Here is a 134,891-nt window from a genome sequence, read left to right as displayed (position 1 = left end):
TGAAGACTTAGACGAAGAAGGGAGAGGGAGGTAAGGAGGAAAAGTGGAAAAGTGGTTTCCGTCCCTTTTAAATGGAAAAGATTTTTCCACATTTGAGGGAGTTATGTAAAATTGTTTTTCATCCCTTGTCAAACCAAACAACGTAAAATTATTGAAAAGCGAAAAATTGTTTTCAATAAAAACGTTTACACCCTATCAAACGCAGCGTAAATGGGTCAAGGGATTACCTATGCAGACATACAAGCTAAGAGCTTAGCAGGCCAATGGATTCACAGCTACTGTTAAAAGACACATTAGAACAGAACGTTACACTTTATAAAGTCGAGACTTTGAAAATTATTTATCTTTTTGGAAGCAGTTGTTTTGTAACGGTATATCCGTATATGAGTACAAAAGGTCTTGCGCGCACAAGGTATACAATAAATTTATTGTACACCAAGATAACTTTTACCCATTTTTCTGTAACTTTAACCTAATTTTGATTAACTTTTATAATAGTACAAAAAAAGTTGATAGAAATAGTTAAATGATTAATTTTATACATTATTAGTAGTTTTGAAGAAATATGCTTAACTGAAATGAAAAAATTTATCACTAAAAAATAGATAACTTTTACCTATATACGCTTAACTTTTAAACATTTTGAGTTAACTTTAACTCCGATGTACAATATTTATTGTACACCCTTTGTAAATAAGAATTTGTGATATGAGTATATATGATCTTTTTATTTTTATTTTAAGGTTGCAAGGAAAAAAGACAATAGGTGTCCCTTTGCACGAGAGGTTGGCCTAAAGTAGTCGCAATTTGCAATGTAAGAGAGAAAATGTACGTACTATATTTTACTGAATTTAAACTTGAGAGTAACAAATAATGAGATACGTGGAGCAGTGCGTAGTTAACTCAAATATAATGTACTCCCTCCGTTCCTGTATATTCACAACAGATAAACTGTATACGCTTGTCAATGCACATCTTTGACCATTAATATTTTCAATTATATATTATAAAAATTTATAAAAATATTAATATTTTGAATATATATATAAAGATGAAGCCAACAATATATTATATGCCAACACTTATTTTCATATACTATCACTACAAAAAGTTGTACCATTAACGACGGGTAATCCCGTCGCTAAAGACCAATAATCATTGATTAATGACGGGATTTTCTGGCGCTAACCCGTAATAAAAGGGGGCCGTCGTTAATGGAAAATCCCGTCGTTAATCCGTCGTAAAAGACATTTGAGACGGTTGTTCCCGTCTTTATTTGGTTGTTAGACCCGTCACAAAAGCCTTTTGCGACGGGATTTTTAACCCGTCGTAATTAGGTGTTCGTTAAAGATACACATTTTTGTAGTGTATAAATAAAATAAGGTCAAAGTGAATTATGTGAATATTGCAAAAAGTCAAACCGTTGCGAATTTTCCGGGACGGAGGGAGTAATTCCTTAGTTGTTGTTGTTTTTTTTTTTTTTTTTTTTTTTTTTTAAAGAAAAAAACTTTTATGATCTCATTTATCGTAGACTTTTGATTCAAGAAGTGATGATTGGATATAAGAAAATGTGAGAAAAGTAAGAGAGATGTAATAAATTAAACGGAATTTTCATGAAATACCCCTCAATTTTCACGAAATTCACCAAATGCCCCTCAACTTTCAGAAATTCACCAAATGCCCCTCACCTTTAATATAATACCCAAACTACCCTTACTAATGACACGCCGTTAGTCCGCCGTTAGCCTACTTTTCTAATTCACCAAATGCCTTTACAATGTAACTTATTTCACCAAATACCCCTATTTTAAAATATAATTTACCAAATGCCCAAATGTAAAAAATACTTTTTTAAAGCCCAACGGCTAGTTTTTTGGGATTGAAAAATAGCCGTAGCTTATTGTTTTAACAACCGCCCCCCCCCCCTAACGTAAAATCCTAGCTCCGCCATTGGGTGAGAAAATTTTCTTTTGCATGTATATATATATATATATATATATATATATATATATATATATATATATATATATATATATATATATATATATATTTGCTAATGGGAAAAATGAATAAGCATGAGTGATAAAGTGGGTAGAGAGAGAGGGGTGAAGATTTTTTTTTCCATGATTAACAATGGTCTAAAATAGGATAGAAATGATGAAAAAAGTGTAATTGCTATGGAGAAACGGATAAGATGGTAAAAAATGATTAGCAAAAATAGAATAAAGTAGAAGTTGATACATAAGAATAAAAGCACCTCTTTTTGAAAAGTGGATGGATAAAAAAAATACCGAGGGAGTACTTGGGTTGGAGGGTTTTTGTGCTTTTATCATAATATTTATTCTATTGTTCCTAATATCTAGTTCATATTTTCGAATTCTAAGTAACACGTAGGACAATATAATATTCGTTTTCAAAGTAACTAAGTAACGACTTAGGGCATAGCTCATACCACACAAAGTGGCGGAGACAGATGGTGTCAAGGGTGGGTGACATACCACCCAATTTTGTAAAAAAAAAACACGTTTATACCTTCTATTTATTAGAAAAATTAAATTAATACTACGTACAAAATAAAGAACTGTTTACTCATTTAAATTAATATTGTTTCGGTACAAATATAGGGGATCCTTGACTAATGAGTCGTCTGGTAAAGACGACGAAAGGTCTTCAAGAGTCTTCTTCCTTGACCGGAGTTAGATGGAGGTTCTTGGCTCAAGTTCCAGAATTAGGTTTGAGGTTTATTGATTGCGTCCCTTCTGCCATGTATCCGGGCTGTATATATAGGAATATAGGATAGAAACCCTAATATGATTCCTTGGTCAACACGAACTCTTTGTCCAACCGACTTCTATCAGATCTGTGAGTCTCTCCTCCATTATGCGGAGTATGATTGGAAGGGCCTTAATGACTACAGGTCGGCCGACCCTTGTGGGCCGTCCTCCGTGGGCCATCCCTAATATTCGTACTTTACTCAAGTTGATGTCCGTCTGAGCCTACTGTGTAGGGCCTATGTGTCGACGTGTTGTGAGCCATTTGTATTCCCAAACAAATATATTAAAGTAATATATCGACATCTTTATTCAAAATTATCGGATATCTCTATTCAAAAATCCTAACTCCACCGCAACAAGCGCTAATATCGATCGGTCGGATCATAGTTTATAAATACGAGCCGTTGTCAACTCTGCATTATTTCATAGTTTCAGGTACTTCGTCCACCAATAATTTTTGTCCATATCGAAGTATTAGTAAACTTAATTTTAATAATTGGACGAATAAGCGATAGGTATGCAGTTACTCATTAGTTAATTTTGATTTAGACTTAGGTTTAACTGGTGCAGGACGACCATAATTACGTTTGTGTGGAAGCACATGTCTTAGTCAGCTTGGACATGTTTTTTATTTAATCAACTACTGCATGAACGACTAGTTTAACTTAATGAATCATTAATTTAATCGAGTTCGTCGAATATTATAATATTTTATTTGTTTATTTGTAGTATGAAGTCATATGCCGAGTATGTTTGCGCCCTCCTATGGAACCAGAGGAATAATTTGACATCATAAACTCATAGGTGTACAAAATATTTAGGGTTTACTTCTTCTACCCTTAATACTAATAGACCACCTTTATCAAAAATTAAACATTAAAATTGTACTCTCTCCGTATTTATTTAAGAGATACACTTGGCCGGGCACGAATATTAAGAAGTAAAATTGAATGAAATAAAGTAATAAAACAAGTGGGGACCGTGTCATTTTAGAGGGTGGGGAGTGAAGTGTAGTTATGAAATTATTTGTTTAATATGGTGATGGGACATAGGATATATTAGATAGATTATTTAATTAGATGGTGGGGTTGATAAGTTACTAAAAATGACAAGTGTATCTCTTAAATAAATACGGCCGGAAAAGACAAGTGTATCTCTTGAATAAATACGGAGGGAGTACCATGTAATATGCAACTAAATTATTCTCTTTACTTCCTCTGTCTCAAACTAATCATGTATATCATGCTTTGTTTTAATGGAGAGTTAATTAGGGGGTTAATTAGAAGGTTAGTGAATTATTTAGATGTTAATTGGTTGATTACGGGATTGATGACGTCATTAAAGGTATTTTGTGTATTAAGGTTTGAATAGGGGTATTCGGTAAATTTTTGAAACCCGGAGATATTCCCAAGGAATATTTGGTGAATTTTTGAAAACAAAGAGATATTTCACGAATTTTCTTAAAACTTAAGAACACTTCATGAAAAACTGTTAAAACTATTTCGTGATCTAACCTAGCTATAACGAATTTAGCTCTTAAAATAGGGATAAAAGTTTATAATTTGTAATCGGAATGATAGAGCAGTTAGAAAATAAATTGGTGATCTAGCATATTTGGCTTGATTATGTAGCATAAGGGACAATATGTTCCCACACGTACAAATCACTTGCACTTACCTTCCAAATTGTCTACATTTCTAAAGTTAAAATAGGTGACGTTTTAATTTATAATTTTGGCAATAAAACAAATTGAAGTACGTCAATTGGATGCATAGATCTTCGTTAATACTCCCTCCGTCTCTAAACGTTCTTCCTAATTTAACTTTTTTTGTCTCATAAAAAGATTCTGAAACAAGAAGAACAAAAACACACGAAAGGAGTAGTTTTGAGGGAATACTCGAAAGATTACAAATAAAATGTTACTGTATACTTTGTAAATAATAAACGAAGAAAATTAGAGTCATCGTTAAACCTTACTATTTCATGTGTTGTTTTTGTTCATCTAACTTTCATTTATTTTAGAAAAAAAAGTTCAGATAAGATAGGTTCAAAATACATAAAGGCTGACCAAGTATAATTTATACTCCCCCCGCATGGCAATGATTGACCGACACGGAGTTTAATACATGTGAGTGATTTTATTGAAGATTTAAAGAAATTGGGTAAGTGTCGATTAAATTATTGAAATAAAAGATAATGGAAGTGAGGTAGGTGAGGGTATGTGTGAATTAAATGATTAAATGTTTTTTTAACACAAATCCGATGATATATATATATATATATATATATATATATATATATATATATATATATATATATATATATATATATATATATATTAATTAATTAATTAGGGTGGAACCAAAATCAAACATAGCACCTCACTAAGTGAGGTAAGAGTTGAAAAGCGTACCAAAAGCCAACCCTAATTCGATACTATCATCCCCATCGTACCCAAAAACCTTGACAAAATGGGGTAAAATTATGTACCCACAACCATGATTACCAAAACCCCTTAATCTAAATTTCCTACTTGAAAATACATAATTATATATACATATAGTAGTAACTGACGCCAACACTTGATCCTGACAATTATGCGCCCTCCAAAAGTTGCTTATCATCCAATTCAGTTGTTGGTAACTTTACCATCTTCACCATCATCCTCGACTTCAATAATTTCTATGGCATTTTCAATTGTTGAACCACCAACAACAAATGGAATGAAATCCATTCCCTTCCCTTTGTCCTTGCTCATTGCATCTTTGGTTGTTGTTGAACTCTGAACCACCTGTTTAATAGTAGAAACAATAGAACCAAACACAATATCCGAAGCTGAAGAGCTAGCACCAGCCTTGTTAGTAGTGCGGTATTTGGTATAGGAAGTACTACGTATATAATAAAATAAGGAGAGCAATTTTCAAACGGAAAGTGCACCAATCATTTAATTACGGTAGATTAAGGAACGTGCACCAATCATGTAAATAGGGAGGGTGTAATTAAAACAATTGATTTGATAAAATCAATAAAATAGGTTCAGAAAAATACGTGAAAATCAGATGAATAAAACACATCATTAAGGCATTCCATAAATATTGCATAATAATCACTCCCTCCGTTTCTTTTTGGTTTTTTACATGTTTATTAACGACTAATGAATGTACATTGATATTCCTCTTTTTTTTTATTTAAGCAAAGCAAATTACGTTTATCAAAATTCTGATATTGGGAAAATGAGATTAATTTAATATCCCAATGGAAAAGTGTAAAAGATTAAATGACTTAATTAATTTAATTGGTTAAAATAATCATTGGATAGAATATTAAAGCATTTATGTGATAATATAAAAGGAAATGTAAAGAACATTTTAAAACACCCAAAAAGAAAAACGTAAAGAACAAAAAGAAACGCAGGAGTACTTTATTAATTACTCTCCAAAAAAGACTCTCAATCATTTTTTTACACATTTTCAGTTTTCTTAATTACCGTGAATTCTCTTAAAGTAGACACTTATTTAGGAACGGAGAGAGTATTTATTTTATTATTTATTATTCATTCAGTTCAGTTCAGTTCAATTTAGTTCAGTTCAGTTCAACTCAGCCAAAAAATGCTCAGAGAAACTGAGCCTAAGCCCAATAGAGGTTCTACACTAAAATCAATTGACAATAGTGGAAGTAACTTTACAAGTGATATTTTTTCTCCTCTTTCTCTAATGTGAGACAACTCACATGTAAGTAACAATGAGTTTCAACTAACATATGGAGTATAGCACTGTACGTACATAGTACATTTTAAACATACAAAATAAAGTTATTTTCAGTAATATTTAGAGCTTTCTAAATTAAATTAGATTAAAGTTTGGAGCTCTCTCAACTAGATTAAAGTACGCAAAGTATATGCTTTCACTTTTTCATCGGTTAAGAAGGTACATTATAATTTATAATTAACGTTCTCCCTTTGTTTTGATACGCTACGGTCTACTGATAGGTTTTAACTGGCAATACCTTCAAATTATTTATTAATACATCTACAAATCTGTCATTAATGTGAAATGCGTAAATTTGTAAACTCAATTATTAGTACTAGATTAATTAGGTATACTCTTTCGAGAGACTTTATCAATTAACGATGGCAAATTATAAACTTAAATATTGATTCATCAACGCCAAAGATGCAAAATTATATTTGTAATAAACTATTTGAAAGAAGGAATATCCCATATTCTTGGAAAAATTCCTCCATAGATCTTTTGGAACAATGCATCGTCGTGTTTTCCAAATTCATTTAACGTCGTCTTTTCTTAACCGTCTTCGGTTGCATAACTAATTAGTTTCGTTGCTTAACTAATTGAATTTCAGACTTAACTAATTGGTTTCAGTGCATAACTAATTGGTTCTAGTGCATAAATGTGGTCTAAAAATTTGTATAAAGAATACTCTGTATATTAATTGAAGATAATTGCTCCAACTACATTTTAAATTATGTGTTTTTTTTAATAATGTTTTCAATTTTATCTAAAATCTGAAATTGAAAAAGTAAGCGAGATTTAATGCCCCTAAGAGAAAGTGTGAAAGACGTATTGCCCCAATGAATTTGATTGATTGTTACAATTTTGGCTGAATATTAGGATATTTATGTTACAATAGAAAAGAAAGTGTTCCAAACATAAATATTAGAAAGGGACACCCAAAATAAAATACGTAAAGAATAATTAGAGACAAAGATAATATATTATATGTATACATATTCAGACAAATTTACCAATTTTTTGTTGGTTCAGTGGTGACTGGGGCTGAACTTGGTAGGGCGGACTGCATATTCGATCCCTGGCAACAACAATTGAAAGGGGACTGGAACCTATCCACCTATAATTCGGCCGGAATCCGAATTAGCCCTAAAGGTGAATCGTGTGGTAACACCCAAAAAAATATTCAGACAAATTTAGTAATTTAAGATCAAGCTAGTAAAGTATAGAGTGAAGAGATCACTTCTTTCATACAAAATGTTCATTAATGGATGTTTATTCGGAACTCTATTATACAAGTATACATGAGCAAAAAATCAGCATAGATGAACCGTGCATTGTACAACAGGGTGTATAATAAAGAAAGTCAGTCACTTTCCCGGCCTTTCTGTTTCGGTCATTTTTAATCCAATACTTCAAATAATTTACATGCATCATGCAAGTGCCTATAAATATGCTTGTATTATCGACATAATAATGTACAACATATCCTAGTGAATAGCTCAAAATAGAACATTTAACCAAGGAATAAAATTCAAGCTAGAAAGATCGAGTTAGAATTATACCGGAATTATTCGATGAAAATGTCTTCCTTTTGCCCTACTACTTATTTAGGAAGAGAATATCCCTTAGAATTAGGTACAAATCAAGGTTTTAATACTTTTGACTTAGATTCTGTATTTCTCCTTAATTTTGCATCATCTCAAGCTCAAGCTCAAGCTCAAGCTCAAGCTCAAGCTCAAGATTACCAATATCAATTAGTGTATGATCATGTTAAGCGAAGCCAATCGCCACAAGGTACAAGTTCAACAGATCATCATAATTTTGATAATAATAATACAATATTATCAAAGAAACTTAGTCATAATGCAAGTGAAAGAGTTCGAAGAAAGAAGATTAGTAACTTGTATTCCTCTCTACGTGCTTTGCTTCCTTCTTCTGATCAAAAGGTAACTAATTATACGCGATTTATTAGTTTATATCCTTTAATTAATTTCATCGTGCATATATACATAACACTTTGTTTTTGTTGTAAATTAAACCACTAATTAATTTTCTGTGATTTAATTACAGAAAAGGCTAAGCATTCCAAGTACAGTTGTACGGGTGGTTGAGTACATACCTGAGCTACAGAAACAAGTGGAGAGTCTAATTCGTAAAAAGGAAGAGCTATTATCAAAGGTTTCGGCAATTCAAGGAAATTCAACGAAAAACATTCATGAACAAAAGCCGAAAAAATGCATAATCAACGAGTCATTTTCGTGTTCGATTTCTGTAAATAAATTGGGTGATAAAGAAATGGTGATTCAAATATCAGCATTTGAGAAGTTATCAATATCTCAAGTGCTTCTTCTTCTTGAAAATAATGGTTATGGTGTTGTTGATATTTCTTCTTTTCAATCTTTTGGAGGAAGGACTTTTTACAACATACATTTATTGGTAAGTAATTATGTGCTACATTGTCAATATTAAGATCGAGTATGTCCGCTTTAAAAGTTCTCAACTTTCGTTTAATTTGAAATAATACGTCTCGACTTTGAATGGTCTTATTTTTATTAAACATTATTATTTGTTTGTGTGACAGATGGAAGGAGATTGTATCGTAAAGTTTGAAATTTTAAATGAAGACTTGATGGCCTTGCTTAAGGAGCAAGAGCAGAAGAAAATGCAAGTATATTTTTAATGTAGTGGAAGAATGCCCTAAAAATGCACATCTAACCATTTACACATAAATCTATTTACAAAGTTTTGTAACAATATCGATCTTTTGTAATTAATTAATACGTATTCTCTCTTGAATAAGATTATGTTTAACTAACTTTTATTATTTCATACTTACAATTGGCATCATCAATTTACATACCTTCAAGACCTATTAAGGTAACCTTAATAATACCGTAAAAAACGTCGCAAGATTATTAATTATATTACGTACTAGTCTAAGAGGGCAAGGGCGTATTGCTTTCCCTATATAGTAAATGACATGAATTTGTTGAACAAAATCCGTAAAATTGTATCAATCTGCCATCTCTAGTTAAGCAACCCTTTATGTATGTAAGTATCACTTACAAAGATTTAATAAGGTTAAATTATCATGTTGACCTTACTATTCTTGATGATTCAAACATGATTCTTCCTCAAAAACTTGATGTATAGTGAATCATCAAATTAATCACTCCACATAATGAATACTCACAAATTAACTTACAAGCTTGCTTAATTTTAAATCAATAGTTGTTGTATACTTCGTAATTTCGTATAAAAGAGAAACAAGCAACAAAATATAAAATTGTTTATTTCCTATCAATCGAAACGAGGAACACAATCAACGTAGATTAATACGGATTAAGCAATCTTACAAAAAATACGTACTTAAAATCTTTCCTATATCCAACTACTAAATTCTTAACTAATTAAAACTTTGGTTTTTTGTCTCTAACTACATTAGAATAACACATAGCCACATAGGAAGTCATGCAATCTAGGGAACAATCAAAACTAATATTACGTATAGTATTCAATAATAAACATAATTTTTTTAATATAGTTTCATTAAGAAATTACATATACCATATATGTGGCTATCAAAGAAAAATTATGTTGCGTGATTCAACCTAACTTAAGTGACATTACCTCCTTTATGATGGAGAAATTAGTGATATGTCGGTGGCCCTAACTAAATTAATGGCGCACATCAAGAGATGAGAGAGTCCACTTTACAAGATCAAAAGAGGTTCTATTTTGATTGTAACCCGACTGAAATCAATGTCATCATCTCTTTATTCTTTGCAATATAAAACTCCAAATCGACTCCCTTATGAATTTCCCCAAATTTAATTGACTATCAAGATATGTATAAGAATTTGAAAACATTGTAGTTTCATACGCAAGAAGGAAGAGAGAAAGAGTGTGCACCAATCCAGTTTTCATTCATTGCGGCTTGCCCTAAAGAGTGGCTAAGCAAGGCATTATATACATCCCTAAATGCTACACTTGACCAATGATTTAAGGATAGCTAGCATATAAGAGAATCAACCTAGAATAGCACACAATTGTGACACCTAGGATACGACTAGATAGTACATGATCACATGCACTGAAATTGATAGAAAACTAAGGGCTGGATTATATTGGGCTTCATTCACATGGCTCACAGGCCTTACTTCTTCAATACTCCCCCTCAAGTTGAGAGTGAGAGCTTCGAACTCCCAGCTTGGACAGAAGGTGGTTGTGTTGTTGAGTAGTCAAAAGCTTGGTGAACACATCTGCAAGTTGTTGAGAGGATGGAACATAGACAGGTTTAATCAGGCCTCGATCAGTAGCTTGTTCTCTTATGAAGTGACAGTCAATGTCAACATGTTTAGTCTTCTCATGGTGGACTGGATTAGCTGCAATGGCAATAGCTGCCTGATTGTCACACTTGATCAAGGTTGTATCAAGGTTCTTAATTCCCAAATCTTTCAGTAGTTGTTTAAGCCACATTACTTCACAGTCAAGGCCATAGACCTGTACTCAGCTTCTGCACTGCTTCTTGCTACAACATTTTGTCTTTTTGACTTCCATGAGATAAGAGAGTTCCCTAGAAGGACGCGAAAACCAGATGTTGATCTTCTTGTTACGTTGATGGACATCCTGCCCAATCACTGTCACAATATGCAGTGAGTTGTGCACTGGATTTGCTTGCCAATAAGATGCTTTGGTCTATGCTTCTTGCAAGGTACCTTAGTACTCTCCTAGCAGCTTGCATATGCACAGTAGTTGGTTTGTGCATAATATCTCAAAACATGGACAGTGTATGCAATATCTGGCTTTGTCAATGTAAGGTAGATGAGTTTTCCTACCAGTTTCTGGTAACCTTCTGGGTTGTCAAGTACATCACCTATGTCTGCAGTGAGTTTAGTGTGACTGTCCATGGGAAGCTTGAGAGTTCTGCAGTTTTTCATCTTATATTCTTCAAGTAGATCAAGTACATATTTCTTTTGAGAGAGGAAAATCCCTTGTTGTGATCTGTCTACGTCAATGCCAAGAAAGTATCTTAGCTCACCCATGTCCTTCATGTGGAACTGAGAAGAGAGAAAGGTTTTGGTGTCCTCAATGGCTTGCATATCATTTCCTGCCAGCACAAGATCATCTACATATACAAGTATCACAGTAAATGACTTCCCACTTTGCTTAGTGAACAAAGAGTAGTCAGATTTGGATTGAAAGAAATTATAGCTTTTGCACTAGAGGAAAAAACATCAAATGTGGCTAGTTAAAGGTGGCCCTTATTTAACAAGGGCACCCTTTGACTGAACAAAATTAAAACAAGAATAAATAAAAAAAACTTTTCCCTCCTAAATCTGGGAAGCGCATCTTTTGGGGTTTTCATTTGAAACCTAGCTCGCTGCTTCCCCTTTGTCGTTGCTTCCCCTTTGTTCTTGCTGCTCCCGCGCACTACTCATCTTCTCCATCTTCTCCATCTTCGCTGCTCTAGCACTTGCACCAATCTCGCAATTATCTCCACTCCACCGGCGACGACCTCGATAAGAAGAACCACCATTGCGCAATTCTCTCCACTCGACCGGCAATGACTTTAATTGAATTCGATTTGGGGTTGTCTTGGTATGAGCTTATTCAAATTTCTCTCCTCAAGTTCCGATTTTTTGGTTTGTTCGAACACTAGTGGAAAAAACCCATGTTGTAGCCCCCTTGTTGAGGGGGGCATACATAAGCGCGCCTCAATAGCTACTTAGTCAACGCGGGTCAAATATTTTACTAACAGGTTGAGGCGGGCTTTTGTGGTGTTCGCTTCTACAGAAGCTGTTGAAGGGGGCTTTCTTAGCCCGCCTCAATAGAAAGAAGCTGTTGAAGGGGGCTTTTAATTGCCCGCCTCAATAGGGTCTTTCTGTTGAAGGGGGCCTTCATTTGCCCGCCTCAATAGGCACACATTAAATTTAAATCAAAACCACCGCCAAACAGATAAGCTAGCTGCGACATCTCTTCCAAACTGGTCGTCGTACTTCACATCTCTAGCTTCCAACGCAAACTCATACTGTGACATTTTTGAAGCTGTTGAGAAGATCATCAAGAAAAGCGCCGGAAACTCAATCAAATTTCCGATCAACTCAAGCAATTTTCTTAAGTAAGCTTCAATTTCTTCTTAAATCTGTTTAACTTGTTTTCATTTTTTACAATTTTTGTTTGGATTTACTGTCAAATTTGCGAATCGATGACTAAATTTCTGTAGAAGTTTAGTGGAAATAGAATAGTTTCTTCATATTTGTTTGTAGAAATCTTGACAATTTTTTGATGCTGTTGTTTGAAATCTGCAATTGCGAAAAATTGGGGATTAGGGTTTTTCGGCAATATTTTTGTTCTGTCTATGTTCTTAGTTAGTATACGGTCCTTTAATTTTGGGATGTAATCTAAACCTTAAAAAATGATTGGTGATTAGCGCTTCCTAAACTTCAAATGTTAAACAAGAATTTAGTTTTTCCCCCTTTCCAAGAGGGGTTTTGGTAAATGCAGTGGATTATTGTTTCTATTGTTCTTAATAGATGGAAATTAGATGCATAGAGGCTATCTATTGATGTTCTTCATACTCGGTTCTTCACCGGAGCTTACTGTTATTGGTATGCTTATTCAAGAAGTAAGCTCATACTTCTGTGAAATTTTTGTCTTCATTAAGAGTGAACTTAATTTGGTATTTTGGGATTGTTTAGGGATTAACCGCCCCTTTTGGTAGATGGTAAGAAATCTCAGTAATGTGCATTGATTTACATGATGTAAAGTAGGCATTAGGCAACTAGTTATGTTCTCAATAATATACATATAGTCTTGGACTTAATTATCAAAAAAATGGCTGGATTTCTATGTTTGTTGCATTTTCTTGGTGCAGTGGATTGCTGTCCTTCTGTATCTTCCTTGTGCTTGTTTAATTGAAGTAGCTACCACGAAAAGCGAAGATATTAGAATGATTCTTGCTAGTCAAGTCCATGTTTGTGTAATCTAATTGTATCACTGGATAATTTTCTTGCAGTTCTTGAACATCAGTGAATTGATTCCATTTACTTAACATCAATGACGTAAACAAGGAAACTATCTTGGCAATATACACATAGTTTAGGACTCTATTGTCAAAAATATGCTGTATGTCTTTCTGTATCTGCCTTATGCTTGTTTAGTTGAAGTTACCAGAAAGCCAATATATTAGGATTATTCTTGCTAGTTAAGTCCATGTGTGTGTGTGTATAATATGATTGTGTTGGTTGATTTCATTGTAATTCATAAACATCAGTGAACTGATTCTGTCCATGATCTTCTCAACTGGATTATTTACTTCAAGATTTCTTATTGGACCTGTATTGTACTTGAAAGAAGGTAGTCAGAGTTTGAGGATATCGCTAGATTGATCTGATTTTAGCTGAATGAATATGAAGTAAACCGAATTAACCCGAACAGAACCCAATCCAAGTGAATACGTTGCCTTTTTTCTGCTACCCTGTTAGTGTTTCAAAGTGTAGTCTCCCAATTCCGCTAACCTAATGTGCAAATGGGTTTATTTACACTGAATGCGGGTTTCGTAACTAATTTAAAACCTAAACATGAGCATCGCTGGGATCTATTGATTGAGTACTGGAGGATGGTTTTTACTGATATTTTATCTTTGGATAAGATTGCATCATTAGAGAACAAAGATCTTATGCCAAGCTAGTTTATACTTAAATCGATTTTAGTTTATTCCTGTGAAATCTTATGTGAAGCTAATAAATGTTAATGTTGAGACATATTCCTGTTTTGTTTGGTTTTAAAATTGAGATGAGGTCTTACCATTTTTCTGATGTATAGTTCTTGTGTCAAAATTAAGAATTTGTGGCTTGATTTATCTAATTCTGTGTAAAACCTTGTGTTATTAGAAATGAGTCGTCGTTGGATGTACGGTGACCATACTACGGTGGAATACTTGAGTGGGGTTGAGGAGTTCCTTAGATGTGCTTTAGCACACCAACGGAATACGAAAGCCGCAAAGATCTATTGTCCTTGCCGTGATTGTAACAATGTAAGGCGGTTAGGTGATATTGATGAAATTGAGGATCATTTATTTCGTCGTGGGTTTAAGCAAGATTACCATGTCTGGTTTTGGCATGGTGAGAAAATACTTGATCGTCCAAGTTCTAGTGTGAATGAATTTGATGTTCTGGCAGAGAGTGATGAGAGTGATGAGAGTGATTCTGATATTTCTGAGAATAATGAGATGGATGATGATGAGCAAGAAGATAATGAAATAAATGAAATGATGGATGCGGTGAAAGATCACTTGAATGGACGACCTCACATACTCGAGCAGGTATTAAAGGCTGTTGAGACGCCTTTGTACCCTGGGTGTACAAAATTCAAATTGTTAGAATGTGTGGCATCACTTTCCAACTTGAAAGCGGAGAGTGGTTGGACCGAAGAAAGTTTCACGAAATTATTGAAACGATTAGGTCTTTGGTTTCCCGATGGCAATGACATTCCCACCTCTGCCTATTATGCCAACAAATTGACGAATCCCTTAGGCTTAGAGGCCGTCAAGATAGATGCTTGCCCAAATGATTGTATTCTTTACAGAAAAGAGTATGAAAATTTGGATAAGTGTCCAACGTGTTCTATGTCGCGTTACAAGCGTAAAGGGGCCAATTCAGCTAAGAGGGGACCGCCCGCCAAGGTATTGTGGTATCTTCCGATCATACCTAGGTTTGAGCGCTTGTTCTCCGTAAAGAAGAATGCTAAGTATCTGAGGTGGCATGCGGAAGGGAGGAAGAAAGATGAATTCCTTAGACATCCGGCTGATTCTCCTCAATGGAGAACTATTGATAAGAAGTATCCTGAATTTGGCAAGGAGGTTAGAAATCTGAGACTTGCTCTATGTACAGATGGGATGAATCCATACGGCTCTCTGAGTAGTCAGCATAGCACTTGGCCGGTTCTTCTTGCAATTTACAATCTTCCTCCATGGTTGTGTATGAAACGCAAGTATATCATGTTGTCACTCCTCATCTCAGGGCCTAAGCAGCCAGGACATGATATAGATGTGTATCTCGCTCCACTCATAGATGATTTGAAATTGTTGTGGAATGAAGGTGTTCCAATGTTCGATGCTCACACCAACTCAAACTTTACATTGCGGGCAATGGTTTTCTGTACCATAAATGATTTTCCGGCCTATGGAAACTTGTCTAGGTACAAAACCAAAGGAGAACAAGCATGCCCTATATGTGAAGAGGACATGAAGCCCACACGGTTGGATCATTTCAAGAAAAATATCTACCCAGATTTCAGGAAGCACCTTAGTCGATATCATCCTTATCGTAAGAAGAAGAAGGAATTCAATGGGTTCACCGAGGAAGGAGTAGCTCGTACACCTTTGACAGGATCACAAGTTTATGAACGTATCAAAAATGTTGAAACCAAATACGGTAAGTGCTTCAAGTCCAAGTCTAAAAAGGGTGTTTTATGGAAGAAAGTGTCTCCATTATGGGATCTTCCCTACTGGAAAGATTTGTCGGTTAGGCATTGTCTCGATGTAATGCATATTGAGAAAAATGTGTGCGATTCTATCATCGGGACTTTGCTAAACATACCAGGAAAGACCAAGGACAATGAGAATGTGCGGAAAGATATGAAAAAGAAGAATATTCGACCAGATTTGTGGCCTGTTAAAAAAAAGGATGGTACAAAGACCTTTCTGCCTCCAGCGTGTTACACAATGTCGAGAAAGGAGAAGAAGAAGTTTTGTGAGTGCTTACATGGCATTAAGGTTCCCTCGGGATATTCGTCGAATGTTAAGCGCCTAGTGTCTCTCTCGGACCTTAGGTTGATTGGTATGAAGTCTCATGATTGTCATGCACTGATTAATGTATTTTTGCCAATTGCACTTCGTGGGATATTGCCGAAACACGTGAGACATGTTATAACAAAACTTTGTTTGTTTTTCAATTCCATATGTGCTAAGGTGATTGATCCGGAGACTTTGGATGCTTTGCACAATGATGTTGTTGAAACTCTATGTCGATTTGAAATGTATTTTCCGCCTTCTTTCTTTGATATAATGGTGCATTTGATTGTCCATTTAGTTCGCGAAGTCAAGTTATGTGGTCCGGTGTTCTTAAGATGGATGTATCCTTTTGAGAGATTTTTTAAGACTTTAAAGGACAAAGCAAGGAATCCGGCTAATCCAGAGGGTAGTATCATTCGGGGAGTCCTTAAAGAAGAGATTTCTGGATATCTAGCTGAGTTTTTGTCAAGCCTTGAACCAATAGGACTTCCAAAATCTCGACATGTTGGTAGGCTCGCAGGGGAGGGAGTAATTGGTAAAAATGTGATATCTCCTCCATCGGAGAGGAAGAATAAGGCACATCTTTGTGTGTTGCAGCATCTTACAGAGGTTCATCCTTATTTAGAAAAGCATCTGCTTGAATTGCAACATTGTAATCCTAAGTTGAAGGAAAGAGCGTTGATGCGGGAACATAATTGCACATTTATTGAATGGTTTAAGAAGGAAGTTGGAAAGAAACAAGACCATGATGTTTCTGATACGATCAAGTGGTTATCTCGAGGTCCTCGACTATGTGTTCGATCTTTTGAAGGATATGATATCAATGGGTTCACATTCTACACTAGAAGGCAAGATGAAAAGAGTGTAGTGCAAAATAGTGGAGTAAAGGTTGTTGCATCATCTAGGGTCTATGCAAGCGCTAAGGATAAAAGGCCGGTTGATTCAACACAATCATATTATGGTGTTATCGAAGAAATATGGGAGCTTGATTATACCTATTTTGTGATCCCTGTTTTTCGGTGTCAGTGGGCTAACAACCAAAATGGTGTGAAGCGAGATGAAATTTTCCCGGGTTTAACCTTGGTGAATTTTGATCGACTAAGTGACAGTGACGAGCCATTCATTCTAGCATCACTAGCTAAGCAAGTTTTTTATGTGGTTGACAATATTGATCCTAGATGGCGTGTTGTTGCCCAAGGAAAAAGACATATTTTGGGTATTGATGATGTTGTAGATGAAGATGAGTATGATGAGTATGATGACACACCTCCGTTACCAATGGTTGTTCAACCATTGCCAGAAGAGGAGGATGCAAATAATACTAATCATATGCGTACAGATCATACGGAAGGAATATGGGTTACGAATCGTAATTGAAACATACATGTGTAAGTTCGGGCTTCACTTCTGATGCATTGTTGAAGTTTTTGACTTTGTTCTTTCTATTCATATCTGAAAGCCTGTGCGCCTTGGAATTTTTGTTATCTTGACTACTTAAATTTGAATAGTGAAGGATACTTGTGGATATTAATTCATATTTTTTTTCTAAAAATTCAACCCCAATCAATTGCCACTTGTATTGTGAAGAGGAATTGCAGTGATAGTCTCCTACTTTATCCCTCCTATTTAAGTTACTGAGAGTCTGATACTTCTAATAACTTGACTAACTTTATCTGCTTTTTTCACACAGGTGTAAACTTGGTGAATGTCGTATCCTCTTATGTGAGCCAGGTTCCAAGCACAGGTTGCAGAAATTGCAGTTGAATTTTCCTAGGTTAGTTTTCAGTACATTTTGTCTAATAATATCAATTACCTGTTCTTGTTTGCATGGCTTTGTGATTGGTAACTTAGTTTCTGATGTTTGCTTTCTGGTGGTTGATGATGCACTAATCAACTCAGTGAAGTACTGTTTTAGCTTCTCAGTGCACTGATCAGTTCTGTTCTGTGCACTGATCTGCACTGCCCAGATCAGAACTGTGCAGATCAGTGGACAAAACTGATCAGAACTGTGCAGTTATGTGCACTGATCTGCACAACTCAGATCAGAACTGTGCAGATCAGTGCACAGAACTGGTCAGTTCTGATCAGTTCTGTGCACTGATCTGCACAGCTCAGATCAGAACTGTGCAGATCAGTGCACAGAACTGGTCAGTTCTGATCAGTTCTGTGCACTGATCTGCACAGCTCAGATCAGAACTGTGCAGATCAGTGCACAAAACTGGTCAGTTCTGATCAGTTCTGTGCATTGATCTGCACAGCTCAGATCAGAACTGTGCAGATCAGTGCACAGAACTGGTCAGTTCTGATCAGTTCTGTGCATTGATCTGCACAGTTCAGATCAGAACTGTGCAGATCAGTGCACAGAACTGGTCAGTTCTGATCAGTTCTGTGCATTGATCTGCACAGTTCTGATCTGAGCTGTGCAGATCAGTGCGTAGAACTGGTGAGTTATGATTTTTTTTTGGGTTGTTTTTTTAGGTGAGGTTTGATTTGGGATTGTTTTGCATGTTAGGTGTAATACCATAAGGCCATTATTTTAGGTATAGCTTTGTAAATGGCCAATTGTAGCATTTTGCCCTTAATATAAAAAAACAAGACATAATGTATACACAACCTACCCGTTGTCTACTTGCCCATGACTTCATTTTGCTAACCACAACTAAATAACTATTTATAAGCTTCTCCAATTCTTCAAGAGCAGTGTCACAAAAAGAAAAAAAGAAAAAAAAAACTCCTCAAATTAATAGATAAGAAACTTGTGGAACAGATTAATATGGGAATACAGAGAGAGAATAACTAATAAAGATTGGTAACATATCCCACAGTATAACAAAATGCAACTCTTACCATTTGATGGTTGCAATATTGCGAGCAAGAAGAGAGCCGCCACCTTGACATATATTGCATTTTATCAATCCACGAGAACTGCAAGTAGCACAAGGAATATGCACTGATCAGAACTGTGCAGTTATGTGCACTGATCTGCACAGCTCAGATCAGAACTGTGCAGATCAGTGCACAGAACTGTGCAGTTATGTGCACTGATCTGCACAGCTCAGATCAGAACTGTGCAGATCAGTGCACAGAACTGGTCAGTTCTGATCAGTTCTGTGCACTGATCTGCACAGCTCAGATCAGAACTGTGCAGATCAGTGCACAGAACTGGTCAGTTCTGATCAGTTCTGTGCACTGATCTGCACAGCTCAGATCAGAACTGTGCAGATCAGTGCACAGAACTGGTCAGTTCTGATCAGTTCTGTGCATTGATCTGCACAGCTCAGATCAGAACTGTGCAGATCAGTGCACAAAACTGGTCAGTTCTGATCAGTTCTGTGCACTGATCTGCACAGCTCAGATCAGAACTGTGCAGATCAGTGCACAGAACTGGTCAGTTCTGATCAGTTCTGTGCATTGATCTGCACAGTTCAGATCAGAACTGTGCAGATCAGTGCACAGAACTGGTCAGTTCTGATCAGTTCTGTGCATTGATCTGCACAGTTCTGATCTGAGCTGTGCAGATCAGTGCGTAGAACTGGTGAGTTATGATTTTTTTTTGGGTTGTTTTTTTAGGTGAGGTTTGATTTGGGGTTGTTTTGCATGTTAGGTGTAATACCATAAGGCCATTATTTTAGGTATAGCTTTGTAAATGGCCAATTGTAGCATTTTGCTCTCTTTTCTAAGTATTGCTCCCTTTACTAAGTATTGCTCTCTTTTCTTTGTTGCAGGACCGTAGCTACCATGGATGATCATCGTGATAATGAAATACAGGGAATTGATGGAGCTAGTCATCCTACGGGGGAATCACAAGGTACCAACACTAGTAAAAAGACCAAATTCCGTGGTCCGTCAAAAGGAGTTCAAGCCAAAAAGCCTATGCATCTTCAGTATAATCAATATGGAATCCCCGATGGAGAATGGTCAGGAGAATACGGGAAGCAAGTTGGGTCTTGTGCTGCTAGAATTAACATTAATGTCAAAGAATATTCAACGTTAGATGAACACACAAAGAAGGGGTTTTGGGAGGAGACCAAGGTAAACATTGAATAAAAACTTGATTTGTATTCTCCTAGATTATCTATTTGTGTAGCATACGTTTCTAACAATCTCTTATCCATAAAATTAACAGCTTCTGTTCCACATTATTGATGATCCGGCTAAAAGGAGAGAAAAATATTTTCATATGTGTGTGGCGAAACGCTTTGGAGCTTTCAAGTCCAGGTTAACGCGGCGTTGGATAACTAAGAAAGAAAAAATGCCGAAACATCAGACAAATGACATGCCTTGGGACATCTACCATCAAATCACAGAGGATGATTGGAAAACATTTGTGATAGAACGAAACAAGCCGGAGATGTTGGTAATAATGAATTTACTTTGCTAGATATTTTTTTATATAATTATATGATTAGTTTGTTGTTGCCATCTTTAAATGTTCGACATGTTCTTTATGTGTTTTTTGACAGGTTCGTAGAGAAAAAGCAAGTAAAAGTGCATTACAAAACAAGCACCCACATCGCACAGGCCAAAAGGGTTATGTTAGAAAGAGACCAGAGTGGATAAATGATGGGCGACTACCGCCAGAGGCAGCTTTAACCCTCTCAAGTGGCTCCTCCTCAGTGACCTCATCACTCACCACAGCGCCAGATAGATTTAAGAAGTTTAGATCAGTAGAGTGGATCTTGGCTCATCAAGTTAAAAACAAAGAGGGAAAGTGGGAAGTTGACCCGAATGATAAAGAAGCCGTAAATATTGCTAAGATGGCTGTAAGTGCATATGAAATTTTACGTTCTATATCCTTTTCTTTCCTAATTCCTAGTTCTATTGCTAAGATTGCTTCTCCTTTCCATCATGTATACCATCTAATTTTTACTTTCCTAATTCTTATAGTTGGAGTACATAGAAGAAGAGGGAAAAGGAAATATTTCATTCACCCAGGGAGAAGATGCCCTCACCAAGGCTATGGGAAAAAAGGATCACCGTGGGCGTGTCAAGGCAACAGGTGGAGTTAATGTCGGTTACAAAGTTTCTTTCGGTCCAATAGACCGAAGTAGTAGATGTGGCCATATTGAACCATCACCGGAGGCTATCGAATCAATCAGAGCTTCGGTGAGAAGGGAGTTTGAAGATCAATTAGAGAGAAAGGTGGCGGAGGCCCTCCAAAACCAACTAGCCACATTGAAAGCAACCGGTCAACTACACACCCTCTCTACCCCCGCACTTGATTCTGCTCTTGTAAGTGATGAGTTTGATGTTAACCGTGCACTCGTAACCTGTTGTCCGAGTTCATCGCAGCAACCACGCGAGCTGAAGGTATATATTCTCTATAGTGCATACACTCAAAACACCCCTAGCTAGGTTTTTAATATTGTACTTTGTAGTGATTTCTGAAATTTTGTAAATTTATTTGTGAAGGCCATAACTCCATGTCGTCTTGCCCTTGAGGATAAAGTTTTGGGTAACAAAGTGAAAGTGGCAGATGGTATGGCGTACCCATTGGATGGTTCGTTGCACCAACACTTTAGATCGATGAAGCCTAGTCATTATAAGGTCCAAGTTGATTGTATTTACGACGGACATGATGATGACACTCTTCCGGTACCTACTGGAGATGGATTCAATAACTTAGGCAGGGCTCTTGCTAGTTTTGTGCAATGGCCAATTCACTTGGTGATTTTCGAAGAAGACGAGGTATAACTTTTTTTATTATTAATTGTCATTCATTGCGTTATGCATCTGTTTAGAATTAGATTCAGAGCCTTGAACTCCTTTGGTTTCTACCTCTGTTTAGGAGTACTCTACTCCACGCCCAACAAAGAAGTCCAGGAGTCAGATTTTTGAAGAGGTGGTTGGTAGCTCCAAAGAGAAGAAAAACGAATTAATTGTCAAAGAGAAGACAACAGAATTAGTTGTCAAAGATAAGACAACAGAATTAATTGTCAAAGAGAAGGCAACACTTGATTTAGGGTCCAAAGAGAAGACAACACTGAAGTTAACGGCCAAGGTAAACCATATGCTTCCCACTCCCCTGTGCTTCAACACTGAAATCAAAACTGAACTTTTCATGCTAGCTTAACATTATTGTTACAGGAAAATTCATGCTCAAATAAGTTGGAGTCGAAATCGAAGTCGAAGAACTCTAAGACGGCCAAAGAGATGGTAGGTAGTTGTGATCGTAAAACTGAAGAATCAGCCGCCAAAAGTAAGAAGCAAAATTTGGCAGACGACACAATTCAAGGTCTTGGCCCATCATGCAATTATTTGAAGTTTATCATCAATACGGCGCCCGGTGATGTATATAAAAATACTTCAATCCCATTGCCCGCTTCGGTTTGGCATTATGACGAAGATCGACAAACTTATGTAAATGAGGTTGACGTTGAAGAGTTCCTTAGAGGGGCGTGCCTCAACATTTCAGTGATCCAAGTCTATATGATGTAAACTTTTCCATCGATATTTTTGTTTTTGGTTTTGTCAACTATAATAGTTTTTGAAATTTTTGCATTATACATTTACTTTGTAGGTGTTTATTCCACGAACACACCTTTGCATTTGACAACTCTCAGATTGGGTTTGTTTGTCCCGAGGCAATGTCAAGCTCTAGAATCAAGGCCAACCCTCAGGCTGCATCAATGTATTTGAAAGTAGTTTTCAATGCTGAAATTGAAAAGGAGAAGAAGGGTGATCCTAACATTACCAAGTGGTTTTTGATCCCATACCATCAAGAGTAAGTGTTAGAGATTGATCGATATTTGGTAAATAGCTATGTTATTGTTATTTTCATGCATAAGGTTGCAATAACATTTATATATAATGCAGAAATCATTGGATTTTGTACGTGTTAGACCTACGTAGAGGTTGTGCGTATATTTTCGACTCTGCGATAGGTTCCAACCGAGAAAATAGTGCATGGGGAATCTTGTGTTTGTAAGTTACTTTCAATTCTTTTTAAGTTATTTCTTTTCGTGCCGAATCAGATTCATGAAGTTTTACTCAACTTCCAGGGCATACCAAGTGTACAAGTTTAATGATGGGATTTGTCCGAATAGAGCGACTATGCAGGGGTTGAAAGGCTTCCATGTAAAGGTATATCATGCTTACTAATTAGCTTTACTTTTTTTTTTGGGTAACTACTTGGATATATAATTTATGATTTATCTCCAAATCAGTGTGCTCAACAAGTCGGCGCCCGCGAGTGTGGCTATTACGTTATGAAGTTCATGCATGAAATAGTCACGTTACACCATAACACTGATGAGCGGTTAGACAATGTTCGTTCTTTTACCATATGTTAGTTGAACTACTAATACTAGTACTTTTACGTAGTAGAATTCTTAAATTACAAGTAGCATTACTTATCATGTTACTTATTTCAGGCTTACACTCCAAGAAATGCGCCTTATACCGATGAGGAAATAGATGTGGTTCGTGAGCAATGGGCTAAGTTTTTTACAACCGAGTATTTATTTACTTAGGTTGTTTAGACACAAAGATGGAAGCGTTTATATCTTCATGGATTTGGTAAAGTTCTTTAATTTTTCCATAATTACAAGTCTGCTGGATTTGCTAATTTATTGCTTTGAATACTAATCTGCTGGTCTTGCTGCTGTTGCATGTGAATTCTGATCTGGTGGTCTTTAGAATTTCACTTCCATCTGTGTGTTTCTCCTCTGTTTGCTTCTGTTTAGAGCTAAAATGACATTTCCGCTCCCAACTTTGAACTAAAGAACCTAAGGACTCATTTGATTCTTATTACATGTCTAATATACATAGTTTTAACTTTCTAAAACTCATTCGAATCTATTTATGCACATTTAAGGCTCATTAGGTCGTTATAGGTCATGTTTAGAGCTAAAATGACATTTCCGCTCCCAACTTTGAACTAAAGAACCTAAGGACTCATTTGATTCTTATTACATGACTAATATACATAGTTTTAACTTTCTAAAACTCATTCGAATCTATTTATGCACATTTAAGGCTCATTAGGTCGTTATAGGTCATGTTTAGAGCTAAAATGACATTTCCGCTCCCAACTTTGAACTAAAGAACCTAAGGACTCATTTGATTCTTATTACATGTCTAATATACATAGTTTTAACTTTCTAAAACTCATTCGAATCTATTTATGCACATTTAAGGCTCATTAGGTCGTTATAGGTCATGTTTAGAGCTAAAATGACATTTCCGCTCCCAACTTTGAACTAAAGAACCTAAGGACTCATTTGATTCTTATTACATGACTAATATACATAGTTTTAACTTTCTAAAACTCATTCGAATCTATTTATGCACATTTAAGGCTCATTAGGTCGTTATAGGTCATGTTTAGAGCTAAAATGACATTTCCGCTCCCAACTTTGAACTAAAGAACCTAAGGACTCATTTGATTCTTATTACATGACTAATATACATAGTTTTAACTTTCTAAAACTCATTCGAATCTATTTATGCACATTTAAGGCTCATTAGGTCGTTATAGGTCATGTTTAGAGCTAAAATGACATTTCCGCTCCCAACTTTGAACTAAAGAACCTAAGGACTCATTTGATTCTTATTACATGACTAATATACATAGTTTTAACTTTCTAAAACTCATTCGAATCTATTTATGCACATTTAAGGCTCATTAGGTCGTTATAGGTCATGTTTAGAGCTAAAATGACATTTCCGCTCCCAACTTTGAACTAAAGAACCTAAGGACTCATTTGATTCTTATTACATGATTAATATGCATAGTTAAAACTTTCTAAAACTCATTCGAATCTATTTATGCACATTTAAGGCTCATTAGGTCGTTACAGGTCATGTTTAGAGCTAAAATGACATTTCCGCTCCCAACTTTGAACTAAAAAACCTAAGGACTCATTTGATTCTTATTACATGTCTAATATGCATAGTTAAAACTTTCTAAAACTCATTCGAATCTATTTATGCACATTTAAGGCTCATTAGGTCGTTATAGGTCATGTTTAGAGCTAAAATGACATTTCCGCTCCCAACTTTGAACTAAAGAACCTAAGGACTCATTTGATTCTTATTACATGACTAATATACATAGTTTTAACTTTCTAAAACTCATTCGAATCTATTTATGCACATTTAAGGCTCATTAGGTCGTTATAGGTCATGTTTAGAGCTAAAATGACATTTCCGCTCCCAACTTTGAACTAAAGAACCTAAGGACTCATTTGATTCTTATTACATGTCTAATATACATAGTTTTAACTTTCTAAAACTCATTCGAATCTATTTATGCACATTTAAGGCTCATTAGGTCGTTATAGGTCATGTTTAGAGCTAAAATGACATTTCCGCTCCCAACTTTGAACTAAAGAACCTAAGGACTCATTTGATTCTTATTACATGACTAATATACATAGTTTTAACTTTCTAAAACTCATTCGAATCTATTTATGCACATTTAAGGCTCATTAGGTCGTTATAGGTCATGTTTAGAGCTAAAATGACATTTCCGCTCCCAACTTTGAACTAAAGAACCTAAGGACTCATTTGATTCTTATTACATGACTAATATACATAGTTTTAACTTTCTAAAACTCATTCGAATCTATTTATGCACATTTAAGGCTCATTAGGTCGTTATAGGTCATGTTTAGAGCTAAAATGACATTTCCGCTCCCAACTTTGAACTAAAAAACCTAAGGAATCATTTGATTCTTATTACATGTCTAATATGCATAGTTTTAACTTTCTAAAACTCATTCGAATCTATTTATGCACATTTAAGGCTCATTAGGTCGTTATAGGTCATGTTTAGAGCTAAAATGACATTTCCGCTCCCAACTTTGAACTAAAGAACCTAAGGACTCATTTGATTCTTATTACATGACTAATATGCATAGTTAAAACTTTCTAAAACTCATTCGAATCTATTTATGCACATTTAAGGCTCATTAGGTCGTTATAGGTCATGTTTAGAGCTAAAATGACATTTCCGCTCCCAACTTTGAACTAAAGAACCTAAGGACTCATTTGATTCTTATTACATGTCTAATATGCATAGTTAAAACTTTCTAAAACTCATTCGAATCTATTTATGCACATTTAAGGCTCATTAGGTCGTTATAGGTCATGTTTAGAGCTAAAATGACATTTCCGCTCCCAACTTTGAACTAAAGAACCTAAGGACTCATTTGATTCTTATTACATGACTAATATACATAGTTTTAACTTTCTAAAACTCATTCGAATCTATTTATGCACATTTAAGGCTCATTAGGTCGTTATAGGTCATGTTTAGAGCTAAAATGACATTTCCGCTCCCAACTTTGAACTAAAGAACCTAAGGACTCATTTGATTCTTATTACATGATTAATATGCATAGTTAAAACTTTCTAAAACTCATTCGAATCTATTTATGCACATTTAAGGCTCATTAGGTCGTTACAGGTCATGTTTAGAGCTAAAATGACATTTCCGCTCCCAACTTTGAACTAAAAAACCTAAGGGCTCATTTGATTCTTATTACATGTCTAATATGCATAGTTAAAACTTTCTAAAACTCATTCGAATCTATTTATGCACATTTAAGGCTCATTAGGTCGTTATAGGTCATGTTTAGAGCTAAAATGACATTTCCGCTCCCAACTTTGAACTAAAGAACCTAAGGACTCATTTGATTCTTATTACATGACTAATATACATAGCTTTAACTTTCTAAAACTCATTCTAATCTACGTATGCACATTTAAGGCTCATTGGGTCGTTATAGGTCAACAACGTACTTAATTATCTCTATAGTCTGCAACTATATCTTTTAATTTTATGCTTCAATGGAATGTAAAGACAATATCGTTTCTAACAATCTCCTAGATTATCTATTTGTGTAGCATACGTTTCTAACAATCTCTTATCCATAAAATTAACAGCTTCTGTTCCACATTATTGATGATCCGGCTAAAAGGAGAGAAAAATATTTTCATATGTGTGTGGCGAAACGCTTTGGAGCTTTCAAGTCCAGGTTAACGCGGCGTTGGATAACTAAGAAAGAAAAAATGCCGAAACATCAGACAAATGACATGCCTTGGGACATCTACCATCAAATCACAGAGGATGATTGGAAAACATTTGTGATAGAACGAAACAAGCCGGAGATGTTGGTAATAATGAATTTACTTTGCTAGATATTTTTTTATATAATTATATGATTAGTTTGTTGTTGCCATCTTTAAATGTTCGACATGTTCTTTATGTGTTTTTTGACAGGTTCGTAGAGAAAAAGCAAGTAAAAGTGCATTACAAAACAAGCACCCACATCGCACAGGCCAAAAGGGTTATGTTAGAAAGAGACCAGAGTGGATAAATGATGGGCGACTACCGCCAGAGGCAGCTTTAACCCTCTCAAGTGGCTCCTCCTCAGTGACCTCATCACTCACCACAGCGCCAGATAGATTTAAGAAGTTTAGATCAGTAGAGTGGATCTTGGCTCATCAAGTTAAAAACAAAGAGGGAAAGTGGGAAGTTGACCCGAATGATAAAGAAGCCGTAAATATTGCTAAGATGGCTGTAAGTGCATATGAAATTTTACGTTCTATATCCTTTTCTTTCCTAATTCCTAGTTCTATTGCTAAGATTGCTTCTCCTTTCCATCATGTATACCATCTAATTTTTACTTTCCTAATTCTTATAGTTGGAGTACATAGAAGAAGAGGGAAAAGGAAATATTTCATTCACCCAGGGAGAAGATGCCCTCACCAAGGCTATGGGAAAAAAGGATCACCGTGGGCGTGTCAAGGCAACAGGTGGAGTTAATGTCGGTTACAAAGTTGCTTTCGGTCCAATAGACCGAAGTAGTAGATGTGGCCATATTGAACCATCACCGGAGGCTATCGAATCAATCAGAGCTTCGGTGAGAAGGGAGTTTGAAGATCAATTAGAGAGAAAGGTGGCGGAGGCCCTCCAAAACCAACTAGCCACATTGAAAGCAACCGGTCAACTACACACCCTCTCTACCCCCGCACTTGATTCTGCTCTTGTAAGTGATGAGTTTGATGTTAACCGTGCACTCGTAACCTGTTGTCCGAGTTCATCGCAGCAACCACGCGAGCTGAAGGTATATATTCTCTATAGTGCATACACTCAAAACACCCCTAGCTAGGTTTTTAATATTGTACTTTGTAGTGATTTCTGAAATTTTGTAAATTTATTTGTGAAGGCCATAACTCCATGTCGTCTTGCCCTTGAGGATAAAGTTTTGGGTAACAAAGTGAAAGTGGCAGATGGTATGGCGTACCCATTGGATGGTTCGTTGCACCAACACTTTAGATCGATGAAGCCTAGTCATTATAAGGTCCAAGTTGATTGTATTTACGACGGACATGATGATGACACTCTTCCGGTACCTACTGGAGATGGATTCAATAACTTAGGCAGGGCTCTTGCTAGTTTTGTGCAATGGCCAATTCACTTGGTGATTTTCGAAGAAGACGAGGTATAACTTTTTTTATTATTAATTGTCATTCATTGCGTTATGCATCTGTTTAGAATTAGATTCAGAGCCTTGAACTCCTTTGGTTTCTACCTCTGTTTAGGAGTACTCTACTCCACGCCCAACAAAGAAGTCCAGGAGTCAGATTTTTGAAGAGGTGGTTGGTAGCTCCAAAGAGAAGAAAAACGAATTAATTGTCAAAGAGAAGACAACAGAATTAGTTGTCAAAGATAAGACAACAGAATTAATTGTCAAAGAGAAGGCAACACTTGATTTAGGGTCCAAAGAGAAGACAACACTGAAGTTAACGGCCAAGGTAAACCATATGCTTCCCACTCCCCTGTGCTTCAACACTGAAATCAAAACTGAACTTTTCATGCTAGCTTAACATTATTGTTACAGGAAAATTCATGCTCAAATAAGTTGGAGTCGAAATCGAAGTCGAAGAACTCTAAGACGGCCAAAGAGATGGTAGGTAGTTGTGATCGTAAAACTGAAGAATCAGCCGCCAAAAGTAAGAAGCAAAATTTGGCAGACGACACAATTCAAGGTCTTGGCCCATCATGCAATTATTTGAAGTTTATCATCAATACGGCGCCCGGTGATGTATATAAAAATACTTCAATCCCATTGCCCGCTTCGGTTTGGCATTATGACGAAGATCGACAAACTTATGTAAATGAGGTTGACGTTGAAGAGTTCCTTAGAGGGGCGTGCCTCAACATTTCAGTGATCCAAGTCTATATGATGTAAACTTTTCCATCGATATTTTTGTTTTTGGTTTTGTCAACTATAATAGTTTTTGAAATTTTTGCATTATACATTTACTTTGTAGGTGTTTATTCCACGAACACACCTTTGCATTTGACAACTCTCAGATTGGGTTTGTTTGTCCCGAGGAAATGTCAAGCTCTAGAATCAAGGCCAACCCTCAGGCTGCATCAATGTATTTGAAAGTAGTTTTCAATGCTGAAATTGAAAAGGAGAAGAAGGGTGATCCTAACATTACCAAGTGGTTTTTGATCCCATACCATCAAGAGTAAGTGTTAGAGATTGATCGATATTTGGTAAATAGCTATGTTATTGTTATTTTCATGCATAAGGTGAAGGAAATAATGCCCTTGGTCCAAGTATGCATTCTATGTTAAGTCTAATAAATGCGGTTCAGTATTAATTAACAAGTTAATAATTCAGTGAGATCAAGTGAGCTGAATGCCTAGCTAGAGGCCGCTTCAGTTCAAGTGGAATTAATGATATTAATCCACAGCTTACTCTTGACTGAACCCGTAGGGTCACACAAATAGTACGTAAACGGATCAAGTATTTAATGGCATTAAATACTCCATTTATGAATATTCGGAACCGACGGATCTTGGTTTCAGTGGGAGCTAAGATCGTCACAGGCAAGAAATGAATACTCCGGAAACGATGATATTGCCGGAAACGGAAATATGGATCGTATCGGAAATATAAATATTATCCAAGTCGTAGATGTTGCCGGAAACGGAAACATGGTACGTATCGGAAAATATTATCGGAAATGGAAATATTGCCAGAATCGGAAATATTGCCGGAAACGGAAATATTGTCAGAATCGGAAATATTACCGGAATCGGAAAATAATTCCGGAAACGGAAATATTAAATATTTGTTCGAAACGGAAATTAATTCCGGAATCGGAAATATTAAATATTGTTCGTATCGGAAATAAATTCCGGAATCGGAAAATTTAATCGGAAGCGCATCGTACGAATAAGCATCGGACGAGGCCTGCCGGACGAGGCCCAGCACGAAGCCAGGCCATCGCCCAGCAAGCCAAGCGCGCCGCACAAACAGCAACGCCAGGCCCAGCGCAAGGCCAGGCCCAGCAGGCTGCGCGCAGCGCGCAGCGCGCACAGCGCGCACAGCACGCGCAGCGCGCAGCGCGCACAGCGCGCACAGCACGCGCAGCGCGCAGCGCGCGCGGGCGCTGAGTGGGCTGCTGCTCGCGCGCACGCATGGGGCCCATCGTGGCTGCCGTGCGTGTGTGTGCAAGTGTTTGTGTTCGTGCACGTTTCCTAAAACATGCAGAGTTCGGTTAATGATTAAATTCCTAATTCTATTTGATAAATTAATTAAATTAGAGTTCTTGTAGGATTCTAGGTTTAATTAATTTGTATCTGAATAGGATTTCGATTCCCTTTCCATACCGCTATAAATATGAGGCTAGGGCTCACAATTTATAACACAAGTTTCAAAGTATTAAAAGTGAGTTTTTGAGAGAAAAATTCAGTCACACATTTGCCTATAAAGTGCCGAAAATAATAGTACCTTAAGGGCGATTCTAGTTGGTCAATCTTAAGGCGGATCCGGACGTGCTGTGGACTATCTACGGAGGGACGACACTTGGAGTCCTAAAGACTTGTTCTTGTTCGGTTCGGGCGCAGCTAGGGAAGGCACGCAACAAAGAGTATGCATCTAATCTATGCTAAATGATTATGTGTAAATAATATGTTTTCCTGGGTTTATGGTTTTTTCCGCATGATTTATGAATTGTCATATGTATCATAACCTAACAGTGGTATCACGAGCCCCTTATTATTTTCATAATCTAAATTGCATGAACATGGTTAAATATTACAAATTTGCAAGAATTAAAAGGGGTGATTAATTTTCGTAATTGTTAATTAATTGCAAATTGCGTTTATTTAATTATACGTACGCAGTTTTTCGGCAGTTTCTTCGTTACTCATCCGAATTGAGTGATTTTTGTGTCAATTCCGCATGTAAAAGGCATTCTAAAATTTTGACAAAAATAGTATTTTTCTGCCGAACCCAGAATTCTCAAATTCGAAGCCTAACTATGACTTTTCGAAGGTTTTAGTTTTTCGAATGCAAAATTTCGTAAATTTAAGATGTTAAATTAAATATTTGCGATTCTTGTTGATAAATCTTGAATTTTTGATTGACCTACTGCATAATTTTAACAAGTTTGAATGCCTAGTCTTGTTAATTATGCAATCTAATTTGTAATTATGATTAATTTGTTGAAAATTAGAATAATTTAGAATTAATTTGATTTTCATAATTAATTGTAATTTAATTAGAAACCTATGATTAAAAACCACCATAAAAATTGTAAATTTACGATAAATTTTAAATTTTTATGACCTAGACTTGAATCCATAACAATCGGAAATCAATTGGATAATAAATTTTCGATTTTTCGCCCTAAAATTATGAAATTAATATTATTTATTAATTTGTCATTAATTTTAAATATAAATTTTAAATTTTTATGCGATTCGTTCATATAAATTGCACGCACGAAGCAATGGACGCTTCGTGTTACCCTTAAGGGGTGTTGTATAATGCGGGCATGCGACGACGAGCAAGGGAGCTCGTCGCCCATGCGGCACGAATGCAATGAGCAAGGGCGTAGTGCACGAGCACAAGGCAGCAGCCCTGCCTTGTGTCGTGTGCCACGGCCAATGGACGAATGGGCATGGGCGTAGGGCGAGCCAAGGCAGTCGCGTGTGGGCAGCAAGCGAGCTGCGCCACAACGCGCGCTGCCTCGCACAAGAGCGCGCAGCCTCGCGCGCAGCGAGCGCAAGCTCGCGTGCCACGAGCGCTGCGCCTAGCATTGCTCGCGCGCACAGCGAGCGATGTCGCCCGCCCAGCGAGCGATGTCGCGCGCCCAGCGAGCGATGGCTCGCGCGCCCAGCGAGCAATGTCGCGCGCCCAGCGAGCGATGTCGCGCGCGCACTGCGAGCGATAGCCCGCGTGCGATGAGCGCTGGCGCGCGCAGCGAGCACCAATGCGTGCGGAGGCTTGCGATAGGGATGCAGCAGCTATGCGACGAGCGCATGGGCTGCGCGCACATGGCCAGCAATGGCTGTGTGCGTGCGGCCCATGGGCGTGCAACGCGTAGGGTGTTTGCGTTACGATTAGATCGTTTTGAATGTTTAATTTGAAAATTTCAGTTCACGTAATTTTAATTAATTTTAAAATTAATAATTTAAATTATTTTCTTGGATTTTAATTTTGAATATTATAATTATAATAAATGTTATTTATTCTAATTATTTTACTAAAATTAAAATCATGAATTAATTTAAATACGACTGAAATTAAATTAAACTTTTTGGATTCAATTATAAATTTATATGAGCTTTAAATTTTAATTAAATTTGTATGTTTCCGGTTAGACTAGAAATACATTTTTATGTTTAAAATTGATAAAGCATATGAATTTATTGGTTTAAGTGGGAGCGCTTTTTAGTCATAAACTCCTGATTAGGTCTACAAATCCTTAAGGTTAAAACAACTTGATTAGAATTAATAAGGACTGAATAATTGGTAGATTATTGGTGCCCTTGATTAATTGCTGCAAATGTTTACGTGATGCATAATGTGTTTTACTAACCAGCTATGTGGGCCATTCATGATAATGAATGGGTGAATGGTATATATTGTATATGTACTGTTTTGCAGGTTATGAAGTGACTAGTATGGCCCAAATAGGATAGAAAATATGGTCTGCGTACCATTAATTTGAATGTAATTGGTCTAAAGTACCAAAGTTATTTTTCAATTCAAATATGGTCTGCGAACCATCAAATAGTTGTAATTAGTTTTAATTATAGCTTATCCTATTTGAAGAAAATGGTGCCTCCCACGGAGATTTATAAGACGGACTTTGAAGTTAAAGCTTCAAGATGAAGTCGGGCCATACTAGATCACATTTATCTTATGCATGCTTTAAGTTATTTATTGCTTTAAATATGTCTTAATTATGCATCAGATTGTGGCTTGATTATGTTGCATGATTAAGGATTTTAGTTCACTTAAAATCTAACCAACATAGTAAGAGCCTTAAGTTCCAAACTTAAAAATTGAGTTAAAAGGTGCCATGCCAAAATATACACTTGCTTGGATATCCTTTACATCAATCTAGTAATAGTTTTCGCTCAGCGAGGTGTTACTTATTGGTCCTAAAGGGGCAAGGTACACAAATAATTGTGAGTACATGTTAGTTTTGGTGAAACTCAACGATATAAGTAAGGAGTCCTTTTATGTCGTGGCAAAATCGATAGGTTTACCTAACAAGTTCTTAGACGTACCTATCAACCAAGAGTAGTTTCTAGACTATTAGCAAAAGGCTTTTGCTTACCTAAGATGTTTTAGGATTAAGTCGACAAACTGTGCTTAGTTCTTCAATGATTTTAGGTTCTTGGAATCATTTTATTCACACCTGCCGGAACAATAAAATCGAATAAAATGCTAATAACTTGTTTGAATTGCATGGTTGCTTTAATTTCAAGTTATTATTCATGATAAATGTTTAGACTTTGCATGCTTCAATGTATGTTTTAATTATTGTTTATAATTAAATATCTTGCACTGCAATAAATCCTTTTAGAAAGGTAACAGTAAATTTCCTCGATTGGTAGTGAATCCAAGAACGATTCACGGAAATGAGAGAAAGTGAGCAATTTAAAATGTACGTTTCTTATATCGACTTTTATGGTTGTTTTCGAATATCAAAATCGAATGGCAAACCATTGGTGCTTGTGAATTCAAAATACACTGTAGTTTTGAGATCATAAAGCATTGAGCTTAAACGCTCAGCTTTACCAATGGTTAACAACCTAATATCTTTGTCCATTTAATTCTCGAATGAGTCTAGTCCCTAGACATTCGAATAGATCGATGCTTAGAGAACTTTAGAAGCTTCTGGTAAGATCATCTAGTTGAAACTTAATATTCAACATAAATTAAATGGTAAAAACCTTGTTGGGGTGACATTGGACATGTCTAACAAAGTATAAAAGTCAACACTAAAGAATTCAATTCTTAAGACTATAAGAAAGGGTACAAGAAATAGGAAAACGAGGAACAAATGAAAGGAATTTACGATTCTGTTTCTACCTATAAGTTTATGTTTAAAGAGAAGTGACCTAGCAATCAAACTTCCTTGGTATCATATACCGCTTGAGGTTCTTACTTCGGTAATAACTCAAACAATGGAAGCTAGGATACACTAATGACCTACAAGTGGGAAATGAAGCATGGCAATGCTACATTAGTTGTAGGGTCATCTAGTTTGTTTTAAGTCCTTTCAAAGGCTGGAACTAAATGGCTATTTTGTTCCATAATCAGCATACCTAAATTTCTGCTTCAAACACAGAAAGACTCACATTCAGAAAAAACAATGCTTGTTTGTTTGTTTATTTGAATGAAATGGTCAATTACAGGTTGAGTCAATATGCTTGATTAAAACAAACAACTCTTTAAAGAACTTTACTAGGTTCAAATCAACCCCTTGATTTGAGTTCCACTAATCTTTGGCATTGTTGCTTGGACCATATCAACAAGTTAACATTCAAAAGCTCTATTTTGATGGACTTTTGAAAGTTCATTGATTTCTAGATCAATTTAAGACGACTAGTCTTACTTGTTGAAAGTAACAAAAGATATGAACTATTGTTAGAACGCCTAGACAATAGAGTTCAAAGCTAAAGAAAGATTTTATGACTTTATTATTTCACATGGATTTGAGTGAATATAGGTTTATTTACTCAAATGTGATATAAATTTGAATCTGTTTGGCTAGTTCAAAGATTCAGAAGTATAAAATCCACTTGGCAAGAAATCATAAAGATCTAGGTTAGATCATGATTCATGATTACTTGAGTCCAAATATGATCATCAATGATTGTGTGTTCACAATCTAGGTCCATAAGATATGGCATATCTTAGTTGGGATAATCGATGACAATTAGTACTTGATTCGATTAATGATGAATCATAAAGACTTTTCCTATAATTTCTAAAACAAAATGCTCAACTACCACCAAACTAAACCAAATTCGTCAAAGCTATTGAAAAGTAATTTCAGAATATCTTTTCATAATATATCTAAAGAGTTCCTAAACTCAGTGGGAGCTTAGTGTTTGTTATTCAACAAACTAAGGCCCAAGCATAGATATATGTTTCATTGTGATTTATTCAAATGAGACACAAGGGTATTGTTTCTACCACGAATTTTTGAGAACATAATGTTTGTTTGCTCGAAATAATGTCCTTTTGGAGATTCGTTTCCAAAATGACAAGTGGGAGAAAATAGACCTCGAAAGTTTTCGAGGCGAACAACAAACATAAACGGACATTCCGGAGGCTTTTCGAAGTGCTTCAGAAAATCCGAACTTATTCTTTAAGGACGTTAGAAGTGGCTTTAAAGAATAGATATCTCTTAGAAGACTTTACAAGTGCTTCAAGGAGAACAGAATATTCAAAGGACTTTCAAGTGGCTATTGATATTCTATTGTTTGATGTTATATACCCAAGTAGGCATAGAATTCAAGTCACTGAAACTATGAGATTCTTCTATTAGATAGTAAAGAAACATAGAGATCAGGTCAATGAAGCTATGAGATTCTTCTATTAAATAGTGAAGAAACCTACAACTTGCAGTCAAACTATTATCATGTAGATTAATGAGTTTGTGACTTGTAAGAAAGCTATGACGAAACCCAGATTCCCTAAAATGGTTAGAGGCCATATATAGACTCAAATGTTTTTAAATGGTTAGAGGCCATAAAACATACTCAATGTTTTGATGACAAAATTGAAATTTTGTTGATTTGCAAGAATAGTTTCACACCTATTGGTTGCAAGTTTGTTTTAAGGATAAAAACCATCAAACATGGAATTGTGTTCACACACAAAGCTAGATTAGTTGCTAAAAGTTACAAGCAAATTCACAATGTGGATTGTGTTGAAACCTCATGCAAAATCGTAATGCTTCAAGTCTATAATTCAAGCAATGATTGCATATTGGTAAATATGGCAATTGGATGACAAAAGTATTCCTCAATCAAATGTTGGAATAAACTATGTACATGGCATGTCATAGGATTTGTGGATCCAAATAGATGCTTGAAAAGGAAAGCTAGCTTATAAAATCTAAGTACAGATTTAAGCAAGCAATTGGGAATTGGAACTGTATTTTAAGTGAAGCTAATAAGCATTTTAGTTTCATAAAATATACATGATTCTTATAGATGTGTAAGAGGTTTAGTGGGAGTACATAAAACTTAATTGGTCCTATGTGTATCACACACATATCTCTCTATTGTGAAATAACATTCAAATGCTAATGACTTAGATTTGAAATTATTCATCAATGATGGACCATGGCGAAACTTAGTACATACTGGGTATTAAGATCTATTTACAAAGATCTTATGATATTGTTTTGGATTAAGTAATGGCATTTACTAAATCAAACACGAAAATCTCCATTGGAGATATTCGACCCATGTGAATAAATCTAAGTAAAGGATGTTTGAACTATGTATAAGCATTTACTAAGTTAAACATCAAAGGATCTAAATAAGATTCTTAACCTATATTATATGTCAAAGAATTTAGCTGAATTTAGTATCTACTGAAACTAGATAAGCTAAAGTTACATGAATAGAATTCAATTGGGAATTATTCTGCAAAAGAATTTATCATGTATGATATAATATGAGGATCGCCAAAAACGTATCGTATGACTTTAGCCATGACGAACATATACCAATCTCTATTGATCTAAGTAAAGATCAACTAGATTGAGATCAAGAATACTTATGGTACTTGAAAAGGTACATAGGAATAGTTCTTGATTCAAGGAAATAAAGATATGCTAAATATTGATGCTACACGCATAAACACTGGCAAAGGATCAAGCAAGACCCTTTGGAGTTAACCATTGATAAGGACGAGCTATAGAGCATCGTGTTTTGAAATGGCAACATGGATTGGAGACCATGAGTTGTTGCGTGGGAAATTAAAATAATAATTTCTATGTTCTAAGATATAATTGGAGAGTCTTCCACATATCTATGAACTGCTTGGATAGGTAAATCCAAACAAAGCATCACTAGCAACCTATACAGTTGAAGTAAAAGTAATTATTGCCTAAGAAGCAATAAAACAGGGTTGTTTAAAGTTCTTCACTGAACTTGGGTAGATCACCTATCTGCTGGCTTGATGGTTCTTCATTGAAAAATGCGTAGAACCACTCTTGAAGCAAGAAAAACGTCTGCTAACTTGATGGTTCTTCATTGCAAAGTGAGTAAAACCACCATCGAAGTAAGAAAGACTAGATCACATAATAAACAAACTCGAAAAGATCTTATCATCATATCTCGAAGAACATTCGATGAAAAGGATATTAAGATTGGCAAAGCATGATAACTAAAGCTATGCAACAAGTGAGAAGCAACACTCACATTGTAGCACTGGAAATCAAGCATAGCTTTGAATTCCATGAATTGTTTTAGAAGATGGGTTTGAGGCCCATGGTTATAAAACATTGGGGTCGAACATTTATCATATATGAAATGTATTTTCATATTCCATTTAATCTTGGTTTAGTATTAAATGATGAGTCCCTTCAAATTTGACGATATATTCAAGATAGACTGTCAGGACCAGTCCTGTGACTAAGAAATGTCTATCAAGTGAACTTGAATGTCAAAGGTTGAAAATGGTCCCTAATCGGAGTTTTCTATAAAATTGGACGCATAGAAAACGTTAGACGATTAGAATGCAAGATGACTAGTAGTTCTGTTTCTTGAACTATGTGGACATGGCAATGTCATAATCATTTGCATAGATACTTACTTTGGGAAGACTAGTATCGGACAAGACCTATGAAACTTTACTGTAAGAGATGAAAGTCTGTCATAAGTAAATTTCATTAAATTATTAGACACTAAATCCTCAATACCTGAGTGATTTGAGATTACTTGTTTGAGAACTGGTTGCTTTGACGTTGACCAACCGTCGCACCGTAAAAGGAGGCTATAAAGGCAACGCTCAGGTAATCACCTATCAAACGAAGTCTAATCTCAAGATCGCAAGATTGGGATTGTCCTCCCATAAATCGGGATGAGATGCTTAAAAGTTGTACAAGGCCACTCGGAGAGCTAGAAACTGTGAAATGCATGGCCGTGCTCGGATGAATCATAGGCTATGATTATCTGTTTATTTGATCAGTTGAACTCTGAAACCGAGGAACACCTCTGGACATAATAAGGATGACAACTCTTACCTTATGTTCAAGAGCAAGCATCGAGCGACAAAGGAATTAGGAAATGCACACTTGTCCCTAAGGACAAGTGGGAGACTGAAGGAAATAATGCCCTTGGTCCAAGTATGCATTCTATGTTAAGTCTAATAAATGCGGTTCAGTATTAATTAACAAGTTAATAATTCAGTGAGATCAAGTGAGCTGAATGCCTAGCTAGAGGCCGCTTCAGTTCAAGTGGAATTAATGATATTAATCCACAGCTTACTCTTGACTGAACCCGTAGGGTCACACAAATAGTACGTAAACGGATCAAGTATTTAATGGCATTAAATACTCCATTTATGAATATTCGGAACCGACGGATCTTGGTTTCAGTGGGAGCTAAGATCGTCACAGGCAAGAAATGAATACTCCGGAAACGATGATATTGCCGGAAACGGAAATATGGATCGTATCGGAAATATAAATATTATCCAAGTCGTAGATGTTGCCGGAAACGGAAACATGGTACGTATCGGAAAATATTATCGGAAATGGAAATATTGCCAGAATCGGAAATATTGCCGGAAACGGAAATATTGTCAGAATCGGAAATATTACCGGAATCGGAAAATAATTCCGGAAACGGAAATATTAAATATTTGTTCGAAACGGAAATTAATTCCGGAATCGGAAATATTAAATATTGTTCGTATCGGAAATAAATTCCGGAATCGGAAAATTTAATCGGAAGCGCATCGTACGAATAAGCATCGGACGAGGCCTGCCGGACGAGGCCCAGCACGAAGCCAGGCCATCGCCCAGCAAGCCAAGCGCGCCGCACAAACAGCAACGCCAGGCCCAGCGCAAGGCCAGGCCCAGCAGGCTGCGCGCAGCGCGCAGCGCGCACAGCGCGCACAGCACGCGCAGCGCGCAGCGCGCACAGCGCGCACAGCACGCGCAGCGCGCAGCGCGCGCGGGCGCTGAGTGGGCTGCTGCTCGCGCGCACGCATGGGGCCCATCGTGGCTGCCGTGCGTGTGTGTGCAAGTGTTTGTGTTCGTGCACGTTTCCTAAAACATGCAGAGTTCGGTTAATGATTAAATTCCTAATTCTATTTGATAAATTAATTAAATTAGAGTTCTTGTAGGATTCTAGGTTTAATTAATTTGTATCTGAATAGGATTTCGATTCCCTTTCCATACCGCTATAAATATGAGGCTAGGGCTCACAATTTATAACACAAGTTTCAAAGTATTAAAAGTGAGTTTTTGAGAGAAAAATTCAGTCACACATTTGCCTATAAAGTGCCGAAAATAATAGTACCTTAAGGGCGATTCTAGTTGGTCAATCTTAAGGCGGATCCGGACGTGCTGTGGACTATCTACGGAGGGACGACACTTGGAGTCCTAAAGACTTGTTCTTGTTCGGTTCGGGCGCAGCTAGGGAAGGCACGCAACAAAGAGTATGCATCTAATCTATGCTAAATGATTATGTGTAAATAATATGTTTTCCTGGGTTTATGGTTTTTTCCGCATGATTTATGAATTGTCATATGTATCATAACCTAACATAAGGTTGCAATAACATTTATATATAATGCAGAAATCATTGGATTTTGTACGTGTTAGACCTACGTAGAGGTTGTGCGTATATTTTCGACTCTGCGATAGGTTCCAACCGAGAAAATAGTGCATGGGGAATCTTGTGTTTGTAAGTTACTTTCAATTCTTTTTAAGTTATTTCTTTTCGTGCCGAATCAGATTCATGAAGTTTTACTCAACTTCCAGGGCATACCAAGTGTACAAGTTTAATGATGGGATTTGTCCGAATAGAGCGACTATGCAGGGGTTGAAAGGCTTCCATGTAAAGGTATATCATGCTTACTAATTAGCTTTACTTTTTTTTTTTGGGTAACTACTTGGATATATAATTTATGATTTATCTCCAAATCAGTGTGCTCAACAAGTCGGCGCCCGCGAGTGTGGCTATTACGTTATGAAGTTCATGCATGAAATAGTCACGTTACACCATAACACTAATGAGCGGTTAGACAATGTTCGTTCTTTTACCATATGTTAGTTGAACTACTAATACTAGTACTTTTACGTAGTAGAATTCTTAATTTACAAGTAGCATTACTTATCATGTTACTTATTTCAGGCTTACACTCCAAGAAATGCGCCTTATACCGATGAGGAAATAGATGTGGTTCGTGAGCAATGGGCTAAGTTTTTTACAACCGAGTATTTATTTACTTAGGTTGTTTAGACACAAAGATGGAAGCGTTTATATCTTCATGGATTTGGTAAAGTTCTTTAATTTTTCCATAATTACAAGTCTGCTGGATTTGCTAATTTATTGCTTTGAATACTAATCTGCTGGTCTTGCTGCTGTTGCATGTGAATTCTGATCTGGTGGTCTTTAGAATTTCACTTCCATCTGTGTGTTTCTCCTCTGTTTGCTTCTGTTTAGAGCTAAAATGACATTTCCGCTCCCAACTTTGAACTAAAGAACCTAAGGACTCATTTGATTCTTATTACATGTCTAATATACATAGTTTTAACTTTCTAAAACTCATTCGAATCTATTTATGCACATTTAAGGCTCATTAGGTCGTTATAGGTCAGGTTTAGAGCTAAAATGACATTTCCGCTCCCAACTTTGAACTAAAGAACCTAAGGACTCATTTGATTCTTATTACATGACTAATATACATAGTTTTAACTTTCTAAAACTCATTCGAATCTATTTATGCACATTTAAGGCTCATTAGGTCGTTATAGGTCATGTTTAGAGCTAAAATGACATTTCCGCTCCCAACTTTGAACTAAAGAACCTAAGGACTCATTTGATTCTTATTACATGTCTAATATACATAGTTTTAACTTTCTAAAACTCATTCGAATCTATTTATGCACATTTAAGGCTCATTAGGTCGTTATAGGTCATGTTTAGAGCTAAAATGACATTTCCGCTCCCAACTTTGAACTAAAGAACCTAAGGACTCATTTGATTCTTATTACATGACTAATATACATAGTTTTAACTTTCTAAAACTCATTCGAATCTATTTATGCACATTTAAGGCTCATTAGGTCGTTATAGGTCATGTTTAGAGCTAAAATGACATTTCCGCTCCCAACTTTGAACTAAAGAACCTAAGGACTCATTTGATTCTTATTACATGACTAATATACATAGTTTTAACTTTCTAAAACTCATTCGAATCTATTTATGCACATTTAAGGCTCATTAGGTCGTTATAGGTCATGTTTAGAGCTAAAATGACATTTCCGCTCCCAACTTTGAACTAAAGAACCTAAGGACTCATTTGATTCTTATTACATGACTAATATACATAGTTTTAACTTTCTAAAACTCATTCGAATCTATTTATGCACATTTAAGGCTCATTAGGTCGTTATAGGTCATGTTTAGAGCTAAAATGACATTTCCGCTCCCAACTTTGAACTAAAGAACCTAAGGACTCATTTGATTCTTATTACATGATTAATATGCATAGTTAAAACTTTCTAAAACTCATTCGAATCTATTTATGCACATTTAAGGCTCATTAGGTCGTTACAGGTCATGTTTAGAGCTAAAATGACATTTCCGCTCCCAACTTTGAACTATAAAACCTAAGGACTCATTTGATTCTTATTACATGTCTAATATGCATAGTTAAAACTTTCTAAAACTCATTCGAATCTATTTATGCACATTTAAGGCTCATTAGGTCGTTATAGGTCATGTTTAGAGCTAAAATGACATTTCCGCTCCCAACTTTGAACTAAAGAACCTAAGGACTCATTTGATTCTTATTACATGACTAATATACATAGCTTTAACTTTCTAAAACTCATTCTAATCTACGTATGCACATTTAAGGCTCATTGGGTCGTTATAGGTCAACAACGTACTTAATTATCTCTATAGTCTGCAACTATATCTTTTAATTTTATGCTTCAATGGAATGTAAAGACAATATCGTGAGTGTAAACTTTGGTACTCATATATATTTTCCTTCCATGCAACTTGCAGGCTAGGGATCGAGTCGATTGGAAGAAAGTCAACACGACCTTACTTAAGGTTTGTAATGCATGATCTAAAGGGACCTAAGTGGCTGGATTAGAGACATTTGTTAGATTAGCTCTCTAGCCTTTTGTCTTTAGTTGTTAATATTAGTTGTAATTTGTTAGACTAGCTAGGTGTTTAAAAATTGTAAACATACGTACTATATATACGCTTTGCTCTGTTGGGTTAATATAAATGAAGTTAATGTAATGATTTGTTTATCAAAGATAAGCAGATTCATACCTTTGCTATTTTGGTGTTGATTGGGTACAGGTTTCAATACTCAATGGAGTATATATCTAGTTGTGGTTATTGCCGCCTATTTTATATTTTAAAAGAATTTGGAAAAAAAAAAATTAATGTTGTTGAAGGGGGCTTTTAATGTACGCCTCAACAACATATGAATTTTTGGCGCAAAAATAAGGACCTGTTGAGGGGGGCATTTAAGAAGTGAGCCTCAACAGAGGAGGCTGTTGAGGCGGGCTTCTTAAATGCCCCCCTCAACAGGTCCTTATTTTTCGCGTTTCTGTAGAGGTTGTTGAGGCGGGCTTTTGAAAGCCCCCCACAACAGATCACCTGTTGAGGCGAACAAAGCCCGCCTCAACAGATCACTGAGCTGTTGAAGCTACGTCTGTCGCAGCGGGCCTTGTTCGCCTCAATAAACCCAAAATGCCCCCCTCAACAGGTATTTTTTCCACTAGTGGAAATTTGTGATTTTGTTTGTTTGATAATTTATGTTTGATAATTTTCTAGGGTTTAAAGAGGATAATCTTTTTATGGATGCATTTCTCAATTTGGGGTTGATTGGTGTTCAATGTAATTGGCAATCGATGTTTTTCATTAGTTTGTACTCTGGAGTGTCTTCTCAGCTTATTTAGTTCATTTTGCCTAATTATTTATTTTAAATGAATTAATATTATCTCATGTTTATCAACCGATGATGTGATATTGCTACTTGGCTTTGTCCCAGGCTTATATTAATATCGAATTATATGCTCGAGTTTCTGTTGGTGTGCTCTGTTACAAGCTAGCCGAGGTAGCTAAGATGGCTGCGTCCGGAAGAGAAACTAATGAGAGTCATTCTGCCATTGAATCTGGAAAGATGTTTCTTTTGGAGCTTCTTGACTCTGCGATAATGTTCTTTTATTGGTACTGGTTTTTTATAATTTATAATTTTTTATTTCCCTGAATTGGTAATTGGTATTGACATATATTTTCTCGACATATGTTATGATGTTTAGGAAGTTATGCTGGGAAATAACTAAGAATATGGAAACTCTGCTATCTATCATCCATTTTTGTACAAGCATACATGCGGACGAACTTCATATTTGCACAGTCCTCGTTTTTTGTTTTTAGTGTATGCAATGTGCAATGTGATTTGTGAGCTTGTAAATGTTATCTTGGAGTTTCTGTTGATTCTATGGCTAGGATTTCACTTTTGTTGGTTGGAAAATTGAGGTTTGTAAAAGAAGTAATGAACAATGTAGGGTAGTGTTTTGACAGGAGATTTGGTTTGGTTCAGATATTGTTGGATGAGTTTTTAGGAAGCTACTTGGGGTCTTAATTTGTACAAAATATCTGTATCATTTCCTCAAACAACTAATTACTTAAGGAGCAAGACTTGGGTGAGATCAACTGCTGAATATTTGTTTTCTATATAAAGAAGCAAAAAAAAAGTTTAATATCGATCATGGCATGGGAAAGTAAAAATAAAACCAAAAACAATATCGATGAAAAATAAGTACTTGTACTGATGTACATGGGATAGTGTTGGTCTTACTACCATTATTTTTTGAATTTCCTTCTACAACACATACAACCATGGCAATTAGTAGGAGAAGAGCAAAAAATATAGTGCAACAACATCAGTTTAAAAATTTAAAAACAACCACAAACTGATTTAATAAAAGCAGACATCAGAACTGATTAGTAATGACTAACATTACACAGATTTGATTTGTTTACTGTGTTCTCAACGCTTTGTATGTCTTAAGGAAGACCTACTCTGATCTTTATGTGTATAATGTATATGTAACGCATGCTTCTGGAAACACCCTGATTTCATACATAGTCTTAAATATATGTTTGACAGTTCGTGATCAAATAGTTTGCTGGCATCAGGTTCTGATCATGGAAGAATTGGGGAACATGAGCACAAGATAAAGTGGTGGACATGACCAATTTTTATATGGATTGGGGAATAATGCTGCAAAGTCTTAGGTGTAAGTGTAATTCTCAGTCCTATGGTTTTGTTGTAGTTAGCAACTATGTCAATATTGCTAAAGTTTTGGAGCTATAAATTATTTTGCAGCATGATCAAGATTATCATCCAGGAAAGAGGAAACGAGGCAAAGATTATGAGGGAATGATAAGGTGCACACTTTCCATACAACAAATAAGAAACTAGCCTCTTGACAAAAATGCCTATTGGCTACAACTACCGGTACGTTCATCAGTTTATTGAATTGAAAATCGTAGTTTATAGTGCTTCACAGTGGATACCAAGAGACTTGCACCGAGTTAGTGGTCCATCATAGCTTATAAAAAGAAGTGTTCCAGCAGTCTATACATGCTACAAGAATTGCTCCTTGTGATCTTTAATATGTCCAGGTGCTTATCTAAAAGAGTGATGAAAGAAATTCAAGCTTGTCTTTTTTTTTTTTTTTTTTTTTTTTTTTTTTGCGATTGAGGGAGGCAGATCAAAGGTAACAGAGATTGATTTGAATGACGAAGAAAAAGAAAAAAGAGTTTTAGAGTAATTAATAAAGTAATTGATAAGGACAGAGTTAAAAATAGGAATGAGTTAAGGAAGTAAAAATCCATATAGAAACTTACTTCCAGTGTATATAAAAAAAAACTCACTTATTAACAAACCTATAGAATCAAATCATCAAGTTTATGCTAGCCTCACATACCAAATGTAATATTTTGAGACAATACATGTATAAAATCTAACAATAAGCCAATCACGAGATAAAGAGTTTTGTAGATGATGTACAGTCAAATTTTGATAATTAAACGGAAAATTTCGTATTTACTACCTTTTAAATACCCGACTTTTGTAATTACTACCTTATGAAATTTTTATTTTATTTTACTACCTTAAAGTTTCAATATTTTTTTGTTTACTACCACTTAACGGTTTCCATCCACAAGTTCCGTTAAATGGGCCCACTAACAGCTTTAATTCTTATTTCCCTCATTTCTTTCCATTTCTTTCCCGATTTCACTCTTCTCTTTAATGTTCACCTATTATAATTTGTCCCTCTTCTTCAACCTCTGTAATTTTCTCTCTCTTCTTCACCTTCCTCCTTTGGAGAACATGAAAACTTTTTCAAACAACCTTTAATTCACCTGATTCAATTCCTCTAGTTTTCACCTCAAATCTGAAACCTCATCATCCTTAACATCGATTTCACATTGCAATCGGTTAAATACAAACTTCAGAGCCCTAAGCTTATGCTGATTTTCATTAACTTGGAGTTCTAAATTAGGGTTTTGGTAGTAATTCTTATACAACTGTTTAAATTCATAAAGGGTCTGAAGATAAGAAGCCTCAAACAACAAAATTGAAGCAAATAATGAAGTAATTAGGGTTTGGTTAAACTGTGGAACTTTACCTTTCTGAGGAATTAGAGAAGGTTCTTGAGGTGGGCCAGGCTTCATTACCACAACTTTCTAATTGGAGATGAATTTATCGGGATTACTGACATCATCACCACCAAGGAGATAGAATTTTTCAGAATCATCAGCGAAGAATTCGAGAGCTTTGGATTTGAAAGAGAAAGCGAATTTCAGGAACATTTCGGAAATTTGAGGGGTTTTGATTTGTTAGTTTAATCGAAATGCTGGATTGGGAATTACGATTCTTTTGAATTTGTTTGTGCAACTATGCTTAGTTATAATTGGTTAATAGTTGCTTTTGATGGTTTAGTTTTTGTTGGAAATGCTGGTTTTTTATGAATCAATGTTGGTTATGAATTGATTTGTGTTAGGTTATGATACATATGACAATTCATAAATCATGCGGAAAAAACCATTAAGCCAGGAATACATATTATTTACACATAATCATATAGCATAATTTAGATGCATACTCTTTGTTGCGTGCCTTCCCTAGCTGCGCCCGAACCGAACAAGAACAAGTCTTTAGGACTCCAAGTGTCGTCCCTCCGTAGATAGTCCACATCACGTCCGGATCCGCCTTAAGATTGACCAACTAGAATCGCCCTTAAGGTACTATTATTTTCGGCTAAATGGGCAAGAGTTATGGCTGATTTTTCTGCTTAAAAATCCTAGTTTTGAATACTTGAAAACTTATGTATAAATAATGACCCCTAGGCCCTTATTTATAGAGGTATGGAAAAGGAATTGTAATCCTACTAGGATGTGGATTTGTTAATTAGAACTTTATTAGGACTCTAAATAACAAAGCAATTCTAATAAGATTAGGATTTTAATCTTCGCACGAATCCCAATAGAATTAGGATTTCCGGCATACGCATCGCACAAGCCGTGCACCCGCGCAGGCCTTGCGGCCCACGACAAGCGCACAGCCCATGTGCGGTGCTGCGTGCGCGCGCGCGCCCTTGGCTGGGCCTGGCCTTGCGCTGGGCCTGGTCGAGGCGTGCGTTGCGTGCGGCTCGCTGGGCGATGGCCTGGCTTCGTGCTGGGCCTTCGTCTAGCGGGCCTCGTCCGATGCTAATTCGTACGATACGCTTCCGATTAAATTCCCGATTCCGGAATTCATTTCCGATACGAACAACATTTAATATTTCCGATTCCGGAATTAATTTCCGTTTCGAACAAATATTTAATATTTCCGTTTCCGGCAATATTTCCGATTCCGACAATATTTCCATTTCCGATAATATTTTCCGATACGTACCATGTTTCCGTTTCCGGCAACATCTACGACTTGGATAATATTTATATTTCCGATACGATCCATATTTCCGTTTCCGGCAATATCATCGTTTCCGGAGTATTCATTTCTTGCCTGTGACGATCTCAGCTCCCACTGAAACCAAGATCCGTCGATTCCGAATATCCATAGATGGAGTATTTAATGCCATTAAATACTTGATCCGTTTACGTACTATTTGTGTGACCCTACGGGTTCAGTCAAGAGTAAGCTGTGGATTAATATCATTAATTCCACTTGAACTGAAGCGGCCTCTAGCTAGGCATTCAGCTCACTTGATCTCACTGAATTATTAACTTGTTAATTAATACTGAACCGCATTTATTAGACTTAACATAGAATGCATACTTGGACCAAGGGCATTATTTCCTTCAGTCTCCCACTTGTCCTTAGGGACAAGTGTGCATTTCCTAATTCCTTTGTCGCTCGATGCTTGCTCTTGAACATAAGGTAAGAGTTGTCATCCTTATTATGTCCAGAGATGTTTCTCGGTTTCAGAGTTCAACTGATCAAATAGACAGATAATCATAGCCTATGATTCATCCGAGCACGGCCATGCATTTCACAGTTTCTAGCTCTCCGAGTGGCCTTGTACAACTTTTAAGCATCTCATCCCGATTTATGGGAGGACAATCCCAATCTTGCGATCTTGAGATTAGACTTCGTTTGATAGGTGATTACCTGAGCGTTGCCTTTATAGCCTCCTTTTACGGTGCGACGGTTGGTCAACGTCAAAGCAACCAGTTCTCAAACAAGTAATCTCAAATCACTCAGGTATTGAGGATTTAGTGTCTAATAATTTTAATGAAATTTACTTATGACAGATTTTCATCTCTTACAGTAAAGTTTCATAGGTCTTGTCCGATACTAGTCTTCCCAAAGTAAGTATCTATGCAAATGATTATGACATTGCCATGTCCACATAGTTCAAGAAACAGAACTACTAGTCATCTTGCATTCTAATCGTCTAACGTTTTCTATGCGTCCAATTTTATAGAAAACTCCAACTAGGGACCATTTTCAACCTTTGACATTCAAGTTCACTTGATAGACATTTCTTAGTCACAGGACTGGTCCTGACAGTCTATCTTGAATATATCGTCAAATTGAAGGGACTCATCATTTAATAAACCACAAATTAAATGGAAAAATGAATTCTTTTCATTTATTGTGAATGATTAACCAATAATGTTTTACAAAGATTTAAACTCTAAAACTTTAAAACATTAAACAGAGACATCAAAGCCATTCTCCAATATGCTTGATTCCCATAGCTGCAGTGTGCGAGTTGTGCTTCGCCTGCGGCAGAGGTTTAGTTAATGGATCTGATATGTTGTCATCAGTACCAATTTTTCTTATCTCGACTTCTTTTCTTTCAACGAACTCTCGTAGAAGGTGAAATCTACGAAGTACATGCTTGACTCTCTGGTGGTGTCTAGGCTCCTTTGCCTGTGCAATAGCTCCGTTATTATCACAATACAGGGCAATTGGTCCTTTAATGGAGGGGACTACACCAAGTTCACCTATGAACTTCCTTAGCCATATAGCTTCCTTTGCTGCTTCATGTGCAGCAATGTACTCCGCTTCAGTTGTAGAATCCGCAATGGTGCTTTGCTTAGCACTTTTCCAGCTTACTGCTCCTCCGTTGAGGCAGAAGACAAACCCAGACTGTGATCTGAAATCATCTTTGTCGGTTTGGAAACTTGCATCCGTATAGCCTTTAACAATTAATTCATCATCTCCACCATAGACCAGGAAGTCATCTTTGTGCCTTTTCAGGTACTTCAGAATGTTCTTGGCAGCAGTCCAATGCGCCTCTCCTGGGTCTGACTGGTATCTGCTCGTAGCACTGAGTGCATACGCAACATCCGGGCGTGTACATATCATAGCATACATTATTGAACCAATCAATGATGCATATGGAATCCCATTCATTCGTCTACGCTCATCAAGTGTTTTTGGGCACTGAGTCTTGCTTAGAGTCATTCCATGAGACATGGGTAGGTAGCCTCGCTTGGAGTCCGCCATCTTGAACCTATCAAGCACCTTATTGATATAAGTGCTTTGACTAAGTCCAATCATCCTTTTAGATCTATCTCTGTAAATCTTGATGCCCAATATGTACTGTGCTTCTCCTAGATCCTTCATCGAAAAACATTTCCCAAGCCAAATCTTGACAGAGTTCAACATAGGAATGTCATTTCCGATAAGTAATATGTCGTCGACATATAATACTAGGAAAGCAATTTTGCTCCCACTGACCTTCTTGTATACACAAGATTCTTCTGCGTTCTTGATGAAACCAAAGTCACTGACTGCTTCATCAAAACGTATATTCCAGCTCCTGGATGCCTGCTTCAATCCGTAGATTGACTTCTTTAGCTTGCATACCTTTTTAACATTCTTTGGATCCTCAAAACCTTCAGGCTGTGTCATAAACACAGTTTCTGTTAAAACGCCGTTTAAGAAAGCAGTTTTGACATCCATCTGCCATATTTCGTAATCGTAATATGCAGCGATTGCTAACATTATCCGAATAGACTTTAGCATTACAACTGGTGAAAAGGTTTCATCATAATCCACACCGTGGACTTGCCTGTAACCTTTTGCAACCAATCTAGCTTTGAAAACTTCAAGTTTCCCATCCTTGTCCTTTTTCAGTTTGAAAACCCATTTGCTTCCAATGGCTTGGTAGCCATCTGGCAAATCGACCAAATCCCATACTTGGTTTTCAGACATGGAGTCTAATTCAGATTGCATGGCTTCTTGCCACTGCTTGGAGCTAGGGCTCGTCATAGCTTGTTTGTAAGTCGCAGGTTCATCACTTTCAAGTAATAGAACGTCATAGCTCTCGTTCGTCAAAATACCTAAGTACCTTTCCGGTTGAGATCTATATCTTTGCGATCTACGCGGGGTAACATTCTAGATTGACCATGATTCTCACCAGATTCTTCTAAAGATCTCTGAGTTTCATTCTGAATGTCATCTTGAGCATTCTCTAGAGTTTTTTGTTCGACTCGAATTTCTTCGAGGTCTACTTTTCTCCCACTTGTCATTTTGGAAATGTGATCTTTCTCCAAAAAGACACCATCTCGAGCAACAAATACCTTGTTCTCAGATGTATTGTAGAAGTAATACCCCTTTGTTTCCTTTGGATAGCCCACAAGGATACATTTGTCAGATTTTGGATGAAGTTTGTCTGAAATTAATCGTTTGACGTATACTTCACATCCCCAAATCTTAAGAAAAGACACATTTGGAGGCTTTCCAAACCATAACTCGTATGGAGTCTTTTCGACAGCTTTAGACGGAGCTCTATTTATAGTGAGTGCAGCTGTATTTAGTGCATGTCCCCAAAATTCTAATGGAAGTTCGGCCTGACCCATCATTGACCTGACCATGTCTAGAAAGGTTCTGTTCCTCCGTTCCGACACACCGTTCCATTGTGGTGTTCCTGGAGGAGTCAATTCTGATAGAATTCCACATTCTTTCAGATGGTCATCAAATTCATAGCTCAGATATTCACCGCCTCTATCAGACCGCAGTGCCTTTATCTTCTTGCCTAATTGATTCTCTACTTCACTCTGAAATTCCTTGAATTTGTCAAAGGATTCAGACTTATGCTTCATTAGGTAGACATAACCATACCTACTGAAGTCATCAGTGAAAGTGATAAAGTAGCTGAAACCACCTCTAGCATTTGTACTCATTGGTCCACATACATCTGTATGGATTAAACCCAATAGTTCATTTGCTCTTTCTCCAACTTTAGAGAAAGGTTGCTTTGTCATTTTGCCAAGTAAACATGATTCGCATTTACCATAATCCTCTAAGTCAAATGGTTCTAGAATTCCTTCATTTTGAAGTCTTTCTAAGCGTTTCAAGTTTATATGGCCTAATCGACAATGCCACAGATAGGTGAGATCTGAATCATTCTTTTTGGCCTTTTTGGTATTTATGTTATATACTTGTTTGTCGTGATCTAATAAATAAAGTCCATTGACTAATCTAGCAGATCCATAAAACATCTCTTTAAAATAAAACGAACAACTATTGTCTTTTATTAAAAAGGAAAATCCCTTAGCATCTAAGCAAGAAACTGAAATGATGTTTTTAGTAAGACTTGGAACATGGAAACATTCTTCCAGTTCCAAAACTAGCCCGGAGGGCAACGACAAAAAGTAAGTTCCTACAGCTAATGCAGCAATCCGTGCTCCATTTCCCACTCGTAGGTCGACTTCACCCTTGCTTAACTTTCTACTTCTTCTTAGTCCCTGTGGATTGGAACATAAGTGTGAGCCACAACCTGTATCTAATACCCAAGAAGTTGAATTAGCAATTATACAGTCTATAACGAAAATACCTGAAGATGGAACGACTGTTCCGTTCTTCTGATCTTCCTTTAGCTTCAAGCAATCTCTCTTCCAATGCCCCTTCTTCTTGCAGTAGAAGCATTCGGATTCAGAAGTGGGTTGACTGACCTTCAACTTTACAGATTTGGCGCCAGTTTGCTTAGTTGGGCTGGCCTTGTCGCCACCTTTCTTAGCATTCCTCTTCTTTCCAGATTTCTTGAACTTGCCCCCACGCACCATAAGCACATCCTGCTTATCACTTTTGAGCGTCTTTTCAGCGGTCTTCAGCATACCGTGAAGCTCAGTGAGCGTTGTCCAGACTATTCATACTGTAGTTCAGTTTGAACTGATCATACCCGCTATGAAGAGAATGGAGGATGGTGTCTATAGCCATTTCCTGAGAAAATTGCTGATCCAGCCGACTCATATTCTCAATGAGTCCAATCATTTTGAGAACATGTGGACTTACGGGCTCGCCTTTCTTAAGCTTGGTCTCAAGAATTTGCCTATGAGTCTCGAATCTTTCGACTCGAGCCAGATCTTGGAACATGTTCTTCAACTCACTGATGATTGTGAAAGCATCTGAGTTGATGAACGTTTTCTGCAGATCCGCACTCATGGTGGCGAGCATTAGACATTTTACATCCTTGTTGGCATCAATCCAACGATTGAGGGCTGCCTGAGTGACCCCGTCGCCTGCGGCTTCGGGCATCACCTCATCTAGGACATACTCCTTTTCTTCCTGCATAAGAACTATTTGCAAGTTCCTTTGCCAGTAAAGGAAGTTTTTCCCGTTCAACTTCTCCTTTTCGAGAATTGATCGAATGTTGAATGAATTGTTGTTTGCCATATTAAAAACTACAATTGAAAAGAATAAACAAATAAATAACCATTCACAGTTTCTCTTAATAAACTTAAATTCTAGCATACATGCATAATTCAATGTTTATTAAGCATTTTATTCAAGTTATGTGTTCCGGCAGGTGTGAATAAAATGATTCCAAGATCCTAAAATCATTGAAGAACTAAGCACAGTTTGTCGACTTAATCCTAGAACATCTTAGGTAAGCAAAAGCCTTTTGCTAATAGTCTAGAAACTATTCTTGGTTGATAGGTACGTCTAAGAACTTATTAGGTAAACCTATCGATTTTGCCACGACATAAAAGGACTCCTTACTTATATCGTTGAGTTTCACCAAAACTAACATGTACTCACAATTATTTGTGTACCTTGCCCCTTTAGGACCAATAAGTAACACCTCGCTGAGCGAAAACTATTACTAGATTGATGTAAAGGATATCCAAGCAAGTGTGTATTTTGGCATGGCACCTTTTAACTCAATTTTTAAGTTTGGAACTTAAGGCTCTTACTATGTTGGTTAGATTTTAAGTGAACTAAAATCCTTAATCATGCAACATAATCAAGCCACAATCTTATGCATAATTAAGACATATTTAAAGCAATAAATAACTTAAAGCATGCATAAGATAAATGTGATCTAGTATGGCCCGACTTCATCTTGAAGCTTTGACTTCAAAGTCCGTCTTGAAAATCTCCGTGGGAGGCACCATTTTCTTCAAATAGGATAAGCTATAATTAAAACTAATTACAACTATTTGATGGTACGCAGACCATATTTGAATTTGAAAAACAACTTTGGTACTTTAGACCAATTACATTCAAATTAATGGTACGCAGACCATATTTTCTATCCTATTTGGGCCATACTAGTCACTTCATAACCTGCAAAACAGTACATATACAATATATACCATTCACCCATTCATTATCATGAATGGCCCACATAGCTGGTTAGTTAAAACACATTATGCATCACGTAAACATTTGCAGCAATTAATCAAGGGCACCAATAATCTACCAATTATTCAGTCCTTATTAATTCTAATCAAGTTGTTTTAACCTTAAGGATTTGTAGACCTAATCAAGAGTTTATGACTAAAAGGGCTCCCACTTAAACCAATAAATTCATATGCTTTACTAATTTTAAACATAAAAATGTATTTCTAGTCTAACCGGAAACATACAAATTTAATTAAAATTTAAAGCTCATATAAATTCATAATTGAATCCAAAAAGTTTAATTTAATTTCAGTCGTATTTAGATTAATTCATGATTTTAATTTTAGTAAAATAATTAGAATAAATAAAATTTATTATAATTACAATATTCAAAATTAAAATCCAAGAAAATAATTTAAATTATTAATTTTAAAATTAATTAAAATTACGTAAACTGAAAATTTCAAATTAAACATTCAAAACGATCTAATCGCAACGCAAACACCCTACGCATCGCACGCCCATGGGCCACACGCACACAGCCATCGCTGGCCATGTGCGCGCAGCCCATGCGCTCGTCGCATAGCTGCTGCACTTTCCCATCGCAAGCCATCGCACAAGTGGTGCTCGCTGCGCGCGCGCCAGCGCTCGACGCACGCGAGCCATCGCTCGCTGTGCGCGCTCGCCAGCGCTTGCTGCGCGCGCTCCAGCGCTTGATGCACGCGAGCCATCGCTCGCTGTGCGCGAGCAATTGTGCGCTGCGCGCGATCAGCGCTGGGCGCAGCGCTCGTGGCACGCGAGCTTGCGCTCGCTGCGCGCGAGGCTGCGCGCGCTTGCGCGAGGCAGTGCGCGTTGTGGCGCAGCTCGCTTGCTGCCCACACGGGACTGCCATGCCTTGCCTTCGTCCATGCCCATTCATCCATAGCTCGTGGCCCACGACACAAGGCAGGGCTGCTGCCTTGTGCTCGTGCACCATGCCCCTGCTCATTGCATTCGTGCCGCACGGGCGACGAGCTCCCTTGCTCGTCGTCGCATGCCCGCACTATACAACACCCCTTAAGGGTAACACGAAGCGTCCATTGCTTTGTGCGTGCAAGTTATATGAACGAATCGCATAAAAATTTAAAATTTATATTTAAAATTAATGACAAATTAATAAATTAATATTAATTTCACAATTTTAGGGCGAAAAATCGAAAATTTATTATTCAATTGATTTCCGATTATCATGGATTCAAGCCTAGGTCATAAAAATTTAAAATTTATCATAAATTTACAATTTTTATGGTGGTTTTTAATCATAGGTTTCTAATTAAATTATAATTAATTATGAAAATCAAATTAATTCTAAATTATTCAAATTTTCAACAAATTAATCATAATTACAAATTAGATTTCATAATTAACAAGGCTAGGCATTCAAACTTGTTAAACATATACAGTAGGTCAATCAAAAATTCAAGATTTAACAACAAGAATCGCAAATATTTAATTTAACATCTTAAATTTACGAAATTTTGCATTCGAAAAACTAAAACCTTCGAAAAGTCATAGTTAGGCTTCGAATTTGAGAATTCTGCACTGTCAAAATTTTAGAATGCCTTTTACATGCGGAATTGACACAAAAATCACTCGATTTGGATGAGTAACGAAGAAACTGCCGAAAAACTGCGTACGTATAATTAAATAAACGCAATTTGCAATTAATTAACAATTACGAAAATTAATCACCCCTTTTAATTCTTGCAAATTTGTAATATTTAACCATGTTCATGCAATTTAGATTATGAAAATAATAAGAGGCTCGTGATACCACTGTTAGGTTATGATACATATGACAATTCATAAATCATGCGGAAAAAACCATTAAGCCAGGAATACATATTATTTACACATAATCATATAGCATAATTTAGATGCATACTCTTTGTTGCGTGCCTTCCCTAGTTGTGCCCGAACCGAACAAGAACAAGTCTTTAGGACTCCAAGTGTCGTCCCTCCGTAGATAGTCCACAGCACGTCCGGATCCGCCTTAAGATTGACCAACTAGAATCGCCCTTAAGGTACTATTATTTTCGGCTAAATGGGCAAGAGTTATGGCTGATTTTTCTGCTTAAAAATCCTAGTTTTGAATACTTGAAAACTTATGTATAAATAATGACCCCTAGGCCCTTATTTATAGAGGTATGGAAAAGGAATTGTAATCCTACTAGGATGTGGATTTGTTAATTAGAACTTTATTAGGACTCTAAATAACAAAGCAATTCTAATAAGTTTAGGATTTTAATCTTCGCACGAATCCCAATAGAATTAGGATTTCCGGCATACGCATCGCACAAGCCGTGCACCCGCGCAGGCCTTGCGGCCCACGACAAGCGCACAGCCCATGTGCGGTGCTGCGTGCGCGCGCGCGCCCTTGGCTGGGCCTGGCCTTGCGCTGGGCCTGGTCGAGGCGTGCGTTGCGTGCGGCTCGCTGGGCGATGGCCTGGCTTCGTGCTGGGCCTTCGTCTAGCGGGCCTCGTCCGATGCTAATTCGTACGATACGCTTCCGATTAAATTCCCGATTCCGGAATTCATTTCCGATACGAACAACATTTAATATTTCCGATTCCGGAATTAATTTCCGTTTCGAACAAATATTTAATATTTCCGTTTCCGGCAATATTTCCGATTCCGACAATATTTCCATTTCCGATAATATTTTCCGATACGTACCATGTTTCCGTTTCCGGCAACATCTACGACTTGGATAATATTTATATTTCCGATACGATCCATATTTCCGTTTCCGGCAATATCATCGTTTCCGGAGTATTCATTTCTTGCCTGTGACGATCTCAGCTCCCACTGAAACCAAGATCCGTCGATTCCGAATATCCATAGATGGAGTATTTAATGCCATTAAATACTTGATCCGTTTACGTACTATTTGTGTGACCCTACGGGTTCAGTCAAGAGTAAGCTGTGGATTAATATCATTAATTCCACTTGAACTGAAGCGGCCTCTAGCTAGGCATTCAGCTCACTTGATCTCACTGAATTATTAACTTGTTAATTAATACTGAACCGCATTTATTAGACTTAACATAGAATGCATACTTGGACCAAGGGCATTATTTCCTTCAATTTGTTGATTGAAAGAATTATCAGGATTGTATATGTTAAATGGTTTTAATCATGTGATAAAGATACATGCTTTTACATGTTAACTGGTTAAGACTTAAGAGTATAACAAAACACAGAAATTAAGAAGAGGGACTCTCTGATTTCTCCACTCTAATCGGCTGGATTCGAGGTTGTCGAAAGAGTTGTGTTGTTCTATATATATGTTCTCCAAAGGAGGAAGGTGAAGAAGAGGGAGAAAATTACAGAGGTTGAAGAAGAGGGACAAATCGTGAAAGAAATGGAAAGAAATGAGGGAAATAAGAATTAAAGCTGTTAGTGGGCCCTTTTAACGGAACTTGTGGATGGAAACCGTTAAGTGGTAGTAAACAAAAAAATATTGAAACTTTAAGGTAGTAAAATAAAATAAAAATTTCATAAGGTAGTAATTACAAAAGTTGGGTATTTAAAAGGTAGTAAATACGAATTAATCCTAATTAAACCTATAACATTTATCAATTAACATACCAGAACAATCAAACTAAAGCAAAAGAATTGAAGTTAAAATAAGTATTTTCTTATAAGCTGGAACATGTACACACACACACACAATGTGAGGAGTCTAGCCGTCTAGGTTGATCGAGGTATCTTGAGCTTTCCCCCTGGATAGGATTTTTATAGGGTGTATTTATGCTTATTTATGTACTTTGTAGTAATCAGTTATCACCTGGCTATCCTTACAGCAATTTACATCCATAAAGAATTGATGTAATTGATCAGTGTTCAACGAAATTTAAAATCACCGAATTGCTTTTGCTTACAGTGTGGTAGTTCTTGACTCTTCTCTCTTACCCTGTGACCCTGTTTCCTTACGGGAGAAGGAGTCATTGCATCTGGAATCATGGATACCTCTTAAAGACATGAATGTTGCTAGAACTAATCATCTCTTTGGAAATAATTTTTTATTTATACCACAGCGGTGATTGATTCTGCTGCTTATTCTTTAGCTGACTAGGTCACATGCAGGTGCATCCTTCTTCTGTTCTGTATCTGTCTCTGCACTGTTGTGAATAACTGGCTTGCTGCCCATCTATGTTACCCTTACACACTAGTTAGTCTGAAAGCATGTGTCCGGCATTCTAGAATGTACCTTTATCTATCTGTATGACTTGGTAATGGTTATTGATAGCTCTTCATAGTTGTATTTCGACTAACTGAACTTTCTGTAGGTGAGGTACAAGGATCATACCAAATTAAAGTTACTACAACTGCTTTGGCTCTTTTGTTGTCTACCAGGCATGTTGAATTGGCAAAAAACTTTGTTCAAGGTCATTTGATTCAGGTTTGAATTCTTATCCTAAACTTATTCGCAGAGTTACTGTATGTAACTCACAAGAGCTGACTGTCTATCATGTGAAGTGCGCTGTAGGAATAACAACGCGTTAAAAAGCTAAATCAGCTCCCGAACAGTGGACTGTGATTGCTGTAGGTGGGTGATGGGTGTGATCGACAATCCTTTCTATCAATTTGCACTAGTTCTGATGTATCCGGCAATGAGAAGAATACTGTCAACATTGTGTGCATTTAAGGTGTTATAGTCATTCTTGGTCAACCAAAGCGTTCATTTTTCTTGTGTGTGGCTTGTTGTGTGTAAGAGAGTAACAAGTAATAGAAGTGAATTACTTAAGTTTGGTTTATGCACTAAGAGCAAATGCATAATGTAGAAAGTCTATAATGAGTCAAATTAGCATCTTTCTTGAACTATCAATGCCCAGAACCAATAAAAAAGAGGAAGATTTAGTCATTTTGTGTGTGTTCCTGTAAGTGAGTTGCTTCCTTTATGCATAATATTTCTAATAGCTACAACAAAATCTACCCAGCTTAGACTTGCTTCTGGTAAGTGTAACAGGAGTATTTAAAGAAAGTATTAATGGAACTACAATTAGTAAATATATCATTGGGTGGAGAAAATATGAAGTAAGAATAATTTTTGCAAACACTGATCATTTTTATTTCGTTGTTGTGATGTTTTCAAGCGGCATATTTACCTTGAATCTTACTCAAAGTTGTTTTGTTTAGGTGTGTTGTTCTTGTGAGTGCTGATAGTACTAACAGTGTTCTGTTCTGGGATATTAAGCATGGAACACTGTTGCAGGCTCATTCCCTTCACAAAGGCGATTCGTACGCTTTGGCTGCTGCCCCTTCGCACGATAGGGTGTTTTCTGCCAGTTCTTATGGCAAGGTATACAAACTCTTAACTTCCATTTTGATCAATCAAATAAAAGTCATCCTACTGATGTTATGTGGGTTAGAACTTGATCATAATATCATTTACCATCTTCTTGGAGTGTTCACAGAAACTAGCTTTTCTTTTGTGGTTGCGTTGCTTTTGATCTGATCAGCAGCAGATCAGTAGCTGATCATATCAAAAGCTAATCAGATCAGCAGCTGATCTGAGCAGTCTCTGATCTGATCAGCTACTGATCTGCTGATGTTGATCTGCTGCTGATCAGATCAACAGTAGTAGATCAGAAACTGATCTGATCAAAACATCGAATGCTAGTTATGGTGATTTATGTGATTGTAGAATTAACAAGTAATGTGGTCTTGACTTGTTCTATTGTACTTGAATGAAGAAATAAATGCTCCATTGGCATTAAGAAAATATTTTATCGGCATGTTATACCGTTACTGTTATTGGCTTTGCCTAAATCTAAGGATAAGTTAGCATATTCCTTGAGAAGATAGTATATGTTTATGAGAGGCCAAATGTTTTGTTCGAAGGAAAGAAAAAAGTAGAAGGGACTAGGAAGAGGGAGATAAGATGTGATCCTTACATGTCATATTTTGACTAAAACAGGAGTTTTCACTACCAACTCTCAACTAATGAGCCAAAATAAGAATTCTTAACCCTTTACATGTTTAAAATACTTAGTATTAGGTTATCAATCCTCATTCTCATTTACTTTGGTCAATTTATGCACATTTAAGGCTCGTTCGATCCTTACATGTCATATTTTGAAAATAATAGTCGTTTTCGCTCCCAACTCTTAACTCATGAACCAAAATAGGAATTATTAACCCTTTACATGTTTAATATACTTATTATTAGGTTTTCAATCCTTATTATCATCTACTTTGGTCCATTTATGCACATTTAAGGCTCTTTCGATCCTTACATGTCATATTTTGACTATAAAAGCTGTTTTCGCTCCCATAAATGACCTATATCGACCGAAATGACCCATAGACGTGCATAACGAACTTGAAATGAGTCTTATAATCATATAACTAATCATATGAATCATGAAAAACGTTTAAAATATGGAAATAGGTTCGTTTTTGGTGGTAGTTGGGATTGAAAATGCCATTTTTGTCCATAAATGACCTATATCGACCCAAATGACCCATAGGCGTGCATAACGAACTTGAAATGAGTCATATAAACATATAACTAATCATGTGAATCATGAAAAAGGTTTAGAATTTGAATATAAGTTCGTTTAATGATAGTTGGGATCGAAAATGCCATTTTTGGCCATAAATGACCTATATCGACCCAAATGAACCATAGGCGTGCATAACGAACTTGAAATGAGTCTTATAAACATATAAAAAATCATATGAATAATGAAAAATGTGTAGAATTTGAATATAAGTTCGTTTGTTGATAGTTGGGATCGAAAATGCCATTTTTGGCCATAAATGACCTATATCGACCCAAATGACCCATAGGCGTGCATAACGAACTTTAAATGATTTTCATAAACATATAACTAATCATATGAATCATGAAAAAGGTTTAGAATGTGGAAATAGGTTCGTTTGTTGGTAGTTGGGATCGAAAATGCCATTTTTGGCCATAAATGACCTATATCGACCCAAATGACCCATAGGCGTGCATAATGAACTTGAAATGAGTTTCATAAACATATAACTAATCATATGAATCATGAAAAAGGTTTAGAATGTGTAAATAGGTTCGTTTGTTGGTAGTTGGGATCGAAAATGCCATTTTTTTGCCATAAATGACCTATATCGACCCAAATGACCCATAGGCGTGCATAACGAACTTGAAATGAGTCTTATAAACATATAACTAATCGTATGAATCATAAAAAATGGTTAGAATGTGGAAATAGGTTCGTTTGTTGGTAGTTGGTATCGAAAATGCCATTTTTGGCCATAAATGACCTATATCGACCCAAATGAACCATAGGCGTGCATGACGAACTTGAAATGAGTTTCATAAACATATTAATAATCATTTGAATCATGAAAAAGGTTTAGAATGGGGAAATAGGTTCGTTTGTTGGTAGTTGGGATCGAAAATGCCATTTTTGGCCATAAATGACCTATATCGACCCAAATGACCCATAGGCGTGCATAACGAACTTGAAATGATTCTTATAATCATATAACTAATCATATGAATCATGAAAACGTTTAGAATATGGAAATAGGTGTAGGGGAATACAGTTAAACATAATAACATGTGCGGAACAATCCCCAAAGCCAGGAAACATGTATAAAGCACAGATTAAGCATACTTACATTCGAAGCGTGTTTTCCACAATAATCCGTCAACGAACACGAACAAAGAACTCCAATTTTAGTTCCTCTACTTGGTTCACCGACACGATCAGATCCGTCTTGATAATCGTAGCTTAGACAATTAATCAAGATACTTTGCTTTTTGGGAAGAACTCACTTTGGAGGCACAAAGAGAATTAGGGTTCTCTGTGTCTCTAGGGTTTTGAGTAATCTGAATTGTGATTGCAGTAAGTTGGAAATTAGGTCATAAGGTTATTTACATAACCTTACTAACCGACCAAGCCCAGAGCCAAGGCTGGCTAGCAAGCCACGCGTGAGACAAGCACAGCGCGCTGGGCCATGGGCCTCGCTGCTGTGGCTGTGTCGCTGCATAGGCCCGCGCGCACACGCGCAGCTCCGCTCGGCCATGGGCCAGCGATGCCGTGTTTCCTTGGCCCTTGCTTGCTCGCCTAGCGCGCGCCCATGGGCCTCGAGTGCTTCGTGCACTCGGCTCATGGGCCGCTCTTCGTATTCGCGTTTAATATATTTCCGATATATTATTTATCGTTTCGTATACGACGAATCACCGTCGTACGATAGGATTTATTCGTTTCGCCTAGCTTACGAATATTCGCGATACGATATACGATTCCGATGCAAGGTCGTATCGTATAATACGTTTCCAACTTAAATCCCGAAAAGCTATTAAATGAATTTCCGATTCATTTAATCCGGTGATCTGTTACGTGTCATTGGTGTGACCTTGTAGGTTCAGTCAAGAGTAAGTTGTGAGTTCAATATCCATTAGAACTCACTGATCGGAAGCATTGCTCCAGCTAGCTGTTCCGATCACTTGATCTCACTGAATTAATTGTTCCCAATTAATCTGAACCTTGGTATTAGACTTAATGCACCTTGGGTGAAGGACATATCTCCTTCAGTCTCCCACTTGTCATTCAGACAAGTGTGCATCCACATTCCTTTGTCGCTTAGTGTTACTTACTGAACATAAGGTAAGATCCAAGCCATCCTTATTAGGTCCAGAAGTGTTTCTCGGATTACAGAGTTCAACTGTCAAACTTTTGCAGAAGGTTAAGCCTAACCATTCTGAGCACGGCCATGCATTTTACAGTATCTAATTCTTCGAGAGGCCTTGTTACACAACAACACCATATCCTATCAAAGATAGGAGGACAATCCATTCTTGCAATCTATGAACACTCACTTTGATTCATAGTATGCCCAATAACTGCTTTTATAGCCTCCTTTTACGGTGCGACGTTTAGCTAGTATCAAAGCGAACTAATTCTCAAACGAGCAGACATAATCGCTCATGTTCTGAGGAAGGTTTCTAATCACCATTAATGAGAACTACCTATGACATGACTTTAATCTCTTAAAGCGTTCTCATGATCAATCCGATACAAGATCCAATAAGTATCTATGCAAAATATTCTGACATCCAGTCACTCTAGTTCAAGAAACAGAACTAAGTAATCTACTTGCAATCTAATCTTCATTAGTCATTGGTCGTCCACCTTTCAATGACCTGGATTAGGGATCCTTTGTGAGTTCAATATTCAAGTTCACTTATGGGTGTTTCTTTGTCAAAGAATCCATCTTGACATCCCATTTGAATGATTTGAATCACATGGACTTATCATTTAATTCTAAACCACAATTAAATGAATTTGAAACAATAAATTTCATAAATATGAAATGGTTAAACCAATTGTTTTAAACCTAGATCTAACAGATGTTCTAAAACAATACTTAGAAAATCAAAGCCATTCTCCAACATGCTTGATTCCCATGGTTGCTACATGTGCGTTGTGTTTCACTTGTGGCAACGGTTTAGTCAATGGATCCGCGACGTTGTCGTCAGTTCCAACCTTGCAAATCTCGATTTCCTTTCTTTCAACGATCTCTCGAAGTATATGAAATCGCCGCATTACGTGCTTGGACTTCTGGTGGCTCCTAGGCTCCTTTGCCTGGGCAATGGCTCCGCTATTGTCATAATACAAAAAGCCACTGGTCCTTTAATGGAGGGGACAACACCAAGTTCTTCGATGAACTTCCGAATCCAAACAGCTTCCTTTGCTGCTTCTGAGGCAGCAATGTACTCGGCTTCAGTTGTAGAATTCGCAATAGTGCTTTGCTTAGCACTTTTCCAGCTTACTGCTCCGCCGTTGAGGCAGAACACAAACCCAGACTGTGATTTGAAATCATCTCTGTCGGTTTGAAAGCTTGCGTCCGTATAGCCCTTAACAATCAACTCATCTGTACCACCATAAACCAGAAACTGATCCTTGGTCCTTTTCAGGTACTTTAGGATGTTCTTGGCAGCAGTCTAATGCGCCTCACCTGGTTCTGACTGGTACCTGCTCGTTGCACTGAGTGCGAACGAAACATCCGGCCTTGTACAAATCATAGCATACATGATGGATCCAATAGCCGAAGCGTATGGAATTCCACTCATCTTTCTATGCTCATCAGATGTTTTGGGACACTGATTCTTGCTTAGATATACGCCATGTGACATGGGTTGATGGCCTCTCTTGGCTTCCATCATATTGAACCTAGCTAGCACTTTGTCAATGTAAGTGATTTGGCTTAGTCCAATCATCCTTTTAGATCTATCCTTATAGATCTTGATGCCCAATATGTACTGTGCCTCTCCTAAGTCCTTCATTGAGAACCACTTCCCGAGCCAAGTCTTTACGGACTCCAACATAGGAATGTCGTTTCCAATAAGCAGTATGTCGTCAACATACAAGACTAGGAATGCAATTTTACTCCCACTGACCATCTTGTATACACAAGATTCGTCCTGATTCTTGATGAAGCCAAACTTATTGACTGCTTCATCAAATCGTTTATTCCAACTCCTTGATGCCTGCTTTAGTCCGTAGATGGACTTCTTAAGCTTGCATACCTTTCCTTGGTTCTTTTGATTGACAAAACCCTTCGGTTGTGTCATGAACACAGTCTCTTCAAGAACACCGTTCAAGAAGGCAGTTTTGACATCCATTTGCCATATTTCATAGTCATGAAAAGCGGCAATCGCAAGGATTATCCGAATAGACTTAAGCATCGCGACTGGAGAAAAGGTTTCATCGTAGTCAACGCCGTGAACTTGCCTGTAACCTTTTGCTACCAATCTAGCCTTGTATATGTATACAATTCCATCTTTGTCTTTCTTCAATTTGAAGACCCATTTGCATCCGATAGGTGTGAACCCATCCGGCAAATCAACCAAATGCCAGACTTGATTTTCAAACATGGAGTCTATTTCAGATTGCATGGCCTCTAACCATTTTGTGGAGCTTGGGCTCGTCATAGCTTGCTTGTAAGTCAAAGGTTCATCACTATCCAATATGAGAACGTCTAAGTTTTCAGTCAAGAGGACGCCTGTCCATCTGTCCGGCTGAAAAATTTGAGGAACTACTCCCACTGGCTCTTCTAAAGACCTTGGAGGTTCATCAACTTGAACTGCTTCTAAAGAGTTCTGAGTTCGTTGTTCGTCTCGAATCTATTCGAGGTCTATTATTCTCCCACTTGTCAATTTGGAAATATGATTTCTTTCCAAAAAGACACCATCACGAGCAACGAATACCTTGTTGTCTGACTCGTTGTAGAAGTAATACCCCATAGTTTCCAACGAAGAAACATTTGTCAGATTTAGGTTGTAGCTTGTCCGAAATTAATCGCTTGACATATGCTTCGCAACCCCAAATCTTCAGAAAAGACAACTTTGGAAGTTTCCCAGTCCATAATTCGTATGGAGTCTTTTCAACAGCTTTTGACGGAGCACGACTGTAATACCCCGAAACTTTTAAACTCGTTTATTAAAAATTAATAATATTTTATTAACGTAATTTCGTTTCAATTATTAAAAATAATTTAAAAATTTCGTTATTTTAAACGTTTTTACGATTTATTTTAAATGATAAATTTATAAACGAAAATTTATTTATTTTTCGTTAACGATATATTTTACGAGACTTTGTTTTAATTAAACATTTTTAGTAATCTCCAAAAATAGAAACATAATTTCTGAATTTTAGTCAACCATGTGAAATTACGAAAATGCCCTTGCTCACCCAAGAGAGCAAAATCCATACTCCTCTTCTTCTTTCTCACGCGTCAATTACAGTCAATGGGCAGAAATATTTTCTTACTCTCTTGACTTCTCTTCCTCCCTTATTCTGTCTAGGTTCATTTCCTTGGTCTCTAAGCACTTTAGCTTCTTCCTCACTCTACTTCCACAATGAGTTCATCTATGATGTCAATAGGGATTACATATCTCTATAAATAGTGCCATAATCTGCTTCCAATATTCACAACAATCAGTTTCTAAAGAAAAATCAGTTGAGTATATATACTTACTTCACAATCTCCTATGGCCTCCCTTCCCCTGTTTTTCGAGCACCACCACCACAACCACCATCAAACCACCGCCTGAAAACAACCACCTCACGCCCTCTGTCGGAGTTCACCTTCCAGTTTCGTGCCGCCCAGGTCTCGGCCACCTTCAACCGACCACCACCCCCACACCCCTCGCCGTCCTCTTCCCCCTCGCTCGACCTCCCATGCCTTCCAGCCCAGCCGCAGGCACCGCCGTGCCACCACGCTCCACCTCCCATCTTGTTTGCGCAGCCACCGCACCCCCTGAACCACCGAATCCATCTCACAAAAGTCCCCTGCCCTCCTCTTCTTTTCGCACAAACCTCCCCCCTTCCTTGCTGTTTCGCCGCCGCGAAACCACACCACCACCACCACCGTCTCTCCGGCGCGTCCCTGCTGCGCCGCCGCCCAGACCGTCGCCCACCATCTTCCCTCTCCTTCCCCTTCGTGCTTCCCTCCTCCTTCGTGCGCTGCCCTCCCCTGTTCTCGTGCCTCCCCTTGCCTGTGTTCCTTTTCCAGAAACCAACGAAATCAAGTTTCAATAATTGAAACTTGATTTATTCTCCCAAGCCCAACTTGAATTGGCCCATTTTAATTATTTGGACTTTTGGGTAAGTTGTACCAAAATTTCAGATTTTTCCTACTTATGAATATTTATAATAAAGTATTATAATATAATTATTTACTAATAAATTATTTATTATTAGATGGGAATATATATATAATTATCAATTTTACTAAAATAAATTACTAGCTTTATTTAGCAAAAACGGAATTTAAATAATATTCGTATAAAATCGATTTATGAAATATGAATTTAGTTTTAAATTAAATGAGTAATAATAATATTTTCGTTAAAACTATGAAATTATAATTTTTATTCGTAAATTCAATTATTTATAAACTTATTATAAAGTATTAAATTTAAAATATTAATCGTTTAATAACTAATCGAATAATTTAATATTTTGAAAGAAATTGGACTTGGAGCTCAGGAAGAACGATCCATCGAACAGGAAGTATAAACTACGGTTGAGGTAACATCTATTGCTAACACCCACAATCCCCTTATGAACTGTGTTTTATGAATTTATGAAATATGTTTATAATGATATGTTTTAATGGATTGTGGGATATGAATTGTGTTTATAAAGTGTGTTTTATGCATGATGATATTCAAATGTGCTTATGAATGATTTTATAAGAATGATGAGTTACGAATAAGATACGAAACATGATAAATAAAAGTGTAATCGGTTCTGGCAGTTAGTGGGGTTACTATTTCTAGGTCGTGCACGTACCGCCGTACCGTGGGACACCCAACAAGGGAGAGTGCTCCTTGAGGGTTACCGCAAGCTAAAAGAGAAACTATTTAGGTACGGGCGTATGTCCAACAAGGGAGAGTGCTCCTTGAGGACTATCGCAAGGTGGGAGACGTCCCGCAAGGCTAACTTGTCAGTTACCAAGTAAAATGAATGTTTTATGAAAGATAATGGGAACTATTAAAGTTTCAAGTTATAAATTATGTTTTATTATAATGCATTTATGAAAGTGTTTTACTATATTCTATTCTCCCTGATTGCAAAGTAAATAAAATGAATTGAAATGAGTTTACGCTGTTAGGGTAGTATGTTACTGGGCCTCGGCTCACGATGTTGCTTTTGTTTTAAGTACGAAGAAGATCATGGGATGCCTTAGAGTGAAGATGCAACCATCAAAGTCACGATCGATGTTTAATAAAGATAACTATGTCATTAGTAATAAAGGGATGTATTAATTAAACTCTAAGTTTGATTTCACGATTTGAGTTAGATTTTCAAATTAATGTTGAAACATGTTAGAAATATTTATTAAGGTTTACTTAGATTTTAATGTAATTTTTAAAGAATTAATCGAAGTGAAGTATAATTACTGTTACTCAACAGTAGTCAGTAAATGTAAAAAGGTTATGTCACCTTGTATTTCCCACGAGGGAGATACGGCAAGTGACGCTCCGACTAAATTAGGGTTTCCGCTGCTAATTAAAGATAATTAACCTAATTAATGGTGCTTAGAAGTCGGGGCGTTACAGTTTGGTATCAGAGCCAAGGTTCTGGACCATAAGTGCTAAAACTTACGGGTTTTGCACGTAATAAAATTCCATAGGTTTTAAGCGAAGAGTTTAGAGAAATAAGTTAAAAAGAATACGTTAAAATCATGCTAAGTTAAAATGAAATGAGTGCGAGTGATAGGACGGGGAACGCAACGGGAATGTTTTCTTTATTATGATTTGCAGAATTTCTTAGTCTAATTTCAAGAAGAAAAGATTATCTGAAGTGTTGTATCCTTGCGATCAGATCGGCGATGACTTCAAGCGGAAATATTCCTATTGACGGCACTAGAAACGATAACGATGTTAACGATGGCAATGGTAATCACAAATCTGCATTAGCGCTGGGAGGAATGCAAGAAAGAATTGAAGAATTGCTCAAGGATCCCATTTTCGGGGACACTCCAGGAGAAACAAGCGATAATCGAATGGATTTAATGAGATTGATAATGTCGGAACTTCTGCAAGGAAATCGTCAAAAGCCAAGGTCAGAGCAAGAAGAATGCTCCAACATGTTCAAGAAGTTCGCTTCTCATAAACCCCCTACTTATGATGGCAAGCCAGACCCTACTGAATTTGAGGAATGGATTAGCGATATGGAGAAGTTATTTGATGCAACTCAATGCCCCGAGAAATGGAAGGTCAACTATGCTGTCTTTTACTTGAAAGGACAAGCCAACCTGTGGTGGAAAAGTGTTAAAGGAATCCAAAATGAGCCTGGTTTTGGTTGGGAAAAACTGACGGAAGCTATGCGGGAACAATTTTATCCCTATTCTCTGCAACTGCAAATGGAATCGGAATTTATCAAATTGAGTCAAGGAAAGAAAAATGTTCTAGAATATGCAGTGAAATTCAATGAGCTTGCTCGATTTTCCCCTGACCTGGTGACTACTGATAGGCAAAGGATGAATCGATTTGAAGGAGGATTAAGCATTGAGATCCGTGATCGTCTTTCGAGTTCTAGAATTTCCACTTTCCAAGAATTGTACGATCGAGCAATTAACGTCGAAAGAATTATCAAGCTTCGAGAAGAAACATATGGAAAACGAAAAGGGAGCTTCGAAGAAAATCAACCGAACAATAAGAAACAAAATGCCAATGTCAGCTATCAAGGAGGGAATAACGGAAACCAAAGCTTCAACAAGAATCGTGGATGCGCCAAGTGTGGAAGATGGAACCATACTGAGAAAGAATGTCGAATTGGTACGCGAGATTGCTTCAAATGTGGTAGCAAAGATCACCAAATCAGAGATTGTCCTCAAATACATCGAGAGCAAGGTGATAGGAGAAACGATGAAAACAAAGGAAATGGTGGCACTACAAATTTCAACCGTAATCCCCCACGTGGAGCAACTTCAAATGGAAGAGTGTTTTTAATGCAAGGAAAAGACGATGACGCAAATGACAATGACGACTTCGCTACTATGGAGTAAAGAATGAATGATCTTTTGAAAACGCGTGATCGAACATCTAGAAGAAATAGTCTAAACTAAATGATGGAAATTTTGAAAGTAATATGCGTTAATCAAGTATCAAACTAAGATGTATTACCATCATTAGTTATATGAATGATATGCTTATGTATGAAATTTTCAATTAAAGAATTATGTGTTTAAGATATGCTTTATGAATTATGTTTATGCTGACATGATTGTATTGGTAATAACTAATCGTTACGTATGAAAGTCGTCTTCGATGGAGGTTCTCCTGAGCTCAGAGTATGAGATTGTTATAATAAATGACTTTTACGAATTATTTGAGTATTGCAATTGTTAGATAAATATTTATTCTCATTTTCAAAGTCATAAATTTTGCATTAAATATTACTATTTTTGGTAAGAAAAATATTTTCAAACAAGATATCACAAAGTAAAATGGGAGCCTAGTCTAAGCTAACAAGTTTGCCCCTTTTATGTTCTTTGCTCCTCGATCCTATTTTATGAAGTAAAGTGGAGATACGAAAGATGCTGGCAGAATGTAATTGACCTTAATGACGATTAAGGGTCGATATATAATTTTGCCCCTTTTGTAATCTTTACTCTTCGATTCTAGGTCTTGAGTTGAAGCGGAGTCATTAAAGAAGATGGCGGAATGTAGGCTAGACAATGTCGGAATTGGAATGAAATTGTGAGATCTTGGTTTTAAATAAAATATCGTACTTTTATTCAAATATTTTCAACTTTCAACGATCAATTCAAGTTTCGAGGACGAAACTTTTTCTAAGGGGGTAGGAATGTAATACCCCGAAACTTTTAAACTCGTTTATTAAAAATTAATAATATTTTATTAACGTAATTTCGTTTCAATTATTAAAAATAATTTAAAAATTTCGTTATTTTAAACGTTTTTACGATTTATTTTAAATGATAAATTTATAAACGAAATTTTTTTTATTTTTCGTTAACGATATATTTTACGAGACTTTGTTTTAATTAAACATTTTTAGTAATCTCCAAAAATAGAAACATAATTTCTGAATTTTAGTCAACCATGTGAAATTACGAAAATGCCCTTGCTCACCCAAGAGAGCAAAATCCATACTCCTCTTCTTCTTTCTCACGCGTCAATTACAGTCAATGGGCAGAAATATTTTCTTACTCTCTTGACTTCTCTTCCTCCCTTATTCAGTCTAGGTTCATTTCCTTGGTCTCCAAGCACTTTAGCTTCTTCCTCACTCTACTTCCACAATGAGTTCATCTATGATGTCAATAGGGATTACATATCTCTATAAATAGTGCCATAATCTGCTTCCAATATTCACAACAATCAGTTTCTAAAGAAAAATCAGTTGAGTATATATACTTACTTCACAATCTCCTATGGCCTCCCTTCCCCTGTTTTTCGAGCACCACCACCACAACCACCATCAAACCACCGCCTGAAAACAACCACCTCACGCCCTCTGTCGGAGTTCACCTTCCAGTTTCGTGCCGCCCAGGTCTCGGCCACCTTCAACCGACCACCACCCCCACACCCCTCGCCGTCCTCTTCCCCCTCGCTCGACCTCCCATGCCTTCCAGCCCAGCCGCAGGCAGCGCCGTGCCACCACGCTCCACCTCCCATCTTGTTTGCGCAGCCACCGCACCCCCTGAACCACCGAATCCATCTCACAAAAGTCCCCTGCCCTCCTCTTCTTTTCGCACAAACCTCCCCCCTTCCTTGCTGTTTCGCCGCCGCGAAACCACACCACCACCACCACCGTCTCTCCGGCGCGTCCCTGCTGCGCCGCCGCCCAGACCGTCGCCCACCATCTTCCCTCTCCTTCCCCTTCGTGCTTCCCTCCTCCTTCGTGCGCTGCCCTCCCCTGTTCTCGTGCCTCCCCTTGCCTGTGTTCCTTTTCCAGAAACCAACGAAATCAAGTTTCAATAATTGAAACTTGATTTATTCTCCCAAGCCCAACTTGAATTGGCCCATTTTAATTATTTGGACTTTTGGGTAAGTTGTACCAAAATTTCAGATTTTTCCTACTTATGAATATTTATAATAAAGTATTATAATATAATTATTTACTAATAAATTATTTATTATTAGATGGGAATATATATATATAATTATCAATTTTACTAAAATAAATTACTAGCTTTATTTAGCAAAAACGGAATTTAAATAATATTCGTATAAAATCGATTTATGAAATATGAATTTAGTTTTAAATTAAATGAGTAATAATAATATTTTCGTTAAAACTATGAAATTATAATTTTTATTCGTAAATTCAATTATTAATAAACTTATTATAAAGTATTAAATTTAAAATATTAATCGTTTAATAACTAATCGAGTAATTTAATATTTTGAAAGAAATTGAACTTGGGGCTCAGGAAGAACGATCCATCGAACAGGAAGTATAAACTACGGTTGAGGTAACATCTATTGCTAACACCCACAATCCCCTTATGAACTGTGTTTTATGAATTTATGAAATATGTTTATAATGATATGTTTTAATGGATTGTGGGATATGAATTGTGTTTATAAAGTGTGTTTTATGCATGATGATATTCAAATGTGCTTATGAATGATTTTATAAGAATGATGAGTTACGAATAAGATACGAAACATGATAAATAAAAGTGTAATCGGTTCTGGCAGTTAGTGGGGTTACTATTTCTAGGTCGTGCACGTACCGCCGTACCGCGGGACACCCAACAAGGGAGAGTGCTCCTTGAGGGTTACCGCAAGCTAAAAGAGAAACTATTTAGGTACGGGCGTATGTCCAACAAGGGAGAGTGCTCCTTGAGGACTATAGCAAGGTGGGAGACGTCCCGCAAGGCTAACTTGTCAGTTACCAAGTAAAATGAATGTTTTATGAAAGATAATGGGAACTATTAAAGTTTCAAGTTATAAATTATGTTTTATTATAATGCATTTATGAAAGTGTTTTACTATATTCTATTCTCCCTGATTGCAAAGTAAATAAAATGAATTGAAATGAGTTTACGCTGTTAGGGTAGTATGTTACTGGGCCTCGGCTCACGATGTTGCTTTTGTTTTAGGTACGAAGAAGATCATGGGATGCCTTAGAGTGAGGATGCAACCATCAAACTCACGATCGATGTTTAATAAAGATAACTATGTCATTAGTAATAAAGGGATGTATTAATTAAACTCTAAGCTTGATTTCACGATTTGAGTTAGATTTTCAAATTAATGTTGAAACATGTTAGAAATATTTATTAAGGTTTACTTAGATTTTAATGTAATTTTTAAAGAATTAATCGAAGTGAAGTATAATTACTGTTACTCAACAGTAGTCAGTAAATGTAAAAAGGTTATGTCACCTTGTATTTCCCACGAGGGAGATACGGCAAGTGACGCTCCGACTAAATTAGGGTTTCCGCTGCTAATTAAAGATAATTAACCTAATTAATGGTGCTTAGAAGTCGGGGCGTTACAACGACTCAGTGTGAGTGCTGTAGTTTGCAACGCATGTCCCCAGAACTGTAAAGGAAGTTCGGCCTGACCCATCATTGACCTGACCATATCGAGTAAGGTCCTGTTTCTCCATTCCGACACTCCATTCCATTGAGGTGTCCCCGGAGCAGTCAATTCAGAAAGAATACCGCATTCTTTTAGATGGTCATCAAACTCGTGGCTAAGATATTCACCTCCTCGATCCGATCTTAGAGCTTTGATTTTCTTTCCATGTTGATTCTCTACTTCATTTTGAAATTCTCGGTATTTCTCAAACGATTCAGACTTGTGCTTCATTAAGTAAATATAGCCATATCTACTGAAGTCGTCCGTAAACGTTATGAAATAGCTGAACTCACCTCTAGCTTTCGTACTCATAGGCCCACATACGTCCGTATGTATTAGCCCTAGTAGTTCGCTTGCTCTTTCTCCCACTTTTGAGAAAGGTTGCTTTGTCATTTTGCCAAGTAAACAAGATTCACATTGATCAATCTTCTCTAAGTCGAATGATTCTAGAATTCCTGTCCGTTGAAGTAATTCCATGCGCTTTATGTTTATATGGCCTAATCGACAATGCCACAGAAATGTGAGATTCGAATCACCAGTTTTAGCCTTTTTGGTATTTATGTTATAAATGTGTTTGCTCGTATCTAGCACGTAAAGACCGTTTTCTTGTTGTGCTGAACCATAAAACATTCCATTCAAAGCAAAAGAACAACTATTGTCTTTAAATTGTAAACTAAAACCTTTAGAATCCAAACTTGAAATGGAAATGATGTTTCTGGTGATACTAGGAACATAGTAACAGTTTTCTAGTTCCAAAACAAACCCACTAGGCAAAGAAATAAAATAAGATCCTACGGCTAATGCAGCAATCCGTGCTCCATTTCCCATGCGTAGATCCATTTCGTCTTTATCAAGCTTTCTACTTCTCCTTAGTCCCTGTGGATTGGAACATAAGTGTGAGCCACAATTAGTATCTAATACCCAAGAAGTAGAATTAGCTAGATTACAATATATAACATACATACCTGAAGTAGAAGCAACGTTCCCGTTCTTCTCATCTTCCTTCTTCTTCAAGCAATCCCTCTTCCAATGCCCCTTCTTCTTGCAGTAGAAGCATTCAGAGTCGGCAGGAGAACGAGTCGCCCTTTTCGGTTTACCAGAACCGGCGCCATTGGACTTGGATGAGGGCGAAGCCTTGCCCTTACCCTTCTTGCCCTTGTTCTTGCCTGATTTCTTGAAGTTCTTGCCCTTATGCACCATAAGCATATCATGCTTATTCTCTTGCTTGAGCGTCTTTTCAGCGGTTTTCAGCATACCGTGAAGCTCAGTAAGAGATTTCTCCATGCTGTTCATGTTGTAATTCAACTTGAACTGATCATAGCCATTATGAAGCGAATGGAGAATGATGTCAATAGCCATTTCATTTGAGATGTCAGAATCTAGAGCTCTCATGTTCTCAAAGAGTCCAATCATTTTAAGAACATGTGGGCTCACTGGTTCTCCTTTCTTGAGCTTAGTCTCAAGGATCAACCTCTGAGTCTCGAATCTTTCGATTCTGGCTTGGTCCTGAAACATGTTCTTCAACTCCGAGATGATTTGGTAAGCATCCGAGTTAATGAACGTTTTCTGAAGTTCAGGACTCATGGATGCAAGCATCACACATTTGACATCCTTGTTGGCCTGAATCCAACGATTAAGGGCAGCTTGAGTTACCTCCGGCCCAGCCTCTTCCGGTAACTCTTCCTCAAGGACATATTCTTTTTCCTCATGCATAAGAACTATTTGTAAGTTCCTTTGCCAGTCGAGGAAATTGTTGCCATTCAACTTCTCTTTGTCGAGAATTGAACGCAGGCTGAAAGTGTTATTGTTTGCGGCCATTTTTGATTACTACAATCGAAAATAATTTGCAATAAATAACCATTCATACAATTCAATAACTTTGAAATAAAAGCAAACATGCAATCATTAATGCTATTAAAAACATTTCATTCATGCAAAAAGCAAAAACATGGTCCTAAATGAATGAAAAGATTCCAAGACCCCAAAAGTCCTAAATCCTTAAGCAACTTTAGCATGTCTTAAGTAGTTTAAGATTTTAGGTAAGCAAAACCTATTGCTAGTAATCTCCAAATTACTCTTGGTTAATAAATTAATGCCATAATTTATCCCATTGCCACAACTTAATGCCATTGTTGTTTGAGTTGTAACCACAATCAACGTGCTCCTTTAGGACGCCTTACCACCTAAGTCAACTAAAATAGCACCTCTCTTTAGCGTAAACCTACTATCTTAGATCCCTAGATTTTTGTAAGTGTTGATTTGGAAGGCAATTTTTAAAACTCCATATTACTTGGACCTAGTTGTTTCTATGTTGGTTCGATTATTTAGTGAACTTAAAACTAATCGATTCATAGGAAACAACCTGTTCATGCAAAGCATACATACATTCATACATTCACGCATAATATATATATTAAATTGCATAAATAATTGGTGATCTAGTATGGCCCAAAACTTCTTGTCTTGAAGCATCCAATCTTCATCACCTCCTTGTTAGCTTGGCATCGTCTTGAATCTTCGTTCAAATGCTAACTTAAAGTTCTAAACTTAGAAATACTTGAAAATAATAAATTACATCAAAATTTCCATGGTACGCAGACCATATTTAAAACTTTACATTCAAAGATAGAACGGTGCACAGACCGTATTTAACTATCCTAAATATGGCCATACTAGTCACTTGGAGTACCTACATTGCATAAAATATATATTCTACGCATTCACCCATTCGTATGCTAAAACGAATGGCCCATGTTAATATGCAAGTATTTACGTGAATTAATTAAAATTCACATTCACATAAAGGCGTCCTAAAAGATTAATCAATTTCCAAACTATTAATCCTTAGACTTTATTCTAATTAAAATTGAATTTAATTAAAATAATGCGACCTACGAAACAATTAAAATAATTATTTCATTTTAATTTCATTTAGCGGCTCCCACTCAAACCAATAATTATTCCGGATAATTAATTATTTAAATATTAAATTAAACTCACGGCCCGTCCCAAGTTAAATAAAATAATTATTAATTATCCCGTTAGCCCAAATTAATGCAAATATACGAAGCCCAACTAATTAAACGATTCAAAAAAAAGTTCAATTAAACGGCCTAGGCTTGCGCCCAGCCCGTCGTGCGAGAGGCCCAAGAGTACACGAGCACTGCCCGCGCTCCCCAACCCATCGTGCGATAGGCCCAGGAGCACACGAGCACTGCTCGCGTACCCCGCCCCATCGCTCGCGCCCCATTGCTCGCGCGCACGCATCGCGTACCCGCAGCTTAGCTGCCCCTACGCTGCGTGTGTGTTGTGCGTCGAGTGTGCTTGACGTCCCAAGCCTTGTGCTTGCTTCGTCGCAGCCCCGCAAGCAACATGCCTGCCCTCTCCTCGCCTAGCGCGCACGAGGCACGCAGCCTTGTGCTGCTGCCCGTGTCGCATGGCGCGGCGAACACAATGGCCTCGTATGGCTCGACGAGCCATACTTCCATCATGCCCATGTTCGTGTTTTTGGTTCGTAAAACGGACCAACTTAATTAAAATTTAATTTAATTCATGAACTTGCATTAATTTTATTTTTCAAAAAGGTTATGATTTAATTTTTGAAAAACAACGATTTTTAACGATTTAATAAACTTTAACGACAATCCAATTTCGTAAAATTAATAAATCAAGGGCTAACAATATTCAAACTTTTAAGAACGATCGAATCAACTTTAAAGTTTGAACTTTTAATTAATAAAATCCGAAACTTTATATCGTTCATAAACAATTAAATTTCAGATTATTAATAATTTGGTTTAAGTGCGATTAAAATTAACGAAACCATTCAAAATTTTAATCCAATAATTTTTAAAATTAGCCACTGACCCATGAAATTATACCCCTTCCCCAATTAACCGAATTATTAATCCAAAATTAATTAAAATTCAAATAGGGTTGTAAATTTTACGAATTGGGGAAAGGAAAAATTAGGATTTATACTTATCGGAAAAATCTTAAATTTTTACCAGAGATCAAGAATGTATCAAGAAACATTGTGTCACAATTTCAAGCAATTCCGAGTAGTTTAGGTCAACCTTTTAATTGAATTACTGTCCGACACATTTAATTTTTAATGAAAAATTAACAAAAATGCCCAAAAACGGATGCTTCGAGGCCTGTTTTCGCAATTGTATTCGCATGAGTTTATCTTAGAAAATCGTTTTTCGTCAGATTAGGGTTTTAAAAATCGAAAAAGCGAATATTTTTGATTTCGGAACTGCCAATTTCGCAATTAATCCAATAATTCGAAAAATTTCCGAAAAATCAACAAAAATTCCAAAAGTCTCGTCAATGCAAAAACAATAACAACGCGTCTCCTGTGAGATCAGTCACACCATTAACTTGATGGTGTGACGAGCACGAAACCAATAGCGTACCTCCTCTAAAACTATATAAAAAAAAGTAACAGATCTAAACTATAGAAGTAACATACCTAAACTAAAAAAGTACCTCCTCTAAAATTAAAAAAAAAAAAAAAGTAACATGTCTAAACTATAGAAGTAACCTACCTAAACTAAAAATGTACCTCCCCTAAAACTATTCCGTATAAAAAAAAGTAACATGTCTAAACTATAGAAGTAACATACCTAAACTAAAAAAGTACCTCCTCTAAAATTATATAAAAAAAAGTAACATGTCTAAACTATAGAAGTAACCTACCTAAACTAAAAAAAATACCTCCTCTAAAATTATTAAAAAAAAAAGTAACATGTCTAAACTATAGAAGTAACATACCTAAACTAAGAAGGTATCTCCCCTAAAACTACTCCGTATAAAAAAAGTAACATGTATAACTATATAAGTAACATACCTAAACTAAAAAAAGTATTTCCTCTAAAATTATTAAAAAAAAGTAACATGTCTAAACTATAGAAGTAACATACCAAAACTAAGAAGGTATCTCCCTTAAAACTACTGCGTATAAAAAAAGTAACATGTATAAACTATAGAAGTAACATACCTAAACTAAAAAAAAGTACCTCCTCTAAAATTATAAAAAAAAGTAATATGTCTAAACTATAGAAGTAACATACCTGAATTCGCAAGTGTGAACTGGTCTCACCATCAGTTGATGGTGAGGACAGTCTCATATAAGAATTTGGGAAACAATAATAATCATGCTAATTCATGCTTTGAATACATAAGGCTCATGATACCACTGTAGGGGAATACAGTTAAACATAATAACATGTGCGGAACAATCCCCAAAGCCAGGAAACATGTATAAAGCACAGATTAAGCATACTTACATTCGAAGCGTGTTTTCCACAATAATCCGCCAACGAACACGAACAAAGAACTCCAATTGTCGTTCCTCTACTTGGTTCACCGACACGATCAGATCCGTCTTGATAATCGTAGCTTAGACAATTAATCAAGATACTTTGCTTTTTGGGAAGAACTCACTTTGGAGGCACAAAGAGAATTAGGGTTCTCTGTGTCTCTAGGGTTTTGAGTAATCTGAATTGTGATTGCAGTAAGTTGGAAATTAGGTAATAAGGTTATTTACATAACCTTACTAACCGACCAAGCCCGGAGGCAAGGCCGGCTAGCAAGCCACGCGTGAGACAAGCACAGCGCGCTGGGCCATGGGCCTCGCTGCTGTGGCTGTGTCGCTGCATAGGCCCGCGCGCACACGCGCAGCTCCGCTCGGCCATGGGCCAGCGCTGCCGTGTTGCCTTGGCCCTTGCTTGCTCGCCTAGCGCGCGCCCATGAGCCTCGAGTGCTTTGTGCACTCGGCTCGTGGGCCGCTCTTCGTATTCGCGTTTAATATATTTCCGATATATTATTTATCGTTTCGTATACGACGAATCACCGTCGTACGATACGATTTATTCGTTCCGCCTAGCTTACGAATATTCGCGATACGATATACGATTCCGATGCAAGGTCGTATCATATAATACGTTTCCAACTTAAATCCCGAAAAGCTATTAAATAAATTTTCGATTCATTTAATCCGGTGATCTGTTACGTGTCATTGGTGTGACCTTGTAGGTTCAGTCAAAAGTAAGTTGTGAGTTCAATATCCATTAGAACTCACTAATCGGAAGCATTGACATTGAGAGCTACATGATAGTCACTATGCCAAGAGGGAGGTTTGTGTTGTCTTGTAGATATTCTAGTGATTGTGGGAGTTGGGCTTTGTGTTTGTGGGAGAGGTGGTTGAGGTGGAGGTAATTGGGTCTCAGTGGGTGGTTCATGAATCTCATTTTTGTAGTGTTTGGTGCAGTTTCCAGTTCACTCTAATCACTGCAGGTTATGGTGTTTTGTGGGTTTCTGGCTGTTTGTTGTTTAAACAATCTACATGGAAACACATGTTCAAAGAATTTGACATCTATCCCTTCTTACAAACACTATATTGTTTATCAAATTTAGTAACTTGTACCCTTTCTGAGTTAGAGAGTATCCCAACATTAAACAAGGTACCCCCCTAGCTTGAAACTTATCAGATAATCTACTAGGATTACTAGCCATAGCAAGACAACCAATAGATTTAAGATGATCATAGTTAGGAAGGGTTTTATGAAGTACCTCATAAGGAGTTTTGTTGTCCAGAACTGTGCTTGGAAGTCTGTTGGTGATGTATACAGCAGCAAGTACACAGTCACCCCAAAAATGGAGAGGCAAACCACCCTGAAATCTAAGAGCTCTAGCCATTTCCGGTAGGTTTCTGTGTTTCCTTTCAGCTCTACCATTTTTCTAAGGTCTGTTAACACATGAAGTCTAATGTATGATTCCTAATTTGTCAAAAAAGGGTCTACACTATTGCTTGCCATCAAACTCAAGTGCATTGTCAGATCTGATGATCTTGACTCTTTTGCTGAACTGATTCTTGCACATGTTTACAAATGTTGTGATAGCTTCAAAGGCATCAGATTTCTGTCTCAATAGGTGCACCCATGTGACTCTGGAATGATCATCTACCATAGTTAGGAAATATTTGTGATTTCCTCTGGTTTTGACCTTATAAGCACCCCAAATGTCTATATGAACAAGTTCAAATAGATCTTTTGCTCTTGATTTACTTAGGCTATAGGGAAGTTTGGTCAGTTTTGTTGTAGGACAGGTGATGCACACATCACTGCAGTTGCTTTTGAACCCTTTCAACCCTTGTATTTTGCTTATTTTCTTCAATGGTGCATGTCCCAAACTGTGATGCCAGAGTGTTGTATCACTGAGAGTAGCAACACTTGATACAGTAGCAGGCAAATCAAATGTTGTGAGACTTGTATCAGCATTCATAGCTTTACTGTGTTGGGTTTCAAGACTATGTTGAGACATGGTTTTCTTTAGATCCATCAGAATCTGCTGGGTTTGTTGATCAAATAGTAGAGACCATTTTCAGCCTTTCCTACTCTTCTGATTCTGTCTAAGTTGATGTCTTGAATGACACAAAAATTTGAGTGAAAATGGACTTTGTATTGAGCATTTGTGGCTAGTTTTTGAACAGATAGAAGGTTGTGTTTGAATTCTGGCACATACAACACATTGTCAAGATTCAATCCATTTTCCAACTTCACCTTTCCACAGTGTGAGATACTTGAGGTGTGTCCAGTTGGTAGATTGATTTTAGGTTCATTTCTGCTTCTTTCTAGTTGAAGAATCATTGCAAAACCTGTCATGTGGTCTAATGCACCTGAGTCAATTATCCACTCAGATTTCACACTGTCTGCATAGTGTTAACTTACCATACCAGCATAGCTCATATCAAAATCATCTTCAGTGTCTGAGTGACTTGCTTTTGATGGAGTTGGCAGCAGTTTTATGAGTTGTTCATGCTGCTGAGCAATGAACATAGCTGGTTGATTGTTAGAGCTTGAACTGCTAGCACTTCCTTGAGCATTTGCAGTTGTTCTGCCACCACCTCTTCCATTTCTTCCTCTATTCCACCTTCCACCTCTAGCATTGTTTCCATGTTCTCTTCCTTTTCCTCTTTGGTCTTTATCCTTTTGGCCTCTTGGATGCCAACTTGGAAAGCCAACTACAGTCCAGCATTTATCCTTGGTGTGACCAGTCCTACCACAAGCTAAGAAGTTTTCATCATTGCCCTTTCTATACATAGCTAGAGGTTCAGGTTTAAGAATTTCTCTTTGAGATTCTTCTTGTTGCAGTGCACTACAGGCAAAGTCAACAGGTGGTAATGGACTCATCATTAGGAGATTGCTTCTCAATCCTCCATATATCTCATCTACACCATTCAGGAACTGAAACAACCTTTGTTCTTCTTGTTGTTGATGCAATGCACCCACAAATGCATTGATTTCTGGAGTAATGGTAGTAATAGGAGGGTATGAGTTAAGTGATTCAAGTTCTTCCCACAGTCCTCTAAGATCTGTGTAGTAATCTGTGATTAGTTTTCCTTGTTGTTTCATTTCATAAACCTGTTTGTTCAGCTTATATTTCCTAGAGCCATTTGTGACAGAATATCTTTGGTCAAGTTGACTCCATATCTGTGCAGCATTTGTTCCAAACACGACATACTTCTTGATAGATTCAGACACATTTGCAATGAGCTATGAGATCACCATGCTGTTGCATGTGTCCCAGTGCTCTTGTTTCACTGCATTAGAGGGCTCTCTTTTGACTATACCAGTCAAAAATCCCAACTTTCTTTTAGCAGCTAGGGTGATTTCAAAGGATCTCTTCCAAGATCTATAATTTGAGGCCCCCTGAAGTTTTTCAACAACTACAGAGGTGCTCCCATTAGATGGATGTAAATATAGGGAACTAGTAGTTTCTATGGTAGTCATATTTTTGTTCATAAACAGCCTCAATACTAACAGAAATAGACAATAAAGTTTGAAGCTTTACTAACTTGCTATTCTAACAAATGTCTAGAATCATTCTTGCAGAAACATACAATGAGAAAGAGTTGAGTACTACCCGAACCTGGAGCTCTGATACCATGAAAACATTGTAGTTTCATACGCAAGAAAGAAGAGAGAAAGAGTGCACCAATCCAGTTTTCATTCATTGCGGCTTGCCCTAAAGAGTGGCTACCAAGGCATTATATACAGCCCTAAATGCTACACTTGACCAATAATTTAAGGACAACTATCATATAAGAGAATCAACCTAGAATAGCACACAATTCTGACACCTAGGATACGGCTAGATAGTACATGATCACATGCACTGAAACTGATAGAAAACTAAGGGCTAGATTGGGCTTCATTCACATGGCTCACACGCCTTACTTCTTCAATAGAATTTAAAATGGAAAAACAAATTGAGTAACTATGATCTTTGCATCTTCAATATTTACAAGATCATGAATATGGACTAGATAATTTATCAATGAATGTTAGCCTTCATCGATCCCTTGCAATAATTCGAACAGTATGTAAGTCTAATCCAAAATCAAGGAATTGAAAACGAATGAAGTATCGTCCAACATTTACAGCGTGCTTATAATTTGACCTTATAGAAGAATGCTAAGTAAAATGTCGAAATGTATATTGCCATTTTTGTTCAATGAGAAAGAAAATACTCCCTCTGTTCCAAAGGAAGTATGTTTTTCCTCCAATTTTGCATTTAATGAAGTCCAATAAATACGGTTCAGGATTAATTAAGCAAATTAATTATTCAATGAGATCAAATGATCCGAATGCATAGCTAGAGACCGCTTTGGTTCAAGTGGAATTAATATTATTAATGTCAAAACTTACTCTTGACTGAACCCGCAGGGTCACACAAATAGTGTGTGAACTATCAACTATTTAGGTAAATAGTAAATACTCGAAATGGATAACCGGAAATGATGGATGTTGATTTCAGTGGGAGCTAAACAAACTATCAAAAGGAAAAGACGAGAATATTTGTCTGCAAATGAAAATATGGTTCATATCGGAATATTATCGAAAATAGAAATATTACCTACAATCGGAAATATTCCCGTAAACAGAAATATCGTTCGAAATGGAAATATTGTCGGAAAGGGAAATATTTCAGAATCGGAAATATTGCCGAAATCATAAATATCGATCGATTAAGAAATATTACCGGAATCGTAAATCGATTCGGAAACACGAAGCTTGATCCATGAGCCGTAAGCACGGGAGAAAGGGCCACAACACGACCCATGGAGCTCAAGGCCGGCCAAGCGCCAGGGCATGGGCCATCACAAGCACCTATGGCCAGCGCTCACACGTAGCCACCCAACGCCAACCAGCAAAGGAAGCAGGCTAGCGCGCGCGGGCTTGCGCAGAGCCGACCCAAGGTTTGGCTTGTGCGCCAGCTAACTTGTCGAGAAAATTACTTGTGCCACAAGCAACTAGTTTGTTGATTAGGATTCTAATACTAGTTTCCTAATCTACCTAAAGTAGTTCACGGCTAGTAGAGTCCTTATTGGACCCTATAACTTGGTTTCCTAGTTCTACCCTAATTCTAGTATCCTAATCCTAGTACGCTATGGTTTGTGGAAATTTTAGAATATTCCGTACTCTATAAATATGAGCCTAGAGAGAATTATTTAAATAGATTTTAACAACACACGAGTCACACGTGTGGATTGAAATTCGAGGGGGAGTTGTGATTTTGCCTATCACCTAAAAGTGAGATCCAAAAATCCTAAAAACCTTATATTGAGATTCTAGTTGGTCATAATTAAGGCGGGTCCAAACGTGTTGTGGAGTATCTACGGAGGGGCGACATTTGGAGCTCTAAACTATTCTCGTTCGGTTTGAGAGTAGCTAGGGAAGGCACGCATCATATATTGTATGTATAATCTATTATGCTAATTGGTTATGTGAATTGTACATGGATGGCAATTATAGTTTTTCCGCATGTCAATTAGCTTGTTCATAACCTAACATTGGTATCACGAGCCTCTTGTATAATTTCATAATCAATTAAAACATGGATTAATTTTATAAATTTTCAAGGAATTAAAGGGGTGAATTGATTTCATTTTTATTAATTGCAAATTGTAAGCGATTTTTTAATTAGTTTTTCGCTGGAATTTTGGTAGTTTTGTCAATATTGGTCGGAATCTCATGATATAGTGAATTCCGCATGTAAAGGACATTTTAAAGGTTTGATAAAAAAAAAAAATTCGGCAGAACCCATAATTCCCAAATTCGAAGCCTAACTAAAACGTTTCGGAGGTTTTAGTTTTTCGAAAGCAAAATTATAATTTTTAATAATGTCGAATTTTATATTTCAGATCTCGTGTGTAATTATTAATTTAATAATTGACCTACTGCATATGATTAACAATTTTAAGAATTAAATTTGTTAATTATGCTACCTAATTCGTAATTATAATTAATTTGTTGAATTTTCGAATAAATTGGAATTTGATTCGATTTTTCATAATTAATTAAGTAATTTAATTGGGATCTATGTTTAAAAATAGTTGAAATTTTCAATTTTTAAGAAACCTAGATTTTAATCCCAAGTAATCATGTAACCGAAAATTGATTGAATAATAAATTTTCGATTTTTTACCTAAAATTCTTGAAATCTATACGATTTATTTATTTGTCATGAATTTTGAAAATTAAAAATTCGTTTTTATAAAATGTTCATAGGCTTGTACACATGAGCAAGGGAGCTCGTGGCTCGCGCGGTGCCTATGTAGTGTGCAAGGGCGCGCGTGCGCTTGGTGTTAGAGTGAAGGCTTGCGCGCAGTGCGAGTGCCTGTGCGCGTGAATTAGAGAAGCTTTGTGAGCGGCACGACGAGCAACGGAGCTCGCGTGCACGCTGTAGTGCGCGTCTGCCCAGCGAGCAAGAAGCAGGCGAGCGATGCGTCGATCAAGGGAGCTCGCGTGCGTTTCCCCTGCATGCATGCCTTGTGCGGTTTTATTTTCCGTTGAGCGATGAACTTAATTTATTTTCCGCTCTTTCTTATAAATTTTTTCTCGAAATTTAATTTTATTAGTTAATTATTAAAATTAATTTTATACTAATTATTTAATAAAATTAAGGCTCTAAATAAATTATAACAAATTCAATTTAATCAACTAAAATTTAAATATTGGGATTTAAAATAATTATTATATGAGATTTAAATTTTAATTAAATATTTTGGTTTCCAGTTGGAATTGGAGATACAATTTTTTATGTTTAAAATTAGTAAAGCATATAATTATTGGTTTGAGTGGGAGCTTTTACTCATGTTTGGTTAAAATTTCAATTTATCCTTGATTAGATCCTTATTTCCTTAGGATTAACAACATGAATAGAACTAATAAGGTCAAATAATTGGTAGATTCTTGATCCTTAATTAGTTGTTACAAATATTATGTGATGCTTATTTATGCTAACTTGCTAAGTGAGTCATTCATTGATAAATGAATGGGTGAATGGTATATATTGCATATATATTGTTTTGCAGGTTACGGAAAGTGACTAGTATTGCCCAAATAGGATATAAAATATGGTCTGGGAACCATTCATTTGAATGTAAAATACGGTATGAAGTATACCATAAGTTTTATTTAAATACGGTATGCGTACCGTTAGCATGTTGTAATAATAAGGATAGTTATTTCAATTTTGCAATTCCAATTTGGTGAAAATGGCGCCTTCCATATTGAATTTCAGGTATGAAGGTTCAATTCCATTTTGAATACGAGGTTTGAAGGTTAAGCTTCAAAATGAAGTCGGAATATAGTAGATCACACTTATTTCCTATGCATGGTTTAAGGTATTTATTGCTTTTAAATATTGCTTGAGGTATGAATGAGAATGTGGCTTGAATATGTTACATGATTAAGGATTTTAGTTCACTTAAAATCTAACCAACATAGCAAAGCCTTAAGTTCCAAACTTAAAATTGAGTTAAAAGGTGTCATTCCAAGATAACACTTGCTTACTTTTAGATCGATTAGTGATAGTTTTCCGCCAAAGTTAACACTTGAGAAGTTAAATCTTAAGCCTATAAGAAAGGGTACAATAAATAGGAAAATAAGGAACAAGTGATAGGAATTTACAATTCCGTTTCTACCTATAAGTTTATGTTTAAGGAGAAGTGACATAGAAATTAAACTTCCTTGGTATCATATACCGCTTGAGGTTCTTACTTAAGTAATAACTCAAACAATGGAAGCTAGGCTACACTAATGACCTACAAGCGGGAAATGAAGCATGACATTGCTACATTAGTTGTAGAGTCACCTAATTTTTTTTAAGTCCGTTTCAAGACTGGAACTTAATGGTTATTTTGTTCCATAATAGGCATACCTAAATTTCTGTTTCAAACACAGAAAGACTCACATTCAAGGAAAACATAAAAGGGGTTTGTTTGTTTGTTTGTTTGAATGAAATAGTCATTTAAGGGCTAGTTCGTGTATGCTTGATTACAACAACCAACTCTTTAACAATAAAAACTTTACTAGGTTTAAATAAATCTCTTGATTTGAGTTCCACTAATCTTTGGCATTATTGCTTAGACCATATCAATAAATTAACATTCTAAAACTCCATTTTGATGGACTTTTGAAATTGAGTGATTTCTAGATCATTCAAGACAATCTAGTCTTATTTGTTGAAAGTAAGAAAAGAAATGAATTATTGTTAGAGCTAGCACCTAGACAATAGAGTTCAAAGCTAAAGAAAGATTTTATGACTTTATCATTTGAGTTGGGTTTGAGTGAATACGGCTTTATTTACTCAATGTGATATGAGTTTTAATCAGTTGACTAGTCCAAAGATTCACAGAGAAGTATAAAATATACTTAACTAGAAATCATAAGATCTAGATTAGATCAAGTTGATGATTACAAAAACCAAGAATGATCATCCAATGATTGTGTGTTGTAATTTCACGATTCAGCTCCACGAGATATGGTATGTCTAAATTAGAATGATCGAAGTCAATTGGTGCTTGATTAGATCAATGATGAATCATAAAGATTTTTCCTGCAATTTCTAAATAAAATGCTCAACCACCATCACACTAAACAAAATTCTTCAAAGCTATTGAAAAGTAATACATAATATCTTTTCAAAATATATATATCTGAGAATTCCTAAACTCAGTGGGAGCTTAGTGTTTGTTATTCAAAAAACTATGGCCTAAATATATATATATATATATATATATATATATATATATATATATATATATATATATATATATATATATATATATGTATATGTTTCATTGTGATTTATTCAAATGAGACACAATGGTGTTATTTCAACCACTGATTTTGAGAACGTAATGTTTGTTTGCTCGAAATGGTGTCCTTTTGAAGAATCGTTTCCAAAATAACAAGTAGGAGAAAATAGACCTCGAAAGTCATCGAGGCAAACAAAAAACATAAACGGACATTTCGGAGGCTTTTAGAAGTTCTTCAAAAAATCCGAACACTTAAAGGATTTCAGAAATGGCTTTAAAGAATATATATCTCAGAAGACTTTACAAGTCCTTCAAGGAGAATAGAATATTCAAAGGACTTTAAAGTATCTATTAATATTCTATTGTTTTAAGTTCTATACCCATGTAGGCATAGATTTTAGGTCACTGATAGTATGAGATTCTTCTATTAGATAGTAAATAAACCTACAACTTGTAGTCAAACTATTATCATGAATAGTATTGAGTTTGCGACTTGTAAGAAAGCTAAGACGAAACCCAGATTCCCTAAAATGGTTAGAGACCATATATAGACTCATTGTTTTAAATGGTTAGAGGCCATAAAAAAGACTCGGTGTTTTGATGGCAAAATTAAAATTTTGTTGATCTGCAAGAATGGATTTACACCTATTGGTTTCAAATTGGTTTTAAAGATAAAAAGCATGCATAAAACATGGAATTGTGTTTTCACACAAAGCTAGATTGGTTGCTAAAGGTTACAAACAAATTCACAATGTTTATTTTGTTGAAACCTCATGCATAATCGAAATGCTTCAGTCTATGAATCAAGCAATGATTGCATATTGGTACATATGGCAATAGGATGACAAAACGTCTTCCTAAATTAAAATTTTGAAGAAAATTTGCACATGATATGTCGTAGGATTTGTGGATCTAATTAATGCTTGAAAATAAATAATAGCTTATGAAATCCAAGTATGGATTTAGGCAAGCAATTGGGAATTGGAACTGTATTTTAGTGAAGATAAAAAAAAAATTAGTTTCATAAAATGTACATGATTCTTATAGAGTATAAGAAGTTTAGTGGGAGTACGTAAAATTAAATTGATCCTATGTGTATCATACATATCTCTCTATTGCAAAATAACATTCAAATGGTAATGACTTAGATTTAAAATTATTTATCAATATTGGACCAAGGCGAAACTTAATACATATTGGGTATTAAGATCTATTTACACAGAATTTAAAATTGTTTTGGATTAAGCAATGCCATTTACTAAATCAAACACGAAAGACTGCATAGGAGATATTCGACCCATGTGAAATGAAATGAAAATTTATTTATTTATTTGGAAATGAACATTTATCTACTCATTCGAATATGAACGTTTATCTAATTATTTGGCAATCCTCATTTATTCAACCAATTTAGAAATGAACATTTATCTACTGATTGTGAAATGTGTATTATCTAATTTTAAAATGAACTTAGTTATTGCATTACTATGTTATTACTTTGAACATGTATTTACATATATTGAGCTATTAAAACATGTCAAATAACATATTTTACCAAAAAATTGAATATTTTAGGCATTGCCTATATAAAATTGTACTCGAATTACAAGATATTGGTAGAAATCATCAACTTATTTTTCTATATCTTCAATCTTGAATCTTTCTTTTGATGTAGTCTCGAGTTCTTATACTTTTGAATGTGTGTATGAAGTGTGATTTGAACACAATATTTGACTTTCACGGTTTCAATTTCCTCATTGTTGTAGGCTGAAAATGAAAATAGTAAATAATTTGATATGATGACCAAAACTAATTTAAAAATGAATATTTACTGATTTGAAAATGAAGAGCATGCAAAGGAAACAAATAGGTTAAAAAGAAAGAACAAGGGTTTAAAAGATGCTCAGTAATAGAACAAGAAAGAACAAAGAATACAAAAGGTATAAACAAATAAAACAAAAAGTACGAACAATTTCATTATGAACATTAACCAGATGATTATTATGAACATACAAATAAACAAGAAAGAACAAACAATTCAACAAAACAGAACAAACACTATAAAAAAGAACATAAAATTTCAGAAGAAAAAACAAACAATACAAAGTTATGAACAATTTTATGATGAATTTAAATAACAACAAGAAAGAACAAACAATACAAAAAGAAAGAACAAACAATACAGGCGCTTGTAAAAACATAAAGATGAATGAAGAGCTTAATTTATGAACATTAACCAGATGATTATTATCAACAAACAAATAAACAAGAAAAAACAAATAATTCAACAAAAAAGAACAAACAATATAAAAAAGAACATAAAATTCCAGAAGAAAGAACAAACAATATAACAACTATGAACAATTTTATGATGAATTTAAAAAACAGCATGAAAGAAAAAATAGTACAAGAAAGAACAAACAATGATTGTACGAAGTACAACAATTATTTTGGGGGGGGGGGGGGAGGTTGGTTACAACCAGAGCTGGCTGTACCCGAGTACAACCATTAGGGGTTACTCTAAGAGTTGGCTTGTACGAAGTATAACAATGATTATTAGTTGACGTTTGCTAACAAGTCAAGGCCCAACGAAGGATATAAAGCAAAAGATTTTGCACGCATAAGATGCACAATAAATGAGAAACTTTTGTGTAAGACCGTCTAACGGTTAGACCACTTTTTTTGGTACTAACTAAACTAGTGTAAAACATAACTAAAAGTAATAAAATCATAACTAATTGAATAACAAAATAGTTAAGGTATAAAGACAAATTGTTAAATTTATGAGTCGAATAGTTATTAGTTTTGAACAAACTTATTATTAACTAAAACTCATAAAATCTTAACTAATTGATATCATTGGTTAACTAATCAGTTTCGTTGTTTAACTAATTGGTTCGGTACTTAACTAATTGGTTCGGTTGCATAACTAATTGGTTTCGTTGCTTAACTAATTGAATTTTAGACTTAATTAATTGTTTCAGTGGTTAACTAATTAGTTAAAGTGCATAACTAATTGGTTCCAATGCATAAAAATGGTCTAACCATTAGATCGTCTTTTCTAAAAATTTATAATAAATTTATTGTACATCGGTTAAATTCCAAGCCCATAGAATTGCACAAGTCCATGAAACTAACGAGCCACATAACTTATGTTTTTAGTGCAGCACACTACCACAGAAAAAAAGCCCAACAGTCACATATATGATTCAATGAGTGAATCGCAGTAGGACTACTTAAACAGTCATAATCCTGAATTATCGTTTCAATTTGCAAGTATTATTATATTAGCCCAGGATTAGCATATGCAAGTGGACACAATTAGCCCAAGTAAAAAAACATATGGCATATGGATAGGGACAAGAGATTAGCCCAAGTCTTAAAACTTGGGTCTTGCTTACATGATATATGCCCCCTCCTATTTTAGAATAAGAAGAAACAATTTGGAACTTTCAAGATTTCAAGTGGTTGTGTCGTGATAAAGTTTTAAATCGAATCTAAAGAAACCGAGACATAACCTAAAATTCAATGTACGAGTTGAATAAAATAACCTGATATTTAATTGAGAAGTTTTTAATGAGTTTTAGAGGTGAAAAACTGAATTTGTTTGAGTCTGAAGAAATCTTAATTTTTATATGAAGTATTAAATTATAGTAGAAAGATGACATGTCATATAGAAATAGGTTTACGATAAGAGTCCCTATGTCCTTAACTCTTAAGAATCTATTACTATATACTAAAAGAGACACTAGGAATGACACGTGTCAATTCCTGGTGAGATTTTTTTCCCGTCAAAAACCACTTTCCTAAAAAGGTGTATCTGTTTTATTTTATTTTTATTCTCTACCTTTTTTTAATAAACTATTTTTGTATGGAAATAAAATTTAGTTTGTAAATTATGGCAATAGTAGATACGACGTAATAATAATTATTCTAAATTGGTAATATTTTAGTCAAATTGCTATATTAATAATGAAAAATATATTACACAATATTTTGGTCAAATTACCATATTAGCATTTTAAATATCCACGTTAGACAAGGGCTAGCATTTTAAGTTTTATGGGCAGCTGCTTGGTACAAGGGCTAGCTCCTTGCCTTTGATTGACCTTCCCACTATGAGAGATGGCCCCACACTGAGCAATTCTGCCAGATTATCTTTGTGCCAGCCAGTAACTGAAGGGGAGATTGATCTAGCCTTGAAGGGGATTGATGACAATAAGGCACCAGGGATTTATGGATTTAATGCATTTTTCTTCAAAATAACATGGGGGATAATTAAAATTGATGTGTATGCTGCTATTATGGATTTCTTTGATAACAGGAAGATGCTGAAGCAAGTGAACTGTACTACTGTTACCCTAGTTCCTAAAGTTCCTAACCCATCTAAGGTCAAGGAATTTAGACCTATTGCTTGCTGTACAACTATTTACAAGATTATTTCCAAAATCTTGACTAGCAGACTTCAGAAGGTGATTGGCTCTATTGTTAGTGACTGCCAAGCAGGTTTATTCCAGGAAGAATCATCTCATATAACATTTTATTGGCCACTGACACTAGAGGAAAAAACCTCAAGTGCGGGCTCATTTTAAGGGGTTTAGTGCGGGCTTTTACATGTGCAGCACATGGCCTGCCCGCACTTGGCATTTCTCAAGTGCTGCCAATATATGAGCCCGCACAAAACTATTTTTGTGCTGCCAATTTAGAAAATGTGCCCGCACTTGACAACTTTGTGCTGCCAATTTTCGAATACGTGCCCGCACTTGACAAAGTTTGTGGTGCCAATTTTCGAATACGTGCCCGCACTTGACAAACTTTGTGCTGCCAATTTTTTAAATGTGCCTGCACTTGACAACTTTTGTGCTGCCAATTTTTAAAATGAGCCCGCACTTGACAAACTTTGTGCTGGAAATTTTGTAAATTAGCCCGCACTTGACAACTTTTGTGCTGCCAATTTTGGGAATGAGCCCGCACTTGTGATATATATACGAGCCTATAAACGAGCCGTATTTGTTATATATCCTATTTTCCTGCCACATATTTTATATAATTGGACCACGCTACTACTTAACCTCCATACATCATATAAAAAAGTACCCAATTATATAGATAATTAAATTGTACAGTTGAAAACTCGATTACATAACAGTCATAAAAAACTAGCATCCGTAACCTAAAATTCATTACAAGGAAATATCAAAAACAATACTAAAATTTAGTACAAGAAAATATCAAAGACAATCACTAGAAATGAAGTTTGCCAACTTTTCTCGAACTTCATTTATCTCTTCAATCGTGAAAGGCTCCTCCCTCGAATTTTTGAGTACCTTACGAAGATCGACAATAAAAAAAAAATATATGTATACTTTAGTTAGTTATGTTATAAATATTGTATCGTAAAATAAAGTAAGACTTAATTTGCTCATACCAATGAAATAAAGAATAAAATTGTCGTTTTCGATCCAAACTCTTAACTAATGAACCTATATAGATATTCTAAACCTTTTACATGTTTAACATATTGTTTTTATGTTTATGAGTCTCATTATTACCTAATTTGGTCAAGTTATGCACAATTAAGGGTCGTTTGATCGTTATATGTAATAATTTTACTAACATTGTCGTTTTTGCTCCTAACTTTTAACTAATGAACCTAAAAAGGTATTCCAAACCATATAATTGTTTAACATACTTGGTTTTATGTTTCTAAGTCTCATTCTTACCTAGTTTGGTCAAGTAATGCATATTTAAGGGTCGTTTGATCGTTATATGTCATATTTTGACTAAAATTGTCGTTTTCGCTCCTAACTCTTAACTAATGAACCTAAAAAGGTATTTGAAGCCATATACATGGTTAACATTAGGGGTGTTCATGGGTGGTTAACCGTCCCGAAACTTGATTCGGTTCGGTAACCGAAAATTTCGGTTAGGCATTTTCATGAACCGTAACCGTACCGTTTAAACCGGTTACCGTTTAAACGGTTAACCGCAGTTTCGGTACGGTTACCCGGTTAACCATAAACCGCTATTAAATTATTTATTTTTATTTTGGATCACATTTATCGTATTATTTTTTTACAAAAAATAACAATCTGAAATAGAAGATCAAGTCAAACAAAAATAAGTGTAAACAATGTCTAAAATTACACAAGTTCATCAACTTCAAACAAAATTACGAAGTAACGTACTTATTGTTTCAAGAAAGGACTAATGGGCTAAGAGTCTAAGAAGTAAGTACACTAATTGGGCTAGTTGTGCACAAACAAACATTTTTTTACTTAAATACTTTACCTATAATTTTGTGATTTTGTCACCTCCAACTAAATTTAATTGAATTATTTTTTTGAAAAAATAAATTTCGGTTTATTCGGTTAACCGTTTTGTCAAAAATTGTAACCGTAACTAACCCGTTTAACCGTTAATTTTGCCGGTTCGGTTACTGTAACCGCTTATATTATTTTTTCGGTTCGGTTTACCGCCCATTTAGGTCGGTTTTTTCGGTTTTCGGTACGGTACGCGGTTACGGTTTTTTAATTATGAACACCCCTAGTTAACATACTTGTTTTTATGTTTCTAAGTCTCATTCTTACCTATTTTGGTCAAGTTATGCACATTTAAGGGTCTTTTGATCCTTATATGTCATATTTTGACTAAAATTGTCGTTTTCGCTCCTAATTCTTAACTAATGGACCTAAAAAGGTATTTGAAATCATATACATGTTTAACATAATTGTTTTATGTTTCTAAGTCTCATTCATACCTATTTTGGTCAAGTTATGCACATTTAAGGGTCGTTTGATTGTTATATGTCATATTTTGACTAAAATTGTAGTTTTCGCTCCTAACTCTTAAATAACGAATCTAAAAAGGTATTTGAAACCATATACATGTTTAACATACTTGGTTTTATGTTTCTAAGTCTGATTCTTACCTATTTTGGTCAAGTAATGCACATTTAAGGGTCGTTTGATCCTTATATGTCATATTTTGAGTAAAATTGTCGTTTTCGCTCCTAACTCTTAACTAATGAACCTAAAAAAGTATTTGAAACCATACACATGTTTAACATACTTGTTTTTATGTTTATAAGTCCCATTCTTACCTATTTTGGTCAAGTTATGCACATTTAAGGGTCGTTTGATTGTTATATGTCATATTTTGACTAAAATTGTCGTTTTCGCTCCTAACTCTTAACTAACGAACCTAAAAAGGTATTTCAAACCATATAAATGTTTAACATATATGGTTTTAAGTTTCTAAGTCTAACTCTTACCTAGTTTGGTCAAGTTATGCACACTTAAGGGTTGTTTGATCGTTATATGTCATATTTTGACTAAAATTGTCGTTTTCTTTCCTAACTCTTAACTAATGAGCCTAAAAAGTATTTGAAACCATATACATGTTTAACATACTTGGTTTTATGTTTCTAAGTCTCATTCTTACTTTGTTTGGTCAAGTTATACACATGTAAGGGTCGTTTAATCGTTATATGTCATATTTTGACTAAAATTGTCGTTTTTGCTCCTAGCTCTTAACTAATGAATTTAAATAGATATTCTAAACCTTTTACATGTTTAATGTACTTAGGTTTATGTTTATAATTCTCATTATTACCTAGTTTAGTCAAGTTATGCACATTTAAGGGTCGTTTGATTGTTATATGTCATTATTTTGACTAAAATTGTCGTTTTCGTTCTTAACTCTTAACGAATGAATCCAAATAGATATTCTAAACCTTTTACCTAAATAGATATAGATAAATTCCATATACCTCATACATCTCTTGTAACTTATTCACGATGTCCCCATCTTCATATTTACCAAATAGCGAAGATGTCATGCAAACACCTATAGAACCCGTGAGAAAAAAGAGTAAGATGTTACCAACCAAAAGCAAAGTACATTAAAAAAAAAAAAGTGTCAAGTTGGAACTTTTTCAATTTATTGAACATGCATGCTTTGCGCTTTACGAAATATGATAACTGGTTGGAAACATCTACCTTGCATAGAAAGAAAACGAAGTTCTTGATTTGTTGATACAGCAATCTCGACAAGGCGATCATCCACTAGTGGATGATCGCCTTGTCGAGATTGCAGATTGTGTAAGATGGATAACGCTTTCGCACAAAAGAAATATGAACCATGTCAACCAGCTTGTTACCCTAAACAGAAAAATGTCAACCAGCTTGTTACCCTAAACAGAAAAATGCAGACAGATTTTAGCATAGCTGAACTAGATAAGATTAATGGCTAATTGAAATTTATATATATATAAATATATATCCAATAGCTCATGTAAAATGTGTACGGGTAGGGAGATACTACAACAGCAAGGAAAACATTTAGTATTGTACACATACTTGAGTCGTATCTCCTTCAAAGCTAAAAGATATGTGCGAGCATCTGGAATACCCCGGGTTCGGGTTTGGATTGTTTATTGAATCCTCTGAGACTCCGAAAAGAGATCTGACCTGTTTGAAAAATGGTTCAAAAAGTGAATAATAAAAACTTAATGCATCATGTCACAAAAAGACAACAATATTACCATGAAATCCAGTCATTACAAAAAGACAGAGATTAGGCATCCAACCTCAATAAGTGACAATCAATGCTACGACTTTCGTTCACCATCCCAGAATCAGTTCACAACAAATCTGCGGCATTAGTTCACAGCAAATCAGTTCACAACTGCTGTTCTGATCTGGTGAACTGATCAGTATAGCAGATCAGTACAAGAAATGCTCAGTATGTAATAGTCTATAGTTCAACACAAGAAGCAGTCATTTGTGAGTGTTCTTATCTTCTCGCAACAGAAATGAAGAACGGATCAGAAGCAGCAACAGAGTTTGTGAACTGAAAGATCCGATCCAAAGCAGATCAGTTCACAAGCATGCTTCTGATCTGATGCTTCGGATCTGATCTTTCATTTCACAAACTCAGTTCACTAGATCAGAACAACAATTGTGAACTGAGCTTTTTTGTACTAGCTACCAAACATTGTAGTTACGGGGAAAAAAACTTGAAAAGTTACAAAGCTCCATCCATCTAATAGGATACTCTAAGAAATAAAGACCAACTTTTAAACCAAGAAGCTCAAAGTTTTCCCAGCATGGGTTTTTAAAAGTAAATGTCAACTTATGGAACAATCTTAAACTATAAGAAAGAGAACAAGTGACTGAAATCATGGATAAAAAATGACAAGAAACAAATGCACAAATAACTAACCTCGTGAATCTTCTTAAGCTCCACGTAAAGCAAGCTAATCTTTATGAATGCCAGCGCAAAAATCATTTGGACAACAGAGTTTGCAACAATCTGCTTTTGAATCGGCACTGCAGCATATAAGATTGCAAGGATTTTAAAGGGTAGAAACAGAAACCCTAGAAGTAGAACAATAGTAGAAAAGCAGATATGTATAACACAACAGTGCAGATCAGACACAACAGACCAAACAACATATTAGAAAAAGTCAACCAAGGCCAACTCTTACCAAACCTCAACAATCAGCAGCTATGCGTTTGCGACATCTAACTTTAAAGACCCTTTTTCTGGTAGCATTGCAAACTTGCAATTGAGTTTAAGCAACCAGCTATAACCAACACCCAACATCCTTCTACTGATGACCAGAACAAAGCACAATTCGGCCCTAAACACCCACACCAGCTGCTGCAACACTGCATGGCTCTGTAGACTACCACGAGACTAAGTACCATGGAACTAGTTGACCTAAAAAGAACTTGCTGATATGAGACGTGCATCATTAAAGAAAGAAGCACCAATATTGGTGACGCATAAAATGATGCACAAGAGCAGCAGCAGCTGTTCAGAATAGATGCAGACAGTATGCAGCAGCAGTAAACAACAACATTAGTAACTAGAGCAGTAAACAATAGCAGCAGTCCAGACATAAACTAGCGTAAAACAGTCAGAAGCGTCCCAAAAATACAATTTGAAGACACATATGGGTTTTGATTTGAAATATTCTTAAGTATCAAATCATGACAACTGAAAAGCATAATATGACACCACAAAAAATGGACAAGTTCAGCTGGGAAGATGAAATTCCAAACTAATTTTGATTCGTGTCCCTTAACAATCACAATTAACTTGTTGTTCTTAACAAATGAACTTTTTGCTTCCTAAGAATGAACCAATTCAATTAGGGAAGCCTGCTAGGAGTATTACACTGTCAATTAAGTTCAACGAGCATTTTGATTGCTACTCCATAAAGAATAATGCATAATTTAATGTGAAGTCATCAGCTAATTTTCAAGAAAGAAAAGATAATCAAATTGACACTCAACATAATTCTGCACAAATAATTATAAGAAAGTTAAAAAACAAAAACCCAATTCTTTATATTTGGGACTGAATTAGTTCTTTAGCACAATAGAAATTCGTTTGATAATTTATTGAATAATTAAGCAGAAATTGGTGAATTGATAACTGGGAAATCTATAGATGAATTGGAATTGAATTCTACAGATGAATTGAAACTAAAACGTAGATTAAATCACAAAGAGGGAAAGAGGAATTACATGGGCAACTTGAATTCAGCAGGATAGTTGAACGATTTCTTCAAATTAGGGCGACTCGAAGATTCTAGTTCATTCTTCATCTCTGCCTAGTTGATATTGGATTCAGGACCACCGTTGGCGGCGGCGGTACAGACTGGAGATGAGGGAGAGCGCAGAGACAAGTGAGATGGAGGGTGGAGCTACTGCAACAATCAACCCTACAACATCCATGAACAACTACGCAACGACGAAGAGGTTTGGCAGTGAGGAAGCGACGACGACGAGAAAACGAAGGTGAAGAGGGAGAAGAATCAGGGATAGAAAGATGAGGCTTCTTTAATTTTAGAATTGTCTTTTTTTTTTTGCAATTGTAATTTTAGAAACTTTTGTGCGGAACTTGTGAAATGAGCCCGCACTTGAGTTTCAAAGCCCGCACTTAAACTCAAGTGCTGCCAATTTTCTATAATGACCCGCACTTGTGATAATGTATTTTTTTCTTTTTTTTTTAGTGATCTCAAGTGCTGCCAATTTACTAAATAACCCGCACTTGAAGGGAAGCACATGTCGATTTTTCTACTAGTGTGAGCTTGTGAAAGGATATAACAGGAAGAACCTCTCTCCTAGATGCATGATTAAGGTTGACTTAAAGAAAGCCTATGATTCCATTGAATGGAGTTATTTGATGGATGTTATGAAGGAGTTAGGGTTTCCAGAGGTGTTTCTTAGGTGGATTATGGAGTGTATTTCTTCTGTCACTTATAGCATTCTTATTAATGGTCAACCTTGTCTTCCTTTTCCTGCTAAAAAAGGGTTAAGGCAAGGTGATCCTTTATCCCCCTTTATCTTTGCTATTGGTATGGAGTACTTATCCAGAAGTCTCATGCAGTTGAAAGCTGATCCAAACTTCAATTTTCATCCAAAATGTGAGAAGCTGAATATCACTCATCTCATGTTTGCAGATGATTTGCTTATGTTTGCTAGAGCAGATCCTATTTCAACTCATATGTTGTTTTAGAAGTTCATGTTGTTTTCAAAGGCCTCAGGGTTGGAAGCCAATTTGGATAAGAGTAATGCCTATATCTGTGGTGTAAGTTCAGACATTCAGCAACAAATCATGCTCACCTTGAATATTCCTCCTGGTGAGTTTCCTTTTAGGTATTTGGGTGTTCCCTTATTTACCAAGAAACTGTCATATTCTCAATGCAAACCTTTAGTTGATAAAGTGCTGAGTAGAGCTAAGAGTTGGACTGTAAGATATCTGTCCTATGCTGGCAGGCTTTAGCTAGTTAAAACCATTCTTCTTAGCCTACAGTCCTTTCGGTGTCAGATATTTGTGTTACCTAAGAAAGTTATTAAGGAAGTTCAAAGCTACTGCAGAATTTTCTTATGGACAGGAGGTACTGATTGTTCCAAGAAAGCCCTTGTTGCTTGGTCTCATATGTGTTTACCTAAAACTGCTGGTGGCTGGAATATCAAAGATATGGAGATATGGAATAAGGCAGTTGTGTGCAAGCTTCTGTGGGCCATCACTCATAAGAAAGATAGGCTCTGGTCCAGGTGGGTAGATGGGTATTATATGAAAGGGAGGCCCATTGCTGATGTTCATTGCCCTTCTACTATGTCCTGGTCATTGAAGAAGATTATTGGTTGTAAGGAGCTGGTTACTAATGTTGGTGGATGGTCAGCTGTTGAGAAGGATGGTTGTTTCTCAATCAAACCGATGTATAGGAAGTTATGTGGGGATCATCCTAAATTTCCATGGAGGAGACTCTTATGCAACAATTTGGCAACTCCTAAAAGCCTTTTCATCATGTGGATTGCTATTTGGAAAAGGCTACCTACCCTGGACAGGTTGTTTAAATGGGGGGTTGTTACTTCTGAAGTATGTCCTGTATGCAGCATGTGTTCAGAATCTGCTGAACATTTGTTCTTTACTTGCACCTTATCTTGCAGAGTCTGGCAGAAAGTGTTGGATTTGCTGCATTTTAAGAGAAGACCAGAACCCTTTGGCAATGAGATGCAGTGGGTGATTAAGAGCTGTAAAAGGAGTGGGAGTAGACACAAGCTGCTGGGAATGTTCTTTGCTGAATGTATTTGTTCCATTTGGTTGAATAGGAATGAAGTTGTGTACAATCAGGTTTGTAAAACCCCTGAGATGCTGTTTAGACAGATTCAGTTCCATGTAGCTAGTAGATCTTCTGATGTATTAAGCTCTACTTTGTTAAACTTGAGTAGATAAGTGTATTAAGGCTCTAGTAGCAGTTTTGCTTGAGCTTGTAACAGGGCAGTTTGCCTAAACTTTCCTCCCTTTGGTAGTAAAACTCTTATTTGCCAAAAAAAAAAAATTATCCACGTTAGATGAATAAATTTAAACGTGTATGTTAAAAATGTTATAACTATGAAGTAGTATGGGAGATATTTAGTTAAATATTTTGTAAAAAAAATGATCAAAATCCGTGCGTGCACGGGATCTAATCTAGTAGTATAGTAAATTTAATATGATCTCAACTAAGTATAATAGTCGGAAAAGTATAAAAGGAGCGATATTTATGACACGAGTTTATGAAATCTAAAATTCTACATCAGTGAATTCTTCTCCCTTCGTTTCTTTTTGTTCTTTACGTTTTCCTGTTAGGGTGTTTCGAAATATTTTTTATATTTCCTTTTATATTATCACATAAATGTTTTAATATTCTATCAAAATTTGTGTCAAATGATTATTTTAACCAATTAAATTCAACGGGTAATTTAATATATCACACTTTTCTATTGGGACATTAAATTGTTCTTATTTTCCCAATATAATTTTGATAAGAGTGAAAACATTATAAATAAACGTAATTTTCCTTGTTTAAATTAAAAAAAAGAGAAATCTCAATGCAAATTAATCATTCGTTAATAAATATACAAAAGGCCAAACATAAAGAATGAAAAAAAGCGGAGGGAGTACATCATGGTCTAACTCGTTAATTTGTTCATGGTCATAAATCATTACCTGCAAACCTGGATAAATCTTAGTGTCATAGAGTACTTTATATGACACTAAGATTTATCCAGTTTGGCAGGTAATGATTTATGACGGCAAATGATAAATCCAAGGAATAATTTCACTTCTTCTAAGGAAATCAACTTTAAAAAAATGTTGATTTTCTTGGAATAAGTAAAATTTTCCTTGGATTTATCACTTCCCATTTATGACCATGAACAAACTATGGAAGTATGGAGTAGTAATTATTTTTACTTCTTTCAAAAAATAAAAACTATAAAATTTGTCAACCCTGTATTCATTCAAGTAAATCTTCCAATAAAATCCTGTCCACATTATATTAAGTCCATATTAATAAAAGGAGTAGGTTTATTAATTATATAATTAAATATAATTAAATTGAGGTACCTTCAACTCTGCTAAGCTGGTAGCTAGCGCCCAACGGGCCAAGCATAGTTAACTTTCCTAATGTAATATGGCCGCCTGGGCATGTGCCCTGCACTGTGTGGCACGAGCACTTTTTAAGACTCGATTAATTAGTTGGATTAATTAATTATTTAACATTCTTAATCACGTTGGTTCTGTTTACTTCTGTACCATGGACTCATGGAGTGGTACCTACAATGAATGTATCACCCTCCTAAGCAACAAACTGGATTAATGTTGAGATCTTTAATGTCAAAACGAATCTTTCTCATTTTTAGTTTTTGTTCTTTATTTTATGTAATTTGACAAAATTATATATTGTTGTTGTTTAATCACATTATACAATTATATAATTCTGACTTATTATGTGTTATAGAATCAAATTCACCCATATATTTGAGTTATACTTTAGAAAGAATAATTTCTTATGCACCTAGTTTCTCATCAGCTCAGACATGTATTATGTAACATCATGTATTAAAACCTTCTTAATTAGTTGATTTTGCTAGAAATACGGAGTATGTAGGTTGTTTCATTTTTGGAAGATACCCTATATTAAGTTTCATTAAGAAAATGTAAGGTGACTTTACCACTGATCCAAGGGGAATGTATTGCCTTAGTGGTTAAACCCGAAGACATTTGTACGATAGGGACCACATGTTCAATTTGAATATCCATTTCTCCATCTGTAATTTGTATCGTCTATGTGACACATTTAAACTAACATAGCAATTAATAATCACATACTACATCTGTTTCACAATACTTGCATACTTTCTCTTTTCACGTATTCCAACACGCTTCTTTAATTTAGACATTAATATCTCTAATAGCATATAAATAAAATTATAAAAAGTTGATATCGGAATCTTCGCATTAATATATACGAATTGAACAAGATCTCATATGACTATATTTTTTCTTATATGATAGTGAAAGAAATATTGTCAAAGTTGATTGATAAAAGTTCCCAAATGAAAAAGATGTAAATATTGTAAAACGGAGGTAGTAAAATAACTCGCTACTAAATAATTGTACTCTGAAACTGAAACTACATACTCCGTATATGCGATAAGGACATAATATGTTATCTTAATCAAAAGTGATTAGGCAAAAGCTAAGCCACTCAAAAGATGATTAATTAAGCATTAAATAATTAATCCACAAGCCATTTAAAGAAATGCACGAGCCAATCTCACATATATTTCATATTAGAAAAACCAAATTCTTGTTTTATCCCTAATTTAATCCATCTCATAATTAATTAACACAATTATACACGGGCCAAGCAAAAGATATTATTTTTCGACCCTCTTTTGACCTACTTGTCATGTTTCAAATAAAATAATTAACGTCAAATTATGCAAAGCATATATATAGTCCACCTAATTATAACTAAACGATAACATAATCATATTAAGATTTAATAACTAAGTATAAACATTTTGCTTCTTACCAAAGAAATTAAGACCCTTAATCAAAAAAAATGTTGGCAATGTCTCCTTTATGCCTTACTTTAGGATGGGAGTATCCCTTAGAATTAGAGACTAACCAAGCTTTTGATAACTTCGATTTCGATTCGATGTTTGTTGCTAATTTTAATTCGTCTTCTCAAGCTCAAGATGATTGTGGAGTTAATCAGGAGTGTAATGATCATGCTAAGCAAAGTGAATCGCCACAAGATACAAGTTCAACGGATCAATTTGATAATAATGATAATAATAATCCCTTGTTATCAAAGAAGCTTAATCATAATGCAAGTGAAAGAGATCGAAGAAAGAAGATCAACGATATGTATTCTACTCTACGTGCCTTGCTTCCCGCACATCATCATAGGGTATTGCCTAAGTTCTTTCCTACTTCCATAATTCAATCTTCTTGGTTTCATTTATTAAAATTTCTCATGCAAAAAAATTTCATTGACATAATATTTGCTTCACTTAAAATTCCAAAATTAAATTTATTAGGCATGTATTAACACAACATGTCGTTATAAATTTCTAAATAAATAAATAATATTTTGAAAATTGTATTTGATTTTATATCCTATATATACTCCCTCTGTCCCTTAATACTCGCATCGTTTTGACTTTTTGCACTATTCACAAAATTCACTTTGACCCTATTTTATTTCTAGTATACGAAAACAAATGTTAGTATATAATATATTTTTGGCTTCATCTTAATATATATTTTCAAAATGTTATATTTTTATAAATTTTTACAATATGTAGTTAAAGATATTGATGGTCAATGTTGTGCATTGGCAAGCGTGTCCAGTCAAAACGGTGCGAGTATTAAGGGACGGAGGGAGTATGCTTAGAAAAACCCTATTTGTTTTGGTTAATGATACATAAATTGAATTTTTGTCAATTGACAATAACTTTTAACAATTATGCCCTAATAATATGTTGTTCTTGTTCATAATACTCAATTGCAAGCAACTAAATTCTTAATTTTCTTGCAGAAGAAGCTAAGTATTCCATCGACAGTTGCGCGGGTGCTTGAGTATATACCTCAACTACAAAAGCAAGTGGAGGATCTAACTCATAAGAAGGAAGTGTTTTTATCAAAATTATCGGTTTTACAAGGAAATGCAGTCCATGAACAAAAGCAAAATGAGTGTATAGTAAGTAAAGAGACGGCTTCGTGTTCGATTTCTGCCAATAAGCTTGGTGATAAGGAAATGGTGATTCAAATATCAACATTTGAGAGACTATCTATATCTCATGTTCTTTTGCTGCTCGAGAAGAATGGTTATCTTGTCATTGATGTTTCTTCTTTTCAATCATTCGGAGGAACAACTTTCTACAATATACATTTGTGGGTAAGTCACTTTTCATCTTTTCCTTATAAAATCAAAAATGTAATTTTTTATGCTACATTATGGTAAATTCCACTCTAATTAAACAAGTTGGTTAAGTGGAGGTCTATATGGACGGAAAGTTGGATGAAATCTGTTATGAGGCGGTGAATACAAAATATTTCATAAAATTATTGTGCTAAATATGAAATTACATTTTATAAGGTGTTAAATAAAAAATTCTGAAAGTTAAAAGGGGAAGATATGAAAAAAAACCTTATTGTAAATTGTAGTCTAATTAATGATTTAGATAATTAATAAAATAAAAATTGATGTTAGTAACCGGGTTCACCCTTAGGGCTAATCCGGATTTGGAGCGAGTTCTGAGTGGATATGTTCCAGTCCCCTCCCAATTATTGTTGCGGGTGATCGAGCACGGATCCTCCCTACCAAGTTCAGCCACAATCACCACTAAACAAATAAACAATTGATATATAATTAATAAATGATTGAACATGAATTTTACTTTGACAATTGAATATGCTTTTTGTCAGACGGTTTGACAAAACATTCACCAACTTTGCTTTTTGTTTAATAAATATGCCTATGTGATCTATCGAATAAGAACTTGTAAAACCTTCTAATAACATTTATCTTATACTTGTATGTTGGTGTAACAGATGGAAGGTAGCTATGTTGTAAAGTTCGACGAATTGAATGAAACATTGATGTCTTTGCTTCAGAAGCAACCGATGCAAATGCAGATGGAAGTACCCATATTCGTGTAGCGTAGCGGATCGGATCGGATCGGAAGAACCCTAAAATACATGTTATTAGTACTCCTTAGTATATATTTGAACTTTTGTAAATCAGTTGTAACTGAAAATTCAAATCCATTAGCCTAATTATCTATTGGATTTCATTATTAAAACAATCACACATTATATCTCATCATTGTATTATATTAGCAAGATAAATTTTAAAAGCTATGCATAGTTCTCATTTTACTTACAGAAAAAATGGAATTCCTTGTAGTAGCTATGGGAGTGAAAGTTATTTGGATTTTTTAAACTTAAATTTAATCCATATCAAATTAGGGATTTTGGATTTATTAAGTTAATGTTAATTTTTACATCATAATTCAAATCATTTATAAGTCGTAAAATCGGCCTCATCACAAGTATTCATGTGATCAAATCATCCGATTTATTCAAGTTAGTTACTTAAAAGTTTTATCGGGAAAGTTTATTGTCCAAACTATCAAAATTGTTAAGAAGTACCTTTTTTTGCCTCACTTTGTGAGGTAGTACCTTATATTTTCAGATTTTTTAAATAGTACCTTGAATTAAAAATTTGTTTTAAAAATGGTACCTTATTGCAACATTCCGGCCAAAATCATAATTTTCCGGCCATTGATTCAACATTTCCTCCAAAAATTGTGTTTGTGTTACAAACCTAGCCAAAAATCACGCGCCTATGTTAACTTCTTATACGAACAACAGAACATCAACACTTAGACAAGACTTTTAGATCTACACTCGTTTATTTTGGAGGGAAAGCAACTGGAAGTACTTTGAATTTGGTAAGATGATGAGCGCGTGTGAACACGCGATAATTTCCTTTAAAATTGTGGCAACAACCGGAATCAATGGCCGGAAAATTGTAATTTTGGTCTGAATGTTATAACAAGGTACCATTTTTAAAACAAGTTTTTAATTCAAGGTACTATTTGACAAAACTGGAAATATAAGGTACTAGCTCACAAAGTGAGGCAAAAAGAAGGTACTTTTTGACAATTTTGCCTAAATATCCCTTAAAAATAGGAGAGTTGTTAGAAGTTTTTTAGATGTCAAAAGTTGTTATGAGTCAACTATATTAAGAAAACTAGAACATTGGATTTGGCATTCAATTAATCAAATAGAACAACTTCTCTCATTATGCATTCTCTCTCTAATTCTCTCTAATTCTCTCTTACTCTCTTCTCTTCTACTTTTCTGGAAGTCACTGTTATACAACAATTGAAGGTGAGCTTGTGAGATCCCTTATCATTGGTATCAGAGCCGATCATTGCCTACTCTCTGTCCTTGTTACACTGTCTTGATCAACTCTGACTCTTGTTGCTACCAGAAGGAAGACTACCATGGTGGAACAATTCAAAACCTGGAAAAAAGACCTTCAAGAACAACACTAGAAACTGGAAGATCAGAACAAAAAAATGGATCATAAAGTTGATGAAATGATTAAGTTCATGTAATCTTTCAAGGAATCGTCAAACAGACATGATAATATATCATTTTCAAGTCCAAGGTTCAATTCCACCAGAACCTTAGGTATGAATCCCAAACTGCCATTTCCTAAATTTGCTGGTAGTAATCTTAGGATTGGGTGATTTTTTTTTTGCAAATACTTTGATTTGTGTAAAATTCCTGAAGATCAAAGGCTTAGCATCTCTCAACATGATTGAGAAAGCAGAAGGTTGAGTGATGAATTACTTATGTGTGAGGAAGAGTTTGATTGTGGATTGGAATGATTTTGTTGCTGATTTATATGCGAGGTTTATGGATAGTTCTGCTATAAATGTGGTTGAAACCTTTAATAAACTGCAGCAGGTCAATTCAATTGAAGAATATATTGATGAGTTTGAAAATCTTAGATCAATGATGTTGATGACAATCAAATTTTACCAGATGCTTACCTTTTGGAGAGTTTTATCGGGGGTCTCAAACCTGATGTAAAAACTTTTGTTAAAGCCTTCAAACCTTCCACCATTGCTGAAAGCTATTGAATTGGCTAGACTTCAAGAGAAAAACCTGGTTACTACCACCACCAAGCCTTATAAAATACAATACTACATCCCTAATTAAAACATTGCAATTTGTACCTCTTTTGCCTAGCAACAAACCCCCACTCTTACCCACACGACAAACTAAACCAAACATTACCTTGACCTTAATCAATTAAATAACCAAAAATTTTAAATACTTACCTGCTGATGTAACGCAAGAGAAAATAGCTAAGGGACAGTGTTATTACTGTGATTGCTTATTCAAAGAACCTCTGTTACTCACAATTGAAATTCTAGGGGAAATGTCCGAGGAACTTAGTGATTTTGATGACCTTGAAGTGTTGGAACAGGAGATTAGTAAGCCACAAATCTCAATGAGTGCTTTAGCAGGAAGTCAGGGGTTTAGTCCCATGAGAGTGAGAGGATTAGTGAAGGGAAGGCCTATACAAATCTTGATATATTCAGGGAGTACACACAACTTTGTTGACTTGAATATTGCTCAGAAGTTGGGGTGTCAGTTAGAGAAGATTCCATCCAAAGCCATTATAGTAGCTTATGGTAATCACATTGCTTGTGAACATAATTGTAAAGGGTTTTCTTGGGAGATGTAGGGCATCACTTTTATAACTGATGTGTTGTTAATTCCATTGGGAAGTTTTGACGTCGTTTTAGTATACAATGGCTTAGCTTACTAGTACCTATATCTTGGGATTTCAATAAGCTCAAGACGGAGTTATGCTTACAGGGAAAACAAATTTTTCTTAAGGGTGTTCCCACTAATAATATGTAGTAATTGAGGGAGAACCTTCTTTTAAACTGTTCTCTACAGCAGCACAACTATGTTTGATGCAGGTCTTTGATCAATCTTGTCTCAACACAAAAGTTCAAAGTTAGAATCTGGAGTTTGAAGAGTTAACTGAGCTGAAGCCGACCTACATCATGGTCTTTGAAGAACTAGCTGAGTTTCCACCTCTAAGGGGAGTGTTTGATCATTCTATACCCCCTAGTTCTTGGTGCAAGTTAGCCCTGTCAACATAGGTTTGGAAGGTTACTACAAAAAGTTTGTTAAGGTTTATGATGTGGTTAACAAACCTCTACTTAACCAGCTCAAGAAGGGTAACTCCCTATGGAATGATCAATCGTAGAGTTCTTTTGAATCTCTCAAATTAGCCCTAGTTACAGCACCAGTATTAGTTGTTCCCAACTTTGAGAAATAATTTGTGGTGGAGACTAATGCTTCTAGTACTGGAATTGGAGATGTCTTGATGCAAGAAGGGCATCCTCTAGCCTTTATAGCAGATCATTGGGTCCTAAATGGAAGAAATGCTCAGTTTATGAGAAGGAGTTACTGGCCATTGTCTTTGATGTACGGAAATGGGAGCGGTACCTTATGGGAAATCATGTCATATCAAAATAGTCTGAAATGGCTATTACAACAGAAGATTTTGATTTCATTCCAGCTGTTATGATTTTCTAAAATCATGGGATTTGACTATAAGATTCAATACAAGAGTGGAAAAGGAAACTTGGCCGTTGATGCTCTCTCCAAGATTCAAGGAGCTGAAATGTTATGCATGGTCGTTTATGTGCTAGACTCAAATTTATCAGCCTTGATCATAGCTAGCTATTAACTTGATGATAGTTTAAATTCTTTTGTTCAATCTCTTAATTAGCATCAAGTAGTGGAGGGTTACCAGCTACAACATGGGTTGTTGAGAAGAAAGAAAAATATGGTGGTGGGGCCTGATTCAGATCTTAGACACAAGATCATCAGCTGGCAACACTCTACCCTTGAAAGTAGCCATGGTGGCAGTGAATTAACCTTAAAAAGAGTCAAAGCTCTCTTTGGTTGAAAGGGTTTATATAAGCATGTTAGGCAGTTTGTTAGGAACTGTGTTGTATGTCAGGCATCCAAGCATGATATATCAGCCTATATATCCAGGCTTGCTACATCCTTTAACTATTCAAGAAGAAGTATGGATTGATGTATCCATGGATTTAATTTCTATATTGCCAAAATCTGGAGGAAAAGATGTCATTTTTGTAATGGGGGGTAGACTGAGAAAATATGCTCACTTTTTGGCATTATCTCACCCCTACACAGCTTTACCAATTGCTTAATGCTACTTGGACAATGTATTCAAACATCATGGGTGGCCTAAATAAAGGAAATGTCTCCTTCACCCAAGGTGAATTAGTCTAATACCAAGGTTCAGATTAATTACGAACAATTAATTCAGTGAGATCAAGTGATCGGAACAGCTAGCTGGAGAAATGCTTTCGATCAGTGAGTTCTAATCGATATTAGGCTCCCAGATTACTCTTGACTTAACCTATAAGGGCGCACCAATGCCATGTAACAGATCACCGGATTAAATGAATCGAAAATTCATTTAATAGCTTTTCGGGAATTAGTTCGGAAAAACATAAATATACCATATGACGTTGGATCGGAATCGTATATCGTATCGCGAATATTCGTAAGCTAGACGAAACGAATAATCGTATCGTACGACGGTGATTCGTCAAGTACTATACGATAAACAATAGCCGTAAGGCGTTGGTCGCGGATACGAGCGAGACGAGGTTGCCGACCCATCGAGCCAAGCGCGAAAGCGCGCAAGGCCCAACGAGCCAGCAGCTCGCCAGCAGCGAGACTGCGAGAGCAAGCCCGCAAGGCCAAGGCTGGGCGCACGCGTACAGCAGTGCTGGCAGCAAGCAACCAGCGAGGCCCAAGGCCCACGGCGGCGTTGCCTTGTGCGCGCTGCTTCGTGGGCTTGTGCGTGTAGCTGGCCAGTTGAGGCCGTGTGCCTTAGCCGGTCATGTTATAACCTTAGGGTTATAACACACCACCTCTCCTTATGTTTTTCCAACACAACACACAAACTAATGCACGCTGTTCTGTTTAACCTAATCAAAGAGAAACCCTAATTCTCTCTTTGCCTCCGTTCATGCTGTTTTTCCTAAAAAGCTAAAATATCTTGAGTGACGTCTAAGCTACGAATCTCAAGACGGATCTGAACGTGTCGGTGAACCAAGTAGAGGAAAGACATTTGGATTTCTTGTTCTTGTTCGTGATTCGGTTAACTAGGGAAAACACGCTTCGAATGTAAGTTTTCTTAATCTGTACTTTATACATGCATGGTTTCTGGCTTTGGGGATCATTCCGATGCGTTAATATGTATTTAACTGTATCTCCCTAGAGTGGTATCATGAGCAACATATATTTTAAAGTACTTTTTGGCATGTTAATATGTTTTTTATGTTGTCGAATTTTTCTGAAGTTTTTCATGAATTTACGAAATATTTCTGGATTATTGGATAGATCGTAGAATATGTTCTGAATTCGAAAATTATCGGAAATTCTATTTTTCTGACCATAATCTGATTGAAAACGGCTTTTTAAGATCAAATTACGGGAATAGAATCGTAAAACCAGTCCCCGAAGTTCGAGTTTTTGGGCGTTTTTGTTAATTAATGAATTAAATTAACAATTTGGGAAAGTTTTTCAATTAATTTCTCGACCTAAACTACTCGGAATTAATTGAAATTTGACCCTACTATTCTTGGGTATATTTTAAAATCATGGTAAAATTTTCGGCCATAAATGTTAAGAATATACCCTAATTTTATTTTTCTTTAAATTGGTGATTTTTAGATCGTAAATTGATTTTAAAAATAATTTAGATCTGGAAATTTGTTTAATGGGGAAAGGGAATATAATTTCATGATAAGTGACAGTTTTTAAAAACCCAAATTCTTATATGAGACTGTCCTCACCATCAACTGATGGTGAGACCAGTTCACACTTGCGAATTTAGGTATGTTACTTCTATAGTTTAGACATGTTACTTTTTTTTTTTAATTTTAGAGGAGGTACTTTTTTTAGCTTAGGTATGTTACTTATATAGTTTATACATGTTACTTTTTTTATACGGAGTAGTTTTAGGGGAGATACCTTCTTAGTTTAGGTATATTACTTCTATAGTTTAGACATGTTACTTTTTTTTTTTTATAATTTTAGAGGAAGTACTTTTTTTAGTTTAGGTATGTTACTTTTTTTATACGTAGTAGTTTTAGGGGAGATACCTTCTTAGTTTAGGTATGTTACTTCTATAGTTTAGACATGTTACTTTTTTTAAAAAATAATTTTAGGGGAGGTATTTTTTTTAGTTTAGGTATGTTACTTCTATAGTTTAGAGTTTAGACATGTTACTTTTTTTAAAAAATAATTTTAGAGGAGGTACTTTTTTAGTTTAGGTATGTTACTTCTATAGTTTAGATCTGTTACTTTTTTTTATATAGTTTTAGGGGAGGTACGCTATTGATTTCGCGCTCGTCACACCATCAAGTTGATGGTGTGACTGGTCTTACAGGAGACGCGCTAAACTAAAATTTTGATTAGATTCGTTAATTTTAATCGTCACTTAAACCAAATTGATAAAAATCTGAAATTTAAATGTGTATAACGATTTAAAATTTTGGATTGGATTATCAAATATATTCAAATTTTTGTTGATATTGATCGTTCGTTAAATTTGAATGTTGTTAGCAAAGATTTAATAAATTTCTCAAAATTGGATTGTTGGAAAATTAATTAAATCACCCACTTTGTTATTTTTCGAAAATAAAACAATTATTTAATTTGTTAATTACAAAGGAAAATAACGTCATGCAACTAAAGTTCCGTGAAATTAAAAATTATTATTTTTTAGTTAATTGGCTCGTATGGCACGAGCCAAAGGCGCGGAACATGGGTGTGTCGTGCGTGTGGCTGGGCGTACCCCATGCGCCCCACCCCCGTAGCTTGGCGCAGCAACACGAGGCAGCCAGCAAGCGAGCTGGGCGTGCCAGCGCGCGCTGGCCACAAGAAAAATCCGATTACTTAGTTTCCAAGTAACCTTAGGATTAAGCATTCCTAGTCCTACTAGAATTGGTTTGATTAAGAGTTTAATTAATACTCCCTCCGTCCCATATTAGTTGTTACACTTACCTTTGCACAAAGTTTTAGGTGATAAGTGGTTGTTTGGTTATCAATTATTATTTTATTGAAAAAGTAGATGTGATAGGAGTTATTGGAGTATTTTTTTAATTGAATGAGAGAGGGTGTGGGGACAAAATAAAATTTAGTGGGAATAGAGAGACAATATAATAATTGTGGGGACATTCCTAATTTAGAAGTGTAACAACTAATCTGGGACGGACGAAAAAGGAAAGTGTAACAACTAATCTGGGACGGAGGGAGTATTACAATTCTAATTGGATAAGAATTTAAATCCTAGTAGGGTTGGTAATTCTTTTCCTAGTAAGACTCAAACTCCTTATTTCCTACCCTATAAATACGAGGCTAGGCCCTCATAATTATACATACATCAATACATTGAAAATCATATTCTTTACTTACTTTGTGTTCAAGGGAGAACATAAAATAGCGTAGCCCGAATACATGCATAAAACCTTAAGTAAAATCCTAGTTGGTTGAACCTAAGGCGGATCTGAACGTGATGTGGACTTTCTACGGAGGGGCAACGTTTGGGGCTCTAAAGACTTGTTCTTGTTCGGTTTGGGAGCAACTAGGTAAGGCACGCATCACATTGTATGTAACCTAAATTATGCTAATTGACTATGTGGCAATTAGTTTGGATTTTGGCTTTATGGTTTTTCCGCATGAATTATATTATTGTTATTCATAACCTAACAGTTTCTTCTATTGGTTTTTGTAGTAGCAGGTCTGACCACTCCTTGTTCATCTACCGCAAGAGGCATGACATGGCTTATAATTTACTTTATGTGGATGATATTATTCTTACTGCTTCTTCAGATGCTCTAGACCGTTAAATTATGGCTCTTCTTAGCTCGAAATTTTCTATGAAGGACCTAGGTCCTTTGAATTATTTTCTTGGTATTGGTGTAACTCGTCACAAGGGTGGCATGTTTCTTTCACAACAAAAATGTGCTGAGGAAATTATTGAACGTGCAGAATGTCATCTTGTAAATTTTCTTCCACTCCGGTTGACACTAAACCGAAGGTCAGTGCTTCTTTTTGGTGATCCTTTGAGGATCCAACTCATTTTCGGAGTCTTGCAGGTGCTCTTAGTACCTTATTGTTAGTTATGATACATATGACCATTCATAAATCATGCGGAAAAACCATAAACCCAGGAATACATATTATTTACACATAATCATTTAGCATAGAATAGATGCATACTCTTTGTTGCGTGCCTTCCCTAGCTGCGCCCGAACCGAACAAGAACAAGTCTTTAGGACTCCAAGTGTCGTCCCTCCGTAGATAGTCCACAGCACGTCCGGATCCGCCTTAAGATTGACCAACTAGAATCGCCCTTAAGGTACTATTATTTTCGGCACTTTATAGGCAAATGTGTGACTGAATTTTTCTCTCAAAAACTCACTTTGAATACTTTGAAACTTGTGTTATAAATTGTGAGCCCTAGCCTCATATTTATAGCGGTATGGAAAGGGAATCGAAATCCTATTCAGATACAAATTAATCAAACCTAGAATCCTACAAGAACTCTAATTTAATTAATTTATCAAATAGAATTAGGAATTTAATCATTAACCGAACTCTGCATGTTTTAGGAAACGTGCACGAACACAAACACTTGCACACACACGCACGACAGCCACGATGGGCCTCATGCGTGCGCGCGAGCAGCAGCCCACTCAGCGCCCGCGCGCGCTGCGCGCTGCGCGCTGTGCGTGCTGTGCGCGCTGCGCGCACCCTGCTGGGCCTGGCCTTGCTGTTTGTGCGGCGCGCTTGGCTTGCTGGGCGATGGCCTGGCTTCGTGCTGGGCCTCGTCCGGCAGGCCTCGTCCGATGCTTATTCGTACGATGCGCTTCCGATTAAATTTTCCGATTCCGGAATTCATTTCCGATACGAACAATATTTAATATTTCCGATTCCGGAATTAATTTCCGTTTCGAACAAATATTTAATATTTCCGTTTCCGGAATTATTTTCCGATTCCGGTAATATTTCCGATTCTGACAATATTTCCGTTTCCGATAATATTTTCCGATACGATCCATGTTTCCGTTTCCGGCAACATCTACGACTTGGATAATATTTATATTTCCGATACGATCCATATTTCCGTTTCCGGCAATATCATCGTTTCCGGAGTATTCATTTCTTGCCTGTGACGATCTTAGCTCCCACTGAAACCAAGATCCGTCGGTTCCGAATATTCATAGATAGAGTATCTAATGCCATTAGATACTTGATCCGTTTACGTACTATTTTTGTGACCCTACGGGTTCAGTCAAGAGTAAGCTGTGGATTAATATCATTAATTCCACTTGAACTGAAGCGGCCTCTAGCTAGGCATTCAGCTCACTTGATCTCACTGAATTATTAACTTGTCAATTAATACTGAACCGCATTTATTAGACTTAACATAGAATGCATACTTGGACCAAGGGCATTGTTTCCTTCAGTCTCCCACTTGTCCTTAGGGACAAGTGTGCATTTCCTAATTCCTTTGTCGCTCGATGCTTGCTCTTGAACATAAGGTAAGAGTTGTCATCCTTATTATGTCCAGAGGTGTTCCTCGGTTTCAGAGTTCAACTGATCAAATAAACAGATAATCATAGCCTATGATTCATCCGAGCACGGCCATGCATTTCACAGTTTCTAGCTCTCCGAGTGGCCTTGTACAACTTTTAAGCATCTCATCCCGATTTATGGGAGGACAATCCCAATCTTGCGATCTTGAGATTAGACTTCGTTTGATAGGTGATTACCTGAGCGTTGCCTTTATAGCCTCCTTTTACGGTGCGACGGTTGGTCAACGTCAAAGCAACCAGTTCTCAAACAAGTAATCTCAAATCACTCAGGTATTGAGGATTTAGTGTCTAATAATTTAATGAAATTTACTTATGACAGACTTTCATCTCTTACAGTAAAGTTTCATAGGTCTTGTCCGATACTAGTCTTCCCAAAGTAAGTATCTATGCAAATGATTATGACATTGCCATGTCCACATAGTTCAAGAAACAGAACTACTAGTCATCTTGCATTCTAATCGTCTAACGTTTTCTATGCGTCCAATTTTATAGAAAACTCCGATTAGGGACCATTTTCAACCTTTGACATTCAAGTTCACTTGATAGACATTTCTTAGTCACAGGACTGGTCCTGACAGTCTATCTTGAATGTATCGTCAAATTGAAGGGACTCATCATTTAATAAACCACAAATTAAATGGAAAAATGAATTCCTTTCATTTATTGTGAATGATTAACCAATAATGTTTTACAAAGATTTAAACTCTAAAACTTTAAAACATTAAACAGAGACATCAAAGCCATTCTCCAATATGCTTGATTCCCATAGCTGCAGTGTGCGAGTTGTGCTTCGCTTGCGGCAGAGGTTTAGTTAATGGATCTGATATGTTGTCATCAGTTCCAATTTTGCTTATCTCGACTTCTTTTCTTTCAACGAACTCTCGTAGAAGGTGAAATCTACGAAGTACATGCTTGACTCTCTGGTGGTGTCTAGGCTCTTTTGCCTGTGCAATAGCTCCGTTATTATCACAATACAGGGCTATTGGTCCTTTAATGGAGGGGACTACACCAAGTTCTCCTATGAACTTCCTTAGCCATATAGCTTCCTTTGCTGCTTCATGTGCAGCAATGTACTCCGCTTCAGTTGTAGAATCCGCAATGGTGCTTTGCTTAGCACTTTTCCAGCTTACTGCTCCTCCGTTGAGGCAGAAGACAAACCCAGACTGTGATCTGAAATCATCTTTGTCGGTTTGGAAACTTGCGTCCGTATAGCCTTTAACAATTAATTCATCATCTCCACCATAGACCAGGAAGTCATCTTTGTGCCTTTTCAGGTACTTCAGAATATTCTTGGCAGCAGTCCAATGCGCCTCTCCTAGGTCTGACTGGTATCTGCTCGTAGCACTGAGTGCGTACGCAACATCCGGGCGTGTACATATCATAGCATACATTTTTGAACCAATCAATGATGCATATGGAATCCCATTCATTCGTCTACGCTCATCAAGTGTTTTTGGGCACTGAGTCTTGCTTAGAGTCATTCCATGAGACATGGGTAGGTAGCCTCGCTTGGAGTCCGCCATCTTGAACCTATCAAGCACCTTATTGATATAAGTGCTTTGACTAAGTCCAATCATCTTTTTAGATCTATCTCTGTAAATCTTGATGCCCAATATGTACTGTGCTTCTCCTAGATCCTTCATCGAAAAACATTTCCCAAGCCAAATCTTGACAGAGTTCAACATAGGAATGTCATTTCCGATAAGCAATATGTCGTCGACATATAATACTAGGAAAGCAATTTTGCTCCCACTGACCTTCTTGTATACACAAGATTCGTCCGCGTTCTTGATGAAACCAAAGTCACTGACTGCTTCATCAAAACGTATATTCCAGCTCCTGGATGCCTGCTTCAATCCGTAGATTGATTTCTTTAGCTTGCATACCTTTTTAGCATTCTTTGGATCCTCAAAACCTTCAGGCTGTGTCATAAACACAGTTTCTGTTAAAACGCCGTTTAAGAAAGCAGTTTTGACATCCATCTGCCATATTTCGTAATCGTAATATGCAGCGATTGCTAACATTATTCGAATAGACTTTAGCATTGCAACTGGTGAAAAGGTTTCATCGTAATCCACACCGTGGACTTGCCTGTAACCTTTTGCAACCAATCTAGCTTTGAAAACTTCAAGTTTCCCATCCTTGTCCTTTTTCAGTTTGAAAACCCATTTGCTTCCAATGGCTTGGTAGCCATCTGGCAAATCGACCAAATCCCATACTTGGTTTTCAGACATGGAGTCTAATTCAGATTGCATGGCTTCTTGCCATTGCTTAAAGCTAGGGCTCGTCATAGCTTGCTTGTAAGTCGCAGGTTCATCACTTTCAAGTAATAGAACGTCATAGCTCTCGTTCGTCAAAATACCCAAGTACCTTTCCGGTTGAGATCTATATCTTTGCGATCTACGCGGGGTAACATTTCTAGATTGACCATGATTCTCACCAGATTCTTCTAAAGATCTCTGAGTTTCATCTTGAATGTCATCTTGAGCATTCTCTAGAGTTTGTTGTTCGACTCGAATTTCTTCGAGGTCTACTTTTCTCCCACTTGTCATTTTGGAAATGTGATCCTTCTCCAAAAAGACACCATCTCGAGCAACAAACACTTTGATCTCAGATGTATTGTAGAAGTAATACCCCTTTGTTTCCTTTGGATAGCCCACAAGGATACATTTGTCAGATTTTGGATGAAGTTTGTCTGAAATTAATCGTTTGACGTATACTTCACATCCCCAAATCTTAAGAAAAGACACATTTGGAGGCTTTCCAAACCATAATTCGTATGGAGTCTTTTCGACAGCTTTAGAGGGAGCTCTATTTATAGTGAGTGCAGCTGTATTTAGTGCATGTCCCCAAAATTCTAATGGAAGTTCGGCCTGACCCATCATTGACCTGACCATGTCTAGCAAGGTTCTGTTCCTCCGTTCTGACACACCGTTCCATTGTGGTGTTCCAGGAGGAGTCAATTCTGATAGAATTCCACATTCTTTCAGATGGTCATCAAATTCATAGCTCAGATATTCACCGCCTCTATCAGACCGCAGTGCCTTGATCTTCTTGCCTAATTGATTCTCTACTTCACTCTGAAATTCCTTGAATTTGTCAAAGGATTCAGACTTATGCTTCATTAGGTAGACATAACCATACCTACTGAAGTCATCAGTGAAAGTGATAAAGTAGCTGAAACCACCTCTAGCATTTGTACTCATTGGTCCACATACATCTGTATGGATTAAACCCAATAGTTCATTTGCTCTTTCTCCAACTTTAGAGAAAGGTTGCTTTGTCATTTTGCCAAGTAAACATGATTCGCATTTACCATAATCCTCTAAGTTAAATGGTTCTAGAATTCCTTCCCTTTGAAGTCTTTCTAAGCGTTTCAAGTTTATATGGCCTAATCGACAATGCCACAGATAGGTGAGATCTGAATCATCCTTTTTGGCCTTTTTGGTATTTATGTTATATACTTGTTTGTCGTGATCTAATAAATAAAGTCCATTGACTAATCTAGCAGATCCATAAAACATCTCTTTAAAATAAAACGAACAACTATTGTCTTTTATTATAAAGGAAAATCCCTTAGCATCTAAGCAAGAAACTGAAATGATGTTTTTAGTAAGACTTGGAACATGGAAACATTCTTCCAGTTCCAAAACTAGCCCGGAGGGCAACGACAAATAGTAAGTTCCTACAGCTAATGCAGCAATCCGTGCTCCATTTCCCACTCGTAGGTCGACTTCACCCTTGCTTAACTTTCTACTTCTTCTTAGTCCCTGTGGATTGGAACATAAGTGTGAGCCACAACCTGTATCTAATACCCAAGAAGTTGAATTAGCAAGTATACAGTCTATAACGAAAATACCTGAAGATGGAATGACTGTTCCGTTCTTCTGATCTTCCTTTAGTTTCAAGCAATCTCTCTTCCAATGCCCCTTCTTCTTGCAGTAGAAGCATTCGGATTCAGAAGTGGGTTGACTGACCTTCCTCTTTGCAGATTTGGCGCCAGTTTGCTTAGTTGGGCTGGCCTTGTTGCCACCTTTCTTAGCATTCCTCTTCTTTCCAGATTTCTTGAACTTGCCCCCACGCACCATAAGCACATCCTGCTTATCACTTTTGAGCGTCTTTTCAGCGGTCTTCAGCATACCGTGAAGCTCAGTGAGCATTTTGTCCAGACTATTCATACTGTAGTTCAGTTTGAACTGATCATACCCGCTATGAAGAGAATGGAGGATGGTGTCTATAGCCATTTCCTGAGAAAATTGCTGATCCAGCCGACTCATATTCTCAATGAGTCCAATCATTTTGAGAACATGTGGACTTACGGGCTCGCCTTTCTTAAGCTTGGTCTCAAGAATTTGCCTATGAGTCTCGAATCTTTCGACTCGAGCCAGATCTTGGAACATGTTCTTGAAGGAAATAATGCCCTTGGTCCAAGTATGCATTCTATGTTAAGTCTAATAAATGCGGTTCAGTATTAATTAACAAGTTAATAATTCAGTGAGATCAAGTGAGCTGAATGCCTAGCTAGAGGCCGCTTCAGTTCAAGTGGAATTAATGATATTAATCCACAGCTTACTCTTGACTGAACCCGTAGGGTCACACAAATAGTACGTAAACGGATCAAGTATTTAATGGCATTAAATACTCCATCTATGAATATTCGGAACCGACGGATCTTGGTTTCAGTGGGAGCTAAGATCGTCACAGGCAAGAAATGAATACTCCGGAAACGATGATATTGCCGGAAACGGAAATATGGATCGTATCGGAAATATGAATATTATCCAAGTCGTAGATGTTGCCGGAAACGGAAACATGGTACGTATCGGAAAATATTATTGGAAATGGAAATATTACCAGAATCGGAAATATTGCCGGAAACGGAAATATTGTCAGAATCGGAAATATTACCGGAATCGGAAAATAATTCCGGAAACGGAAATATTAAATATTTGTTCGAAACGGAAATTAATTCCGGAATCGGAAATATTAAATATTGTTCGTATCGGAAATAGATTCCGGAAATGGAAATTTAATCGGAAGCGTATCGTACGAATTAGCATCGGACGAGGCTTGCCGGACGAAGGCCCAGCACGAAGCCGGGGCCATCGCCCAGCAAGCATGCGCGCCACAAGCCCAGCCAAGGCAGCGGCCAGGCCTACCGCAAGGCAGGCCCAGCGCGCGCCAAGGGCCACGGTTGCGTGGGCCGTGCTGCGCGGGCTGCTGCTCGCACGCGCATGGGCAGCCCTTGAGGCTGCCGTGTGTGTGTGAGTTTGTGCTCATGCGTGATTCCTGAATCTACAAGAGTCAGTGTATGATTAAGTTTCTATTCCTAATTGGATAAATTAATTAAATAGAATTCATGTAGGATTCTAATTCCAATTAATTCGCATCCTACTAGGATTACGATTCCTTTTCCATAACTCTATAAATAAAGGCCTAGGGGTCATAATTTATACACAAGTTTCAAAGTATTCAAAAGTGAGTTTTTTGAGAGAAAATCAAACACACATCTTGCTCAAAAGTGCCGAAATTTTCTAGTACCTTAAGGGCGATTCTAGTTGGTCAATCTTAAGGCGGATCCGGACGTGCTGTGGACTATCTACGGAGGGACGACACTTGGAGTCCTAAAAGACTTGTTCTTGTTCGGTTCGGGCGCAGCTAGGGAGGGCACGCAACAAAGAGTATGCATCTAAATTATGCTATATGATTATGTGTAAATAATATGTTGTCCTGGGTTAATGGTTGTTTCCGCATGATCTATGTAGTGTCATATGTATCATAACCTAACAGTGGTATCACGAGCCCCTTATTATTTTCATAATCTAAATTGCATGAACATGGTTAAATATTACAAATTTGCAAGAATTAAAAGGGGTGATTAATTTTCGTAATTGTTAATTAATTACAAATTGCGTTTATTTAATTATATGTACGCAGTTTTTCGGCAGTTTCTTCATTACTCATCCGAATTGAGTGATTTTTGTGTCAATTCCGCATGTAAAAGGCATCCGAATTGAGTGATTTGTTCCAAGATCTGGCTCGAGTCGAAAGATTCGAGACTCATAGGCAAATTCTTGAGACCAAGCTTAAGAAAGGCGAGCCCGTAAGTCCACATGTTCTCAAAATGATTGGACTCATTGAGAATATGAGTCGGCTGGATCAGCAATTTTCTCAGGAAATGGCTATAGACACCATCCTCCATTCTCTTCATAGCGGGTATGATCAGTTCAAACTGAACTACAGTATGAATAGTCTGGACAAAACGCTCACTGAGCTTCACGGTATGCTGAAGACCGCTGAAAAGACGCTCAAAAGTGATAAGCAGGATGTGCTTATGGTGCATGGGGGCAAGTTCAAGAAATCTGGAAAGAAGAGGAATGCTAAGAAAGGTGGCAACAAGGCCAGCCCAACTAAGCAAACTGGCGCCAAATCTACAAAGAGGAAGGTCAGTCAACCCACTTCTGAATCCGAATGCTTCTACTGCAAGAAGAAGGGGCATTGGAAGAGAGATTGCTTGAAGCTAAAGGAAGATCAGAAGAACGGAACAGTCGTTCCATCTTCAGGTATTTTCGTTATAGACTGTATACTTGCTAATTCAACTTCTTGGGTATTAGATACAGGTTGTGGCTCACACTTATGTTCCAATCCACAGGGACTAAGAAGAAGTAGAAAGTTAAGCAAGGGTGAAGTCGACCTACGAGTGGGAAATGGAGCACGGATTGCTGCATTAGCTGTAGGAACTTACTATTTGTCGTTGCCCTCCGGGCTAGTTTTGGAACTAGAAGAATGTTTCCATGTTCCAAGTCTTACTAAAAACATCATTTCAGTTTCTTGCTTAGATGCTAAGGGATTTTCCTTTATAATAAAAGACAATAGTTGTTCGTTTTATTTTAAAGAGATGTTTTATGGATCTGCTAGATTAGTCAATGGACTTTATTTATTAGATCACGACAAACAAGTATATAACATAAATACCAAAAAGGCCAAAAAGGATGATTCAGATCTCACCTATCTGTGGCATTGTCGATTAGGCCATATAAACTTGAAACGCTTAGAAAGACTTCAAAGAGAAGGAATTCTAGAACCATTTGACTTAGAGGATTATGGTAAATGCGAATCATGTTTACTTGGCAAAATGACAAAGCAACCTTTCTCTAAAATTGGAGAAAGAGCAAATGAACTATTGGGTTTAATCCATACAGATGTATGTGGACCAATGAGTACAAATGCTAGAGGTGGTTTCAGCTACTTTATCACTTTCACTGATGACTTCAGTAGGTATGGTTATGTCTACCTAATGAAGCATAAGTCTGAATCCTTTGACAAATTCAAGGAATTTCAGAGTGAAGTAGAGAATCAATTAGGCAAGAAGATTAAGGCACTGCGGTCTGATAGAGGCGGTGAATATCTGAGCTATGAATTTGATGACCATCTGAAAGAATGTGGAATTCTATCAGAATTGACTCCTCCTGGAACACCACAATGGAACGGTGTGTCAGAACGGAGGAACAGAACCTTGCTAGACATGGTCAGGTCAATGATGGGTCAGGCCGAACTTCCATTAGAATTTTGGGGACATGCACTAAATACAGCTGCACTCACTATAAATAGAGCTCCGTCTAAAGCTGTCGAAAAGACTCCATACGAATTATGGTTTGGAAAGCCTCCAAATGTGTCTTTTCTTAAGATTTGGGGATGTGAAGTATACGTCAAACGATTAATTTCAGACAAACTTCATCCAAAATCTGACAAATGTATCCTTGTGGGCTATCCAAAGGAAACAAAGGGGTATTACTTCTACAATACATCTGAGAACAAAGTGTTTGTTGCTCGAGATGGTGTCTTTTTGGAGAAGGATCACATTTCCAAAATGACAAGTGGGAGAAAAAAAATAGACCTCGAAGAAATTCGAGTCGAACAACAAACTCTAGAGAATGCTCAAGATGACATTCAAGATGAAACTCAGAGATCTTTAGAAGAATCTGGTGAGAATCATGGTCAATCTAGAAATGTTACCCCGCGTAGATCGCAAAGATATAGATCTCAACCGGAAAGGTACTTAGGTATTTTGACGAACGAGAGCTATGACGTTCTATTACTTGAAAGTGATGAACCTGCGACTTACAAGCAAGCTATGACGAGCCCTAGCTCCAAGCAGTGGCAAGAAGCCATGCAATCTGAATTAGACTCCATGTCTGAAAACCAAGTATGGGATTTGGTCGATTTGCCAGATGGCTACCAAGCCATTGGAAGCAAATGGGTTTTCAAACTGAAAAAGGACAAGGATGGGAAACTTGAAGTTTTCAAAGCTAGATTGGTTGCAAAAGGTTACAGGCAAGTCCACGGTGTGGATTACGATGAAACCTTTTCACCAGTTGCAATGCTAAAGTCTATTCGAATAATGTTAGCAATCGCTGCATATTACGATTACGAAATATGGCAGATGGATGTCAAAACTGCTTTCTTAAACGGCGTTTTAACAGAAACTGTGTTTATGACACAGCCTGAAGGTTTTGAGGATCCAAAGAATGCTAAAAAGGTATGCAAGCTAAAGAAGTCAATCTACGGATTGAAGCAGGCATCCAGGAGCTGGAATATACGTTTTGATGAAGCAGTCAGTGACTTTGGTTTCATCAAGAACGCAGACGAATCTTGTGTATACAAGAAGGTCAGTGGGAGCAAAATTGCTTTCCTAGTATTATATGTCGACGACATATTGCTTATCGGAAATGACATTCCTATGTTGAACTCTGTCAAGATTTGGCTTGGGAAATGTTTTTCGATGAAGGATCTAGGAGAAGCACAGTACATATTGGGCATCAAGATTTACAGAGATAGATCTAAAAAGATGATTGGACTTAGTCAAAGCACTTATATCAATAAGGTGCTTGATAGGTTCAAGATGGCGGACTCCAAGCGAGGCTACCTACCCATGTCTCATGGAATGACTCTAAGCAAGACTCAGTGCCCAAAAACACTTGATGAGCGTAGACGAATGAATGGGATTCCATATGCATCATTGATTGGTTCAATAATGTATGCTATGATATGTACACGCCCGGATGTTGCGTACGCACTCAGTGCTACGAGCAGATACCAGTCAGACCCAGGAGAGGCGCATTGGACTGCTGCCAAGAACATTCTGAAGTACCTGAAAAGGCACAAAGATGACTTCCTGGTCTATGGTGGAGATGATGAATTAATTGTTAAAGGCTATACGGACGCAAGTTTCCAAACCGACAAAGATGATTTCAGATCACAGTCTGGGTTTGTCTTCTGCCTCAACGGAGGAGCAGTAAGCTGGAAAAGTGCTAAGCAAAGCACCATTGCGGATTCTACAACTGAAGCGGAGTACATTGCTGCACATGAAGCAGCAAAGGAAGCTATATGGCTAAGGAAGTTCATAGGAGAACTTGGTGTAGTCCCCTCCATTAAAGGACCAATAGCCCTGTATTGTGATAATAACGGAGCTATTGCACAGGCAAAAGAGCCTAGACACCACCAGAGAGTCAAGCATGTACTTCGTAGATTTCACCTTCTACGAGAGTTCGTTGAAAGAAAAGAAGTCGAGATAAGCAAAATTGGAACTGATGACAACATATCAGATCCATTAACTAAACCTCTGCCGCAAGCGAAGCACAACTCGCACACTGCAGCTATGGGAATCAAGCATATTGGAGAATGGCTTTGATGTCTCTGTTTAATGTTTTAAAGTTTTAGAGTTTAAATCTTTGTAAAACATTATTGGTTAATCATTCACAATAAATGAAAGAAATTCATTTTTCCATTTAATTTGTGGTTTATTAAATGATGAGTCCCTTCAACTTGACGATATATTCAAGATAGACTGTCAGGACCAGTCCTGTGACTAAGAAATGTCTATCAAGTGAACTTGAATGTCAAAGGTTGAAAATGGTCCCTAATCGGAGTTTTCTATAAAATTGGACGCATAGAAAACGTTAGACGATTAGAATGCAAGATGACTAGTAGTTCTGTTTCTTGAACTATGTGGACATGGCAATGTCATAATCATTTGCATAGATACTTACTTTGGGAAGACTAGTATCGGACAAGACCTATGAAACTTTACTGTAAGAGATGAAAGTCTGTCATAAGTAAATTTCATTAAATTATTAGACACTAAATCCTCAATACCTGAGTGATTTGAGATTACTTGTTTGAGAACTGGTTGCTTTGACGTTGACCAACCGTCGCACCGTAAAAGGAGGCTATAAAGGCAACGCTCAGGTAATCACCTATCAAACGAAGTCTAAACTCAAGATCGCAAGATTGGGATTGTCCTCCCATAAATCGGGATGAGATGCTTAAAAGTTGTACAAGGCCACTCGGAGAGCTAGAAACTGTGAAATGCATGGCCGTGCTCGGATGAATCATAGGCTATGATTATCTGTTTATTTGATCAGTTGAACTCTGAAACCGAGGAACACCTCTGGACATAATAAGGATGACAACTCTTACCTTATGTTCAAGAGCAAGCATCGAGCGACAAAGGAATTAGGAAATGCACACTTGTCCCTAAGGACAAGTGGGAGACTGAAGGAAATAATGCCCTTGGTCCAAGTATGCATTCTATGTTAAGTCTAATAAATGCGGTTCAGTATTAATTAACAAGTTAATAATTCAGTGAGATCAAGTGAGCTGAATGCCTAGCTAGAGGCCGCTTCAGTTCAAGTGGAATTAATGATATTAATCCACAGCTTACTCTTGACTGAACCCGTAGGGTCACACAAATAGTACGTAAACGGATCAAGTATTTAATGGCATTAAATACTCCATCTATGAATATTCGGAACCGACGGATCTTGGTTTCAGTGGGAGCTAAGATCGTCACAGGCAAGAAATGAATACTCCGGAAACGATGATATTGCCGGAAACGGAAATATGGATCGTATCGGAAATATGAATATTATCCAAGTCGTAGATGTTGCCGGAAACGGAAACATGGTACGTATCGGAAAATATTATTGGAAATGGAAATATTACCAGAATCGGAAATATTGCCGGAAACGGAAATATTGTCAGAATCGGAAATATTACCGGAATCGGAAAATAATTCCGGAAACGGAAATATTAAATATTTGTTCGAAACGGAAATTAATTCCGGAATCGGAAATATTAAATATTGTTCGTATCGGAAATAGATTCCGGAAATGGAAATTTAATCGGAAGCGTATCGTACGAATTAGCATCGGACGAGGCTTGCCGGACGAAGGCCCAGCACGAAGCCGGGGCCATCGCCCAGCAAGCATGCGCGCCACAAGCCCAGCCAAGGCAGCGGCCAGGCCTACCGCAAGGCAGGCCCAGCGCGCGCCAAGGGCCACGGCTGCGTGGGCCGTGCTGCGCGGGCTGCTGCTCGCACGCGCATGGGCAGCCCTTGAGGCTGCCGTGTGTGTGTGAGTTTGTGCTCATGCGTGATTCCTGAATCTACAAGAGTCAGTGTATGATTAAGTTTCTATTCCTAATTGGATAAATTAATTAAATAGAATTCATGTAGGATTCTAATTCCAATTAATTCGCATCCTACTAGGATTACGATTCCTTTTCCATAACTCTATAAATAAAGGCCTAGGGGTCATAATTTATACACAAGTTTCAAAGTATTCAAAAGTGAGTTTTTTGAGAGAAAATCAAACACACATCTTGCTCAAAAGTGCCGAAATTTTCTAGTACCTTAAGGGCGATTCTAGTTGGTCAATCTTAAGGCGGATCCGGACGTGCTGTGGACTATCTACGGAGGGACGACACTTGGAGTCCTAAAAGACTTGTTCTTGTTCGGTTCGGGCGCAGCTAGGGAGGGCACGCAACAAAGAGTATGCATCTAAATTATGCTATATGATTATGTGTAAATAATATGTTGTCCTGGGTTAATGGTTGTTTCCGCATGATCTATGTAGTGTCATATGTATCATAACCTAACAGTTCTTCAACTCACTGATGATTGTGAAAGCATCTGAGTTGATGAACGTTTTCTGCTGATCCGCACTCATGGTGGCGAGCATTAGACATTTCACATCCTTGTTGGCATCAATCCAACGATTGAGGGCTGCCTGAGTGACCCCGTCGCCTGCAGCTTCGGGCATCGCCTCATCTAGGACATACTCCTTTTCTTCCTGCATAAGAACTATTTGCAAGTTCCTTTGCCAGTCAAGGAAGTTTTTCCCGTTCAACTTCTCCTTTTCGAGAATTGATCGAATGTTGAATGAATTGTTGTTTGCCATATTAAAAACTACAATTGAAAAGAATAAACAAATAAATAACCATTCACAGTTTCTCTTAATAAACTTAAATTCTAGCATACATGCATAATTCAATGTTTATTAAGCATTTTATTCAAGTTATGTGTTCCGGCAGGTGTGAATAAAATGATTCCAAGATCCTAAAATCATTGAAGAACTAAGCACAGTTTGTCGACTTAATCCTAGAACATCTTAGGTAAGCAAAAGCCTTTTGCTAATAGTCTAGAAACTATTCTTGGTTGATAGGTACGTCTAAGAACTTATTAGGTAAACCTATCGAATTTGCCACGACATAAAAGGACTCCTTACTTATATCGTTGAGTTTCACCAAAACTAACATGTACTCACAATTATTTGTGTACCTTGCCCCTTTAGGACCAATAAGTAACACCTCGCTGAGCGAAAACTATTACTAGATTGATGTAAAGGATATCCAAGCAAGTGTATATTTTGGCATGGCACCTTTTAACTCAATTTTTAAGTTTGGAACTTAAGGCTCTTACTATGTTGGTTAGATTTTAAGTGAACTAAAATCCTTAATCATGCAACATAATCAAGCTTTTGATCTCATGCATTTTAAGACATATTTAAAACAATAAATAACTTAAAACATGCATAAGACATTTGTGATCTAGTATGGCCCGACTTCATCTTGAAGCTTTGACTTCAAAGTCCGTCTTGAAAATCTCCGTGGGAGGCACCATTTTCTTCAAATAGGATAAGCTATAACTAATTACAACTATTTGATGGTTCGCAGACCATATTTGAATTGAAAAATAACTTTGGTACTTTAGACCAATTACATTCAAATTAATGGTACGCAGACCATATTTTCTATCCTATTTGGGCCATACTAGTCACTTCATAACCTGCAAAACAGTACATATACAATATATACCATTCACCCATTCATTATCATGAATGGCCCACATAGCTGGTTAGTAAAACACATTATGCATCTCGTAAACATTTGCAGCAATTAATCAAGGGCACCAATAATCTACCAATTATTCAGTCCTTATTAATTCTAATCAAGTTGTTTTAACCTTAAGGATTTGTAGACCTAATCAAGAGTTTATGACTAAAAAGCGCTCCCACTTAAACCAATAAATTCATATGCTTTACCAATTTTAAACATAAAAATGTATTTCTAGTCCAACCGGAAACATACAAATTTAATTAAAATTTAAAGCTCATATCAATTTATAATTGAATCCAAAAATTTAATTTAATTTCAGTCGTATTTAAATTAATTCATGATTTTAATTTTAGTAAAATAATTAGAATAAATAACATTTATTATAATTATAATATTCAAAATTAAAATCCAAGAAAATAATTCAAATTATTAATTTTAAAATTAATTAAAATTACGTGAACTGAAATTTTCAAATTAAACATTCAAAACGATCTAATCGTAACGCAAACACCCTACGCGTTGCACGCCCATGGGCCGTACGCACACAGCCATTGCTGGCCATGTGCGCGCAGCCCATGCGCTCGTCGCATAGCTGCTGCTTCCCTATCGCAAGCCTCCGCACGCATTGGTGCTCGCTGCGCGCGCCAGCGCTCATCGCACACGAGCTATCGCTCGCAGTGCGCGCGCGCGACATCGCTCGCTGGGCGCGCGAGCCATCGCTCGCTGGGCGCGCGACATCGCTCGCTGGGCGCGCGACATCGCTCGCTGTGCGCGCGAGCCATCGCTCGCTGGGGCGCGACATCGCTCGCTGGGCGGGCGACATCGCTCGCTGTGCGCGCGAGTAATGCTGGGCGCAGCGCTCGTGGCACGCGAGCTTGCGCTCGCTGCGCGCGAGGCTGCGCGCTCTTGTGCGAGGCAGCGCGCGTTGTGGCGCAGCTCGCTTGCTGCCCACACGCGACTGCCTTGGCTCGCTCTTCGCCCATGCCCATTCGTTCATTGCTCGTGGCACACGACACAAGGCAGGGCTGCTGCCTTGTGCTCGTGCACTACGCCCTTGCTCATTGCATTCGTGCCGCACGGGCGACGAGCTCCCTTGCTCGTCGTCGCATGCCCGCATTATACAACACCCCTTAAGGGTAACACGAAGCGTCCATTGCTTCGTGCGTGCAAGTTTTATGAACGAATCGCATAAAATTTAAAATTTATATTTAAAATTAATGACAAATTAATAAATAATATTAATTTCATAATTTTAGGGCGAAAAATCGAAAATTTATTATCCAATTGATTTCCGATTGATATGGATTCAAGTCTAGGTCATAAAAATTTAAAATTTATCGTAAATTTACAATTTTTATGGTGGTTTTTAATCATAGGTTTCTAATTAAATTACAATTAATTATGAAAATCAAATTAATTCTAAATTATTCTAATTTTCAACAAATTAATCATAATTAATAATTAGATTGCATAATTAACAAGACTAGGCATTCAAACTTGTTAAACATATGCAGTAGGTCAATCAAAAATTCAAGATTTATCAACAAGAATCGCAAATATTTAATTTAACATCTTAAATTTACGAAATTTTGCATTCGAAAAACTAAAACCTTCGAAAAGTCATAGTTAGGCTTCGAATTTGAGAATTCTGGGTTCGGCAGAAAAATACTATTTTGTCAAAATTTTTAGAATGCCTTTTACATGCGGAATTGACACAAAAAACACTCAATTCGGATGATTAACGAAGAAACTGCCGAAAAACTGCGTACGTATAATTAAATAAACGCAATTTGCAATTAATTAACAATTACGAAAATTAATCACCCCTTTTAATTCTTGCAAATTTGTAATATTTAACCATGTTCATGCAATTTAGATTATGAAAATAATAAGGGGCTCGTGATACCACTGTTAGGTTATGATACATATGACCATTCATAAATCATGCGGAAAAACCATAAACCCAGGAATACATATTATTTACACATAATCATTTAGCATAGAATAGATGCATACTCTTTGTTGCGTGCCTTCCCTAGCTGCGCCCGAACCGAACAAGAACAAGTCTTTAGGACTCCAAGTGTCGTCCCTCCGTAGATAGTCCACAGCACGTCCGGATCCGCCTTAAGATTGACCAACTAGAATCGCCCTTAAGGTACTATTATTTTCGGCACTTTATAGGCAAATGTGTGACTGAATTTTTCTCTCAAAAACTCACTTTGAATACTTTGAAACTTGTGTTATAAATTGTGAGCCCTAGCCTCATATTTATAGCGGTATGGAAAGGGAATCGAAATCCTATTCAGATACAAATTAATCAAACCTAGAATCCTACAAGAACTCTAATTTAATTAATTTATCAAATAGAATTAGGAATTTAATCATTAACCGAACTCTGCATGTTTTAGGAAACGTGCACGAACAAAAACACTTGCACACACACGCACGACAGCCACGATGGGCCTCATGCGTGCGCGCGAGCAGCAGCCCACTCAGCGCCCGCGCGCGCTGCGCGCTGCGCGCGCTGTGCGCGCTGTGCGCTGTGCGTGCTGTGCGCGCTGTGCGCGGCGCGTGCTGTGCGCGCTGCGCGCTGCGCGCACCCTGCTGGGCCTGGCCTTGCTGTTTGTGCGGCGCGCTTGGCTTGCTGGGCGATGGCCTGGCTTCGTGCTGGGCCTCGTCCGGCAGGCCTCGTCCGATGCTTATTCGTACGATGCGCTTCCGATTAAATTTTCCGATTCCGGAATTCATTTCCGATACGAACAATATTTAATATTTCCGATTCCGGAATTAATTTCCGTTTCGAACAAATATTTAATATTTCCGTTTCCGGAATTATTTTCCGATTCCGGTAATATTTCCGATTCTGACAATATTTCCGTTTCCGATAATATTTTCCGATACGATCCATGTTTCCGTTTCCGGCAACATCTACGACTTGGATAATATTTATATTTCCGATACGATCCATATTTCCGTTTCCGGCAATATCATCGTTTCCGGAGTATTCATTTCTTGCCTGTGACGATCTTAGCTCCCACTGAAACCAAGATCCGTCGGTTCCGAATATTCATAGATAGAGTATCTAATGCCATTAGATACTTGATCCGTTTACGTACTATTTGTGTGACCCTACGGGTTCAGTCAAGAGTAAGCTGTGGATTAATATCATTAATTCCACTTGAACTGAAGCGGCCTCTAGCTAGGCATTCAGCTCACTTGATCTCACTGAATTATTAACTTGTCAATTAATACTGAACCGCATTTATTAGACTTAACATAGAATGCATACTTGGACCAAGGGCATTATTTCCTTCACTTATATACTTTCACCCGACCGAATATTTCTTATGCCGTACATAAGATTTGCCTCCATATGCATGCTCCGCGAGATACGCATATACTTGCTGTTAAACGGAATATTCGGTATATTCAGGTACACTTGATCATGGTTTTCATCTCTACCCATCTTCAGTTACTGATTTGGTTTCCTATACTGATGCGGATTCGGTGGATATCCCAACACACGACGTTCAATGTCAGGTTATTGCGCGCTTTTGGGAGATAATTTAATATCTTGGTCATCCAAGCGCCAACCTACTTTATCCCGCTCAAGTGAGGAAGCAGAATATAAGGGGGTTGTTAATGTTGTTTCTGAGTCATGCTGGATACGTAACCTCCTTTTGGAACTACATTGTCCGATCCGTTAAGCTACTTTGGTCGTCTATTGTGATAATGTGAGTGCCATTTATCTTTTAGGGAATCTAGTTCAACATCAACGCACCAAGCATATTGAAATGGTTATCCATTTTGTTCGTGAGAAGGTGGAGCGCGGACACGTTCATGTCTTTCATGTTCATCCCGATATCAGATCGCTGACAGATTCACTAAAGGACAACCACATATATTTTTTAAAGATTTTCGAGACAGTATAAGCGTTCGTAAACCTCCCATTTCGACTACCGGGGTGTGATAGAATATGTCAATATTTAGTCAAAGGAATAATTTATAAATCAAAAGAATATTTTGTAAATATCCCAATTAGGCTAGTATACGTTTAATTAGAATCAATTTGAATCAATTAGTCAAAATTACCTCCTAGTTTACAACCCTATATATATAACATTGTAAATCTTGTATATTAAGCCAGTAAATCAACGAGAATAATCACGTAATTAATCTCTTTTAGACATGAGTGATGAAAGGGGAGAAAATAAATTTATCTATGTACCCTTATTTTATTTTACTTTTATATGATGCATAGCTCTATTTTGATGATAATTTTTTGTAACTATAGTTTATATCTTATGCAAATTTGATATTCAGATTATAAAAATCGTGCATCGCACGGGTACTATAATAGTTTATTTCTAAGATTAATGGAGCTTGATTTCAGAATACTATCTCCGACTCAAAATGGTTTTCACACTTTCCGTTTTAATCTGTTTTATAATGTTATTTACACCTTGTTTTATTCTGCTTTTGGACATGAAAGTTTACTACCTTACCCTTTTACCCAATAATTTTTACAATTTTTCTCTCACTTTCTCTTACTTTATTCATTTTATTTTTTTTACACCCATCCACCTTTTTATACATTTCCTTTACTTTATCCATATTTATTAAACTAACATCTCAATTTTTATTAATTATTTGCGCAAATAATAATCGGTAAAAATCTTTATGAAATGGAGTTTGTAGAAAACCTCATCAGATCTTCGTACACGTACCACTTGACATGTTTTTTTGATCCCACCTACGCAATGGCCAAACCAAGAATGTGAAACGTGGCAATCAATGACAAGCAACAAGATTTTTATGCTAAGTCAGTGCTTACAGTATATATTTAAGTTTTAACAGATTTTGGCTAAGTCGGTTGTCCAACATTGATTAAAAAACATAGCCCAAATTTAAGGTTTTTTAATTCTTAGCTCCCACTTCATACTTAAGTCGGCCGGCTAGGTTATGATCTAGAGATCGAATTTACTACATGTTAATATCAACACGATGAAAAATAATCTTGGAAAATAGGATCAAATATAAAAACCATAGCTAGCCTAGCTTAACATATAAACAAGACTCATATACTGAACCCATTAATAGGGGAGAAACTGACATACTTGGTAAATTTAGTTGGATTAAAAAATGATTAATTTAAATCTCAAATTATCAATACAAGTATGTCACCCTGATGCAACCATTTCACCGTCGATTTGTCTTCTTATGTAACCCACTTAGCCATAGGTGAAAATGCATTTCCAATTTCAACACTTTTTGTTTTGTCTTCTTTTGTTACAACTTGTACATAAATATATGGAAAACATAATAATTTATAGTAATCCAACAGTTGCTTTCAATATTGCTTCAAGACAATATATAGATGATTAGTTGTTAATTAATCATGTACGTTATCAAACATTAAACTACCTGGTTCACGAGCCTCCTTAAGACATACACGAGTCGAGCACACGCAAGAATGATTAATTAATATCAAAATCCAGTTTTTATCTATTAATTATTCCTTGGTTAAATTAATCAACACAAGTATACACGAGCCATACAATATATATATAATCCTTTTTTCCCACTAGCTATTCATCACTAGTTTGTGTTCTTTGAATAAACTTTATAAGAATCATATAAATTACTTTGCTTCTTACCAAAACAATTTCACCAGAGAAATTAAATTTGTTATAATTAAGCAACGTACCCAAAAATGTTAGCAATGTCTCCTTTATGCCCTACTTTAGGATGGGAGTATCCCTTAGAATTAAGGACAGACCAAGCCTTTGATAACTTTGATTTCGATTCTGTTTTTCTTACTAATAATCTTTCATCCTCGTCTCAAGTTGAAGATTATAGAGGTAATCAAGAGTCTAGTGATCATGGGAATAAGCGAAGTGAATCGCCACAAGGTACAAGTTCAACAGATAAGCCATTGTTATCTAAGAAGCTTAATCATAATGCAAATGAGAGAGATAGAAGAAAGAAGATCAATGACATGTATTCCTCTCTACGTGCCTTGCTTCCTGCAACTGATCAAAGGGTACATAATTCATTTCTTGATTTCCTCACTAATTTCTCTCAAATGATCTTGGTCAATTTTTTTTTGACATAGGCTAAATTTGCATAAAAATAAAAGTTTACAAACTATAAACTAAAGTACTAGATCTTTATAGACCATTACACACATTACAAAACAAACTGAAGGAAAATAATTTGGAGTAAATAATTTTCCCATTTCCCTCAATTTAGTTAATTTTTATTAGTTATTGACCAAAAATAACTTTTTCTGTTTCGGTTAAATAAAAGTTCTCTCATTTTTCTTCTAGTTAGGTATTTAACCAGTCCCTAAAAAATAATGTTTGAAAGTTGATATTAATTTAAGATAAATTTTACTTGATTAAAAGTTGGTACAATTCAAATTATTTTCATCCCAACCAAACACGGCCTAAAAAAAACATTTAATTTATTGTTTTACTTTTTATAAACACAGCTTAAAGAAAATATTTACTCTTTATGATTCGTTAATTATAATGTGACCCTATCTAATGTGTATAAAATTTTGTTACAGAAAAAGCTAAGTATTCCAGCGACAATTGGACAGGTGCTTGAATATATACCTCAAATACAAAATCAGGTAGAAAATCTAGCTCATAAAATGGAACAACTTCTATCAAAAACTTCAATATTACAAGGAAGTTCAGGGGAACTCAATCAAGAGAAAACCTCAAGGAGGTGCATAACTAATGAGACAACGACGTCGTGTTCGGTTTCTGCAAATAAATTGGGTGACAAGGAAATGGTAATCCAAATATCAACATTTGAGAGAATATCAATATCTGAGGTGCTTTTGCTACTTGAGGAGAATGGTTATCTTGTCATTGATGTTTCTTCTTTCCAATCCTTTGGAGGAACAACTTTCTACAATATACATTTGTGGGTAAGTCACTTAGCTTGTATATATAAACAAGACTTATACTCTTTCTCATGCTACATTGTCAGTTGTACGTTGTTGTCTAGTACCCTTGACCTCTAGAGTATAGGAAGTACTTGACCAGTGACGAAACCATAATTTTATCTTACAACTGATCTACTTCTTAATTTTAAACTAGTTTGTGGCCCGGATGTGGCTAGGGATCTACGTGGTATATATACATTCTTATAAACGCCTTTTAATATATTAGTATAGATTTTTTTAACAGATTAAGTAAAAAGAAAACACGTGACATCTTTAATTTCACCACTCTTATAGAAATGCCCGAGTTTGACATCTTTAACGGTCCTATATACCAAAACCCTTTACTAAGTGTTTGACCAAGTTCCGTTAAGAAAAGGGAACCCTGTTATCACTACAAGAATTTGTATCTTTAACGACAACCTAATTACGACGGGTCAAAAATCCCGTCGTAAAAGGCT

General features: G+C 36.5%; 8 protein-coding genes and 3 long non-coding RNA genes across 18 annotated transcripts in view; 9 read left to right on the top strand and 2 right to left on the bottom strand.

The window, feature by feature from the left end:
* The first annotated feature begins 8,032 nt into the window (after positions 1 to 8,032).
* On the top strand, positions 8,033 to 10,524 carry LOC110776652 (transcription factor bHLH101-like). The gene is made up of 4 exons (XM_021981203.2): positions 8,033 to 8,469; positions 8,594 to 8,959; positions 9,105 to 9,191; positions 10,399 to 10,524. The coding sequence occupies exons 1-4, from the start codon at positions 8,098 to 8,100 to the stop codon at positions 10,522 to 10,524; spliced, it is 951 nt and encodes a 316-aa protein (XP_021836895.2). The 5' UTR covers positions 8,033 to 8,097.
* Positions 10,525 to 20,057: 9,533 nt separating this feature from the next.
* On the top strand, positions 20,058 to 21,674 carry LOC130463892 (uncharacterized). Its single transcript, XM_056833176.1, has 4 exons — positions 20,058 to 20,351; positions 20,446 to 20,676; positions 20,783 to 21,082; positions 21,207 to 21,674. Exons 1-4 carry the CDS (start codon positions 20,058 to 20,060, stop codon positions 21,672 to 21,674), a joined length of 1,293 nt encoding a protein of 430 aa, XP_056689154.1.
* Positions 21,675 to 21,794: 120 nt separating this feature from the next.
* On the top strand, positions 21,795 to 23,945 carry LOC130465825 (uncharacterized). Of its 3 annotated transcripts, none has more exons than XM_056834672.1 (8): positions 21,795 to 22,007; positions 22,108 to 22,320; positions 22,407 to 22,753; positions 22,840 to 23,043; positions 23,136 to 23,243; positions 23,321 to 23,402; positions 23,486 to 23,577; positions 23,693 to 23,945. In XM_056834672.1, exons 1-8 carry the CDS (start codon positions 21,801 to 21,803, stop codon positions 23,733 to 23,735), a joined length of 1,296 nt encoding a protein of 431 aa, XP_056690650.1. In that variant the 5' UTR covers positions 21,795 to 21,800; the 3' UTR covers positions 23,736 to 23,945. The 3 variants fall into 3 exon arrangements, with proteins under 3 accessions (XP_056690650.1, XP_056690649.1, XP_056690651.1); XM_056834671.1 differs by having other exon boundaries at positions 23,486 to 23,587; positions 23,693 to 23,942; XM_056834673.1 differs by lacking the exon at positions 23,136 to 23,243 and having other exon boundaries at positions 23,486 to 23,587; positions 23,693 to 23,943.
* Positions 23,946 to 27,213: 3,268 nt separating this feature from the next.
* Positions 27,214 to 29,811, top strand: LOC130463891 (uncharacterized). The gene is made up of 7 exons (XM_056833174.1): positions 27,214 to 27,440; positions 27,547 to 27,846; positions 27,971 to 28,393; positions 28,496 to 28,771; positions 28,872 to 29,084; positions 29,171 to 29,517; positions 29,604 to 29,811. The coding sequence occupies exons 1-7, from the start codon at positions 27,264 to 27,266 to the stop codon at positions 29,809 to 29,811; spliced, it is 1,944 nt and encodes a 647-aa protein (XP_056689152.1). The 5' UTR covers positions 27,214 to 27,263.
* A 10,610-nt stretch (positions 29,812 to 40,421) lies between these two features.
* On the top strand, positions 40,422 to 41,239 carry LOC130465824 (uncharacterized). The gene is made up of 4 exons (XR_008925838.1): positions 40,422 to 40,524; positions 40,602 to 40,683; positions 40,768 to 40,869; positions 40,975 to 41,239. It is a non-coding gene; the product is annotated as an uncharacterized lncRNA (long non-coding RNA).
* Positions 41,240 to 43,958: 2,719 nt separating this feature from the next.
* LOC110776650 (uncharacterized) lies at positions 43,959 to 45,578 on the top strand. The gene is made up of 3 exons (XR_002530213.2): positions 43,959 to 44,040; positions 45,032 to 45,116; positions 45,206 to 45,578. It is a non-coding gene; the product is annotated as an uncharacterized lncRNA (long non-coding RNA).
* A 34,847-nt stretch (positions 45,579 to 80,425) lies between these two features.
* LOC110775055 (uncharacterized) lies at positions 80,426 to 82,101 on the bottom strand. Its single transcript, XM_056833172.1, has 4 exons — positions 82,017 to 82,101; positions 81,653 to 81,903; positions 80,821 to 81,577; positions 80,426 to 80,763 (listed from the first exon to the last, which is right to left on the bottom strand). The coding sequence occupies exons 1-4, from the start codon at positions 82,099 to 82,101 to the stop codon at positions 80,426 to 80,428; spliced, it is 1,431 nt and encodes a 476-aa protein (XP_056689150.1).
* A 10,183-nt stretch (positions 82,102 to 92,284) lies between these two features.
* On the bottom strand, positions 92,285 to 98,380 carry LOC110775049 (uncharacterized). 5 transcript variants are annotated; one of them, XR_008925837.1, is made up of 8 exons: positions 97,731 to 98,380; positions 96,683 to 96,918; positions 96,418 to 96,524; positions 95,783 to 95,846; positions 95,553 to 95,663; positions 95,193 to 95,354; positions 94,964 to 95,040; positions 92,285 to 92,519 (listed from the first exon to the last, which is right to left on the bottom strand). It is a non-coding gene; the product is annotated as an uncharacterized lncRNA (long non-coding RNA). The 5 variants fall into 5 exon arrangements; XR_008925835.1 differs by having other exon boundaries at positions 95,193 to 95,386; positions 96,683 to 97,011; positions 97,731 to 98,378; XR_008925834.1 differs by having other exon boundaries at positions 95,193 to 95,386; positions 97,731 to 98,376.
* Positions 98,381 to 98,391: 11 nt separating this feature from the next.
* On the top strand, positions 98,392 to 99,948 carry LOC130463885 (uncharacterized). The gene is made up of 3 exons (XM_056833168.1): positions 98,392 to 98,632; positions 98,753 to 98,848; positions 99,104 to 99,948. Exons 1-3 carry the CDS (start codon positions 98,392 to 98,394, stop codon positions 99,946 to 99,948), a joined length of 1,182 nt encoding a protein of 393 aa, XP_056689146.1.
* Positions 99,949 to 102,543: 2,595 nt separating this feature from the next.
* On the top strand, positions 102,544 to 104,990 carry LOC110775052 (transcription factor bHLH101-like). Of its 2 annotated transcripts, none has more exons than XM_056834670.1 (3): positions 102,544 to 102,958; positions 103,592 to 103,948; positions 104,605 to 104,990. In XM_056834670.1, the coding sequence occupies exons 1-3, from the start codon at positions 102,608 to 102,610 to the stop codon at positions 104,710 to 104,712; spliced, it is 816 nt and encodes a 271-aa protein (XP_056690648.1). In that variant the 5' UTR covers positions 102,544 to 102,607; the 3' UTR covers positions 104,713 to 104,990. The 2 variants fall into 2 exon arrangements, with proteins under 2 accessions (XP_056690648.1, XP_021835345.2); XM_021979653.2 differs by having other exon boundaries at positions 103,589 to 103,948; positions 104,605 to 104,989.
* A 28,098-nt stretch (positions 104,991 to 133,088) lies between these two features.
* Positions 133,089 to 134,891, top strand: part of LOC110775051 (transcription factor bHLH101-like) — a 2,683-nt gene continuing 880 nt past the window's right edge. The window contains exons 1-2 of the mRNA XM_021979652.2: positions 133,089 to 133,518; positions 134,047 to 134,415. Of these exons, the coding sequence (XP_021835344.2) occupies positions 133,189 to 133,518; positions 134,047 to 134,415 (699 nt within the window). The 5' untranslated portion in view covers positions 133,089 to 133,188. The remainder of the gene's footprint in view (positions 133,519 to 134,046; positions 134,416 to 134,891) is intronic.

The sequence above is a fragment of the Spinacia oleracea genome, chromosome 1 (assembly GCF_020520425.1).
Source record: "Spinacia oleracea cultivar Varoflay chromosome 1, BTI_SOV_V1, whole genome shotgun sequence".
Classification (NCBI taxonomy): domain Eukaryota; kingdom Viridiplantae; phylum Streptophyta; class Magnoliopsida; order Caryophyllales; family Amaranthaceae; genus Spinacia; species Spinacia oleracea.
Note: the sequence above shows the minus strand (reverse complement) of the source record. Positions and strands in the feature narration are given on the sequence as shown.

Coding starts and splice junctions, on each gene's coding strand:
- LOC110776652 (XM_021981203.2), top strand. CDS start 8,098: ATGAAAATGTCTTCCTTTTGCCCTACTACTTATTTAGGAAGAGAATAT. Junction 8,470..8,593: donor TTCCTTCTTCTGATCAAAAG/GTAACTAATTAT, acceptor ATTTAATTACAG/AAAAGGCTAAGCATTCCAAG. Junction 8,960..9,104: donor TTTACAACATACATTTATTG/GTAAGTAATTAT, acceptor TTTGTGTGACAG/ATGGAAGGAGATTGTATCGT.
- LOC130463892 (XM_056833176.1), top strand. CDS start 20,058: ATGGATGATCATCGTGATAATGAAATACAGGGAATTGATGGAGCTAGT. Junction 20,352..20,445: donor GGTTTTGGGAGGAGACCAAG/GTAAACATTGAA, acceptor TAAAATTAACAG/CTTCTGTTCCACATTATTGA. Junction 21,083..21,206: donor TAAATATTGCTAAGATGGCT/GTAAGTGCATAT, acceptor TAATTCTTATAG/TTGGAGTACATAGAAGAAGA.
- LOC130465825 (XM_056834671.1), top strand. CDS start 21,801: ATGGCGTACCCATTGGATGGTTCGTTGCACCAACACTTTAGATCGATG. Junction 22,754..22,839: donor GTGATCCAAGTCTATATGAT/GTAAACTTTTCC, acceptor TTTACTTTGTAG/GTGTTTATTCCACGAACACA. Junction 23,244..23,320: donor GCATGGGGAATCTTGTGTTT/GTAAGTTACTTT, acceptor CTCAACTTCCAG/GGCATACCAAGTGTACAAGT.
- LOC130463891 (XM_056833174.1), top strand. CDS start 27,264: ATGTGTGTGGCGAAACGCTTTGGAGCTTTCAAGTCCAGGTTAACGCGG. Junction 27,847..27,970: donor TAAATATTGCTAAGATGGCT/GTAAGTGCATAT, acceptor TAATTCTTATAG/TTGGAGTACATAGAAGAAGA. Junction 28,394..28,495: donor AGCAACCACGCGAGCTGAAG/GTATATATTCTC, acceptor TTATTTGTGAAG/GCCATAACTCCATGTCGTCT.
- LOC110775055 (XM_056833172.1), bottom strand. CDS start 82,101: ATGAATGAAAACTGGATTGGTGCACTCTTTCTCTCTTCTTTCTTGCGT. Junction 81,904..82,016: donor TCATGGTATCAGAGCTCCAG/GTTCGGGTAGTA, acceptor TATTTCTGTTAG/TATTGAGGCTGTTTATGAAC. Junction 80,764..80,820: donor TTTTGATATGAGCTATGCTG/GTATGGTAAGTT, acceptor TAATTGACTCAG/GTGCATTAGACCACATGACA.
- LOC130463885 (XM_056833168.1), top strand. CDS start 98,392: ATGGATGTTATGAAGGAGTTAGGGTTTCCAGAGGTGTTTCTTAGGTGG. Junction 98,633..98,752: donor CTTCAATTTTCATCCAAAAT/GTGAGAAGCTGA, acceptor CAAAGGCCTCAG/GGTTGGAAGCCAATTTGGAT. Junction 98,849..99,103: donor CACCTTGAATATTCCTCCTG/GTGAGTTTCCTT, acceptor TCTTATGGACAG/GAGGTACTGATTGTTCCAAG.
- LOC110775052 (XM_021979653.2), top strand. CDS start 102,608: ATGTTGGCAATGTCTCCTTTATGCCTTACTTTAGGATGGGAGTATCCC. Junction 102,959..103,588: donor TTCCCGCACATCATCATAGG/GTATTGCCTAAG, acceptor ATTTTCTTGCAG/AAGAAGCTAAGTATTCCATC. Junction 103,949..104,604: donor TCTACAATATACATTTGTGG/GTAAGTCACTTT, acceptor TTGGTGTAACAG/ATGGAAGGTAGCTATGTTGT.